Raw genomic sequence first — 144,179 nt, forward strand, 5'->3', positions numbered from 1 at the left:
TTCTTTCTTTCTCACAATATCTTGGAGGGGTATCCTTCTCTCTACCTCTCTCTCGTAGCCTCTCGGGGTATCCTTCTACTTTCTTGTGCCTCCCCATGCCTCATATTTATAGTGAATCAGAGAAGAGGGCTTATGGCTGAGAAGTGGAGCTCTTTGTGGAGGGGGATCTTGGAAAGATAAGTGATCTGATGCTCAGATCATAAATGTGATGGTTTCATTGGCTTCAAAAGGGAGGTAAAACTCCAAGACACTTGCTTAGAAAGCTCTTAGTTCACTCCTTCTTCTTATCTTTGTTCGAAGTGTTGTCTACTACCTGTAGACTGCGATCGTGGCGTGCGTGATTTTGCCAGTCACTTTTCTTTATTTTTCTTTTTATAAAATCTCAAAAACTAACTAAAACATCACTTGTCTTTTCTTTTAAATGACATTCAATTCTAGAAATCTCCATATCTTTTTTTAAAATGATAATATTTAAAATATCTAAAATATATTATTTTAACCCAAAATATAATATTTTTGGACCATCCAAACTATACACATTAATACTAGTGATTAATATAGCTCATAAGCCTCGTTCACGTTGTAACTTACATGAAGGGTTGCTACGGTCCTATGGCTACGGTCCTGTGGCTACGGTCCTTGTCAATCCGAGAAAAATATCAGATTTATGACTCTTGATTTTTCTAAATAAAATATTTTAATTAAATAAAAATTATTAGCTATTAATTCTAGTTAGTTCTTAGCTTAGTTAGTCTTTAGTTAGTAATCTTACTAACTTATTATTTGACTAACTAACTTTCGAACTAACCAACTAACTTTTATTGCGTGGAAATATTACAACCATGGTGTTATTGCTTATGAAAGCAAGAAGTTGAATGATAAAGAAAGAGAACTCCATGTCTATGAGAGCAGAAAATGTTAGCTATTCTTTATGCAATCAAGAAGTGGCACCACTACATCTATGGTAGCCGTTTTAAGGTGAAGAGTGAACATCGTGTGTGCTGAAGTATTTCCTCACTCAGCCAAATCTCTCTCCCAAAAAAAGACAATGGTTAGCTACACTTCAGGGATATGATTTTGAGATTTCTTATATGGCATGCAAGGATAATGTAGTGATAGATGCCTTATCCAGGATGTGGGCATATTCTGTTTCTACCATCTCTACCATACATAAGGATTGGATCCGGGACATTCAAGAAGAATATCTTTTAGACGAGCACACTTCCAATATTATGAAGAAATTATAGCGAGATGACGTATCTGAATTTTCCAATTTCAAATGGAAAAATTGACTTCTTTGGTTTAAAGGGAGAGTATGCTTGACCCCTCAGTCATCATTGTCTCGAATTCTACAGGAGATGCATTCTTCTCCTTTGGCAGGACATATTGGATTGTTTAAAACCTTTGACAAGATCCATAAATATTTCTATTGGTAGGGACTTTGGAAAGATATCAAGGAGTATGTGATGCAGTGCTTACTATGCCAGTAGAATAAAGATTCAAATTTATTGTCTAGTGGTCTATTTCAGCCTTTGCCTATCCCACATGGTAAATGGAATGATATCAGCAAGGATTTTATTACAGGACTTCCTACCACTAAGCAAGGCTAGAATAGCATTTTTGTTGTGGTTGATTGTCTTACAAAATCAGCCCACCTCTTACCTACCAAAGTCCAATATTCAGCCAGACAGGCGGCATATCAGTTCATGGAAGAAATTTTTAGATTTCATGGATTACCTATGAAGATTGTTTCTGACAGGGATTCCAAGTTCATGGGGAATTTTTGGAAAATCCTTTTTACTTCCATGGGTACCAAACTAACTCCAAGTACTGCCTACCATCCAAAAACAGATGGCCAAACTGAAATGGCCAATAAATGGTTAGAAATCTACCTCAAACACTTTTGCCATGATACACAGAATGGATGGGATCATTGGATTCATCTTGCGGAGTTTTGTTACAATAATACTCATCACATGAGTATTGGTATGTCACCATTTGAGGCATTGTATGGATATAAAGTCCAAGTACCTTCAGCATTGTTTCATAACGAACTGAATCCTCTTGCTCGAGAAGAGTTGGAAAAGATGGAAGCCTTAATGAAGCAGTGCAAAGAAAACATTAGGAAGGCACAAGAGACAATGAAATTATATGCGAATGATAAAAGAAGGCATGTGGATTTTGAAGAAGGAGAATGGGTATTTTTGAAAGTACCTAAGTCTTGTTATGCTTCTCTCAAGTGTGGACATAATAAGCTTGCTCATCACTATTATGGTCCATATCAAATCGAAAGGAAAGTTGGAGATCTTGCTTACCAACTTGATTTGCCTTCAACCACACACATTCACAATGTTTTCATGTGTCTCAACTCAAGAAATACATTGGCCCTGACATACAAGTTCTTGAAGAACTATCTCCTCTTGATGAAGATGGCTTAATCATCTATGGACTCCAAAGGATTATTGGCAAGAGAGAGAAGGTTCTAAGGAACTGTATTGTTATGTAATATCTTGTCAAGTGGAAGGGATTGCCTATGGAAGAATCATCTTGGCAACATGCTTCATATTTAGATCAGTTTCCATGGTTTCTTCAAGAAGATAATTAGTTCATTGCACAATGGACAACTTGTTGTTATAATTTTTTGTCATGAAAATAATTAACCTATTGACATCAAAATTGGATTTTCATGATATGGATGGATACCTTATGAAGTATACTCCATTTCTATATCTCATATGAGTCATTCTGACATTTCTATCCAAAGTTATGGGTCATTTACTATCACTACCCTGTTCAGGACAACATTCTAGATTTCCACTGTTTTGAGCTTATTTTGGAGATTCTTTTCAATGGAAGATTATATTCTTCAATGTACAACTTCAACAAGGATATTCGGCATTGGTCTCTCATTTCTTCACATTTACCATCCACTTGTCCTTTTAGTCTTCAAAGTTTTGAGGACAAAACTTTTGGGCAGGGATGGATTGTAATAAAGCAAATTTTCATGCTACCTTAGTTAGGTAATTAGCCTATTTTAAATTGGAGTATAAAAGGCAAGAGGGTGCCAATGTAAATCATCTTTTATTAATCATTTTCACATCTCCACTTCTTGGAGCTTGAAGGTAATTCCTTCCCCACCATTGTAAGGGGTGAGTTATTTGCAACAGCTGTCATCAATTGATTCTCAAGCTTCCATGGCTTCAACATCTCTTGTAATTCTTGGTTGTAAGACATCTTGAATAAAGAAGTGGCAAGCTATGGTTCTCAACATTTCTTGTTGTTTAGCATTTATTGTTAGTCTTTGTGTAATTTCCATTGATGAAGAGGCAACCTTCATTTCATATTTAAGGGCTGCCCCACACATAGAACTTATATGACTAAGGTACTAACCATATGAAGGAAAAAAATAATGTATGAAGTGTGAATCCATAGCTATCACTTGGCACAACTCGGTGGATGGTTGGCACAACTTGATGGATGGCTGGCACAGCCATGACTCGAACTCTTGTATAATCCATGGTGTCAAATGCCTTATCGAAAAGTGACATACCAAATAAGAAAAATTATGCCTTACTCATAGCCTTGCACCATGAAATAAGCCACAAAGAGAAAAAATAAGTAGAGCCTCTCTAGTAGGATACTTATAGCCCTCTACTGTAGTTGCATAATTCACTTAAGAGATAGTTAAGACAAAATAAAGGCATACATAGTAAGTATGCTGGAAAAAAGAAACAAAATTTGAGAGTGGAACAAAAGAGTGTCTCATGAGCTGTGAGGCTCATGAGCATCATGAGAGTCAGTGATAGACTGCTCATGTGCATGTTGCTCATGGGATACAAGAGGCATAACATTCATGTCTTGTCAACTGTAAACTTCCTGATCTTTACATGTTTACTGATATCATGCAATACATCATCGATATCAACCTTGACAACATGAACATCTAAAAACTGATTTTTAGCATGATCAGTCTGCTTAATACTTTGCAACCTAGAAATCATGCCTAAAAGTTTATCATACTCAACTTGCATTCCATCAAGCTTCTCCTTGAGCATATCTTGTTCATGAATCAATGCATCCACATTTTCAGAAATAAATGACTGCTGCAACACTGCATAATGCCAACAAATAATCAGAGACATCCTCCCAGCAATAGAAACCCATTGATCATACATAACCCTAACCAAAGTAGTCCTCATAATAGTCAAATCCTAATGGATAAACACAAAACCATCCAATCAACTTCCATGTCATTCAATAGCTACTTCTCAACCTTAAGCAAGGATTCCAACTGAGCATCTAGAAGAATCCTCTCAGCTTTGAGTTTGGCATTATCTTGAGCCACTAAATTGAGCTCACCTTGAAATTTTGCTTGCATAGTGGCTGTCCACTCCTTGAAAGCAGTAGAAGATATCTTATACTTGGACAACATTTCACCATAATCATCAAAATTTCTCCTCAAAGCATCCATTTTACTAGCATGCAACTCCATTTTATCCATCTCAATGAGCATAGTATCCCTTCGGACTTCATACATGACAATTGTTCCTGCAAAGATTGAACAACATCCAATTTGACTGCACCACATGCATTCATGTCAACTAGAAACCTATGCGATCCTCCAGACACAAATGAATTATGAGGAACATAATATCCTACTAATACTTTTCTATCACGAGACATAGGTTGCATACAATCGGATTGCTCGGATATAATCTCTATTTTCACCTTAGAAAAGCAAACTTTCTTTTGCGTACCTATTGTGACCACATCTTCATGAACCACATCATGCTTAACATCATCATTCAACCATTTAGAAAAATACAAAGGCATAGCAATGCCCACATGACCATTAGATACATCATGTAAAGAATAACCCATATTCACTGAAGCAATAGATTCTTTGCCTTGACTATTTTTAGCATATAATAAAGCATAAGAATGAGCCAAATCCTTGTCATAAAGATCCACAAGAATACCATCTACTATCTTTTTCTTTTTGAATGCATTAACATTATCCCCCTTTTTATGAGTCCCAAAGAGATGAATGAATAGTCGGACATACCACCTGTAAATGAACATATAAAACTGCCAACATTTATCCAATTCGACTCTTCTACTATTGCTTTCTAATAGTGGGTACATGTACTTCTTACACAAGCTTATCATGAAGAGTATCTGGCCAATTAGGGATAGCTACATTTTCCACATACCAAAGGATTCCAAATGTATATTTGGTGATTGTATCTGTCTTGATAAAGAGAAGCAACCTTTCCATAAACCATTTAATGAAGAACCTTCTCTTGGAATTGGCATGCCTTAAAAAATATTGATTCCTGGCACCTGTGGCACTCCCAAACTCCTATTATATAACTTCGTCTGTGCATCTCCAATGTTTAGGATGGTCATTAAGTTCAAGAGAAAAAACTTGAGACAAAGGAGAAGGGGTGATCTCCAACTTCCCCCAATTTTACCACTTTCCCTAAGGATAGCAAGTTGCTCCTTTGCATGCACATTATTATTCCATGATTCTCACGGTAACTCAACAAAAGATAATAAGCCAATTTGCATAAGCTAGCCAGCCTCTAGTGCTAGGCTCTGATGTATCCAAAAAAATATTACAATCTATCATAAGTATTGCCAACTCACCATCTTCATCAACACTGGACAAGGCGGATGATGCTTTCGTTGTGGTCTCCTTTGCCCTAGAAGGGAATTTCAAGAGGGTTGTCACTCTAGTCCTCTTCGTCATCATGAACTTGTCTTGGATACAGTCGCCCCCTCTTGACAGGTAGTTTTTGTGTCTTCTTTTGTTGATTCTTCACCATGTTCGCTCCAGGAATGACCTACTCACACATCAAGTTGAAAGAGAGATGGAGAATGAGAAGAAAGATGAAGACGTTGAATCAAGCTATGATGATGTTAATTGTGTGCCTCTCCAAATGCATATGCCAAGCATCGTGCCCTTTTTGTCATATTTTCTCCTTTTCCAACTTCACACTGAGTGAAAGTCCCAAAAAAGAGGAGGTGTGTTACATACTAGTTAGACAAAGTACTCTCAGTGACTTTGACATGTGTCTTTTGACTCCTCAGTTGGGCTTTATCTAACTGAAATTTGATGACTTTATATAGTTCCAGTTGTAATAACTTCAATTAAAATAAGTTTCTTCAATGTCCCATCATCCAAAAATTTGTGATTAGTGGTCAAGAGTCATTTCAAAGAATACTCCACCAATACTATGACCACATTCTCCCATGTCATGATAGATTGTTAAAAACCATTAAATATGTATCCACCATAAGTAAAGTTGCCATGACCAAGCCTTAGTTTTGGATAATACCACCACTTCATGAAGTTCCATAATGCTTGCAACAGGAATGTAGACAATTCCAAAATATCCTATACCTCATACAACCTTGAGAAAGTTACTTTATGTACATCCTCTACATCACGTGCATTCAAGGCCTATTTATAAATATATTTATTTGTGGAATTTTCCTGAATAAAACATAACCCTTTTCTATTCAATCTATAAATAACCCCTTTATATTATACCCTTGTGTATGTTAAAAATGTATAAAAATGGTATTTTAAAAATACCTTATTTTGAACCCATGTGATGCACACATATATTCATGAGCAACTTACCTAAGCATACAACAAAGTTAAGATTGGAGTAGCTTCCTCACTGAAAACCAAAAATAATCTGAAATATAATAACATTAGCCACTATTGCAAAGTAATAGAGTGGTAGTCCATGTAAAGAATCAGCCCATGCAAACCTACAAACAAACATAATAATAAAAAAATCATAGGCTACAGTATTAGCAAAAACCCATTGCCTATTGTATCAAGCAACATTACAAAAGACTGAACCAAATTAATTGCAACTGTCAACTTTATGTGAGCCTCTTGAGTTGCATCATCATAATCTGGTTGTACTAATCTCCTCAGTCTAAATTCATTTATTACTATTTTAATTATCTCACCCTACAATGTAGCCAAAACAAAAGCTCATTGGCCCACATCTTTGACAATGTCATACGAACTTGTATGCCACAACTTCAACTTTCTTGGGTGCTTGTTGAGCTTCAAATTATATATCATGACAAGATCTCATTCTTTAAATATCTTCTTCTTAATAGGTCGGTTGACCCATGCCCCCATCTTCTTGACTGCACCACCCTCGAAAGGTAATGAGCTATAATCCGATCCTCTTCAAGTTGCATCAACTATCGTAACCTATCATGCATTGAATCCTCATGATATAATCTATGAGTTACTGCCACTCTCAAGCTAGGGACTGAAAATTCCATTGGGACTACTACTTCGAATGGAGTCAAACCTGTTGACACCTTATACGCTGTGTGAAAAGACGATAATGTTGAATCTAACTTAGTATCCCAATCCTTATGATTATCATTGACTATCTTCTTAAGAATCCATAGCAAGATCTTATTGGAACTTTGAGCCTACCCATTTGCTTGAGGATAGTAAGGTGTGGATTTTTTAATGCGAAATCATATGTTTAAAAGTCAGCTCCTTAATCACTTCATTCAGAAAATGCTTACCATGGTCACTTGCAAACTCTATAGGGCAACTAAACCGAGTCATTATATTGGAATAAAGAAACAGTGCTACACTTGTTGCCTTATTACGCAAGGCTTTGGCTTCAACCCGCTTAGTGCAGTAGTCCTTACATACCAAAATATACTTATTTTTATTTTGACAGGCTCTTGGTTTAATAGGGCCCACAAAATCAATATCCCATTTTTGGAAAGGCTCTAAAGGGAAAATCAGATGATCCTATATCCTGTCTCTAGGCTAAGGTTGACCTTTCTACATACAGATAATGCACTCCTTCACATATTGATGAGCAACTTTAAGCACCATTGGCCACCATAAACGAGCTTGAAGAATCTTCTTGCCTGTGATCTCACCAAAGAGATGATTGCTTGTCAATCGTCCTGCATGTGACTCATGTAGTACAACACACTGTTCTTCAATAGTTACACATCTTCTCAACACATTGTCAATGCCCCTTCTATAAAGCACTCCCATGATAACCTAAAAGTGTCTACTCTGCAAAGCCAACCTTCTATAGTGATCTCTTGACAATTCTGCAGGCATCACTCCATTAAGCAAAAAATTCATAGAAAGAATTGAATTGATATTCCTGAACACCGAATAGCTCTCCAATAGGCAATTGATCATTTATCCCTTGTATAGGGTCTGATGATTCAATCCTGCTCAAGAAATCAACTACTATATGATATTTTCCCAATATAAACATTGTTTCATAGTCAAACTCTTGCAAAAGAAGCACTCACCTTGCCAATCTTCTGGTAAGCTCCGTGGTTTATTAATGAGGTACAATAAACCTTGATGATCCACATGAAAAATTACTTGATTCCTTAATAAACAATGTCTAAACTTCTATAATGTAAATATCATTGCAAGGGATTCTCTCTCAATCAATATGTAATTCTTTTCAACTATTGTAAGCCTTCTACTTGCATAATAGATTGGTTTAAACCATCCTACAACTCTTTCTGGCATGAGGTCAACACCCACCACAATGTTAGATGCATCAAAAAATATGTGAAATGGAATGTCCCACTATGGAGGTTGTAAAATCGATGCCACTATAAGCATCTTCCTTAATATGTCAAAAGCCCTGTCTTGATCATGCCTCCATATAAACTGAACTCCCTTGTTAGTGTGCAAAGTAAACCAAGCACATAAATGAGCTAAATACCGAAGATACCTACTATGCCATTCCACTTGCCCCATAAAATGCATTGCTTCTTGAGTTGTTGTAGGCACAATAACATTCTAAACTGGCTGAATTTTCCTTGGATCAATAGTCATACCTTCTAGAGAGATAATATGGCCTAAAAGACCCCCCTTTTAGCAACAAAAACTGATTTAAATGGATTAACAGACATCCCAAATTGACGGCATCGAGATGGCATCTTTCAAATCACAGCCTAAGATGTTGCAGGTGGTCTACTTTCTTACCAAGCACATAGAAATCATCTATGAAAACTCTCATAAAGGTAGTAAGATATGGATAAAATGTTTTGTGTATTGCACCCTAAAACTCTAGTAGTCCGTGTTGACATATCGAGCTCCACTCGTGATATGCCAGGGTGACCGTTGTGCATTTATGTCACCGACTTGTCAGTTGCAGATGCGGTTGGTACACCGCCCATGAATAATAGCTAGATGATAGCTATCCTTATCTACTCTAGTTTGTGGCTCAATTAGTATGCCACCTTAGTTAGTTGAGTTTGGTTTGAGACCCATATATAGGATTCTTCTATTTCTATGTACTAGAGTTTTTTTGGCTTCCACAACTAAGAAGAAGAAAATTGTTTTCAGCCTCCATCTTTGTGTGTATTCCCCCATTGTGCAAGCAAGAAAGCTACAAGTGAGACTCCTTCCTTCTCTCCCACAATCTTGACAGTCCGTTCTTTAACCCAAAATTCATAACAATACTTACAAATGCTCCCCATTCAGTTGTGAAAGTGGTTTTGTCCATGTCATTGAATGCATTTGAATCAGATTATATCCTGAGAAACCATATAGAAAATAGTAGATCTCATGACGTGCTATATCATATAATAAAGAATCTATAAACAGAAGAGGGAATGGATCAGTTATTGTTGCTGCATTCAATTTTCTATAATACCATTCTTTTTTAGCACCACTATAAAAGGTGACAGCCAAGTCATTTCATTCATGGGCTTAATAAAGACAACTCTAAGAAGTTTGTCAATCTCTTCTTTCACCTGTTTAGCATAGTTCAAATTCATGTGGTAACTTTTCTGCATGATAGGTTTAGCATCTACCTTCAAGTTGATTCTATGCTGACACACCCTTGGATCAAATCCCTTCATGTCAGTATACTCCCAAGTAAAAAGATCATGGAATTCTTTGCACAGATTAATCAACTACTACTTGAAGTTTTCCTCAACAAAAATACTCACCTTTATCGGTTTAAAACTCAATTCAACATCCAAATACACTTCCTGAGCATCATCTTCAGCACTCTAGCAGACTTACTCATGGTATGTTTATATTTTAGCTCAGCATCAATAATGGCTTGCTGACTTGCTCTATCAAGATCCTCCTCCATTTTTTATGACACTTTTTCCTACTTTTTGAGAGGCTCCATATCCGTTCCCTTACTCCCCTTAGGGTTATCACACTGGTTTATGCATGTGATTTAGTATCTTGCTATATCCGGTCACTAGTTTCTTGTATCAAGTCACTGTTTATGTGTAGCAGTAAACCTGTTGCCTAATGGTAGGCGTAGCTTGTAAAAAGAGTTCCTCTTTATCATCTTCAATCCAGGTGCAACATTTATTGTCTGAGCAATCAATGGATGGTCCTTTGGTTTCAATACCACTTGATTGACTATAGATAACTTAACCTCCTTACCCCCATGAGGAATAATTGCTATATCTGAATCCCAATCTTGCTTCAGCTTAGATAATCTAAACCAAGGTCTTTCCAACAACATGTTATATGATTCTCCAAGACCTTCCATGTGGAGAACAACAAAGCTTACCTTAAACTTCAGCCCTACAACTCGAATAAGTTGATTCTTGTAATCCACCACTTTCAACTATGTGGGAATAACAGCTTAGCATCCTGCAATCTGCCTATTATCAACAACATAATGCTTCCACACTTGAGTAGTTGGTACTTTGTAATCCACCACTTTCAACTATGTGGGAATAACAGCTTAGCATCCTGCAATCTGCCTACTATCAACTACTCAAGTATTCCACTTGAGTAGTTGGTACTTTGTAATCCACCACTTTCAACTATGTGGGAATAGCAGCTTGGCATCCTGCAATCTGCCTACTATCAACAACATAATGCTTCCACACTTTTCCTTGATTCAACATAATCTTTACTAGGAGCTTTTCCTTGAAACTTGGAATCAAATCAAGGATTTGCTCCAAAGTTAACTGTAATGAGGATTTAGCTAATGTAGTAAATAACTCATGAGAGGCTTGAGACTATTTATACAAGTCCAAAATCTGTTGCTGATCACTACACTCCATTCTTGTTAGTGGCATATCCTACTATATTTCTGCATACATCAGTTGATCCCCCTAGACCTCATACGACAAATCTGCAAAATTAAGTTGTTTTGAGTCCTTCTTTTGCAACTTCAAAATTTCTTTTGAAGCTAATTTCCTAGCTTTTTCTTGATCATCCTAGTTTATCTTTTGCTTGGCTTTAGTCTTAGTGATGGCTAAGGCTGCTATCTCTTTCGGACAATCTTCCACAATTATACAGTTTGAACAATCACAGTCTACTTGTGGCTCTTTGCATTTAAAACTTGGCACCCTTGCTGAAAAACTTCTCTGATTTTCTACTTCGGCTATTGGCCTACTGCCTAGCCCTCCATGACTTCTGTAGGTATCTCAACTAAGACCAATGTTGTAAGTGCTAGTGGTTGTTGTCAGTGGTGTAGTCCTGCCGATTGCATTTCTTGCTGCTCTTGGGTCTACATTCCCCTTTCAGCCCTATGGCTTACCCATAACTCATGATTAGGTCTTGGCATTATGTCCCTGCTTGCCACAATAGTAACAAGGTCCTCGTTGCCTCTACTAGGCATTATTCCACTGCCTTAGTTGGCCATTTCCCCATCGCTTAAGTGGCTGATACTTTTTGCCAAAACCTCTAATTCCTCGTTGTTGTGCCATCTCAGGTGCAACTTGGTTTATTGGTACCGCTAGTAGTGCTGTTTGATGTCTTGCATTCCACACCATTGTGTTGTACCAGCATTCTCTAGCCTCATGGCCCACCTTTTGATATATACTACATGACTTCACCTTTCTAGGAGTATTCATAACTCCCATGTCCAATAATTGTTTCTTTATTTTCTTCCCCAACCTCTCTTTAAGGCTGTCTTTTCCTCCTTTTTATGCCGCTTCTGCCTCCTTCTACTCCTTTCATCTTTCGAGTTGCTTGATTTGGCATCCGACTCAGAACCTAATGAAGTATCCTCTTCATCATTGCTATCCCCAGAATCAGAATCGTCAAAATCAGAGTCTGAGGAATCCTTATTATTCTTTGGCTTAGATTTGCTCTTGCCAAGTCTTTTTTCCACTCGTTGTGCTGCTTCAACCAACACATCTATGGTGTTATTATTTCCAACTTGTACATTAGCAATTGCTCCTGCACTAACTTTATCCAATCCCTTAACAAAGTATGAACATTGCAAATCCAAGGAAGGTCTATCTTCTTCATTCAACGTGTTCAATATGTTTTTAACTTTCTGTGCATAATCTTGCACTAGCATTGTCTTCTGTTTGATTTGCTTTAGCTTCTTTAACATATGTATATCTGTCTTATGTTTTCTAAATCTACTCAAAAAACCAGTTTTAAGATCGTCATATGTGGTAAAATGTCCAACATCATAAGTGCTATACCAATCCATGACCTTACCTTTGAAAGTTGTTGCAAAAAAATTGCTGCAATTTGACTTAATCCTCGAACATTTTGTTGAAACCACTAGCCACCTACCCAGTCTGAAATTGTGTGACATGACAACAGTCCGAGTCTTCTTTTTTCTTGCCAGAGAACTTAGATGCCCTAACCTTAGGATTGAGTGGTTGGCTATGATTCATGGCTCATGGCTTCTTCTTCTTTAATGGAGGCAAGGGATCAAAACTAAGAGACTTCATTACACTAACTACTTTACTCCTCAATAGCATTGAACTTCCTAGCATGAGATGTTGTAATCTTTCTGCTGCACAGTTTGGAGGAGTTGAAAAATCATCCAAAGTAGGCACTCCATTTTCTTCTTCAGAAGAATTTGGGAAAGATTGAGTAGATATAGAAGGGGAATGATACACAATAATTGTACCAGCAAAGGTGCTGCCATCCAGGAACTCCTCTCTAAATGGTGGAAACTCCCCTTCATCCAAGGTGCCAATTCCTTCTGCTTTACCACCATCATTGTGCAATAACCCCTATTGTTGTCCTACTAATAACTCTCTTAATTCTCTGGACTTGGTTTGGGTCAAGGTGACATTTGATGGATGCAGATAATTCTCTGACATATATGCAGAAATGCAAAATTAAACCTTTAGACTGCATCATCCTACTTTAGGCAGTTTGCCACTACTTTAGGTCTTGGCAAAAATTTCGAATTTCTGACATCAAAGAGAAGTACTTTGATTAGGCTTTAGATCCAGAAATAGAGAATCGCATAGAAAGAGTTGTATCATGTTGCTTTGAGAAATATATTACTACTTCATATATACCATTTTGCTTCATACATGAACTCTGCTTCATGCAAGAATTTTGCATCATACAAGAAATATGAATTTCTCACCTCAACCTTTGATTTTTACTGGTATTTTAACACATAGAAATAGGAAAGCAATGGCAGGATTGCCAAAATCTTGCTGCCCTAATCTATATAGAATGTATAATAGGACAAGCAATGCCTCATACGAAAAATACCTAATCCTATATCAAGCATCTCATAGGAAACTCAAATATAACCATATAGAAATATGAGAACACATAGTTCATCACTAATACTCAAAGAATCAGAAATAGAACATAAGGAACATGCTAGAAATAGAGCAGAAACATAAGGAATGATGGCACCACAACTATCAAATCTAATATATTATGATAAGAATCCACCATACATAGGCCATGAACATCAGAGATGATCCAAAAAATGAGAGTGACCCTAGTTGTCTCTTCAGGTCACATTTTACAACTGCCTATAAACTATACTTCATGAGGCATACAACTTCATGATGCATTTAAGGGTTGCCCCACCATAGAACTAATATGACTAAGGTACTAATCATACGAAGGACAAACATAATGTATGAAGTGGGAATCCATAGCTAGCACTTTATACACACTCTCTCCCTTTTTTTTTTCGTGAAGACCATTTTTTTCTTACTCTCTCTCTCTCTCTTATGCACACTCTCTCTCTCCCATTTTTTTAAACTCTCTCTCTCTCTGTCTCTCTCTCTCCATGCAATTTTTTAAATATTCGCTCCTCTTTTTTCTCTTAATCTATACTTCATGAGGCATACAACTTCATGATGCATTTAAGGGTTGCCCTACCATAGAACTAATATGACTAAGTTACTAATCATATGATGGACAAACATAATGTATGAAGTGGGAATCCATAGCTAACAATTTATACACTCTCTCCCTTTTTTTTTCGTGAAGACCATTTTTTCCTTATTCTCTCTCTCTCTCTCTCTCTCTCTCTCTCTCTCTCTCTCTCTCTCTCTCTCTCTCTCTCTCTCTCTCTCTCTCTCTCTCTCTCTCTCTCTCATGCATACTCTCGCCCATTTTTTAAATCTCTCTCTCTCTCTCTCTCTCTCTCTCTCTCTCTCTCTCTCTCTCTCTCTCTCTCTCTCTCTCTCTCTCTCTCTCTCTGCAAATTTTTAAATATTCGCTCCTCTTTTTTCTCTTAATCTATATATATGTGTGTATATAGAGATAGAAAAATGTTAACCTTATCATTTTACGTGCTTCAAATCTTATGCGAATTCAACCTCTACCGTTTTGCGCATGCAACTTAGTTCTTAGAATAAACAAAACCTTATGCACGACATTAATCCTTTCATCCCTTCCATGAGAAATAATTCCTAAATTAATTTTTAACGCTTAGAACCTGGGCTTGATTCGTGTGTGCTACGTTGGTCGTTCCGCTCGCCCCTCTAGCATTACCGGTGGCTTGGGCGCTTATGCTTCCCGCGACTTTCTTCTTGGGAGCCATTCACCTTGCGAGGTTGGGCAGTCCAGTCCTTGACGGGTTTTGGGTTGACATGCTCAGTTTGGAAAAACCACTGGATGGGGTTCGTTGCCGAGAGAGTGGTTTGGGTGACTTGTAGCGGTTACTCTCTTTCTCTCTCCTCTTCTTCTTTTCCTCCTCTCCTCCTTCTTTCTCTCTCTCTCTTTTCTTCTTCTTTGTTTTTCTTACTCTCCTACTCTCTCTCCCTCTCCTTCTCTTCTCCTACTTCTCTCTTATTCCTCTACTCTCTCCCTCTCTCCTTCTTCCTCTCTTCTTCTCCTTCTCCCACTTCTTCCTCCTTCTGCTCCTTCCTCTTTTCCTTCTTCTACTACTTCTCTCCTCTCTCCCTCTACCTCTTCTTCTTCTTCCTCTACCTCTCTCCTTTCCCTTTTTCTTTTCCTCTCCTCCTTCTCTCCCTCTTCTTCCTCTTCCTCTACCTCTCTTCTACTCCTCTTCTTCTACTACTCTCCCTCTACTTCCCTCTTCCTCTACCTCTCTCCTACTCCTTCTCTCCCTCTTCTTATTTTTTTTTCTCACTCATTCTTTTCCTCTCCTCACTCCTTCTTACCCTCTCCTTCTCCTTCTCTCTCCCTCCTCCTCCTCTTCTATCTCTCCCTCCTTCTTTCTCTTCCCTCCTTCTCCTTCTTCCCCTCTTCTTCCCTTCTCTTCCCTCCATCCTTCGAATCGAGCATCAAAGTAAGGGGTTTCCCTCGAACCGGTGCTTGAGGTAGATAGGTAGGAAGCTAGGGGATTGAAGAGGGTATTCGATCTCCTTGGCAAGTAGGTTTTTTGCTTTCTGAGATTTATGTTGTGGAATGGAGTAGTATAGGTATTTATTTTGTGATTTGGATGTATTTAGGGTAGGAAAAAACAAAGAAAAAGAAGAAAAAAACAAGCAAACAGTAGGATTTTCTGTTGCTGTATAACAGGCTAAAACAGGGAAACAGGTGACCAGATTCAAGTTCTGGGTGAGACAGGGACAGGGAACTAGCTGGGAGGTTTTGCAGTGCTGGGAAAGGACCTTAAAAGGCCTGGGAGGCCAGGACAGACCTCATTTCCTTGGTTTGCCTTGTGTGAGAGAGAGAGAGAGAACTTCTGGTTCACAGGGCGAGGAAGCGCTGCCCCGATTTCTAGGCGCCGGTGATTCGTGCTGCTCCAGGTGAGTCTGGTGTTTTCCAACAAGTGCCCTGATCGGATCTAGAAAATCTGTGGTGGTTGTGTGCACCAGACAGTGAGGAGGGGTCAAACGCGCGGGAATTGCGCCCGCCGCCGACGCACTCGGATCAACTCGCTGTGGTCCGATTCCCAGAATCGGACCACCCGAGTTCGGGAGTCAGACCGTCCGATTCCCAGAATCGGACCAGCCCGATCGGACGTGCCACGTGGCACTCGGACCAACCCGTCCGATTTTGAGAATCGGACGCTCGGACCAATCCGTCCGACTCGGACACTCAGACGAGTCCATAATCGGACCACTCACAATCGGACCAGGCCGTCCGAGTCCCAGACTCGGACCAGTCAGAATCGGACCAGCCAGAATCGGACCAGCCAAAATCGGACCACCCTGTCCGATCCGATTCCCAGAATCGAACCACTTGAAAATTGGACCACTTTTTGATCCGACTCCTAGAATCGGACGTGACCAAAATCGGACCACTGGGCCGATCGGACCAACCCAAAATTGGACGTCCGATTCTGATAATCGGACTCCTGAAAATCGGACATCTGAGAATCGAACAAAAAATTGTCAAAATCAGACAGGTATCTAGAACATAAATTTTGACACATCTAAACCCCGAGATTGACCCCAAAGGCTACGTAGAGCTAAAGGCACATCACAAATCCATCACCGGGCTAAAATTTTGAGCACGTAGTTCAAAATTTGACTATAAACGGTCCTCCAAATTACATATGGCATTTACCGTAACGGCCCTGCGGGCCGGGGGGACTGCCCCCCCGGACCCCTGCAGAGGGGGCTCTGCCCCCTCCGCACCTCCCTCGAGTAGGTTGGAGAGAAAACGCGCGCCGTTGACAGGTCTTCCAAATTGGACCCTAGTGAAGTAATGGCTCTATACAAGCATGGATTCTCACTTGCAAAAGAGCAACCAAAAGCCCATACCCAAATAGAGACAAACAGAGACCCTAGAACCTCAATGGGCCCATCTAGCCATCAAGGGCAAAAAGGCCACGCCATGAGAACACAAAGACATTGTGTTCATACCATGTCTAGTCAGAGCGAAGTGCAACATCAACAAGCTACAAATGCCAAGATGACTAGACATGACACTCTTGACGAGAGATGTACCTTGAATAGCACTGCACTGACGATCCAAGACAGCAGTGGAGAATCCACATCTGGTCGTGCAATCGAGAACTCAAGGGCATCTGTTAGAAGGCTTAAATTTACAAGCCAAGACCCGGAAGATGAAGACATAGTACCACCTGCTTATCTTAGGGTCAAACTCACCGCGAAAAGAGAGCATACTATTGATGCTCTAATTGATGAAGGAGCAGATTTTAATATCCTGACCTATGAATCATGGACCCAACTAGGCCAACCAGAGCTCACACCGACTAGTGCAACTCTTAGCCCTTATGGGGGACACCCACAAGCACTCATAGGGAAGTGCAAAATCCTTGCAACAATTGAAACGAAAAGCTTGCCCATCCTATTTCATGTTCCTCCAAAAAGTGCTAGCTGTAGGAAAGAAACCCTCCTAGGAAGACCCTTCAAAAGGGCGACCAAATGTGAGGCTGACTATATAGCACAGAGGATACACCTGACACTACCGGGTGTGAGGATAGTCACCACTTTTAGCAAGGGTGACCTCATCGAACCCCAAGGGAAAGGCAAGGAAGGTGATGACATAACAGTCATGCCTACAAATGAGGGCAAGGACTTATCGGAAGAGTTGATACAAGCACGTGTCGAACAACGAGAACCAGTGAGTGAGGCCATGCCGGAAACAAGAAGGTCAAGAGACAAGGCCAAGGACAGGGTTTGGACTCACAAATATCATAGAAGACCACGAAAGAAGCCCAAGCCTTATAGGCGAAGGCATCGATGGAGAGCTAGCACAACGCCGCGATGGGTATCCAAAGCGTTGCTTCGTGCTCAAGGGTATTATGCAGGCAACCAATGGATTTGGGTACCAAAACCCCCTGCTAAACCGCCTCTATCAGCTGAAGGCCAGAGTGCCTCAAAAGCATGGCATAGGAGGAAATCTAAGAGAAACTCTAGGTCTCAAGGCAAGAAACCAGACATGACTGTTCGAAGGAAAGAGCCCCAGCCTAGCATGCTAAATAGACAGATGTCATACGTAGCCATTGAGCAGGCACAAAAATCGTTAGCGCCCAACGAGCCTTTGATTCCCCAAGGGGAGAACAAGCATCATAGGCACAACATTGCTCAAGGCAAGGCTGATCACTCAACAAAGCAAATGGCACAATCGTCTAGTAACCTCGAGCAGGTCATTCAGGAGTGCCAAGTCCACCCAAGAGTCCTAGATCTCCTACGCCCTCTTCTCCCAAACAGACACAGGAAGCACCACAGCAGTTGTCAAGGGCGACTGCTCAATTCCAATCTCTATCTCCATCTAAGCTTCCAATCGTCAAAGAGGTGGGACATGATGCCATCTGTAGCTCTCGACCCAAGGATATGCCTGAGCCACCTAATGCGACTAGATCAGCTCATGTTCGATCTACACAAATGAGTGCTCAAAGGCCAACGAAAGACACAACCACTTTTGATCACCCTAGGGACTTGACACCACAATCCACCAAGGGTAGCCAGCCCACTGAACGAGTTGCTACTACTTCCAATCCGGGATCACAGCAGTCACAGCCCTTGGCCGTGACAATGCCCCTTGTGGAACGTGTCCTTAGTAGTTTACTTGTGGAGGAGGTGTCGCAACCAAATCCCTCAATAACTCCAGCACTTTCAAGGTGCCTAAAGCCTAGGACGGGGGAGTTAAACGCAGGGGAATTGGTTGAAAAACTAGACTCTCCGAAAAGGGCGGCAATTGTGCCCTCACAACCGAGCAAGGCTATTCAGCAAACCACGGCTATGTCCCATAAGGACACACTAGAGAAGGGAAATGCTGAGGCCCGACCAAGCACATCAACGGTCGATGTAGCCCAGGGTCCTGAGTCATTGAGAGAGGCACCTTCATTGACCAAGAAAAAGAGGAGGAAGCAGAGAAAACAGCATCAGTTGCAGGTGGTTGTGGACCCCAAGAACATTGAGACGAAGGGCATTGGGGAGCTGATGAATAAAGCATCGAGTCCATCCACTAATGAACCCATTGATGCCTCTCCTAATAGCGGTGAAACCTCAAACACATCCGTGTGTTCTGAAAAACCCAAGCAACAGTTGCCATCAACGGTTGCTTACAACACTCTATCCACTGACAATAGAACTCACATTGATCAATCAAGAGTGGATACAACGCTGTCACAACAGGGTGACAAATCTATACCAGCCACATCCGAGAAGAACCCTGACGAAATAACAGCAAAACCTCAGAAGAAACGTGAGAACCCCAAGAGCATAAGAAATCCTAGCGTTGACCAATCTTGCTCATCTAGGCCTGAGCCCCCAGCCATGCTAAAGCCTAAGGAAACTCTTAGAACTTTGCATGAGATAGCAACCGAGCAAGCCCTCGTTGAACATAGAAGTGTCGCAGAATGCTTAACTGAGTTGGAGGCTAAGCTCAAAGTGATCGCACGTGTCTACGTCCTTGCGGACATGGACACGATCCCCAAGGAGCAGCTTGGAGATTACTTGACCTCTCCTCTATCATGGGAAGAACAAGAATATCTTAACGGGCACTACGACAGGCTCCTACATGAACAGATGCGACTCATCCCTGACGAGGAGGCTGACAAACTATGCTTAACCGTCACGTTCAATGAAGTGCTCTGTCGATCGAATCTCGTAGACATAGAGCTACTAAAGCGACTGTCAGCAGGCCAGAGTCAATTTGAGCAGCGTTGGTGCGAAAGCCGCATTGTAATGGCCGAACTAGGGGCTCAGATCATGACGGTCTCAGAAGAGCGATTGGCCAAATGGCGGTCTCAAAGAGACCCAACCTACGTGGCACCAACTTCCCTTTGAGTGCTCACTGACATTCGGGGTAAGGACTTAGCTGGAACTAGGCTACAGGGCCCTTTGATTGATAAGGTTCTTACTGGGGAGGAGTTACATATTGCCAGTAGACTCGGTCAAGGTTCCATGCTACTCGACGTGGCAAAATATCTATCAGTATTAAGTCAGCTGCCACGAATACTAGATGCGTGTGCCATGCTCCGGTACAACCCCGAGTTCTACACTTGGTTCTTATCCTCGTGATGTGACATGGATTCATAGATATGTATATAAATAAACACTGATTTTTGTGTCACCTTGTATAAACAATATTAACACACACAAGTAATGATAGTCAAGCGCAGGGAGAAGAGTTGGTTCTAACAGGCTAACCTCCTCAAGTCCTCTTCTCATCACACATTTAAAAGCCGTGTGACCACTCCCACCTCCAACTGAAGGGCATGCAACCCACGTTATCGCCATAGGAAGCCTTGACCAACAACAATGATGGTGTAGATAGGGTGCAGCCCCTCTCTATACACCTTCTTCCCTTTTTGGTCTATCCTTCCGAGGATGTGCCCTATCCCACTCCATGACAACCAGTCCACACAACTTAGCATAAGCCAATATTGGCTAATGGCTGGAGGCAAAACGAACATCATCATGGGGGCCATCCCGTTACGACAAAACACTGCATGCCTCACCCCTCCCCTTCTTGTCACATGCGCTTGATAAACCACACTAAAATCCCTTCCATGCAAACAATTGTATCCTGTATCAAGGCCTAAACCCTTGGATTGCGTCCTGCATGTTTCCTTTTGCAGCGGACCGCATGGAGAATCATGGGGATCTAGCATGCAAAGACGCTCTTCGCAGAAGGCGGGAGCATGTGGCACGCGCCTCTCCACCAGAGCGCTATGTGCCCACCATCAAGAGGTATGCCAAAAAGCGGGGCCCTAAGCGACATTGCCCAAGGCGAAGGCCGAAGAACCCTCGAGTCAAGAAAGTCGAGACTCGAAACCCACAACAGGCCGCAGCACTAGTGGTACGCACTCCCAGCTCCCGCTCGGGCCCCAGACGCTCAAAGGCAGAAAGGGCAGCTCGGGAAAGAGAAGAATTTAATGAACTATTTAAAGATATTCTGGAGACGGTAGCGGGCCGGGATTACACCATTCATGTCCCGACCGACATGTTCCCTGCTCACCCCCACGGGAGCCCCACACCAGCAGAGCCCCAATCACCCGGCCATCCAGACTCGCCCCGCCTCGTACAAATCGAGTAGCCCATAAGGCATAAAGGGCTTATCAATGATAACTGGCCAGGACTTTTGGTTTTTAAATGGTTAAGTGTTCTCGACTTGTTAAGTGTTGACATGTTCCTCACTTGTATGAACTTATTATATCTGCGTTTAATATATGCTACGCCTTTAGCAAAAGAAAAAGCTAATCAAGCACAGGTGATAAATGTCTAGGCAACACCATAGAATTCAAATAAGTGATGTCTCCTTGCATTGCACTGGTTTATTATAGTGTGGCCTACACAATGCATATACTCTCATGAAGCGACAAGTGGATGCAGGATAATACAGGTCCTTGTGCGAAAATGTTCAATACCCAATCACCGCAACACCCACAACCCCACAAGGAGCCGCGGCAAAGCCACGCTGCTGAAAGCACCCTTGCCAACCGCCCACATTGCATGGCCCACAAAACATTCCTGGGCCATGCCCCCTTTCTGGGTCAAGCTCTATAGTTGGCTCACGGCAGTCGTTACCTCAATTGTACCCACATCGCATGTGCCGCAAGGAGGGTTGCAATATCTCAAGTATATCTCCCCCTTTCGCCAACTGCTTCTCTGACAACGAGGCTAGGGCACCATCATCATTGTACTATTCATTTTCTGAGCCTTCGAAGCTTGACATTTTCCAACCCATTGAAAGGCTGATAGCCTCAACAGATTGTGATAGTTGTACTCAGGCAAAAAAAAAAAAAAAAGAAATGAATGGAAAAATAAGAAGCACCCACGATCACAGCACAGCACCTAGGGGTCCTCAAATTAGGTACGTCTGGTGACCTTGGTCGCCCGGCTTCGTCCCTAGTCCCCTAGCCCCTTACACTCACCCACAATTGTTCAGGGCATATCAAGGGCAGGACATACATGGGGAGCTTGTCTCGCCTAGGGTTAGACCTGTCACCCTAACCCACTTGCACAATTTTCTTTTGCACTCTGCCTTCATACCATTGCAATCAGTGGTGATAAGCACCGCACGATTGGCCATGAAAAGTACACCGTACTCATCAAGCAAGTCCAATGGTTTCCAGCTGACAGTGCAGTGTCCTTCTATTCCATTATGCTACATCGTGCAGTCACAATGCAAAGGATGTCTCATATGCCTTCGCGCGTACTCCTTCTCCACATGGACAACTTTGCTTCATCCATGAATTGTTATGAGAAACTAGCCCACGGTATTCTAACTATGTAATATCTAAGTATGCACAAGCACTCACATAATATTTGCACCGAAGTATATCAACAGTTTGGGTCCTCAAGTGCAAGACAATACTCTAGGCTTGCTTAGCGTTCGACCTGTCTCCCAAACTAATCAAAATATGTCTTGTGCACAATGCGAAGCCTAGCACTACCCCTTAAGGAGAGATCACAGGTGAGGTTTTCCAATTGCAGGTATAAGGTGTTGTTTGCTCTTCATCAATACTCAACTTTGATACTTGTCCCCTACCATCCAACAAGCCTGCAAAGAATCGTCATGTGCAGAATCCCCAACAAACCAACACTTGTGCTGGCCATCAATGCAATCTCCAACACAGCATAGCCCTACCACCAACTCCAACAACGTTCCACCAGCCACCTTGGCCACCAACAGGCCCCCGGGACCTTCTGCCACACCACCACCAACACTCCTCCACGGAAACCACATGCGTCCTTGTCACCCACGTCTTCGATGCATGCTATAGCCTGCTACCTACGACGGTGAGTGCCATAGCACTGGCACTCGTCTAGGAGGGGGATAATGTTAACCCTCAACACGAAGAAAGCAAAAGGAAATAAAAAAGACGCATGGCAAAGGCAGAAAAAAGGTAGCTCGACTGAAGAAAGAAGAGGAGGAAAGGCCAAAGGCGCAAGGGCAACCTTAAAAGTCCAAGGCAAATGCAAAAGGGGAAAGGCGCATTTTAAAATAAAAAGGCGCACCCTGAAATTTTGTAAAAGAGCGCCGGGCTCTCATCCGTGCAATTTGTAAATGTAGATGGGCAGTGGAAAGGAAGCTAGGAAGATAGAAGGACAATGGGAAAAAGGGCCTAGGCTATGGCCGGCTATGTAAAAAGGGGAAAAAGGGGATGACCACCCAAAAGGGATTTAGGGTTTTGTATATAAAGTTGAAAAGTGAATGAGAAGCTCATTCTTGTGTGTGGCCAAAAGTGGCTCTCCTCTTCTTCTTCTTCTCCTTCTTCTTGCTTGCTTGAGCTTGTGCTTGAGAGAGGGAGTGTGAGAGTGTGAGGGAGTGAGTGTGTGAGGGTGAGGGACCGAGGAGGAGAAACTCTCCATCTTCTCCTCTCTTATTCTCTTCTCTTCTCTTCTCTTGTCTTGCTCGCGACAATGGAGCTTGGAGCGTGGAGCTTGAGGATGGAGCTTGCTTGAAGCTTGTACTAGGATCGTGGAGCTACCAGAGTGTGCGGGAGAGGAGGTAACTCGAACGGCATGGAGGTAAGCTCACTACACCCGTAGATATGGATGGCGCGTCGGTTATGTGAGAGGTAGCCATTAGTGCTCGGCTTGGAACACTTGAAACAATAAGCGGTCCGTGGGTCTTGGCGGTTGAGTGAAAGCTCCCACACAAAGCCTTTCAGGGTTTTCATGAAGCGCTCCAGGAAGAACATCCATCGCGTATGGACAGGTCCAGCAATCTCCACTTCGTCCACAAGATGCACAAGAAGGTGGACTTGTATCGTGAGCATGCTAGTGGGCAGGTATTTCTCAAAGAGACAAACCGTCTCCACTGCTCCCCGCCTCGCGGATTCAATAGAGGACGTCTTAATCTCTTTCTGTGAGATCCATTGCACCAAAGTCGACAACTTGTAAATGGCCCCGCGAATTTCCGGAGTAAGGCATCCTGCGATCGCGATCGGTAGGACAAACTGCCACAAATGAGAAAGCATTATGAATAATGGCCACTTTTCAAATTGCAAAATGCCCACGCTAATTACAATCCATTCGTAGCACAAACCTGACATATCTTATGCCAATCATGGGATTTTAGCCCCGACAATTAGTCATCCTTAGAAAATGCGGACCTAAGAGAACTCATCATACCCGTCGGAGTGCGGATAGACTTGATTACTTGCTTCACAATGCGCTCTTCTTTAGTGGACAAAACCCAAGGAGCGCAAGGAAGCTGCACGTGACCATCTGCACTCGACTGCGGCCAAAGTGCCTCCATCTTACCTACCTCCTTCAAATCCATTCGTGCCCCTATAGTGTCTCTCTTTCCTGTGATGTGGTCCCATAGCAAGCTCCCCACATTCTTGAAAATATGCATGGGATCCAAGAAGTGGTTGACTTGTAAGTGGGTCCAATATGGCAACTCGTAGAAAACTGAGAACCATCGCATTCCATTTGGATGTGATTCCGAGTTTACCATTTTCAGCTCGTACTAACTTGCGGCGTTCATACGTGTTGGAGGTCGTCCAAGGAAACCTTCCCTGAGTTCATGATCCTCCTGCAAGAAAGCGGCGTGTCCTTGATATACCATCTTCTTCATGGTTCGTGACCTTCGGGAGTCTAACTATGGCCCACACAATGGACATGCATGATAACCTGAGGTAACCAGACCTGTAAGGCGAGCCACGACCTAGTGAATACTTAATTGAATGAGATAAAATATAGATATTACCAGCAAGAACGGAGGTCTGCTCACCTGAGCACTCTCCCAATCCCGGAAAGTCATGCATCGTCCACATGAAAATGGCTTGAATGTTGGCTGACCGCCGACCATCCCGCCTGCTCATATCTTGCACAGTGACCCCCTCCTCCCACAAAATCTTAAGCTCATCGACTAATGGACGAAGATACACGTCCATATTTTTTACTTTGTAGCGGCCTGGGACGAGCAAGCTAAGGATGAGATGTCCTTTCTTCGTAGAAAGCCATGGAGGGATGTTGTAGTTGACAAGCACTATAGGCCACACACTGTAAGAAGTTGAGCGTAGATCGAATGAGTTCACACCATCCATTGCGAGACTGAGCCGAAGATTCCTTGGCTTTCACGCAAAGCCTGGGAAGGTAGAGTCAATGTGGCTCCATGCGCGCAAATCCGCTGATATTCGTTGAACTCCATCTGTGGAACTATTCTGCATATGCCACGTTGTCAAGCTTGCCATGCCGGACGTACGAAACATGTGGTTTATGCAGGGGATGAGCGGAAAGTGTCTGAGAACTTTTTGAGGGATGGTTTGCCCTTGCAAGTCCTGTCGATACATATGAGCACCACACTTTGGATATGTCTCCATAGTCTCGTATTCATCTCGAAACAGTATGCAATCGTTGATACATGCATGGATGTTATTGTAGTCCATGCCAAGCTTCCGTAAAACATGTCGTGCATCATCGCGAGACTCAGGCATGGTATTTGCATGTGGTAATATATGATATTTTAATAACCTGAAAAAAAATCATAAAACACCTTGAAAAAACACAAATGTTTGTAATAATAGTGTCAAAAAAAAAATCAATGAAGCATATGTGCAAGGTACCTGAATAACTCAGTCACACTCGTATCGCTCCACCCGTATTTTGCTTGCACACTTAAGAGTGCAAGTAATGTCTTCAACCGAGATACTCAGCACCCATCATATAATGGTATAGATGCTTCCTCTCTAAGCGGATCAGATGTCTCGACATCCATGGGAATCAATGCATCGATCATTGCCTCCATCTCAGGCTCCAAGATTGTAGGTAGGTCTGGAAGGTTGTCTGTCTCCTCTGGCATTGACGGTATAGATTGGCCTTGTGAGTGGTGGATTGGCTCCTGCAATCCATCCATCGCACATCCACGAACTCTTCTAATTGGCCGCAAAGGGTGCACTCCCCCTTTACCATTACCATAATCATGGATATGCTATCGTTCCAATATATGTTATCTTTCTCTATCTCTCCCTCTCCCTCTCTTTCTCTCTCATTTCCTCTCCCTCTCACAATATATCTTAACACTCTCCAAAAGCAAAAGGGAGAGGGAGAGAGAGAATGCACTCTCCCTCCCTCTCCCTCTCCCTCTCTTTCTCTTTCTCTCCCTCTCTCTCCCTCTCCCTCTCCCTCTCCCTCTCTTTCTCTTTCTCTCTCATTTCCTCTCCTAAACAAGCAAAAAAGAAAGTGATTTAAACATTAAACAAGCAAAAGGGAGAGGGAGAGAGAGAATGCACTCTCCCTCCCTCTCCCTCTCTTTCTCTTTCTCTCCCCCTCCCCCTCCCTCTCCCTCTCCCTCTCTTTCTCTTTATCTCCCTCTCCCTCTCTTTCTCTCTCATTTCCTCTTCTAAACAAGTAAAAAAGAAAGTGATTTAAACCTTAAACAAGCAAAAGGGAGAGGTTCCTCCTCCTCCTCCTCCTCCTCCTCCTCCTCCTCCTCCTCCTCCTCCTCCTCCTCCTCCTCCTCCTCCCCGCCCGCCCGTCCTCCTCCCCGCCGCCGCCGCCGCCCGCCCGCCCGTCCTCCTCCTCCCTCTCTCTCTCCTAAACAAGCAAAAGAGAAAGTGATTTAAACCTTAAACCAGCAAGAGAAAGAGAGAGGGAGACTCACCGATGAGATATGGCGAGTGTGGGGCGGTTCCTCTTTGCGATGAAGGCTCCTCCTCTCCTTCGCGAACAACGGCGGCGGCGGCAAGTCTTCTTCCTCTCCTGCTCTCACGACGGTCGCTCTCTCCCTCGCTCTCGCTCTCAAAACACAAAACGTGCAAACGCGAAATAAAGCCGCCCTCGATTTCGGCCCGCTTTTTTCCCTGTGGAGCGTCGCTATTTGCATCGCTGACACAAATAGCGACGCCGCTACCCGCCGTCGCTAATCGCCGTCGCTACTAGCTCAAATCCTTGTAGTGAAGGTCAAATTTATGTATCCATGGCACATATATATATATATATATATATATATATATAGAGAGAGAGAGAGAGAGAGAGAACTAGACTACCACAAAGGAGGGAAAAACATGAGAGGGATAAAAGAAATGAGAGAAAAAAATGAGTGCCAAGATTTTTACTAATTTGAATTTAGATTAAATCTATCATTATCATTAGTATAGACATATCATTAAATAAAAATGGCCGAGACTATATATCACTAATGTAAAGAATGTCATAATCACGAATATAAGAGGCTAAAAATAGATATTGATAATACAAATTCATAATATTATTATATATGTATATCTTTTTGTAAAATGATTTTTTTTCTTTTTTAAAATAGAAGTTTCGTTATAGAGGCTTGCTCCTATTGGTCTAGAGCACACACTCTCTATCTTCTAAAAGGTATTTTTGAGACCTCAAAACTCTCCTAATGTCTGTCTCTCTTGCTCTCTTGCTCCATCTGCCATAGCTCACACCTCCATTGCTTTCGCTTACTCATACTCTCACTTGGGCTTCTCCCTTCAACTAGTAGAGAACCCTTGACGAAGAAGATTCATTAGCTTTGAATTTGAAAAGCTTCAGCACTTCACTCATGGAAGCCATGGCTTCAGCTTAAAGAGGTAAATATTGATGCTTTGCTTCTTCCTAGCTCCTCAAGGCTTGTCCCAAGGCTGCTTTGAAGTGCATTGAGCTTTGTCTTCACCACCATTATATCCAACACAACTAGCAGGTCACCCACAATAGTTGCCTATGTTGTTTGTGCTTGTTTCATAAGTTATATGGGTAGTGCTTCAAGCACTTGTGACAACTCCTTTGCCTACTCTAGTTACTCCAGCACTCATTGAGCATTGTTGGCCCCTCTCAGCATTGATAATCAACCTGGAGTATTGGTTTGGAGCTCATATGGTTCAGCCATTCACTCTATAAATAGGGCAGTATGCTGCCATAAAACAAGGACAACCATTGAATCACTTCTAGAGCTTTCTCTGTGCTCCTTTGATCATGATATGATGCTAGAATCATTGTTGAATGTTTGACCAATGTCTTGAGATGCTTGTGACTTGATCTTATGCTCCATTTGGATTTTATAAGATCAGTCATTATCTGACTATTTATGATAGGTTTATTGTATGCACTATAAGGCAGCATGTATTCATTTCTATAATACATATATGATACTTATGTGATGGTATTTTGGTATCCGAATGCAAAAAAAAAGTCATGGGTCACTATTAAATTGATTTGAGCTTGCATTGGCTCAGTTTTAGCAGAAATTTTAATGTTGTAATACAATGGGGAGTAAGCATTTACATGGGAAAAGTCTATGTCTCTCTTGCAATTTGATGCTATTTAGATACTTCAATGGATGCATTGATGACCTATCCAAATATACTATTGAAAGCTTTTGAATTTTGACTTTGAGCTTGGTTACATGTATTGGAGCATTGCCATTATACTTTGGGTGCTTCAGTGATTCTAGTTATGGTCTTGAGGATTGGCTATATGTATTACTCCCGGATATATGGTCTTGATGCATCTTAGCTTTCAGGTACTTATGTACTTCATATATTGAGCTTGATTGCTCATCTATCATTTGGTTTTTTGTTTTAGTGTGGGAGCTACTTGATACTTGGATCTTCACATTGAGCTTTGGACTTCTGCAGTTGAGCTTACTTCATTGAGATAGTGGGACTTTCATTTGATATATATGCTCTCTATATTCTACACGGATCCAGTTACTTACCTCGTGGATAGATTTGATTCTTGCTTTGGACCTAACATCTATCTTTGTCAGTGTGCTATTAGTGATGTATTCACCTTGCTAGGCTATGTATTGAGTTTCATAACCCTTGCTCAATTGGTTGTGCATTTGGCATTTCTCTTCAATTATTCTTGAGACCACATGCATGATGTTTATGCCCATTAGATGTATCTAGATCTCTTTGAAACATTTGACAGTGCTCGGTACTGGTTACATGCTCAATCTCAATGTTAGTTGCTTGTCCATATTCCATTTGTTGTAGGATATACCTAGAAATTGGAGCTTCGATTTTATGGATCGCTTGCCACACTTGGTTCTAAATTTACTAATGTATTTATTTCATCATGTTATAATTCTAGTTTTCAATATTATTTATGAGAGCAAACACTTTGTCTTAATAGTTCATTGGTTACAATTAGTAGAAAGCTCATTGTTTTGGTAGTTTCTCTTGCTTTGCCCTTGCGTTACTTGTAATTTTGGAGTTGATTTGTAGTAATTTACAGCCATTCATCTTATTGTATTGTACTTTCATTTGTTGGCATGATGGATGGTGGATCAAATTATAGTGATATCTTTAATATTGATAAATTAAATGGCACTAATTACAACTAGTGAAAGATACAAATATGGCAAGTTTTGGTGCAAAAATTACATATTAAGCTATTGAGGCATGAGGATGTAAATCCAAATGCTTTGATGTAGAGGATTGGGCTGAATTGGATGAGTTATGTAAATCTACAATCATTTTGTCACTCTCTAAGTAGGTTTTTTATAATGTTTTATTTGAAGGGAAGACCACCTCATACTTATGGGAGAAGATTTGTGATATCTATGATAAGCAAAGTCTTGCCTGTTAGATGTATTGACTAAAAAAACTCATGGATTTTCGTGTGAAGGAGGAAACTTTCATGTCCACCCACTTAAATGAGTTTCAATCTATTTTCAGCCACTTATCTTCGTAGGGGATTGACTGTATGGACAATCTTCCACCATTTTTCTTGTTCGTTATATTGTTTGAATCATAGGATATATTCCGTACTGCTATGTGTGCAAATATACCTACTGCTGGGTTGAAATTGTAGGATGTAGAGGGTATATTATAGAATGAAGAAGTTAACAGAATTAATGCTGATGCTTCTTGTAGTTCTCATGCTTTGATAGTTAGAGGAGGCAGCATTGGTAAGAGTAGTAATGAATACTGGCTTGTCATTATTACGAGAAGCAGGGTCATATTCTATCATAGTGCCATAAAATGCATGATGACAAGCACAATGAAAAGGGAAAGGGCAAAGTGCAAGAAAAGAATAATGATTGTAGCCCCTAGCAAGTCGAGTATCAAGATTGAAGAGATTAATGTTATGTAAACTCATTCTAATGATGATTACATACTTATAGCTTCTTCTCTTAAAGTTTTGTAGTTGATTGATGCCTCTTTCACCTATGCTTAGTGTTGGCTAATTGAGTCAGGGGCTTCATTTTATGTTACTGCTCATTGATAGTGGTTCCACTCCTTTGTTAGATTGGGTAATGTCTTGGTATTAGATATTGTTGATATTGGAGATGTCTAATTACAATTTGCTTGAGGGAGTATCTTCACTTTACATGATATACACCATGTTCTAGCTTTGATCGAAACCCTACTCCCTACTGGACACTTGAATGATGTAGGATACTTTGTATCTTTTAATAATTTCTCATGAGAGCTTACATGTAGGAATTTTTTCTTGGCATGAGGTGCCAAGTCTGGCACTCTTTATGCCTTGTATCTAGGTCTATCGACCATGTTTTAGGAGTGGCTATAGCACCACATGTATTGTTATGGCATCGTCACCTTGAGCATATACCATTAAAGGATATGAAAATGCTTACCCGTTTGTAGTATCTTTCGCCCCTTGATTATAAATGTTTTGATTCTTGTGATCATTGTCTTTATGGTAGGCAAATGCATAGTTCACATAAGAAGTCAGGTATTATGTGCATGGGTGGGCCTCTAGCTCTCATTCATTCTGATGTTCGTGTTCCTATGCCCCACAAGTCATTAGGTGGTGTGAAGTATTTCATTACTTTCATTGATGATTACTCACATAAGGTCTGAGCATACTCTATAAAGTAGAAATCAGAAGAATTTCGGCTAGGTTTTAGAGTTGGCTTGCATTTGTTGAGATCCAATTTACTTGTAGGTTAAAGTGCCTTTGATTCAACAATGGGGGTGAGTATGTATCGAAAGCTTTTGAGTTGTTTGGTGATGAGAGGGGCATTTAGCGTCAGTTGACCACCCTATACACACATACCCCAGAATAATATAGCTAAGCACATGAACAAGATGATTTAAGAAATAGTCCATAACACTTTTGGGATGAGGCAGTTACTATTGTCATATATTTGATTAATTGATCCCCATATACTACTCTTGACTATCAAGTTGCAAATGAGGTATGGTCTGGAAAACCTCCATCATATGCTTATTTGCATATCTTTGGTTGTGAGGCTTTCTGCCATGTTTCCAAGGATAAGCGCAATAAGCTAGATCCTAAGTCAATGAAATGCATCTTTCTTGGTTATGGGGATACATGTGAGATGGGGTATCGCCTATAGGATCCGAAGACTTGAAAGGTCATTTGTAGCCATGATGTTGTTTTCCATGAAGAGAAAATGCCATTGCAGCCTGAGTAGGTAGTTGAGGTATGTAGGGTGATATTCCAAGGATGAGCCTCTGATTACTCTACAACCAACTAGAATAGCCTATACTAATTGATACTCTAGTGGCCCATGACCATACTGTTAGATAGGATGTACATGCATCACATCCTATTTTGAGGTGGTCTACTAGAGATAGACGTCAGCCTGATCAGTTTGCACCCTCCATGGATTATACATTATGGTGACATATAATAGTGAGTCTCTTACCTCTGATGAGGCCATGTGCAAAGGTAACAGTCACTCTTGGAGAGGGCCATATAGTCCAAGTATGACTCACTGCAAACAAATCATATGTGATATTTGATTCATTTAGCTAGTGGAAAGCATACTTTGCCATGTAAGTGGCTGTGGAGCTAAAGAGTATTCCTCAACACCCCATGCCAACATATAAGACCAAACTGGTTGCTAAGGGTTTACGTAGGAGCATGGTGTTGACTTCGATGAAGTCTTCTCTCTTATAGTCAAGATGACTACCCTACACTTGGTATTAGCTTTGGTTACATAGGTAGATCTAGATCTCTATCAGATGGATGCTAAAATGGCTTTCTAACATGGAGACTTACATGATGAGCTTTATATGCAGTAGCTCTTGCTTTGAGGAAAAGACAGGGGAACACCTAGTGTGCAAGTCGAGAAAGAGCTTTTATGGGCTTACCTAGGGAATGGTACCACAAGTTCAATGCTTTCATGCATTCACAAGGATATATCCATAGTGATATAGATCCTTGTTTATATACGAAAAAGGTCTATGATAGTAGCCTTATAATTTTGGTACTCTATGTGGATGATATGCTGATCAATGGGAGTGCTCATGATGAGTTGAATGCTTTGAAAAGTCAATTCAAGAAGAGCTTTGAGATTAAAGATATAGGACATGTATCACACATTCTTGGGATGTGCATCAGACACGATCGCTCTAAGGGGCTCCTTTACTTGCCCCCACAGAAGGAACATCCAGAAGGTCCTTGAGTGATTTCATATGCAAGATGTTAAGCTTATTGGCTATTCTTTTCCTTCTAATGTGAAGGTTAATCATGCCAATTATTCGTAGCCTGCATAGCCTGATGAGTAGAAGGCTAAGATGGCCAAGATCCCTTATGCATCCATAATGGGCAATTTGATGTATGCCATGATAGCCACTTGTCTTGATATAGCGTTTGCAATGGATCATCCTGACATAGCGTTTGCAATGGAAGTTGTGGCATACTATATGGCTGCACCTTGCAAGTAGTATTGGGATGCCATGAAGGGTATCATGAGGTATATTAAGGACATTAGAGACATGTGCATGTATTATGGTGGCCAAGATAGAGGATTCATGGGGTACATTGACTCTAATTATGCAGGACATATAGACAATAGGAAGTTCACCTTTGGCTATGTCTTCGCCTTTGTTAGAGGTGCTATTTATTGGATGTCCACGGTGTAGAAACACAAGGTCCTATCTACTATAGAGGCAAAGTATGTTGCAGCCATTGAGGCTTGTAAGGAATCTCTTTGGTTAGGCCCTCTGGTAGCAAACCTTAGTATTAGTGATGTGATCTCTACACTGCATTCAGATTCTATGAGTGCTATTCAGTAGCCAAGAATTCGGTCTTCCATGTGAAGATAAAGCATATTGAGGTTCCTTACCACTTTGTTAGGGAGGTCCTTGAGGACAAGTCTCTCGAGCTTGTCAAGATCTCAATTGATCGAAATCCTGGAGATTTGCTTACTAAAAGTCTCTTAGTGGAGCATTTTATCTTTCTTAGGAAGATGATGGGCATTGGATGAGATGACGTCTTTCCTCATCTTGTTGTACTTTATGCACATTTGTACCAAGGTAAGAAATAGGGGCGAATTTTAGCCCAAAGGCTATCTTTGGGAGGTTTTCTTGGTCACTCGGGCTAATTTTTAGGCTTGAAAACTCAAAAAATTTATTAAAAAGTACATATTTTGGCTTAAAATTTCGTCCGCTTATCTATAAATTGAAAATTATGGGGGTCTCTTAATTTTTACCCTAATTTGTACTTTGTCACTATTTTCTTGTGCTCTCCTCATTATTTGCCTTTAAGTGCATTCATTCATTATTCTTGTAGTGACTAATAGAATAAGGGAGGCCAGTCACATTTTGTGACTATTGGAGTATCTACATCTTGAGTCTCTCTCTCTTGCTCTCTTGCTCCATCTACCATAGCTCACATCTCCATTGCTTTCACTTGCTTCACTCGAGCTTCTCCCTTCATGATATCTGGATATGGAACTCACATGACTATCAAACCTTTGAAATATTATTGGAAGTCAATGGTTAGTGCATGGACAGATCAAGGCATCACCCACTACATAGTATGCTATCTTCATAATGCTTTATAAAATATAATTGCTTAATTGAGATTGTACCACTAATCAGGCATCCTTTTTTATTCTTTGATAGTATATTATATATAATCACATCCCCTAGTTTGCTAAGGAATATACTAATCTATCAGTGTGGTCAACTCAAGGCATGGAGAAAATCCATTATCAAGCTTGTACTGGCTATTTTAACCATACAACACATGGTGGAGGAGTGGAGAAAGACAACAATTTGAAAGAATTATACCAATGGATCTATAAAAAGCTTATCTATTAAGTGAATAGAAAAGAAGCATTGAGAACATCTGAAATCAACAAAGCAATGCAACATTTGGAGAGACAAAGAAGAAAGAAATTGTGGGAGAAATCTAATGCATCAATGAAACATACTATGTATGGTGAAAAACTAGACAAAGACAAGGAAATGTATAGATACCCATAAACAACAGTTCCTGATAAGCCCATACACAATTGAATAAATACTTGAGGTATTATGGAGAAATATTACCACAAAGGAACACTTATTTTTTCCTCCAGTGCTTGTGATGGCCCAACTTCATCATGTAATTATTGCTCCAGTTCTTTTAAAGCTTGCTCATCAATTTTTGGAACTTATCTAGGTCTAAGTAGGCACATTTTTCCATATTCTACAAGCATATTTGGATCATTAATACCATTTGCTTGGCCAAATGTTACATATGCTAAGTTGTATTTGCTACGTCATACGTGGCAACTAGGGCCTTTGCCAAAAATTCGTCAAGCTTTGTGTTTCTTCAAACACATTATCTTCTTTGCATTTCACCTAATAGATACCCTCCAACATATCTTGAGAGGATCTTCAATGTAAGAAGAGGGAATTCTGCATTGTCCCTTTAAGAGTTATGACAAAAACAAATGAACTTTCGAATGGTGAGGTCTTTAATGTAGTGGCCCAAGGTAGAGTCCTCACATATAAAGAGTTAAAAAATAGCAAACACACCTAGTGCATTATAGTGAAATTCGTATGGAAATCAATATGGTATCCAAATGAATATAGCTTGTGAAACAAACATTTTGATTTTTATCTCTGCATTGTCCCTTTAAGACTTATGACAAAAACAAATGAACTTTCGAATGGTGAGGTCTTTAATGTAGTGGCCCAAGGTAGAGTCCTCACATATAAAGAGTTAAAAAATAGCAAACACACCTAGTGCATTATAGTGAAATTCGTATGGAAATCAATATGGTATCCAAATGAATATAGCTTGTGAAACAAACATTTTGATTTTTATCTGAAACTAACAACTCGTCACTCCATATTCGGATGCTTGATTAGCCAATCTTCAAGGACTTGGAAGCCAAGTTCTTGTTTTGATTTGCCCAGGTGAAATACATTTAATTTTTCTTGTGTGCTTCGAACTTTTCCTCTGAAGGAAGGGTTGAATTGTATTGGAGTTCATCCTTGTAGATCATGGTCAAAGTCTTCGTTGTGAAGTAGTATTCTGTATCCTTGACATTTGAATCCACAAGCAAATGCTCATTCAGTCTGGAACAATAAAGTTTGAATTTGTAAAGGCTTTTTCGTACAAATGGACTCGCCAAATTTTAATCTTTTTCATCACATCCGTCTAGGATATAAGGGCAACACCTAGGGGTGAGGGTTAGACATAAGCTCTTGCTCTAATATTGAGATGAATCCAAAGACTTTCTCAATGGTTGTGATATCACCACCGAAGCCAAATAGTAAGCTGAGCTCATAGGAGGAGTATTTACATCAACGAGTTTGAAAGGCTCACTTAACAAAATGCTTATGCACTTGGCAAAACTAGAAGAAAAGTTCACAATAGAAGTGGCTACAACCAATAAAAAGATTGGAGATGAAGTCAAGGAAATAATAGCCACTATACGATAAGAAGTACAAAAGAAAAGTGAAATAAAAAGGGAGGAAGATCAACAAGTGTAGAAGAAAATCAAAACAAGGAAGGAATTAGATCAATAAGGTATGACAAATACCATCTTTTTAGTAGGTTAATGAAGATTTATTATGAAAGAAAATCACATTCCATGCATGTTTAGTTAGCCTCCTTGAGGGAAGGCATGAAGAAACAAAAGAGGAACTAGCTAATGAAGAGCGACAAGAATGCTTATAATCATGTAGGCTAGAGACCAAACTAAGGATAATATTGGAAGAAAAAGGTTCCAGTGGATGGTACCATGGCAAGTCACTAGGGAAGGAAATAACCAAGCAACTTTGGCATCTGGAAACATGGAAGATCAAGTTGAAGTATGAAAACAGTCAAAATGTTTCAAGGAGTCAAAACTATGACCATGCAAAAGCATCACCAACACAACTTAAAGCATGACCACACCAAATTGCCAAGATGAAGTTAGGTAGGAAGGAGGGAAAATGGACAGCTTATTGAGATAGCGAAGCCACCAAAGATGAGTTTCAAAAGCCTAAGAACCATGTTTTGTTTGGAGAAAATGGGCAATGTATCAAGGTAGCAAAGTCATTATAGAAGCATTGAGTTACTTTTGGGTCATGAAGTATTAACTTTGATAGCTTTAGTAGTTGATTTTCTTTTGGTATTAATAATGACTACATTGGGTTTCTTTTTGTGCTGATGGCTCTCTGAAATGGATTGTAGCTGAAAAACTTTGATTTATTTCTTTGTCCTATATGCCTTTAAGGTATCTTAAAATATATTAATGCAATTTTCTTTATTCTTTCTTTCATTTCACATTCTTTTCCCTTTATTTCTTACAGTTAATAGGTTAATCCTTAATTACTTATATATTTTTGAATGATCAAACAAAAGGCGATACTTCATGCAAAGATTGTGTACAATTCAATACCAAATTAAATCCACATATTGGACACATTCTACCAATCAAACTAGACATCTTGGTCTTAGGCTAACCATTAAACATTTTTCAACTTTGCTTTTATCTTTGAACTTTGGGAAACAAAGCCCATATCTATTAATTTCTTGTGTAACTATCAATTTCAAAGCATCATATAGTATTGTTCATATATTCTATTATGCTCTAAACGCAAACATGTAAGATGATTTTAAGGCCTCTGTACACCAAATTCTTCTATAAGGTTTTTTGTAAATTTTAAGAATGATCATGAGAATAATGTACCAATAGAGTTCTTGGGATCTCTTAAATAATTGAAGATTTGGCCATTGTTGAGATTTAAAATGGAGTATATTGTGGACAAAAGAACCACACATTCTCATTGTTAACTGCAAGAAGAAGCCAAGGAAAAGAAGCCCACACAAAAACCCTAACCCCGATTTTTATGTATTTTAAGGATGAGAAAAAATAGAACATTGTAACTATGTGTATGTAAATTTTGTGTATTTGCCTTCTTACTTTTCATTTGAGAGAGAGAGAGAGAGAGAGAGAGAGAGAGAGAGAGAGAGAGAGAGAGAGAGAGAGAGAGAGAGAGAGAGAGAGAGAGAGAGAGAGAGAGAGAGAGAGAGAGAGAGAGAGAGAGAGAGATTGTGTGTATGTGTGACAGACCACGTTGGTGAAGCTTCCTTCTTCCTCTCGTACACTCTCATGCCCATGCTCTTGCTCTTTCCTTATATGCTAAGGCCGTAGATGGTTGAGAACAAAAGGAAAGCATTCATGGATTATGGCAATTTGTAAGAGCATCCTTCTTACTTGAAGCAAGGCCATGCAAGCTCACTACGAGCGGATCTTCATATTCGTGACACTTGCGAGCGGCTAGGTGAGAGATAGCCATCGCGCTTTATGGTTGAGTCTCTTGAACAAATATAAGGGTGTCCAAAGTTGTGTTATTGATCTCAGGTAGTGTAACATTTTGATTCCATTCTTGGGACCTAAATACTTTAGCCATGAAGTAGCTTGCATGCTTCACTTTGTGGATTAGAAGGGGTATGCATGTGCCACTTTGAAATGCACATGAATAGATGGTTTTTGTCTCGTTCATTATTGACATAACAAATGCTTGGATTTTAGTTTTGTTATTGAAGTATGATATTTGTGTGATTGGTTGTGTACTTGATATGTGGTAAGCATATAATATTCAATTTTTTTTTGAAATGTAGAAACACGAAGGAAATGATTGGACGCTTGCAGCATGTAAGATTGGAACATGAAATAAGATTTCATTAGAGTAAATTCAATAATGAAAAGGAGTCACACACATCTTGAAGTGAGTATGCTCGATCTTATGGGAAGGACAGAGGAATAAGTTGGAGAGATCAAAGGAGAAGGGAAGAGGAGACATGGGAATGAGGGCCTTGCTTTGCTTTGCTTTATTAATGTGAATTTTACGGGGGAGAAAGATAAGGAAAAGCAGAAGACGACACCCAACCTTGGGGTATGGCATCCCTTTGAGGGAACCCGCCAGGATCGGCAGTTTTAGCCGGTGAGAGTCTAGCACTACCTGGACCCCTCACCGGGGTGCTAAGTGCCTATCCACACTCCACTCATTGAGAGGAGTCTTCCAAGAACTTTGGTTCTGAAAGAAGTAGCGAAATCATAAGCTAGTGGCACAGGGTTCCGCCTTTGAGTCTGCTTAGGCACCCGGCTCAAAAAACAAAAACAAAAGGAGGGAAAAAAAGGCCGTAGCTCACGTGCTAATGCTATTGCCATCTTTGGCTCTCTTTGGCTCATCTTCCCCCCGCCTTCTCATCATGACCTAACCTCATCCTCTGACCTCCCCTACCGCTACTGCACAATCGTGCCCTGCTGTATCTGTGTATTAGCAACAGTACCGTCGCCATCACGACCAGTACGTGATGCAGCAATAGTTTGCATCACGACTAGCATCCCTACGATCATCAACAGCAAAACGAGGTCTTTGGCATCATCAATAGCATCGACTGCTGTAGCAGTAATAGCATCGATGGTTGCATAATCGACGTCACGAGCATCAACAAAAGCTTCAGCCGGCTGCAACAACATAATCGGCGGCATCTCCAACAGAAACGACGTCTTGACCATCAGCAAAACAACACAGGCGACATTCTCAATAGCATAGGCGGCATCATACGTAGCATCATTGGCATTTGGAGCATCATCTTGGGTATATTGACCGGTATGGGAGTCATCAGGACAGGCAGCACGCCTTGTAGCAATTATTGTTGCTAGTCGTCGTGAACAGCATCTTCATCTTAATCTCCATCAACAACTGCAAGGGGAACAAATCTCACCAAATAGGCCACATTTCCTGTTGCTATCCATAAGTTGCTTCGGGCATCAACAATAGATTAGCAAACAGGCCACATTTCCTGTTGCTATCCATAAGTTGCTTCGGGCATCAACAATAGGTTCCACGTTTCCTTTCTGTTGTCCAAAATTGTCTGTGCGCTGTCATCTGCCTCGATTCCGATATCAACATCCTTTCTGTACTCGTCTCGGTCATAACAACAAGGTCAGCAACAGCATCATCTTCTTTTGCACACTGGTGTCCCTATTATACCTATCCTTCTCTCTCATCCCCTCTTGTTCTATCCACCACAACAAGAAAGCCACTGCAAGGGAAGGGCTGCCATACCTGCAACGCTCCTGGGAGAGAGGAGGAGCAGCTGAGAAGAAAGAGGAGCCGCCGAGCAAGTGGAAGGAATCGCTACATGAGAGGAAGACATGCTAGGAGTAGAGCCAACTAGAGCCTGATCCAGCACTTGTAGAGGTAAGGCACTCACTCAAGGTTTATTCAAGGGATTCATGCATCTGTTTGTTTGAGGTAGTTGAGGATATTCAAAGAAGTGTAAACTCACTCGAGGTTTATACAAGGGATTCATGCATTTGTTTGTATGAGGTAGTTGAGGATATTTAAAGAAGTTACACTGGGTAGGAATAGGGTCATGTGATAAGCTATGGATGAGCCGCACTGCATGTGTTGCATTGATTAAAGTCAACCGGTGATTATTTTCTAGCCTTTAAGTCTTTGTTGAGTTTGAAATTTCTTCTTTTTACCTCTGTGAGCATTCCTCTATATACAACCTCACACTAGGGACATTTAAAAGAGAGATAGTAGGAAGGAAAACTCTTTTTGGCCCACTTAAACCAAATTGCAAGGTCTACATATTATGGAATAGGAAGAAAGAGGTGTTAGAATATCTGGAGGTTGTAGGTCATGGAGGCTTTGAGATTGTTCTACAGTGTGCTGGCTCCTTCCCGGATTCTTGCTATGATCGGAGCAAGGAGAACAATTTACAAAAGATTGTTCCAAGAAAGGAGAGGATTCCATGGATGAAACCAAAGCGGGGGAAAAAGAGTCCCTAAAGAAAAAACAAGTTAAGAAAGGACAAAAAATAATATGGAAACATAGGAAAATGTCAAGTCAAAGAGAATTGAGGTGACAAAAGGTCCTCGCAAACCTAAAGGCAAGCCCCCTCAAAAGGAAGCAACTAGCTCTAAGACAAAGGTGAAAGACAAATAGAACATTAACCCTAGGGCAACTAGACAAAAGAATAAATGGCACTAGTGGACAAGATTCTCTATGCGGTAGTTACAAGTAGGGAGGAGATTTTTGAAGGCATGGCATATTAGAATGAATAGAGTCTTAAGTAAGATCAAGTTTGCCTCCTAGAATGTCTGGGGAATTTGTTCCCAAAAGAGGAAGTGGGTTATGCATGCATTAATTAGAAAGAGGAAACTCAATGCAATAGCACTCTAATTGATTAAGCTAGGAGATGATGAAGATAGGCAAGTTGCTACGCATGGTTATAACTCAATAGCTCAAGGTTGTATGAGGGAAAAAGGAGGGTCCATGCTCATTGCTCGAGGTGAGTTGAGTACTAAATTATCGAGTTTGGGGAGATTCTTAAGGTATGATTTTGATTGTTTAGATTATGATTGTGGAAAAATAAATGATACTAATATCAATATATGTAGCAAACGTCTCAACACAAAGAGCTAATCAATGGAAGTGCCTAGGGTAGAAGTTCAATGGAAAACCTACTTTACTTGCCAATGATAAGAACATGATAGTAAGTGAAGCTCATAAATCGTATGGTCGTAAGGGAATAACTAAGTTAGAGAGAGACTAGTGGATCAACTATGCATGGCACATGATCTGGAAGATGTGGTAAATGTAGTCTCCAATAAGAGAGCCAAATGCTAGTAATTTTTTTGTATTAGATGACATGGTTGGATTTGACTAGTTACCTATCCAATTAATGTTTCGAATGCTTGAAGCCAAGAGTGTACAAGAGGGCTCCCCTCTTTTTAAGCTCAATGTGACCTTTCAATGGACATCTATGCCTAATGAAGTATAAGAACGTGGTCTAATCGTAAAAAGTGGAGGGGGATGATGTAACTACAATATGGATCTACTACAACAAGGCTATAATTGAAGAAGCCAAAAGACATGGAAGAGCTCTTACATTCAAGAGGAGATGAGCTATGGATAATGTTGCAAGAATTAGGAGTCATTTATTACTCGCTCTTGTTACCTCTCTTGATAATCCTCATCTTTTTGTATTCCTATAGGAGTGTGGAACTTATCTTAAGAAAAATGAGATTTCTAGAGTTTAAGCTACTAAGCTGCAAACTGAAGGCAATATTTGCTAAGTGCTTGTGGAAAGCTCTAAGGATATTCTTGGTGGTCGCATGCTTGGCTTCCTCATCATCTTCTATGCAGCCTATCGGCTCTCATTTGTCCTTATTATCTAGTTCCTTGAAGAAAAAGCCTGATGACAGATTCCTTTTCACTTTCCATCCTGCCTTCAGTTGCAGTTTAGTAGCTTAAACTCTAGAAATCTCATTCTTCTTAAGATAAGTTCCACACTCCTATAGAAATACAAAAAGATGAGGATCGTTAAGAGAGGTAACAAGAGCGAGTAATAAATTACTCCTAATTTTGGCAACATTATCCATAGCTCTTCTCCTCTTGAATGTAAGAGCTCTTCCATGTCTTTTGGCTTCTTCAATTATAGCCTTGTTGTAGTAGATCCATGTTGTAGTTGGATTATCCCTCTTCACTTTTGACGATTGAAACTGATTCTTATACTTCATTAGGCATTGACGGTCCATTGGAAAGGTCACATTGAGCTTAAAAAGAGGGGAGCCCTCTTGTACTCTCTTGGCTTCAAGCATTCGAAACGTTAATTGGATAGGTAACTAGTCAAATCCAATCATGTCATCTACTACAAAAAAATTGCTAGCATTTGGCTCTCTTATTGGAGACTACATTTACCACATCTTCCAGATCATGTGCCATGTATAGTTGATCCGCTAGTCCCTCTCTAACTTAGTCATTCCCCTACGACCATGCGATCTATAAGTTTCACTTACTATGATGTTCTTATCACTGGCAAGTAGCATAGGTTTTCCATTGAACTTCTGCCCTAGGCACTTCCATTGATTAGCTCTTTGTGTTGAGACGTTTCCCTCTCTAACTTAGTCATTCCCCTACGACCATGTGATCTGTAAGTTTCACTTACTATCATGTTCTTATCACTGGCAAGTAATGTAGGTTTTCCATTAAACTTCTGCCCTAGCATTTCCATTGATTAGCTCTTTGTATTGAGATGTTTGCTACATTTATTGATATTAGTATCATTTATTTTTCCACAATCATAATCTAGACAACCAAAATCGTACTTTGAGAATCTCCCCAAACTCGATAATTTAGTACTCAACTCACCTCGAGCAATGAGCATGGACCCTCCTTTTTCCCTCATACAACCTTGAGCTATTGAGTTATAACCATGCGTAGTAACTTGCCTATCTTCATCATCTCCTAGCTTAATCAATTAGAGTGCTATTGCATTGAGTTTCCTCTTTCTAATTAATGCATGCATAACCCACTTCCTCTTTTGGGAACAAATCCCCCTGACATTTTAGGAGGCAAACTTGATCTTACTTGAGACACTATTCATTCTAATATGCCACGCCTTCAAAAAGCTCCTTCCTACTTGTAACTACCACATAGTGGTTCTTGTCCACTAGTGCCATTTATCCTTTTGTCTAGTTGCCCTAGGGTTGATGTTCTATTTGTCTTTCACCTTTGTCTTAGAGCTAGTTTTTTCCTTTTGAGGGGGCTTGCCTTGAGGTTTGCGAGGACCTTTTGCCGCCTCAATTCTCTTTGACTTGACCTTTTTCTCTGTTTTCATATTATTTTTTGTCATTTCTCAACTTTCTTTTTCTTTAGTGACTGTTTCTCCCCTGCTTTGGTTTCATCTATGGAATCCTCTCCTTTCTTGGAACAATCTTTTGTAAATTGTTCTCTTTGCTCCAATCATAGCAAGAATCTGGGAAGGAGCCAAGCACATTGTAGAACAATCTCAAAGCCTCCATGACCTACAACCTCCAGATATTCTAACACCTCCTTTCTCCTATCCCATAATATGTAAACCTTGCGATTTGGTTTAAGTGGGCCAAAAGGAGTAGTAACAACTAAGATATAAAGCACCCGACCAAATGAAAGAGAAAGCTTAGCGACCTCGTCATCCAACCAAATAGGAAGATTGGGAAAAGTTCCAAACAACACATTGCCTAAGACAACCTCTAGGGAGAGCAAAGGACTTTAGTGCATGGCCAAGATAAGGCTTTCCTTGTGTGGCCAACCAATCCCTTCCAATTTGGAGAGATAAGAAGAACCAAGATCATAATGCAATGCTTGCATATTGGAGAAAAACAATTGAACCTCAGTTCCCATGCAACATTGAGTGACGCCTTATGGCTGATCAAAACGCTGATACAATTCTAGGACAGAACCGTGGTGGACCCGAACTTTGAAAATTTGGAAATTCTTCCACCAGTAAAATCGAGAGAGAGAGAGGCAGAGAGCCAGCAAGCGTGCGCCAGGGATGTTGCCTATTTGCACCATTGTTGCTCCTGGAAGCTCGCTAGCCATCGAGAAGGACCAGGTATCTGTTTCCTGATTCTTCTCCCTCCCTCTCTTTCTCTCTCTCTCTCTCTCACGCACACATGGACATTAGATGCGTTTTGCCATGAAACGGACAAATTACATTCTGCTTTAAAATGGAGATGCTCCTGTATTCCATGCTTATCTTCCATAGATTTTGGCTTCTACACATGTGGAAACATATTGCTAAAGCCTGGTGCTGTCCGACAGTGTAGCACTGAGAGTTGAAAAGTAGAGATTCAGTGGCTCTCATTTCCTTGCTTGATAGAAGTAGGTTGAGTTCTCTCGCTGTTTTTCTCAAAAAACAGGATTGTTTGAGCTGAATTCTATGTATTACTTGCTCTCTTATGGCCTTGATCATTTCATGCTTAATGAAGTGAGGCTTAGTTGCTCTCTTTTCATTGACCAATCAAATATTGTCAATATCAGTTTCTCTCTTACAAGGCAACTGACTGATAAAAGGATCACATAATGCTTAAGCTATGGTAAAAAAAAGTGCCTCATTCAAGATGAAAAGGTGAAAGGATGCAAATATCTGGTGAAGCAAATGTGAAGTTTTCCAATGTGACAAGTCAAAGCATACAGAACAGTGAGAATAGTTTCATTCTTAGAGACGAACCCTGATGCTTATGCTGCTGTGCAGATGTGGCTGCAGGTCATATGTGGTCTTTCCATTTGCTGACATTTTGTTTTGTAAAGGGTTGTTGTTTACATATGCTGTGGCATATGGAATGGCTGCAATCCCTCACCTATCCTTTGTGTCTTGATGTGTGGATTGCTGCAGTTGCTTACATGGTTAGCACCTCCCTCATCTCACAGCAGCAGCTACTAACACAACAACAGTGGCTGCATTCTCAATTTGTATTTGTGTAAGGCATTGGTGAAACCCTGTCCACCTATCACAATGCTTGCTAGGTTGACGGAGTGCATGTATTGTCTAGAACAGATGAATGAAGAGTAAATGAGAGTAGTGTTGAGACTGTTAGAACTAAAATGGTTAAGTGTATCCTCTGCTTTTGTTGTCAATATTGTTATTCAATGGTTTTCTTTGTTGGCATATCTTCTTTGCTGTGAGTCATAACATGAGAGGGAAGCAATGGTGAGATACGAGGTAGAAGCTATGGACTGCAAGAGGAGAGAGAGAGAGAGAGAGAGAGAGAGAGAGAGAGAGAGGGGTTCCGTCTCTGTGATCGCGTGCGGAGAATTGGTTGCCTGCATCCAATCAACCATTGCCATGTTCAGACCCAGCCGTCTGCCTGCCGGACATTGACCTTCTTGTGCCTCGTCACATCCCTAAGGTCATGCAGACCCGGGGGGCTGCACCTTGCGTCTCTGACTTGCAGCGCCCTACCCTGTTCTTGCTGACTTGGGGCAGATCGCCTGACCTGCAAATTGCCTTGTCTTCAGTCTGACGACCTGCAGAACCACAAAACCTGAAGACAGGCGACCTACCACAAAATTGGCAGACACTGACGACATGCGTGTAGACACTGATGACTTGCTTCTAGACCCTGATGACTTGCCACGAACAAGCAAACATTGACGCCCTGCCTATTGTGCCACGAATTGACAACAAACCCACACATCATCTGCCCCTACACGTTGCCACACAGTGAGAGAGAGAGCGTGAGCGAGCAAGGTCCAGTGCAGGGTCCGTTCTGCCCGAGAGAGAGAGAGAAAGGCCTGCGCCGTTTTTGCCTCTCGTGATCTCCTGGCTCGGCTTCTGACCGGCACAAGTAGTGATCCAACATGGCTGGTCTGGATATGGCTTTTATAGACCAAACAATGGCAGCTCTTGGTTCGGATTCTGATACAGAGGAACCAGAGGATATGGTTCCTTGCACAGAGGAGATGCCCCCTGGTCCTGACTTCTAGCCTGCGGGCAAACGCACCAAGCATACTTCGGAAGAGAGAATGGATCATCAGGAACGTTCTTATGCTCAAGTTGCCTCTGATTCTGTGGATGCTCAGGATGTTGATTGGGAGCATTTGCTGGAGTTTGCCAACACTCTGCTTGGCGATTATGTTCAACATAATCATGAAGCGTTTTCTGACTCTGGAACTAAAGATGTTTTGGAAGCCACTGTGGATCCGAAAAATATATTGCACTCATTTTCAGTGTTTTATGAACGTGCTGTTATACTCTTCTTCACTGGTAGGATCCCAGTGCTTTCCCGTATTCGCCAGTGGCTGCACAGTCTGCTACAAGGGGAGTGCGTTGAAGAGATTTTTGTTGGGCCTCGAGGCTTTTATGAGGTGCTGTTGAAATCTGAGAAGCATCGTGCTGATCTCTTGTTTAAACTGCCATTGTTCTTTAATCGCCGTTTGGTCCATGTTGTGCCATGGCGCCCAATGGCAGATTTTCAGCGCCTACTTTAGCATGAATGCCTGGTGTGGGCTGAAGTGGAAAATTGTCCGGCTATCTATTGGCCACTGTTAAAGGATGCCATGGCCGTGGTGGGCACTATTTTTGTCCCCTCGAGTCTCAGGGCCATGAATCGTAACCGTTTGTGTAGGTTATGGGACATTGCTAGGACAAGGCCTACTTGGTTACGTCTTAATTGCTCTGGCATGCATCCTTTGCACTTTCGTGTGAAATGGGGTAACTTTGCAGGGCATTGCTTTTCGTGTGGAAAATTGGGGCATTTTATGGCCGAATACCCAGAGAAGCAACCGACTTCAGATGATGAGCATGTTGTGTTGCCCATGGAAGATATGGTGCTTGATGCTCCGTCGCAGGATGCTGTTAGCAGTCATGTTTGTCATGCCTTGTCATCTCCTGCCTGTGAGCCTCAGTCTGAGTCAGACGAGGACATTAGGAGCTCTGACTTGTCTATCACTTGTTTTGACGGAGGAGGTAGCTCATTCTAGAGCACTCAGATGTGCATTTCCTAGGGCAGTTTCTGCATTCATCAGCCTGCCTCACTTGCCGGACATTGTCCACCCTTTCCGGGATTTTTCTGAGCATTCCTGGCATTTTTACCAGCATTAAATGCTGGTCAGATCAGCATTAAATGCTGGTCGGACATATTTATGGCCTCAAATTTCAGGTCGGCCATTTTGTGGGTTTTTTGGCTATTTATAGCCATTTCCCACTTGCCAGTCAGTTGTATTATCATCTTCCCTCCTTCCTTGGCAGGTGCACACTCCGACTCCGTCATCTTCCTCCGTCTTTGGTGCTGCCGTCATCATCAGCCTTATCTGGTGCCCTCACTGACGCTTCGGGCTGCGTGCAGGGGCTGATCAGTCCACAGTTTTGTATTCAGCATTCATTACAGTCAGTGCAGATTTTCTTCCTTCATTTTCTGCTGTCTCTCTCTCCTCCTCTGTGTTCGTGTTCTTCCGTTGCGCACTCTCACATGGTATCATCGCCAAACTGAGAGCACGGAGGTCTTCATCGACTGGAGAGAGACCACACCTATCATCTGTTGCTGCCCCCCTTCTCTCCAACAGCCAGGCGGCCCCTCCAGGTGGTCTGAATATTTGCGTTTGCTGCATAGATGGTCTGAATATTTGCGTTTGCTGCATCAGCCCCTTCCAGAGGCTGCCACGTCATCAACCAGCCCTGTCTCCTTGCGTTTTCAGCTGGGCGGCCTTCTCTTCAGCTGGGCGACTCCACTACAGGCTGCGTTTTGCATCCAAGGTGGTCGTATTCCCTCCTGGCGGCTCATCTCCAGCTGGCGCTTCTTTTCTGGGCTGCGTTTTGGTGCCTGGCAACTTTCCCTCCGGATTTTGTGCCCTACACAGCTGCGTTTTCACCTTCTGGTGCTAGGCGACCTGATTTCCTGGAGTTTGGTGGTTGGTGTTTGCAGATTGGAAGATGTCTTCTCATCAGTCTACAGGTTTTGATGGCTCAGATGATGAGCTTTTGTCTCGACATTCATCTGAACGGAGGCGTGATTTCTATCGCGAGGATCGTCATACGGGGTCTATTCCTCTTTCCCGTCCCCCTTCTATTCATGTATCTCGGCGATCCCCTTCCAGTGGGCCGAAGATGCAGCCTTTGGTACCCCCTGTACAGGTACCCGTACTTCCTCAGCTACCCAAAGAGGACCGGTTGGATGGCTCCAACTTTTCTCTATGGTCCTGCAAGGTGGCGTGTATCTTGGACTCCTTCGATCTTTGGGAGCTTGTTTCTGTTCCTATTCCCCGGCCTCAGGTGGATCCCACAGATGGGACATCTATGGATCGTGCAGCCTTATGGGATCGGCTTAATTCTAGAGCCAAATCTTTCCTCTTTCTGAGTTTGCAGGATTCTGTCCTTGTTCATGTTCACAGGTTGAAGACTGCAGCGGACGTGTGGAGAAAGCTCGCGTCTCTCTATCAACAGAAGACGTTTGCCCACCGGATATCTCTTGAAAAGAAGTTGCGGATGCTCGCTATTGATGATAGTCCTTCCATGAAGGACCACATCAACAGATTACAGGATATGAGGGATGAGCTTGCATCCCTCGGTCGGACGATATCTTCTGAAGACATGGCTATGATTCTTTTGACTCAGCTGCCATCGCCTCGGTTTGATGTCTTCTACACCAGCCTTCTTACATCGAGGACCCGTGAGAAGCTTCTATGGGAGGAGCTATCCCCGCTTGTCTTGGAGCATGACGAGCGACTCAGAGAGGTCAGTGCTAGTGGATCCGACTCCACTAGAGCCTTTGTTGCAGGTTCGGGAGGACAGAAGAAGAAGAAGACGAAGTCAAAGGCTAAGCAGAAGGACAGTTCTTCAGGCTCTGACTCAGATTCAGAGAGACCGAAGTGCCCACATTGTGGGAAAGGGACACATCCAGAGGAGAAATGTTGGAAGAAGTACCCTCACCTTCGTCCGGGAGCGAAGGGTGGATCTACATCGGAGTCTTCTTCTACCTCTACACCAGCTGTTACCCATGAGTCAGTGTTCCTTCATATCCATGCTTTGGAGGAGGATCCTTCTTCCGTGGCTGCAGTGTCTTCTGCGCAGCCTTGGTTAGTGGACAGTGGTGCTTCGAGTCATATGACTCCCCGAGGTGATTTGTTACAGGATCTCCGTCCATCAGAGGGTTCAGTCACTGTTGGTGACATTTTATTGGTGCCTATTAGTGGTGTTGGCACATTGCCTTTGTTTACCGACCGACCTTCGAGCTCCTTTTCACAGGCCCTACATGTTCCGAATTTGGGCCTTCCCCTCCTCTCAGTTTATGGCCTTACGAGGCTTGGCACACGAGTGATCTTCACCGAGCATGTCGTTGTTATTGAGGATTCTTTTACAGGAGTTGTCTTATCTACAGGTTGGCAGGAGAGCGGGCTTTACAGGCTCCATTCCCCTTCTTTGATGCAGGGTCCTCCGAGGCAGTCTTTTGCTACACCCGTTCCCGCTTGTGCACCTTCTATTCCACAGGTTCCTTCCCATCCCCCACCTTCTCCTCCGGTGGTTCCCTCGTACCCCCCATCCCTTTCAGAGGGGGACGATCTCGGTGATGCGGCTGTGGATTCCCTCGCCCCTAGTGTTTTAGAGGGGGATTCCCAGGATCGTGAGGAGCTCCTTCAGCAATAATCTACATCGACGGACTTCATCGACATTGGCATTCCTCTTGCCATCCTCGGATCCATTTCTTCTTCGGCCTTCAGCCACATCCAGGATCTGAGAGGGGGTGTTAGCAGTCATGTTTGTCATGCCTTGTCATCTCCTGCCTGTGAGCCTCAGTCTGAGTCAGACGAGGACATTAGGAGCTCTGACTTGTCTATCACTTGTTTTGACGGAGGAGGTAGCTCATTCTAGAGCACTCAGATGTGCATTTCCTGGGGCAGTTTCTGCATTCATCAGCCTGTCTCACTTGCCGGACGTTGTCCACCCTTTCCGGGATTTTTCTGAGCATTCCTGGCATTTTTACCAGCATTAAATGCTGGTTAGATCAGCATTAAATGCTGGTCGGACATATTTATGGCCTCAAATTTCAGGTCGGCCATTTTGTGGGTTTTTTGGCTATTTATAGCCATTTCCCACTTGCCAGTCAGTTGTATTATCATCTTCCCTCCTTCCTTGGCAGGTGCACACTCCGACTCCGTCATCTTCCTCCGTCTTCGGTGCTGCCATCATCATCAGCCTTATCTGGTGCCCTCACTGACGCTTCGGGCTGCGTGCAGGGGCTGATCAGTCCACAGTTTTGTATTCAGCATTCATTACAGTCAGTGCAGATTTTCTTCCTTCATTTTCTGCTGTCTCTCTCTCCTCCTCTGTGTTCGTGTTCTTCCGTTGCGCACTCTCACAGATGCAACCCAGCCACCTAAAGTTTTGGATAAAGGTAAACAATATGTTTCGGGTTTGGATTCCCGTGGCAATGACTGGGTAGATGTATGTGCAAAAAAAGGTAAAAGGTTTGATGCTGGCATGGCGGATACTGTGCCTACTACTTCACAAGATTCCATGCGCACTTATATGCGCAGGAAAGAAATGTTGTCTTCAGAGCATACTGCTCATGCTATGGTTTCTTCTGCTTCCCATAATCACCCTACTAGGAAAGTATATATGGACGGTCCAAAGGGTCCACCTGCTAAGTTGGCTTTTGATACTAGAGGTAATGTGATTACCCCATGGGATCGTCGTTGTCTCCGTTCCATCCCCAAGCCAGTGGATATACTGTCTACCTCCAAATCTGGCCGTCAGAACTCTTTTGCCGTGTTAGCTGATTTTTTGGATGAGAGAGTTCTTGACATTCTAGCTGAAAAGGTTAAATTGAGGCAAGTTGTGTCTTGTACCTGATTTTCTTTTTTGAATACACATGAAGATAGCCACGTGGAATGTGCGAGACATTTGTTCTCGCCATAAGCAACATGCCATGTGGACTGTATTGCATGAGAATCAATGGGATGTCTTGTGTGCTGTTGAGCACAAGAGTCATGGTGAAGTAGGAAAAGTTGTGGATTGCCATGGGTTTCGCTTGTTTTATGCAAGGACACATGCCATGCATTATTCTGGTGTGCTTATGATTGTACATGAGAAATATCAACCTGTTCTTATTAAAAATGATGTACATGGCCGTTTTGTGGTGATTGAAGTTTTATTTGAAGGAGAGATCTTATGGTTACTTGGCCTCTATGCTCCGAATGATCCTTTATCCCGCTGGGATCTTTGGAATACTTTGCAGACCTCCTTGTCACTTGGCAAACGGGGTTTTTTGATGGGAGATTTTAATGTGTGTTGATTCTTCACAGTCCACATCAGAGCATTCGGTGATGGACGCTCTGGAAAGTCGTGTGTGGAATGCGTTTGCTCTTGCCGTACTTAAGCAAGATCTCTGGTCTTGGCTACACCCTTCTTCTACAGGGTTTACTTTCCATTCTGCGCAGTATGCAACTACATGGTCGCGGTTGGACCGCATGTACATCATGCAGAATGATGATTTTCTTCCTGAGATGCTCAAAATGAAAGTGTTGCAGCAATATGCCTTGTCGGACCATTTCCCTCTATAGCTTGAGATGCTTGCACAACCCATTACACCTTTTAAGCAATTTCTGGATAGACTCCCTTTGCGTTTCAACTCGTCTTATTTGAAGCATTCAATCTTTCAGGGCTATATGCAGCAATTGATTGATAGATTCTTATTGGACTTCTCCTCTGAGGGCAATGCTTCGTTTGAACGATTACTCTCTAATGTGCAGCGGGTTGTTCGGTAGTATGGAATCCATCATGCCTCTCTTTGTCGGCGGCGTTGACAAGCAGCGGAGGACTTACTGGCTTTGGTTCGTTCTCTGCTGGTGGACACTCCAGATGATGTATTTCTGCTGCCACTGGCGATGCGTTTGGCTGATCTTATTAAAGAGTTTCAATTGAAATCTTATCAGTAGGCCAAATTGCAAAATTTGACTGAGAATTTGCAAGATAGTGCTTGTCAGACTCATAAGTTCTTTCGAGCTCTACATGCATCTCCTGCTCGAGAAAATATGACTAGACTCCAGGATCCAGAAGGTCAAATGGTCATTGATCCTCAGACTATTGTGAATATGTGCAGGAATTATTTTCTAGACCTTCTTGGTTCTTCTCCTTCACCTTCTAACCAAGTTACTCATGCACGTTCAATTTTCTATGATTTGGTTCGCAATCAGGTTCCACATGACATGCAAACTACTTTGGAGACAGATATTTGTGAGGCGGAGGTTATGGATGCTTTGTTACACCTGCCCAAGGATAAAAGTCCCGGTTGGGATGGTCTCACCAATGAATTCTTTGAGGTTTTTGCTACTCAACTGGTGAAACCATTGACGACTATGTTCTAGTAAGTTTGGGAAACGGGATTCATGCCGTCCTCATGGAAAGAAGGTCTTATCAAACTGCTTTCAAAAGTTCCTTTGCCGTCAATGTTGAAACATTGGAGACCAATTTCTTTGATGGGTTCGATGTATAAAATCTTTTCCAAAGTGATGGCGGATCGGCTCCACAAGCATCTTTTGGCCATTGTGCATCCTCTTCAATATGGTTTCATTAAGGGCCGAAACATTTTGCATAATATCTTAAATGTGCAAATGGCTATTGACTATGCAAGGCACTCTAATCAGGAAGTGGTATTGATTCAATTGGACCTGGAAAAGGCTTTTGATTATTTAGACTGGTCTTTCATTGCAAAACTTATGTCTACTATGGGCTTTGATACTCGGATGTCCCGCTTGATCTACACCATTAGTGTTGCGGCTTCTTCGCGAGTTATGCTAAATGGCGGTGTTACCGAGCCATTTGTCCTTGCACGCTCTGTGAGACAGGGTTGCCCTTTGAGTCCCCTCTTCTTTGCCCTTGCGACTCATTCGGTTCTTTCGATGTTATCTTCTATGGCAGCTTCGACTCAGTTGGTTGGATTGTCGCTTCCTTTTGGACAGCACTTCATTAGTCAATCTTTGGTTGATGACAGCTTTATGATTTTGCGTGCGGACAAGGATAATCTTCGCAAAGCTTTAGATGTTTGGACGCTTTTTGGTCAGGCGTTTGGTCTTCATATCAATGCTTTCAAATTAGCCATTCTTAGTTGCACGGAGTCAGATTTACAGTCATTGGGCTGGCAGGGATTGGTTGTTCCCCGTGGTTCCATTGTCAGGCATCTTGGGTACCCTTTGGGTGTTGATGTTCAACCAAAGCAACTACTAGAGTGGATTTCACAGAAACTGGCAGCCAAGTTTCTGTATTGGAAGTCGCAGGCTTGGCCCTTCCATGTTCGCCTCAAAGTGGCTCACACAATTATGTTGCCAATGCTCACATATTTCTTGCCATTGTTGCCTTGGACTACTACTACTTTGAATGCTCTTACTCAATACATTCGTTTCATGTTATGGAAGGACTCCTTGCATGCAGGCATTTCATGGATTTCTTGGTCGCATGCATGTACCCCCAAACGCATGGGTGGTGGGGCTATTTTGGATGCCGAAACTCATATGCTGGCTCTTCGTTGGTCTCTTTTTCGTGCTATGTGCTTAGATCATCACCTGTGGGTCGTTATAGCCCGTTATTTTCTTGAGGATCACGTGCTTGTGCATAGTAATACCCAAATTCGGAGCTCCTGGTGGCATGTTCTTAATGCAGACTCTCGGTTTTCTAGTCCTTCCTCATTCCTGCTTGCTCATTTGGTATGCTCTTGGAAATTGGTCCTCTAGAAGGCTCGGTGGCATCCGGTGGAGGACCGCTTACATAGTAACTCTTTTCAACTGGAATTGTTGGCAGCCTTACGATTACTTTCTTGGGATGGCAAACATGAGCTCAGACCAAAATTTAACCGCATGGCACGTTTGGGTTTGACTTCAGCAGATGCCACCCTTGCCAGTCGCAATGTGTTGATATCGTTTCGTACAGCCAGGAGGCTTTTCAGAATCCCTCGTGGATATTGTGATTTATGGGAACAACTTTTGCTAGTGCTCCAGAGCAGACAACCGTTTCTTGCCCTTGCTTTGGATCGTCCTTGGCAGGACTGGGACCTTGCAGGTCGGTTGAATTTGGAAAAGGCCTTAGCTAACCAGGTGTATCATCTTTTGATTAAAGACCATCAATGGCTGGTTACTAAAGCTAATACTGTATGGGGATTGCGTAAATCTCAGTCCTGGTGGAAGGCAACTGTGATGGAGGGCTGGTTGAACAAGACACCTTTCAAATGCAAGGTCTTTCTTTGGAGGGTGATGATTGGTGGTCTTCCTCTTGCTTCCCCCTTTTCCAAGCATCGAATCTCTAACGGCAATTGTTTCTTTTGCACACCAGTGTGGAATTGGCCCGTCATCGATTTATTTCTTGCCCTCTCGCTAAGAATATCTGGTCACTCTTGTTAGCGGTTTGGCGAGCAGTGGTTGGTTTCTCGCTAAGCTCTTTTGATTGGGTTTTTGTGCGGCCCAAATACCCCACATCGGCATAGTCGCATATGAAGATCTTGTTTCACTTTCTTAGATACTAGGGCTGTTGGCACAATTGGACCACTCGGAATGCCTTTCTTTTTGATTCGGCCTCTAATGTTCCAGGACATATTGCGAGGCTTAGAGGTCTTCTGCATTGGTAGTTAGATCTCATTCGGTACTCTGACTTACTCCCTTGGGAGGACTTACTTCCTTGGCATATGGCAATTTTCTCTGCGTCTTTGCCATGACTTTTGTAACTCGATGGCTTAGAGCCATCGTGTATCTTGTAATCATGTAAACTTGTACCTTTTTTTCGTAATTAATACAATTACCTTTTACGAAAAAGAGAGAGAGAGGAATACGAGAGTTTTGTGGGTATAAAATGAACAATACTCTTATTCTTTGCTATCTTCACTTATATATGACTATTGAGTGTGTACTTATAGAAGGGGTGTCCCCTTGGCTATTGGCTATTGACCTTTATCCCAACAACCTCCCACTTAAAAGCTGATGTGTCTTTATGGGAGTATAAAAAGAAAAGTGAAGATAGTATTCAATGCTCATCAACACTGTTCAGTGTGTAGAGCACTCAGAAGGTAAACTCTTTGTGAGAAGATGTGCAAGGTTATCATCCATATGGATTTTAACAAGCTCAATGTGCTTGTCGTTAAGCCTCCCTTATGAAGTTATATTTGGCCTCAATGTGCTCTACCTTTGCATGAAAGACAGGGTTTTGTGCCAATTGAATGGTACTTTGACTATCACAGTGCAATGTAGGCACCTCTCTTGTGAAATGCCTAAGTCTTTCACTAGATGAGTAACCCATAAAGCTTCCTTGCAGGCCTCAATGGTTACAACATACTCCGTCTAAGTGGTAGATAAAGTCGTACATGATTGCAATCGAGAGACTCAAGAGACTACACCACTTGTGCAAGAAAAGACAAAACTTATAGTAGATTTCCTAGATTTTACACTCCTTCCATAATCAATGTCTACATATCCGAGAATAGATGCATCTATATATGTAAGAATAGATGCATCCTTTTTTTTGAAGTATATGTACATAGATCTAGTGCTATTTAAATATCTTATGATCCTCTTTATTGTCTCCCAATGCTTCTCGCCAAGGTTTTCCATGTACCTGTTAACTACTCCTATTGTATAGCGATGCCTGGATGTATAGCGACCATGGTATACATCAAGCTGCCAAATATGAATACATCAGGAACCTTGTCCATTTTAGCCTTCTGCTCATCTGAGTTGGGACTGCCCTCTTGGTTAAGTTTCAAATATGGAGGTAATAGAATGTTGATCATCTTCCCTCTCTCCATATTGAAATGCTCCAATACTTTCCTCCCTAATTTCTTAATGTTAAAGGTCTCATGTAATCTTTTCTTAAAGCATCCACATTCATGACCGACTTTCTAGCAACTAGCATGCCATCCATATAAGGAATCAAGATCATAAGGCTACCATCTCGAGCCTTCCTAGTGTATAAGTAGAAATCGGTCTCACTTTTAAACTTAAGTACATCCTTGAGATCACACAGAGGTATTGAACTTATGATACCATTCATGGGAGCTTGTTTCAAACTATATAAGCTCTTATGTAGTTGACACATCAATTGCTACTTGCCTTTCATAACAAATCCCTTATGTTATCACATGTAAATATCCTAATGTAAGTCCCTATGTAAAAAAGTGGTCTTTATATCTATCTGAATCAACTTCATATACTTTATAGCAACCAAAGAAAGAATTGTACAAAGGGTGATTATCTTGATTATTGGTGAGAAGATCTAATCAAAGTCAATTCCCTTCTCATGCTTAAATTCTTTGGCCACAATCTTGCCACTCGTAGACTCACTTACACGGCAGTGTATGTTTGCCCTTAGACAAAGAGACTAACTTCCATGTAGCATGTTTTTCAAAGAATCCATCTCCAACTGCATAGCCCTCTATCACTTATGATTGCCATCTCTAGTCATAGCATCCATATAATAAGAAGGCTCACCACAATTTGTGACCATGATATAGTCTAGATATGGAATGTATCTATATAGTGGTCTAGAAACCCTTGTAGGCTTGTGTAAAACCAACTCAATAGGAGCCCTTGGTTGTCCCATCTATCTATTCTGTAAGATATGAGGTTGTCTACCATCTCGTGGCACTTCTACCTTAGTATTAGCAGACTTTCCAAGCCCTGCATCATGTGAAATGCATCATGTGAAATAGGTAGTGGAGTCTTCATGTGTTGGTTGCCCATCCTCTTAAAACACCACTCTGCGGATCTCAATTGTTTTGATAGGTTGCTTATGTATCTTATTCTCATTAAATATGACATCATGGTTGTGTGCTACACTTTTAGATTCAGGATTCCGCAAGTGATGGTCTATTTCACTGGACTCTCTATAGCCAAAGAAGATGCATTTCTTGGACTTATGATCAAGCTTAATCCGCCTGTCCCTAGGTATACGCATAAATGCCTCGTAGCTAAAAACATGCAAGCAATCACAACTAGGTCTCTTGCGAGACCATAACTGCTTTGGTATCTTGCCATCCAATGGCTTGCCAAGAGATTTGTTGATAAAATACATTGCTATTTTTATAGCTTCAGCCCAAAATCCATTAGTAAGACTAGCATTAGAGAGCATACTACGAACCCCCCTTGAATGGTTGTGTTTATCTTCTTAGCCACACAATTTTGAGTACGATTCTCAGGAGTTCTCAACTCTCTCTTGATATCACGGCTTGCACAAAAGTTCATAAAGATATGCAAAGACATGTGAGATATACTCTCCACCATTATTATGTGAGAGTGCGCTGCGGAAGAGGGAATACGAACGCAGAAAATAAGGAAGAGAAATCTGCACTGACTGAAATGAATGCTGAATACACTGAAATGAACTGATCAGTCCTTGCACGCAGCCCACAGCGTCAGTGAGGGCACCAGATCAGGCTGATGATGATGGCAGCACCACCACGGGGGAGAAGGAGTGTTGGAATCTGAAAGAAGACAAGTGATCAAGTGGGGAGGGGGGCTGCCTATAAATAGGCAAAGGACAAACCCTAACCCTAACCCTAAAATGGGCGCAAACCCTAAAAATGCCCTAAAATGGGGGTAATTCCTCCTCCTTCGGCTTCCCTTTCCCCTTTGGTGGATGTGCCTCCGTCTTCTACGAGCTCTTCCACCTCCACTTCGGGATCTTCTCGGGATACACAGCCTTATTCTGATGCGGAGGATCTACCTTCATTCGGTGAGGGGGAGTCCCTCTCCGATTTGGGTGCTTTGCAGGTTCCAGAGACCCCCCGGTCTCCCTCGCAGCAGCAGGAGTCTCTCAGGATTCCTTTATGGTATCGCTGGCTCATGCAGGATTCAGGTGTTACTCACTTTCCTGCTTCTTCTACAGGTCCACGACGATCAGCCCGTCTATAGGCCCAGTGGGATAGTTCACTATGTGTGAACTATGCTCTTATGTTACAGATTCTTCAGGATTCCGAGCCTTCCACTGTGGAGGAGGCTCTTGCACAGGATATTTGGAGACAGGCTATGCAGGCCGAGCTCGATTCCATCGAGTGAAACCATACTTGGGAGCTTGTTCCGCTTCCCGAGAAACGGAAGGTGATAGGTGTGAAATGGGTCTTTAAGACCAAGTATCTTGCAAATGGCTCCTTGGACAAGCATAAGGCTAGGCTTGTTGCCAAGGGTTTTGCACAGCGCGCAGGCTTGGACTACTTCGAGACTTTTGCTCCTACAGCTAGGATGTCCACCATTCGAGTTCTTTTGGCTCTTTCTGCTCACCACCGTTGGCCTGTTTATCAGATGGACGTCAAGTTTGCTTTTCTGAATGGCGTTCTTGAGGAGGAGATTTATGTTTCACAGCCTCCTGGTTTTCTTGTGCAGGGGAAGGAGGATCATGTCTACAGGCTGCGGAAGGCTCTTTATGGCCTGAAGCAGGCTCCTCGTGCTTGGTACCAGAGGATTGACAGCTTCTTTCTACAGAGTGGCTTTGCGCGCTCCGCTCATGATCCCAATCTCTACTTACGGGCTGTGGATTCCCTTTCTGTGTTCCTTATCTTGTATGTGGATGATCTTATCATTATAGGGAGCGACACTCAGCAGGTGGAGCATACTCGGTCCATTCTTCAACAGGAGTTTGACATGACGGATCTAGGGATCCTTCACTTCTTTCTAGGCCTGGAGATCTATCAGTTGACACAGGGCATTTTTATCTCGCAGCACAGGTACATCTCCGAGCTTCTTTCGGAGTTTGATATGGCTGCGTGTCGGCCTATCTCATGCCCCATGGACCCAGAGTCCAAGCTTTTGACAGATGGAGTCCCCCTTACAGATGCCACTCGTTACAGGTGCCTTGTCGGCTGTCTCATCTGGCTGCTTCACACTAGGCCGGATATCTCTTTTGTGGTGGTTTTATTGTCTTCTTTTATGAAGACTCCAACACAGGATCACTGGCAGGCAGCCTTGCGGGTTCTTCGCTATTTACAGGGGACTCGATCCTTCGGGATCATGTATGGAGATGGGATTACCCTTTCTGGATGGAGTGATTCTGATTGGGCAGGTGATGTGGATTCGAGACGATCCACTACAGGTTATGCTTTCACCCTTGGATCCGGTGCTGTCTCTTGGAGCAGCAAGAAGCAGCCTACTGTGGCACTTTCTTCTACAGAGGCTGAGTATCGGGCCCTATGTTCGACCGCTATGGAGGCAGTTTGGCTCCGTCACTTACTAGCGGAGATTGGCTTTTCCCAGACCGGACAAACCCTAACCCTAACCCTAAAATGGGCGCAAACCCTAAAAATGCCCTAAAATGGGTGCCCCACAACAGTGACCAAAAAGTGGCCGGGCAGCCAGTGGCTGCCCACTAAAAGAGGCCAAAAAGAAATACACAACCTAAGATAGCCAGTCGAGAGTGACTAGCCTCTCCCATCATAACACATGACAAACATGTCAGAGCTCCTAATGTCCTCGTCTGACTCAGACTGAGGCTCACAGGCAAGAGATGACAAGGCATGACAAACATGACTGCTAATACCCCCTCTCAGATCCTGGATGTGGCTGAAGGCCGAAGAGGAAATAGATCCTGGGGTGGCAAGAGGAATGCCAATGTCGATGAAGTCCGTCGATGTAGACTGCCGCTGAAGGAGCTCCTCACGATCCTGGGAATCCCCCTCTAAAACACTAGGGGCCAGGGAATCCACAGCCGCATCACCGAGATCGTCCCCCTCTGAAAGGGATGGGGGGTACGAGGGAACCATCGGAGGAGAGGGTGGGGGATGGGAAGGAACCTGTGGAAGAGAAGGTGCACAAGCAGGAACGGGTGTAGCAATAGACTGCCTCGGAGGACCCTGCATCAAAGAAGGGGAATGGAGCCTGTAAAGCCCGCTCTCCTGCCAACCTGTAGATAAGACAGCTCCTGTAAGAGAATCCTCAATAACAACGGCATGCTCGGTGAAGATCACTCGTGTGCCAAGCCTCGTAAGGCCATAAACTGAGAGGAGGGGAAGGCCCAAATCCGGAACATGTAGGGCCTGTGAAAAGGAGCTCGAAGGTCGGTCGGTAAACAAAGGCAATGTGCCAACACCACTAATAGGCACCGATAAAATGTCACCAACAGTGACTGAACCCTTTGATGGACGGAGATCCTGTAACAAATCACCTCGGGGAGTCGTATGACTTGAAGCACCACTGTCCACTAACCAAGGCCGCGCAGAAGACACTGCAGCCACGGAAGAAGAATCCTCCTCCAAAGCATGGATATGAAGGAACACTGACTCATGGGTAACAGCTGGTGTAGAGGTAGAAGGCTCCGATGGAGATCCATCCTTCGCTTTCGGACGAAGGTGAGGGTACTTCTTCCAGCATTTCTCCTCGGAATGTGTCCCTTTCCCACAGTGTGGGCACTTCGGTCTCTCTGAATCTGAGTCAGAGCCTGAAGAACTGTCCTTCTTCGTAGCCTTTGACTTCTTCTTCTTCTTCTGTCCTCCCGAACCTGCAACAAAGGCTCTAGTGGAGTCGGATCCACTAGCACTGACCTCTCTGAGTCGCTCGTCATGCTCCAAGACAAGCGGGGATAGCTCCTCCCATAGAAGCTTTGTTGGGTATTTTACTCACGCCTTACTTACGCCTACGCTCATATGGGAGTGTCGGTGATCAGTAGGACACTGGGGCACTTTTTACTCTCGGTAGGAGAGGTTCTTTCCCCCAGACTTATGGTCTTATTATCGTATTACTTATGTGCTTATGTTACACACATTTAGGCACTTAGTGTGTGTCGGGTGTGAACACCCCCCTACAACCCTAAGGTTTAAGGGTTGTACTTTGTACTTTCAGATTACACTCATTCAATCTATTCTCTTGGGTGTCGTGCTTCAACTCTGTCTCTCTCACTCTCACACTGTCTACTGAATCTGGCTGTACCTCGATCCTCTGCTCTCACATTTGGTATTAGAGCTCAGTTCTAAGCTTAGCTTCTGCCTGCAACGTGCAGTCCTGACCGCACCCGAGCCACCTCTGTTCTGCGTTTGCTCCAAGTCGTCAGTCATCAGCACGCCAGTGCTGTTCGTCAACAGACGCCTGCTCGTCGTCAGCCTCCAGCGCCAGTTCAGCGCAGCTCCACCAGTACCCTGCTCGTCAGCAACGTCAGCGTCAGCGTCGTCAGCAACGTCTGCAGCCCGTCGCCTATCATCCTGTCCGTCAGACGCCAGGGCTCCACGTCATCCGCCAGGGCCCCGTTTCCTGCAGGCGGAGTCAACGCCTGCTCGCGACAGTCCTGCCCGCCGTTATGCAGCCATGGCTGGTCGTACTAGAAGGCAAACTCGTTTGCATGATTCAGCACATACCATGGAGTTTATTATGGCAGCAAGTACTTTTGATAATGAAGAGCCTGAATGTTATGAGGATGCACAACACAGTGTGCATTGGATGGCAGCCATGCAAGGTGAATTAGATTCTATTACTAAGAATCACACTTGGGATTTGGTGTCCTTGCCATTTGGGAAGAAAGCCATTGGAACAAAATGGGTCTACAAATTGAAAAGAAAAGCAGATGGATCCATTGATAAATACAAGGCACGGTTGGTAGCTAAAGGCTACGCACAGAAAAAGGGCATTGATTATGAGGAGACATTTGCTCCTACTTCCCGTATGACGACCATCAGGTCTATGATTGCTTTGGCTGCACATTATGGTTGGACAGTCCATCAGCTAGATATCAAGACTGCATTTTTACATGGGGAACTTCAGGAGGAAGTTTATGTACAGCAGCCCATTGGTTTTGCAGGTGAAGGCTCAGAAAATTTGGTATGCAAGCTCAAAAAGGCACTATATGGTTTAAAACAAGCTCCTAGAGCTTGGTATGAAAAGATAGATGCTTTCTTGCTTGGTCAGGGGTTTCTAAACAGTTCGTCTGAGTCTACCCTTTACGTATGTAAAGAAGGGGGATCTATGCTGATTTTATGTCTTTATGTTGATGACCTTTTGCTCACTGGAACACATGCTGATCAGATTTCAGCATTCAAACAAAATTTGCAGCAAACTTTTGACATGTCTGACTTGGGAGTTTTGCATTACTACTTGGGCATCCAGTTCATACATAATGCTCGAGGTATTGGGTTATCACAGTCACGGTATATTGGGCAGCTTCTTGAGAAATTTGGCTTACAGGATTGCAAGCCAGTTACTACTCCCATGGAACCTGGACTGAAATTGTCATTACATGATGACAGTGATTTGTTTGATATACATACATATGCTCCTGCAGTTGGATGTCTTATCTATCTATGCAATACTAGGCCGGACATACAGTTTGCAGTTTCAGCCTTGAGCAGGTATATGCATCAGCCACGTATGTCACATTGGCAAGCTGTCAAGCGTGTTTTCCGCTACTTGCAGGGTACTCGTTCTCTTGGGTTGCTTTATGCCAAGGGGGGGGACCACTGCATTTACATGCTTACAGTGATTCTGATTGGGCTGGTGATTATGATACACATCACTCTACTAGTGGCAATTGTTTCTTTCTTGGCACTTCTTGCATTTCTTGGCTTAGCAAGAAACAATCCACTGTTGCCACATCGTCATGTGAAGCTGAATACAAGGCAGCTTTCACCACCATAGTTGAATGCGTATGGCTTAGACGCTTGCTAGCTGATTTGGATGTATCTGTTACTGAGCCTACTCCTTTGTTCACTGACAGTCAGAGTGCCATTGCAGTGGCACGGAACCCATTGTTTCATGCTCGCACGAAACACATTGAGATTCACTATCACTTTGTCAGAGAGAGGCTACATGCAGGTGATATCAGCCTTGTCTATTGTCCTACCATCAGTAATGTGGCAGACATCTTCACCAAAGCTCTTCCTCGTGACAAATTTGAAGCATTTCGCGATGCTTTAAATTTGATATCCTTTGGTGGCGGATGATCCTTGTACTCTTGATCACTCTTCACTCTAGGGGGGTTTGTTGGGTATTTTACTCACGCCTTACTTACGCCTACGCTCATATGGGAGTGTCGGTGATCAGTAGGACACTGGGGCACTTTTTACTCTCGGTAGGAGAGGTTTTTTCCCCCAGACTTATGGTCTTATTATCGTATGTACTTATATGCTTATGTTACACACATTTAGGCACTTAGTGTGTGTCGGGTGTGAACACCCCCCTACAACCCTAAGGTTTAAGGGTTGTACTTTGTACTTTCAGATTACACTCATTCAGTTTTTTCTCTTGGGTGTCGTGCTTTAACTCTGTCTCTCTCACTCTCACACTGTCTACTGAATCTGGCTGTACCTCGATCCTCTGCTCTCACAAGCTTCTCACGGGTCCTCGATGTAAGAAGGCTGGTGTAGAAGACATCAAACCGAGGCGATGGCAGCTGAGTCAAAAGAATCATAGCCATGTCTTCAGAAGATATCGTCCGACCGAGGGATGCAAGCTCATCCCTCATATCCTGTAATCTGTTGATGTGGTCCTTCATGGAAGGACTATCATCAATAGCGAGCATCCGCAACTTCTTTTCGGGAGATATCCGGTGGGCAAACGTCTTCTGTTGATAGAGAGACGCGAGCTTTCTCCACACATCTGCTGCAGTTTTCAACCTGTGAACATGAACAAGGACAGAATCCTGCAAACTCAGAAAGAGGAAAGATCTGGCTCTAGAATTAAGCCGATCCCATAAGGCTGCACGATCCATAGATGTCCCATCTGCGGGATCCACCTTAGGCCGGGGAATAGGAACAGAAACAAGCTCCCAAAGATCGAAGGAGTCCAAGATACACTCCACCTTGCAGGACCATAGAGAAAAGTTGGAGCCATCCAACTGGTCCTCTTTGGGCAGCTGAGGAAGTACGGGTACCTGTACAGGGGGTACCAAAGGCTGCATCTTCGGCCCACTGGAAGGGGCTTGCCGAGATACATGAATAGAAGGGGGACGGGAAAGAGGAATAGACTCCGGACGATGGTCCTCGTGATAGAAATCACGCCTCCGTTCAGATGAGTGTCGAGACAAAAGCTCGTCATCTGAGTCATCAAAGCCCGTAAACTGATGAGAAGACATCTTCGATATCTGCAAACACCAAAACACAACAAGGGAAGGTTGCCGGTGCCGAAACACAAACACCAGAAGCTCCTGAGCTGGCCTCCTTGCACAGAACGCAAGGATGATGTCAAACACAAATGCTAACGATGCAATCACCACAGAAAAACAGCCTCCTGCCTCAAAACGCCAGTAAGGAAGATGTCGCCCAGCTGTTGAGAAGGCCGCCTGGCTGAAAACGCAAGCAGGAAGAGGTTGTTGATGACATGGCAGCCACTGGAGAAGGCGCCAGCAGCAAATGCAAATATTTGGGACCTCTTGGAAGGGCCGCCTTGGCTGTTGGGGATGACGCCAGCAGCAAACGCAAAGATGTGACACCAAAACAGGCCGCCTTGATCAAGAAGATGGTGCAGAAGGTGACGTCTCAGCTGTTGGAGATGTCTTGACCAGCAAACGCAAAGTTGTGGGTGTTCTCCCGCGTAAATCTCAGCTCCGTGTACTCTCCTTCGGCTCTGATACCATGTGAGAGTGCGCTGCGGAAGAGGGAATACGAATACGGAGGGAGAGAGAGAGAGAAAGCAGAAAATAAGGAAGAGAAACAGCAACTTAATACTGATTCTTACCAAAATTTACTGAATTTTCCCAAAATTATATGCCCAATCTGATTGTAACAGCAATTAAATGCTGTTTGCTGCTTGTTGCTTGCCTTGGACTGCGTGCCAAGCAAAAGCCCCAAATTTCTTTCCAAAATTTCTACAGCTAGAATTTTTGCAGAAATGTCACATCGGAATGCGTGTCAGCAGTGAAGAGCAGCTGAAATATGCCTCTGATGCGTGCCGGATCCAAAAAACTGAAAAGCCCCAAATTTTCTTGAGCCAATGTGGAAGAAATTGCAGAGTTTGGTAACAATTTGCGCAAAGGGCCTCCAGTCGGACAAAAGCCCTAAATTTTTGGTGGGAATGTCCAAGAAATTGAGAAATTTCTTCGAATTGGTTGTCACTTCGAACTCCAGGAGCAAAAATTAGCAAAAGCCCTGTGCCAGATCCAAAAAACTAAAAAGCCCCAAATTTTCTTGAGCCAATGTGGAAGAAATTGCGCAATGTCTATGAGTTTGGTAACAATTTGCTCAAAGGGCCTCCAATCGGGCAAAAGCCCTAAATTTTTGGTGGGAATGTCCAAGAAATTGAGAAATATCTTCGAATTGGTTGTTAATTCGAACTCCGGGAGCAAAAATTAGCAAAAGCCCCAAATTTTTGGGCAGCACGAGCTGAGATTCGCGAAGAGATGGCTGAAATAGATTGGAAATTCCAAAAATTTCGAGAAAACCCCAAATTTGAAAATTAGGATTTTTGCACTTTTTAGGGTTTGCAGAAATTGGCGGGCAGGACTGAGAAAATGGCAGGCAGAGCTAAGAAAATGGTGGGCAGAGCTGAAAACAGCAGCAGCTCTTCCAAAACAGCAACTCCTCGGGTTGTGTGCAGGGCTGCGTGTTGGACTGTGTGCAGGGCTGCGCGCAAGCTGAAAACAGTAGATCTGGAGCATATGACTGAGCTGGACAGATCTGGAGGAGACAACCAAAGGCAAAGAAAAGGCCAATGTGGCCTCTAGTGTGGTCATAGAGGAGCTTTCAGATACAGAGGCTGATGTAATATGTGCAGTTGATTATGATGCCCTAGTGACATATATATGCAGCAGCTTGAAGGGTTTGTGGCAAAAGGGAAAGAGAAGATGGTATATAAACTCAAAAGGAGTTTGTATGGGCTGAAATAAACACCAAGAGAATGGTATCATAAGTTTGATATATTTATGCAGTCTCAAGGTTTCATAGAAGTCAAGTGGATCACTGCTTGTACACCAAGAAGGCAGCAGATGGCAGCCTGATTATCTTGGTTCTGTATGTTGATGACATGCTGATTGCTGGCAGGGATACTCATGCCTTGGACTCACTGAAGCGAAGTCTTCATGTGGCAGCTTTGACATGAAGGAACTTGGTGATGCAAATCACATTCTTGGTGTGCGAATACTAAGAGATAGGTCAAAAGGATTACTCTATCTATCTCAGCAGAAGTATATCTACAAGGTTTTGCAGCGTTCCAATATGGAGCGGGAAAAACAATTGGGGTTCCACTGCCTCTATATGTGAAACTCAGTGCAGAGGACAGCCCTACATTTGATGATGAGAAGGCTGAAATAGCCAAGATACCATATGCTTCAGTTGTTGGCAGTTTGATGTATGCTATGGTTGCTACATGTCCTGACATTGCCTTTGCAGTGGGAGTGATTAGCAAATACATGGCAAACCCTGGTAAAAGGCATTGGGAAGCAATGAAAAGTATTATCGGATACCTCAAAGGCACAAAGGATTTGTGCAAGTCCACTTTTGGGTATGTGTTTACCTTCACAGGAGGAGCAGTCTCTTGGATCTCCAGGCTACAAAATTGTGTTGCATTGTCTACTACAGAGGCAGAGTATGTGGCTGCAATTGAGGCATGCAAGGAGGCTTTATGGCTTTCACGTCTAGTGGGAGAGCTTGACATTACAGAGTTACGTGTTCTCCATTGTGATAGTGAGAGTGCTATCATGCTAGCACGGAATCCCGTCTTTCATGCAAAGACGAAGCACATACAGGTGAAGTATTACTTTATTAGAGATGTACTTGACAGCAAGAGCATTGAGCTTGTCAAAGTGCATACAAATGATAATCTTGTAGATCTTCTCACGAAGGGTCTTGCAGCAGAGCGGTTTGCTCATTGCCGACAGATGATGGGAGTTGGATAGGTATATGTATTTCAGCTTTGTACATACCTAGACTTAGCTGATTCTTTTCTCCTCTTAAGGCACATTGCCTTTAGGTGGGAGGTTGTTGGGAATAAAGGGCCATCGTGTCTTTTATATGTGCACGGTGTGAACACACCCTTAGTACATTTGCACTTTTATATATATCTATCCGAAAACCTAAAGAGGTACACTCGTCATTGTGCCCTAGAACGTTGTGCTCACTCTCCTCTCTACTCTACACTCTCTCTTTGTTTCTCTGCTGTGTGAAAGCATTGCGTGTCTCGATCCTCGCGCTCTTTGTCTTAACAACAATCACTATCTCTCGGTGGAATGAATTGTAGAACCATGGGCCGAGAAAGCCATTGGACTCGAAAATGGGTGGTGCAAACCTCTGTAGTGCATTGCAACGGTCTCCAGGAGATCTTATTGCCTAATGGGGCCTTAGAGCCTTCTTTTGCTAACAAGGGCTTAGTGCACATCATGTGCATCTTATTGCCTTGAGCATATAAATGTGATAGCCGATGTAGAATGAACTTTGTAGCCTAGAAGAGTGAGGTGGAACAAGGATCACCAAGGGGAAGACACATATAGTCTAGTAGGGTAGGGAACAAAGGTCGATGACAACAATCTTCATTAATATGACCGTCCTTGCCGCAAGAGATGCACCTAGTTGGCTGTCCTATCTGTGTAGAGGCCATAGGACTGGTGTGGCAAACGTGTAAGGGAGGGTGGGAGGATAAGGAGATAAGGGTATCTCCCAATGATGTAACGCACTACAATGTCATGACTGATCAAGTGGTAGTACGTGTAGGAATCTGCACAGTGAAGGGAGTGAAATGCAATCCTCTGGGCAATACGATATGGAAGGTATAGATACGCTACTCCTTGGTGGGGAGATCGGTGGGGTGTGTTTACCCAATTAGGTGAGCACTCGTCCGCACTTGAGGAATGTGGTCCCGAGGCATCGCCTTGTGGCAGCATTCATCGGCGAGGCGATGCCGAGGTACTTGGGAGCATTATATGCGTGATCCCTGCCCTTCGCGGGTAGGGAGATGATGATATCCTCCCTTTGCAATCTTGTGTGCAAGCTCATACTCGTACCAATGATGGCACTGCCTCGCTCAAGCAAGTGAATGCTATCGGGAGGCAGTGTTTGCTTGAGTGCAACGAGACACCACCTTTGAGCCGACGCCCGACCTTGGGGTATGGCATCCCTTTGAGGGAACCCGTCGGGATCAACGGTTTTAGCTGATGAGAGTCCAACACTACATGGATTGCTGAACCGGGGTGCTAGGTGCCTACCCACGCTCTGTCCATTGGGAGGAGTCTTCCAAGGACCTTGGTCCTGAAGGAAGTAGCGAAATCATAAGCTAGTGGCATAGCGTTCCGCCTTTGGGTCCGATTAGGCACCCGTCTCAAAAAACAAAAACAAAAAATATGGAAGGTATATGTTGAATGCTGAAGGATAGCTATAGAGGGAGTGGAATGCAGTCCTTGGATGCCATTGGAGAGAAGAAGAAGATGATCAGCAACCACCAAGCTCCAGATCAATAGGTCGGCTTTCTTCAGGGTAAAACAGAGCAATGGAGGGCCTCCCAATTGCAAAACGCAACAAGGAGGAACAACAGACTGCTTGTCGGAGCTGAATCAGATTTTGAAACTGAGCTGTGCAGCAAAACACAAATCCTAGATGATGAAAATGATATCTCCCGTAGCAATTGTGTTGATGCCTATCAGCTAGACAATATAGACCAGTTGGGTGGCAACATCTGACCTATAAATGCAACATGTTGGGTGTGGAAAACAGGGCGCTAGGCAGTAAACGGTTGCATGGAATTGTCCACGAACTGAGATGTCCTCCTGGTAGGGGTGTAGATAGCAGTGGAGAGGTTTAGGAACAGAGTGAAGATTGATGGGTGCCAACATCTGACCTATAAATACAACATGCTGGGTGTGGAAAACAGGGCGAGGCAGTAAACGGTTGCATGGAATTGTCCATGAACTGAGATGTCCTCTTGGTAGGGGTGTAGATAGCAGTGGAGAGGTTGAGGAACAGAGTGAAGATTGATAGAATAAAGAGTGAAGACAAATAAAATAGAGTGATTTGATAGAAAGAGTGAATGGATGAATGAATGGCAGTGTGTAGAATGAGGGGAGTGAGTGCCCTGTTCATAGGTATAGATAGTCTCAAGTGGCACTCCAGAATGTGGGCGCCTAGCTCTTTTTGGGATAGTAAAAGTGAATCTTGAATGAAGAAATGAAAAAAAATGTAGTTAATGAATGGATTTCTCAACACATGACCTAGTCATTAGAGGACTTGGGAGCCCCCGTGATAGAGAACTTAGCAAGGATTCGCTGATACTCAGCCAACTTGACCTTAAGGTAATCTCGTTTAGTGATTTTGAAATTTTGAAGTTCATGGTCAAGTGGATACGACGGGTCCTATCCCAAGCTGCATATAGTCAGTCAAGTGTGTGCATCGCTTGGATGCTAGGTCAAAATGTTGTAACTGGAGTGAAACTCAAGGAGAAAACCTTGCATCAACTTGACTATAGCGGAGGCATTCCTAGCCTTCCATGAGCGGACAACCTTGTATGGAACAAGTGCAGAATTAGGTTGGGATTCCAACCCCTAAACAAGGTCGCATAAGTTTTGAGAGTCAAGAACATGAGTCATCAAATTTAACCAAGTAGTATAATTTGACCTGTTGCAAGGAGTCTTATTAGAAAAAGCATGCTTGGCCAATGAGGAAGATGAACCATGAGATGTTGGATAAGATGGGTAAGAAGGATAAGGTGGGCAGGAGGGAGGGGGATAAGACGGAATAGGAGGTGGGTAGGCGGAAATAGGCTGTGAGTTTCCATATGGTGCCAAGAGTAGAAGCACTAGAGCATGAATATTGGAATTGGACAAGGGCACTGAGGACGTGGAATAGCTCCACAAACAATGTATCATAACCGCTTTTGCATGAACCATGCTTTCATAACAACACTCTAAGTTGAATAGTTAGGGCCATGTAACTTATAATCAATAGAAGTGCATGGAGGAGCCACCTAGCGAGGACATGAAGAGAAGATAAGAGGATAAAAAGTGGACAGAGAGAGAAGACAGCCAAACGAATAGCAAAGATTGCACAACATGAGAGTTCACATGTAGTGGAAATGAAAAACTGATCAAAAGATGAGTGTGACTACAGCAAGGACTTAAAAATACAGCCAAAAAATGTCAAAAAAGCAAAAACGACTTGTACACACAGTTGCCCAGCCAGTAATCAAGGTTAGAAAACCAAAATGCAGGCTGAATTAAGCAATAAATGCATCATGAAAACAGGCAGGATGCTGACGTAGGCTGAAAATGCAGATTCCTGTGCAAAAAACACAAGCTCTAGTAGACGAGAGGCAGGTTGGATAGCAAGTAGCAGTAGATCGCTTGATCAGAAAAGGTTATACGGACATGTAATCAGCAGAAAAACATTAGTAGGAACATAGATCCTGCGGTTTGATACCATGTCATAAGTGTATGCAGCAATGGAAGCATATACCTATACTGAAATAGACTGCTGAACACAAGATAGAGAGAAAAGAGGAACACAGCAAGAGAAGAGAACTCAGAATAATGCTTGGGAAATGGAATCCATATACCAAGACATGAGATAGTACAGAACCAATGTGATTCATTGTGTATGAAGGCATTGGCGCTGGCTCCTCTCTCCAGCAAGGAACTATGAATGACAAATGTTTGATAATGTTTGTGGAGGAGTGCGTGAAATTGGGCAAGATAAATGCCAATAATATGACAGGTCGGCCAGCATTAACTAGCCGATAAATGCCAAAAACCACATCATAATGGCCAAATAAAAATGCCTAAATACACGGAATACTATCTTGTGCCCTAGTCCACAAAGTCACATGCATAAACTGAGCTAAAACACACTTTACAGCTGATTAGAATCTTGAAACAACCCGGAAACACACTTAATTAGGAAAACCACAAAATTGGTCCCCCAAAACCCTAAATTTTGAGGCACCCTTTGACATCTATAAATAGATAGGTTGCCCACCATTCAGTCTCATCCTTTTGTGTAGGTTCCTCATTCTATTGTGTAAAATTCAGCCATTAGCCACCTACCATTTGTTGTTGTCCAGCCATCATTGATTGCAGCCCATCACTATCCAGCCCTAGGTGGCTTGTTTTCAGCCATAGCCTTGCTGTTTGGAGGTCTCCGTCTGCTTCATCATAGTAGTACCTAATCAGCTTGCATTTTCAGCATCTAATGCTAGGTGATAGGCTGCTGCCATCTCTCTATGAGAGTGCACAAGGGAAGAAGGAACCTCGAACACAGAGGAAGAGAGAGAGAGAGACAATCTACAAGAGAAGAAGAAAAGAAACCTGCATTGAACAAGGAACAAATGTTGAATATAGAAGGAGGATTGATGAGTCCCTACACGCAGCCCACAGTGTTAGTGAGGGCACTGGATAGGCTGATGATAACAGCAACGTTGGAGACGGAGGAAGATGACGGAGTCGGAATGTACACCTGCTAGAAGAAAGGAAGACGACTTGATAATAATGAAGTGTGGAGAGGGGCAGGGTATAAATAGCCAATAATTCCCAAATCTGGCCGACTTGCCCTAGAAAGATGCCAAAAAGCTTGCTGACCAGCATTTAATGTTGGTCGAGTTGGTAAAAATGCTAGAAAAATATAGGTGGCACAGAAAAAATCCCGGAGGGCATGGACAATGTGTGACAGGCAAGGACAGCCCGGGAAATGTAGAAACTGCATAAGAAAAGCACAATGGAACCCGACAATTGGAGAAAATGCATAGAAATGCACATAGATAGCCACTCTAGAATAAGTAGCCTCCCCCATCAAAACACATGATAGACTTGTCAGAGCTCCAAAAGTCCTCGTTTGACTCAGATTGAAGCTCATAGGTAGGAGATGACAAGGCATGACAAACATGTTTGCTAACACCCCCTCTCAGATCCTGGATGTGGCGGAAGGCCAAGGAAAAAATGGATCTTGGGATGGCAAGAGGAATGCCAATGTTGATGAAGTCTATTGATGTAGATTGCCAATGAAGAATCTGCCAAGGCTTTTTCAGCTTATAGAATATTCCAAAAATAGTCAAATGCATTGATGAAATTTTCTGTGATTTTTCTGAATTTAATTCCGATTTTTATCGATTTTTAGAGAATTTTAGGTAATTTTCAATGAATTTTGAAGGATTTTAAGGATTGTTAATTTTCTGCAATTAATTCTCGGCATTGTAACCAGCAAAATAAACCAAAAAATTTTCCAATTTGGTAAGGAAGTTTTCAGCTATTTTCCTATTTTTTAATTGAATTTGTATGATTTTTTTAATGAATTTTTAAGGTTTGAGGTAGGGAATCCATAGCCACATCACAGAGATCGTCTCCATCTAAAAGGGATGGGGGCTATGAGGGAACCACCAGAGGAGAGGGTGGGGGATGGAAAAGAACCTATGGAAGAGATGGTGCACAAGCGGGAGTAAGTATAGCAATAGACAACAGCCTTGGAGGACCCTGTTTAAGAGAAGGGGAATGGAGCCTGTAAAACCCGCTCTTCTGCCAACCGATCGTGATAACAGCCCATGTAGAAGAATCCTCAGTACAAACGGCTTGCTCAGTGAAGACAACTCGGGTACCAAGCCTAGTAAGTACATAAATTGAGAGGAGTGGAAAGCCCAAGTCCGGAATATAAAGGGCTTGTAAAAGGGAGCTCGATGTGTGGTCAGGAAACAAAGGCAAAGTGCCGACACCACAAATAAGCATCGATACAATGTCACCAACAGTGATGACTGAACCCTCAAAAGGGCATAGATCCTGCAACAAATTACCTTGTGGAGTCATATGACTAGAAGCTCCACTATCAACCAACCAAGGCCTCTCAGAAGACGAGGGAACCATTGAAGAAGGCTCCTCCAAGTCAACAATATGAAGGAACACTGACTCATGGGTAACCGTTGGAGTAGAGGTAGAAGGCCCGGACGTTTTAGCTTCATCCTTTGTTCTCAAACGAAGGTGAGGGTAGTTGTTCCAACATTTCTCCTTTGGATGTGTCCCCTTCCCACAGTATGAGCATTTAGGCTTCTTCAAGTCGGAGTTGGAGCTCGAAGAACTCTCTTGTCTTTTAGCCTTTGGCTTTTCTTTCTTCTTCTTTTCCCCTTCCAAACTTGCAACAAAAGCTTTGGTGGAGGTGGATCCATTGGCCACCTCTTTGGCGTGCTTGTCATGCTCCAAAACAAGCGGGGCAAGCTCCTCCCATAGAAGCTTCTCAAGGGTCCTCGATGTAAGAAGGCTAGTGTAGAAGACATCAAACCGGGGAGATGGTAGCCGAGTCAAAAGAATCATAGCCATATCCTTCGAAGAGATCATCCTTCCAAGGGATGCAGGCTCATCACTCATGTCCTCTAATCTGTTCATATGATCCTTCATGGAAGGGGAATCATCAACAACGAGTATCTGTAATTTCTTTTTGAGAGTTGTCTGGTGGGCAAATGTCTTCTGATAGTACAAAGAATCAAGCTTTATCCATACTTTGCTGCTTTTCGCAACCTCTGTACATGCACTAGGACAGAATTCTATAAGCTCATAAAGAGGAAAGATCAGGCTCTAGAATTGAGCCGATCCCATAAGGCCACACGATCCATTGATGATCCAATGGTGGGATCCTCCACGGGACAAGGAATAAGGTGGGTAACAAACTCCCAAAGATCGAAGATATCAAGGATACACTCCACGTTACATGACCAAAGCGAGTAGTTTGAACCATCAAGCCGGTCCTCTTTGGGTAAAGAAGGGAGTACGAGCGCCTCTATAGAGAGTGCCATGGAAGGCATATAAAGGTTAGCAAAATGGGCCTTTTGTGAAACATGGAGAGAATGAGGAGGAGAGGGTTCCCGAACAAATGGGCTAAGAGATCCCTGTTAGTTGCGTGAACTAGCATGAAAATCTCTTCGTCTCTTAGTAGAAGGGATGGAGACCTCATCCTTTGAGTAGCAAAGAATTGGTGATAAGACATCTTCGATATCTTGCAATAGAAACACTCATAGAAACTGTGTTTGGATGAGACATGCCCTCGAATAGTGGAAAGCAACTACAAGATCTCGAAAAATTCGAGAAACAACCCTAGTAAAATATCTCAACATATCAGCTATTAGTACACTGGTGGCCAACTCTAACATCTTTGTATATAAGTGAAAAAACTTGAAAATATTTCTATTGTCAAACATCTTCATCTCTGCAACCACTTCTTGCAAAGACCTGGTAACAACCTCTTCATGTTTGATCAATTCATAAGATCTCATGAAATCTATTATCCGAACAACAACTTCATCTTTAGCTGGCTGTCCCATCTTGTAGGGATCAAAGAAAAGAGAAGACACATGGTCCGCCTGGAGGAAAATGACTGTCAGTCCAACTCCCACCATTGGACATGCAAGTATTGCGGGAAGCGCTATACAAGTGGTGCAACTTGGCTTCTCCAACATCTTTCCAAGACGGGGGGGGGGGGGAGGGGAAGTTTCTCCATGCAAGGAGATCCCTCAAAACATTGCGGAGGAGATTTTCACCAAGATGAGAGGGATCCACAAGAGGAGGAGGAAGTGGCTTATTGGCACCAACTCCTATGCCTACTAACGAAGAAGTATCCAATGTGGGCGTATCTTCAACTGATGCATGAAAGGCCTCCACCATTGGCGGTGGGGGACTCCACATCGGCATCCGGCTTCGGTAAAAGACAAAGAGTGGAGGCTCATGCGGTGCCGGAGAGAGAATCGTCTCTCCCTCAAGCTCCCGGTCATGTGCGTAGATCAGTTGCCTTTCTTAGAGAAAGGCAACGACTTGCGGACATTGAAATTGCACGCACGGTGATTGAGTGCAATCTTGCATTCAATGTCCTAAAGCAAGAGTAATGGAAGAAGATGGTAAAAGCCATTGCCAATGTGGATCCATGTGAAGGATGGACCGGTGTCACATACAACGACATGAGAACGAGAAAGATTGATGAAGAGGAGAGGATTGATAGAGCCCTTGATCCTATTCGGGCCGCATGGATAAAATATGGTTGCTTCATTCTCACCGACGGATGGAGTGATCGTAAGAAACGGGGCATCATCAACATACTCGTCTCATGTCCACTCGGCACTTACTTTTTGCGGGCCGTAGATACCAGCAACAAGAGAGGAAGAAAAACGACGGGCGCATTCATTTACCGCCACATTTGACAAGCTATCATTGAGGTATACATTGTAATTTGCATTTTAAATTTGTTTTACTTTCTTTCATTATGATAATATCATGATTCATAATTGATTGATTTATACATAACTTGTAATTTGTAAATTGTGGTTGTAGGTGGGCCGCTCAAATGTGGTGCAAGTTGTTATCGACAATGCATTGAATTGTCGGCGCATGGGCCGTTTGCTTGAGGCTGAGTTCCCTATGATTGTGTGGACTCCATGTGCAAGTCATTGTTTGGACTTGCTCATGGAGGACATTGGGAAGCTCAAGTGGGTGAAGAGGGTGGTCCGCAAAGCTACATCAATTGTCACATTCTTCACGGTAAAGGTAAAGGTGCTTGCAATGTATCGTCAGCATAGCACATTGGAGTTGAAGAAGTCTTCTTCAACTTGCTTTGCTTACATGTGGTTATTATTGGAGCGTCTTTATGAGGTGCGGTTTGACAGTGGTGTCGACTCTATGGAATGAGTGGGATGAGCATGAGACAGAGGAGGCCAAAGCCATGCAGCGCTTGTACCTTAATGAGCAGTTTTGGCAAAAAGTCCGTGCCGTTGTCATTGTCGTGACTCCCTTTTATAGGGTGTTATGTATGAGTGATTGCGAGGGGTCCACCATGGGCCTTCTCGTTCACTTCTTTAGAGCGGCATTGGCAGAGGCACGTGCTTGTACAGTGATCACAGAGACACAGCGTGCACATGTTTTAGAGATTCATCTTATTCTGTAATGAAATGGCTATTTCCACTTTAAACATGTATTCTATGATCTATCATTTAATGATTTATGGTTTTTGTTATTAAAAAAATCATCTTAATATCATTACATGCACGCCTTGCTATTCAAAAGGCATTGGATTGGCACTTCCAAGTTGGCCTTCCGTATGCATCAATTGCTCCACTAGCATCATTTACTTATGCTTACTGCTTACCTTTAGAACATCATGCTGTTGTATTGGCTCTTCCTTCGGTGCATCTTGCTATTCCAAATCTCTTGAAGACGATTTTCTCTTCTTGCCTTTGCTGGCCTCCTTTAAGGGTTCAAAAACCCGTGAACATCATTTGCCAATTGCATTAACATTTCAGTTGCTGTCCTCAATTGATCTTTATAATGGTCATCAAATTCCTCTTCCTCTTACTCGTCATCAGCTTCAAGAGACCTAGAAGGACCCACATTTTGGTCTCAGCCAACATTATCAACTTGCAATCTAAGATTAGGCATTGCATTTTCCCCAACACTTTGTGAATTTTCTGATAGAGAGGCATCATCCTTGCTTGGTCCCATCTCACTATCTGAAGACATTATTGTTGTAATGCTTAGCTGAATACATTTTCAGCACTAGGGCAAAGCTTCTGACCTTCAGTTAGGTGTCTTGGACCCACGAAGTCAAGGGAATTGATGGTATCCCGACAATGGAACCATGATACCTTCCTTCTTAGAAAGGGCGGTAATTTTTTGATTGAGCACTTAACTATAGCAATCAACAAATGAATATAACTTGAAATGCACAAATTACCTTTATAATCTCGGACATTGGACACCCTATTGGCCCCAAAACTGACACCCCTTGCGGTGTTTTTTAAACTTGATTGCTAATGGAATGAGTACAAGTTAAGATTCACAATCTCCTTTGGTTTTTCAAAAAGCCTCTTTGCTGTAGCAACAATTAGCAATTAATTCGGGCCAAATGGAACCACCAATTGGCCAAATGCTACCCCAAATTACAATGAATGGGTTGGCATTTGAATTCCTGACCATTACAAAAATTTCAGGTGCTGAATTCAGTGTACAATGCCTTTACCAATTGGCATGGGTCCCAAGGTGGTTGTCAAATCCTAATGTCTACAGAAATTTAGGGCTTACAGTAGAGATCTCTCTGCTTTCCACCACATTTGGTTGAGATTTGCTCAAAATGGTTGAGATCTCTTGAGAATGGGTTGGAGAAGGTGAGAGAGAAATCTGATTTTCTTTGCGAGAAAACCCTAAATTCTGCTTGTTACCTGCTCCACCTTGCATTTTATGCTGTCACCTACTGCCATGCATCTCCAAAATGGTGTCACCTAATCAGCAATGCTGTTGCCAGCCCTTGGAAGGTGACTCCCTGTTGTCCCTTGCTTGTTGAGGCCCCCAGATGGTTGTCTTCTACAAATTTTTGTTCCTTGATCAGAAAATGGACGAGTAGCTCTCTCTCTCCCCCTCTCCCAAGCTATAAATTGATTGAATGACTGAGACCCAAATCCCAAAGACGTTTTCTCAGTTTACATGGGCATTTTTGCCAAGTGGCAGCTTTCTAAACCCATTTTTCAGCATTATCCAGCCATTTAATTAATTTTTAGGACTAAATAATTTTGAAAATTAAATTCAGACCTTCTGACCTTGCCCAAAATTGAATGTGTCCATCCATAATTTAAGTTGACTAGGCCATTTGTAACTTGAAGTGGTTCTCAATCTCTGTTGACCTTTAGATTGGCATTAAAAAATTAATTAATGCTAGTCCCTAGTGTCACCACCAACACTTTTTGGCCAAATCACTATCCCAGGGTCACATTTGATATGAACTGATCACCAAAACCCAATCAACATAACTTAGTATAACGTTTGCCTTTGACACCCTTGCATCCTCGAGGTCCTTGATTTGTTACCATGAAATAACTGCCATGTGCATCACGTGCTAAACAACCTTGTATATTTGAATAATAACTTAATCAAATGTTATAAGCAAGATTAAAGCATCTCAAAATTTCATGTCCACATGATAGGTTGAGAGTTGGAGGATGAGAGGGTGAAGAGAATGGAGCTTAAGTGTAAGAGGATAGAGAGCTTGAGGATATAGAGGGTAGAGAGCTTGAGGGAATTGGGCGTAGAGAACTTGAGAAGAGAGAGTTTGAGAGTAGAGGGCTTGAAATTTGAAATTGAAATGAGAGGGAGAGAATGAATGAACGCGTGTGTGTGTATAGAGAGAGAGAGAGAGAGAGAGAGAGAGAGAGAGAGAGAGAGAGAGAGAGAGAGAGTTGTGGCATGGGTATAACTAAAGGGAGAATAAACAATATATAGCTGATGAATATAAAAGGAGAGTCTCTCGGCATGGGTATAACCAAAGGAAGAATAAACAATACATAGTTGATGAACACAGAGAAAGAGAGAGAGAGAGAGAGAGAGAGAGAGAGAGAGAGAGAGAGAGAGAGAGAGAGAGATCTACATAATGCCAATGTGGCCTATGAGACAAAATCCAAAGTACATCCATGTCTAATGTCATCTCCTCAGTAAGGTGAGGATAACATTAAAATAAGTAAGTGGCCTACGAAACAATGCTAAGAAATAACTTTACGATGGGCTATGCTAGAGTAAAACCATGTTTGGTATTGTTCCATGGGTAGAAAGAAAAAGAAACCCAAATCTGACAGAACTATATAAAAAAAAAAGTGGTCGCGACTTAGGCTGTAGTTGATCTCAACATCTACACATGATCTCCGCTATGATGCGATCCCTAACTGCTCCACTGATATGCATGGTAGTGAGTCTTTGGTGTGTCATAATAATGGCTCTGATCCGATTGTGGTGCAGCCTCCTCGGATGCAGTCCTAGTAAATGGGGTGGTTGTGCTCGATGAAGTGAAATGGGTCTATCCAATGTGACTCCACAACGTAGAATGGGAGGTGTCTGGTGGGGTGGCTCTGTCTTTGCAAGGCTTGTAGTGTTAGTAGGGTCAGATTTGTGCAAAAAATATCATTGCTCTCTGTGTGGATCCCTTTTTGATCTCCTACGTAGTAGTAGTGCTGTGCGGTGCCTTTGGAGCTCCAAGAGGAAAAGACCTAGGCAGAAGAGGCAGTGATATTGTCCTCGTATGTCATAGTATACTGTACATTTGTTGCTTGCGTATGTAATATTCCTTTGTCTCAGGCTCTCGACTGTAGTGCTGGCAAGTCCTATCCTCTGGTGAGTATTTGTCCATCTACTTGTCTCCATCTGTAGCCTAGGCAGAAGAGGCAGTGATATTGTCCTCGTATGTCATAGTATACTGTACATTTGCTGCTTGCGTATGTAATGTTCCTTTGTCTCAAGCTCTCGACTGTAGTGCTGGCAAGTCCTATCCTCTGGTGAGTATTTGTCCATCTACTTGTCTCCATCTGTAGCCTATGAGAGGAGGTATGAGTGAGCCTGATAGCAGTCCGTATATTGTGGGAGAGACGGTGTCCATGTATGCTGGCCGAATAGTGAATCCATCATCAGAGAGACATAGGAAGTGACTCTGGTAGGACTCCATCCTCAATCCTAGAGAGAGTGGTGTGTGGAATATCATAGAGTTTAGATTCTTTTCCCTAGAGGAGAGGGGGGAGGGAGTTTTTCATCAAAATTTTTATTGGCAATATTTATGGTACACATCTTAGAACTACATTGTCTTTAATATGCTATATGCTCTATTTTGCAAGATCAACACACTGATGAATGTCAAGGCCCCCTAGATATTATTTGGGAAGTTGCTTTCCAACTCAATACCCCTATTGAAGCTATTGTACATTTTCAATGGCTTAGTCATAGCATGACTAAATTACGTTTGATTCCTTGTTGGACACGATATTGGGAATTAATTGCAAGGACTAGTTGGAATGACTCACTTTTTGGTCTTTAAAACAAAACTATTTTAATAGGTAAGCATTTGGTATCTCTGCACTAATAGTTGTGTGGGCTGTGATAGAGTTGTATGTAGATTAACATAGCAAAGCATAGGGCACTCATACTTTATTGACTTGTAAAACCTAGGTTTAATCTTAGTCTTCCATAAGGAAAGGAAAGATTTTGAGAAGTATCTAGTGAAGTCTAGATTTTATTTGGACATTGATGCAAAATGGTGGATGAAGATTTTCTAAAGGATTATCTTGATGTTCTCCAAGCTTTTGTTGAGGAGAATACCAATTTAAGAGGGGGATATGCCACAACTTTCAGTTCACCTCGAAAGTACTGGCAAATCAATGTAAAAAGAGTTTTGTACATAGTCACATAGGATGGGGACAGAGAGTGGCATGGGCAAAAGCGGGGGACAAGGATGGAGGGATGGGATAACAAACATAAATGTCATTTTTTATTTGTGAAATATTTGTCATGTAGTGGGTGGATGGGTGTGTATGGATGTTTTTGTGGAAACTATGTGTGTGCACAGGCGAGCATGCATGGGTGCATGTATCATTTATAACGTTTAATGTTAAACATAACAGTTTTCTTTTATGTGTATATATCTACCATTAATTGTTACACTATGGTCTATCATAGACAAAAAGTGTGTTTATATGCATGTTTTCACATAAAAAAGAGTAGGTGTTTGTAAAGAGAGATGTTGGCTTAGGCTGATTTTGTATGTGTGATATGAGCGTAAGATATGGGCTGATTTTGAATGGATGTGATGTGATACTTACTATGTGTGTACGTTTCTACGAAAGATAAGGGAAAGGAAAATTGAAACTTATGATAAAAAAGGTCCCCTATTAGGCATCCCTAATGTCATCTCTAATATGTTATATGCTCTATTTCGCAGGATCAACATACCTCACGAATGTCAAGGGCCCTTAGTCAATATCGTTTGGGGAGCTGCATTCCAACTCAATACCCCTTTCGAAGCTATTGTATGTTTTCAACGCCTTAGTCATACCATGATGAAATTACATTTAGAAGCAGAAACTAATTTCTTGTTGGATACTACATTGAGAGCTGAGTGCAAGGACTCTTTTTTGGGAATGGTATCACTCTTTGGTCTTTAAAACAAAACTTTTAATGGGTGTAAAAGCACTCTGTATCTCAGCATTAATAGCTGTGTGGGGTCTATGATAAAGTTGTATGTGGAACAACATAGCAAAGCGTAGCACAGTTAAACTATATTGACATGTAAAGCCTAGGTTTGTTCATAGTCTTCCACAAGGGAAGATAACTTGCCAAAGGAAAGATTTTGAGAAGTATTTAGTGAAATCTAGATTTTATTTGGACATCAATGAAAAATGGTGGGTAAAGATCAGCCAAAGGATTATTTGGAAGTTTTCCAACTCCACTTAAACCTTATCATTGAGGACAATACTATTTTAAGGGGGTGGATAATGCCACAGCTTGTAGTTCACAACCCTCCAAAATATTAGGACATCAAGGTAAAAGGAGTCTTGTACATAGTTACAAAGGATGGGGATTAGGAACGGGGACGGGGATAGAGATTACGGGGATGGAGATGTGGGGATGGGATGACACACATAAATGACATATTATGTTCCGGACGTCTTCCTTTTTTCGTCAAAATTTTTGTGAAATTCGTGAAATTTTTCCTCCCCCCCCCCCCCCCCCCCGCCCCCTGTTAGAGAGATCACAGCCAGGCAGGTTTCAGCCTGGTGCAGTCCAGTCGGACTGCATGCAGTCGGACTGCACAGTCGGACTGCCACGTGGCAGTCCGACCTGCAGCAGGCAGTCGGCTGCATTTACTGGGCATTTCTGGCGCCCTATTTTCTGGCAGATCTCGGCTATTTATACCCGACACTTTCAGCAGTCTGGTACACACTTCTCTGACGCAGATTACAGACCGGTGACGCGCAGATTCTGTCTCTGTTCACAGATTTCAGATAGCAGACAGTGCAGACTGCAGCGGACTTCGAGGTGGACAGCAGGTTGCATCGTCGAGGTGGAGACACGCAGTCCAGCGCACTGCGCCCATGTATATATCTGCATATCTTTGTATTCAGCATTCTATATACAGCAGATCTTCATCGTCCACTGTCTCTTTCTCTCCCTTCTCTCTCTGCGTTTTCTCTCTCTCAGTCCTATGCTTCCGCACCGCTGCACTCTGACATGGTATCAGAGCAGTGTTTGAGGGCTGACTGAGCGCAGAATCAACCTGAAGAGGAGTTTCCATCGCGACACAAATTTGCGTTTTTTGCGTTTAAGGGCAGACAGGAGGGCTGCGCCTTGGAACAAGGCTGAAACGAGTGTGGGCGCACAGGAAAGGAGTACAGGTGGTGGATTTGCTGCTGTTTACTGCTGTTTGACGCGGAGGAAGTTTGAGTTTTCAGCCTACAAGTGCAGGTTTTGCCTTTTCATCGCCTCCGGCGGGTGAAGAAGGATCAGGACGCGGAAGAGCCTTAGCAGGCTGAGTTTTCCCAGTCAGAGGGGGCTGCTTTTGCGTTTGTGAAGGCATTGCAGGTGAAGATGTCTACAGAGATGGACTTGGAGTTCCAGGCGATTATGGACCGGAAGGTGCCTGTCTTACCGGCTCTTCCTATAGATCAGAAGCTCGATGGCGACAACTACCGCATTTGGCGCGTCATGATGTTGGCCATTCTTGAGTCCTATGATTTGGCGGAGTTGGTACAGGAGGAGATTGACCGGCCCTCGGTAAGAGATGAGTCTAAACTCTCTTCCGATGCTCGTGCGGAGTTGGCCAAGGCCCAGTCTTATTGGGACAAACTGAATGCGAGGATTCGATCCTTTCTCTTTCTATCATGCACTACAGCCGTGATCGCTCACATCGAGCACTTGACGGTGGCTCGGGAGATATGGCTGGAGCTTGATCAGATGTACAATCGGATGACCCTAATGAAGAGGGTTTCTTTGGAGGTACAGATGCGGACTTTGTCCGTAAATAAGTCTTCTTCGCTACAGGAGCACATTAACAAGCTAAGGCAGCTACAGATGCAAGTTCAGAATGCGGGGAAGCCGATTTCCTCCGAAGACATGGCGATCACACTACTGTCCCAGTTGCCGCCACGATTCGGTACATTTTACTCTGCCCTCATTGCTTCTGGGCGAGAGTCTACTCTTCGGTGGGAAGAGTTGGTTCCTATGGTCTTGGACCAAGAGGAACAATTAAAGGGACAGAATGCTTCCAAGACGGAGGCGCTGACAGGTCAAGTCTCTCAGAAGAAGGGGAAGGACCAAAAGAAGAAGAAGGGGGATAACAAGTCCAAGAAGGACAAGGAGAAGGACAAGGACAAAGACTCCACATGCCATATTTGTGGAAAGACTGGCCATTGGAAGAAGGATTGCCCTGACAAAGACACGAAGGACACCAAGAAGAAGGACACCAAGGATTCTGGAGTGGTGGCTGCACCCTCATCAGCTGCATTTCTTCATCTAGCTGTCATTGAGGACGCTTCACCGAATGCTTCTGATGCTGCGATGACGGCTCCCTAGGCTCGAGAGTGGATTGTTGATAGTAGTGCCTCACGGCACATGACTCCTTCATCAGATAGTGTTGCCCAGTTGCGACCCTCGCGTGGGCAGATTCTCATTGGAGACAGCTCTTCAGTTTCTGTTGCAGGTCGGGGTAAGATGCAGCTTATTCCAGATGGACGAGGTGGTACCCATACCTCAGAGGTTTTGCATGTACAAGGATTAGGGTACCATCTCCTTTCAGTTCATAAGATTTGCTCTCTTGGTCTTCTGGTGGAGTTTGACAGTACTACGGTGCGAGTCCTTGATCGTGGATCGAGGAAGGTTCTCTCATCCGGATATGAGGAGAACGGCATTTACAAATTGAAGTCTTCCACCGCCCTCTCTACTCGTCTTCTTACCTCACAGTCACAGTCAGAATTATGGCATGCTCGGTTTGGTCACCTGAATTATGACTATCTTCGGAGGGCGTCACGTGGACAGCTTGTTCGAGGGTTGCCGGATATAGTGGTGAGCCAGCAGCCATGTGTCTCCTGCATACGGGGGAAGCAGCATAGGGATGCCATTCCCCACACAGCTTCGCGGCGGTCTACTTCACCGATGGAGCTAGTATCTACGGATCTATGTGGCTCTATGAGGAATGAGTCCTTGCGTGGGAGCTCGTACTTCATGCTGATCGTGGATGACTATAGCAGGATGACATGGGCCTACTTTTTGGCATTAAAGTCAGAAGCTTTCTTGCACTTCAAGGATTGGCTTCTCTTTGAGGAGAACCGATCAGGCCGGAAGTTGAAGACCTTGCGATCCGACAAGGGAGGTGAATTTGTGTCTAATGAGTTTGCTCGGTTTTGTGCAGATAGAGGAATTCACCAGGAGTTTGCCAATACCAATACTCCTCAAGAAAATGGTATTCTTGAACGGAAGAACCGCAGTGTGATCGAGATGGCGCGCACCATGATGGAGCACCGACAGACCCCTCAGGTTCTGTGGGCCGAGGCTGTGGCTACTGCAGTCCACATCCTTAATCGATCCCCTACTTCGGCCGTGGAAGGGATGACCCCATTTGAGGCTTATTGTGGGACGAAGCCAGATGCTTCTTACTTTCGGGTCTTTGGGTGTGATGCCTATGTTCACATTCCCAAGGCTCACCGTGATAAATTTGAAGCGGCTTCTCGAAAACAGGTATTTGTTGGCTACAGCTCCCAGTCCCAAGGCTACCGACTGTATGATCCCGTCAAGCGGGATGTGTACACTAGCCGTGATGTGCGGTTTGTGGAGGTTCCGGCTACTTCAGCGGGTGAGGAGCATCCCGTTCTTGGAGATCCAGGGGAGAGTTGGGCTCCTTCTACAGTTCCAGTGGAGCCCGTGCCTTTTGATTATGATTCTGTTTCTGACACAGAGTCTACTGTTCCACCGGACACCTTTGAGGAGTTACCGCCAGTGGATATTCCGGAGTCTTTTGCTGATGGAGAAAGACGGGGGGAGGTTCGGCCTCCTCCTCGTTGGGCCCGTGACACACTCCGTGATTCAGGGATCGAGGGGGTTCCTGAGGAGTGGAACCGCAGGATGGTCCGCGGCGGTCACGGAGGCACCAGGCACATTCTACGGAGCTTGTTTGCTCCAACTATTGTTTGATGACCCGTGTTATGCAGGATCGAGAGCCCACCTCCGTGAAGGAGGCTTTACAGTCCGCACCATGGAAGAAAGCTATGGAAGCTGAGTTGGAGGCTATTGAGAGGAATGACACTTGGTCACTCGTGCCACGCCCCCCGAAGAAGAAGGTGATTGGAGTCAAGTGGGTCTTCAAGACCAAATACCTCAGTGATGGTACTTTGGATAAGCACAAGGCTCGCCTTGTTGCTAAAGGTTTTGCACAGCGCCCAGGGATTGACTGTCATGCCACTTTTGCCCCCACAGCTCGTATGGCGACCATTAGAGCTGTTCTTGCTTTGGCTGGCCATAGGAGATGGCCTGTTTATCAGTTGGATGTGAAGTTGGCCTTCCTGAATGGTGATTTTAAGGAGGAGATCTATGTTGAGCAGCCTCCTGGCTTTGGTTCTTCAGATGGGAAAGTCTACAGGTTGAAGAAGGCCTTGTATGGCCTCAAGCAGGCTCCACGTGCATGGAACGAGAAGATTGATTCGTTCCTCCAGTCTCAGTTGGGATATCGGCGGTCCAAGGCCGATCCGCAGCTGTATGTCCACACTTCCGAGGATGGTTGTGTGCTGTTTGTATTATATGTTGATGATTTGATTGTCACAGGTGATGCTGCACAGCAGGTCCAAGAGACGAAGTCAGCTTTACATCGGACGTTCGAGATGACGGATTTGGGTCTACTCCATTTCTTTTTGGGCCATGAGATTTATCAGTCTCAGAGGGGGATCTTTATCTCTCAATAGAGATATGTACAGGAGCTCTTGGTGTCTTTTGAGATGGAGGATTGTCGGGCCCTCTCTACTCCTATGGATCCGAACTGGAAGGCCACTTCTCATTCAGCTTCTCCTTTGGCGGATGCGTCCCGCTATCGACAGTTGATTGGTTCCTTGATTTGGCTTCTCAACACCAGGGTTGATCTATGTTTTGCTGTTGGGCTCTTGGCAGGGTTCGTGAGTGAACCTAAGACGGTGCATTGGCAGGCTGCTCAGAGAATACTTCGGTATCTGAGGGGGACGTCTGATTTAGGGATTCATTACCCCGCAGGGACAGATGGGTCAGATCTTGTACTTGCAGGTTGGAGCGACTCGGATTGGGCCGGTGACGTGGACCACAGGCGGTCTACTACAGGTTACTGTTTTACTTTGGGTGCAGGTGTTATTTCATGGAGTAGCAAGAAGCAGCCCACGGTAGCCCTTTCGTCTACTGAGGCGGAGTATCGGGCCGCGTCTTCCACCACATGCGAGGTTGTGTGGCTTCGGAGATTATTGGAGGAGCTTGGGTGCCCCCAGACTCGTCCTACATTGCTGCGATGTGACAATGAGAGTTGCATTGCCTTGGCAAGGAACCCTGTTTTTCATGCCCGGACGAAGCACATTGAGATCCAGTACCATTTCATCCGAGAAAAGCTTCTGGATGAGACTATCACTGTGGAGTACTGCAAGACGGAGGACAATCTTGGGGATTTGTTTACGAAGGCGCTTCCTCAGGCTCTGCTTCGGAGACATTCCAGATCCCTCAGGCTTCTGCCCTGCCCAGGCTCTGAGAGGGGGTGTTAGAGAGATCACAGCCAGGCAGGTTTCAGCCTGGTGCAGTCCAGTCGGACTGCATGCAGTCGGACTGCAGAGTCGGACTGCCACGTGGCAGTCCGACCTGCAGCAGGCAGTCGGCTGCATAATGCAGCCGACTGGGCATTTCTGGCGCCCTATTTTCTGGCAGATCTCGGCTATTTATACCCGACACTTTCAGCAGTCTGGTACACACTTCTCTGATGCAGATTACAGACCGGTGACGCGCAGATTCTGTCTCTGTTCACAGATTTCAGACAGCAGACAGTGCAGACTGCAGCGGACTTCGAGGTGGACAGCAGGTTGCATCGTCGAGGTGGAGACACGCAGTCCAGCGCACTGCGCCCGTGTATATATCTGCATATCTTTGTATTCAGCATTCTATATACAGCAGATCTTCATCGTCCACTATCTCTTTCTCTCCCTTCTCTCTCTGCGTTCTCTCTCTCTCAGTCCTACGCTTCCGCACCGTTGCACTCTGACACCCCCCCCCCCCCCCCCCCTGTTGGGCGTTCATATGCACAAGCACAATGTGCAATTTTTGATCCAAAAATCTGGGGCTTTTCCCAGAATTGGAATTGTGATGTAGAAGTGGACAACCCGACTCAAAAATTGTGATATCAGTGCACAATTGCCCGTGAAAATTTTGGGGCTTTTCATATTTCAGTGAAATTTCTTCAATTTCAGTGAAATTTGTGCACACTAGACCCGAAAAATTTGGGGCTTTTGCAGAATTTCATCAATTTGTGCAAGAATTGCTTGGTATATGCACTTGGGCACTTGAATTGATGCAATTTTGAACAGATTATCCTAAAAAATTTGGGGCTTTTGACCCAAATTGTCAAATTTGTGCTCGGGAATGCCTTTGGAGCAGAAATTGTAGTGAAATTTTGGGAATTTCACGTGTAACTGTTGGCTTGGTCTCTAATTGTGTCAGAAATTGCTTGAGGAGTGCAGCAACCGACATTTTCAAATTCTGAAAATTCATTTGCAGATCTGAAAATTTCTGCAATCTTGGGATTTTCATTGCTGATTGGTACTCTTGTGCACTATGGTCACTTGTGTCATATTTGGGCCTGCCTTTGATGATTGGTTAGTCAATTTGGGACTGCAAATTATCGTTGGAAACAGTGACATCAATAATCTTTTGCACATTAAGAAGCTTGAGGGTGCCCATAATTTTGCAATCTCGCAAAAACAATGCTATAATGTCTTGGTGCAAAAGAAACATGTAAAGCCCATCAAAACAAAGGGAATCAAACTAGTAGACATGGAACAAGACGAGTGGGATAACTTGGACGAGCTTGCTTGCTCTACCATTGAGCTCTTAGTGTCAGACAACTTGATCTTCAACATTGAGAAGCTGAATCCAGCATATGCAATGTGGCAAAGGCTTGAAGAATTGTACGCTTAGAAAAGTGCAGCCAACAAGGTTTATAAGCTGAAAAAATTGATGGACTTTTGCATGAAAGAGGGTACAATCATGTCTGTACATTTGAATGAGTTTAACTCAATTTTTAGTTAGCTAATTGCTTTGGATTTTCATATTGATAAAGAGTTCAAAGCTACCTTCTTGCTGTGCACTCTACTTGAAAGTTGGGATACTTTCAGGACATCTTTGAGTAATTCGAATGCTCAGCTGTTATACTATGATGTGGAGAGCTCTTTGCTGATGGAAGAACTCAACAGGCAGAATAACCCAGCAAACAAGTCTTCAAATGCATTATACACTGGAGGTAGATTTCAGCATAAGAGCAGTTCTGAAAGTAGAGCACGCAACAAATCTCGTGGAAAGAATGTGGAGTACCATCATTGTGGCAAAAAGGGGCACTACAAAAGGGATTGTTTTCAGTTGAAGAAAGAGAAGGGCAAAAACAAAAACAATGAAGCCAACAAGGCTGAAAACAAGGACAGCCAACATTGCAAAAAGAGCAATGTGAAAATAGAAGAGGTTAATGTAGTCATTCATGATAATGACAGTGACGGTGATGTACTTCTAGCTTTTTCTTTGGATGCACATGCATTGATTGCAGACTCTGAGGATGATATTCACACTTGGATACTTGATTCAGGTGCGCCTTTTCATGTCACACCACATCATGAGTGGTTCTCTGACTACAATGGTGCAGTACATGGTATTGTTCACTTGGAGGTAACTACGCATGTAAAATTGCAGGCGTTGGCAATGTGAAACTGGAATTTCAACATGGCTCCGTGTTTGTCTTGCATAATGTGAGACATGTATCTCAGCTCAAGAAGAGCTTGATAAGCACAGGGCAACTAGATGATGAAGGCTATCACACCACCTTTGGGGATAGCAAATGGAAAATATGTAAGGGCTCTCGCATTGTTGCTAAGGGGTCCAAAAGTGATACTCTGTATCCTCTACATGTATCTAGTGTGCGTGACCATGTTGTCGCCATAACTGAGCAGCCAAGCGTTTCTTTGTGGCATAGCTGGTTGGGACACATGAGTCAATTTGGAATAAAAGTGCTCTCTCGTTTGGGTTATTTACCATCTTTGAGGTATGCTGATTTTGAATAGTGTGATCATTGTATTTATGGAAAACATGCTCAAACGTCACACAAAAAATCTATTTCTTTAAAGTCTTCACCCTTAGAGTTAATACATTCAGATGTATGTCAAATACCATGATTATCTCTAGGGGGAAGAAGTATTTTTTTACCTTTGTTGATGATGCCACACGCAAAGTTTGGGTTTATCAAATCCATCGCAAAGACGAGCCCTTGGATAAATTTAAAAAATTCCTGGCTCTTGCTGAAATCAGACCAGCAAGACGTTAAAATGCCTTCGCTCTGACAATGGTGGGGATTATGTGTCCAAAGCCTTTCAAGACTTTTTGTGACAGCAAAGGGATTAAGAGGGAGCTTACTGCTCCTCATAATCCGTCCCAAAATGGTGTTGCAGAGCGTATGAATCGGACCATTTAAGACAAGGTCCATACAATGCTGTTACATGCTACTTTACCCCATGGTTTTTGGACAGAGGCTGTTATGACAGCCGTACACTTGATTAATCGGTTACCAAACAGGTCTTTGGGAGGGGGAGTTTCCCAATAAGTGTGGTCGGGCAAGCCACCTTCGTATGCACACTTGAAAGTGTTTGGCTGCGAGGCATTTGTGCACATATGCAAGGAAGAATGGAACAAACTTGAGTCAAAGTCCTGTAAATGTATTTTCCTAGGATATGGTGAGGAAGGTGAAATGGGGTATAGATTATGGATCCCAAGAAAAGAAAAGTAGTATGCAGCAATGATGTCATCTTCCGGGAAGATCGCATGGACAAACAGCTCCAAAGAACAGAGGAGGTCCGAAGGATTGTATTCCGGGAGGATGTACCAATAGGACAGCAAAGAAGGCCCGTTAGATAGCAGCAAATACTTGCTGAAAATGTCCCTAAAAATGCAAGGAATGATGCTGTAAATGATCAGTAAGATCTTGCCCATGATGTCCCACAATTTTAACAAGAACATGTGCATGTGGAACAACCTGAACCAGTTATACAACAAGTTGTATACTTGTAGAACAACAAGCTGTTAATGCAGATTTATAGGCTGAACAGCCAACAAATATTGAACATTGGGTCCGTAGGTCGACCAGAGTGCAAAAACAGGCAAATAGATTTGTTTCTGGAGTAAATTATGTGGCTGATTATGTCATGTTAACAGATTGTGGTGAACCTCATGCTTCCAGGAAGCTTTGGACAGATAAGATAGTAAGAAATGCAAAAAGCAATGCTATCAAAGATGGAATCTCTCATGAAGAATGGAACTTGGGATTTTGTACTTTAGCCAAAAGGACAAAAAGTGCTACCTTGCAAATGGGTTTACAAAATGAAAGTCACTTTTGGTTCTTTGCCCAAGTACAAGGCACGCTTGGTTGCTAAAGGGTACAAGCAAGAACATGGAATTGATTTTAATGAAATCTTTTCTCCTATAGTCAAAATGACTTTTTTGCGAACCATCTTGGGCTTGGTTGTATCTGAGGACATGGAACTCATACAGATGGATGTAAAAACCGCCTTCTTATATGGTGATCTACATGAGGAAATCTATATGCAGCAACCTGATGGTTTTGTTGCAAAAGGAAAAGAGCACATGGTATGTAATTTCAACAAAAGTCTGTATGGGCTAAAGCAAGCACCCCGCGAATGGTATCACAAATTTGATACATTCATTCAATCTCGGGGATTTCATCATTCTCAAGTTGATCACTGATTATATACCAAGAAGGCAGGAGATGGCGGCCTTATTCTCCTCGTTTTATATGTGGATGATATGCTAATTGTAGGCAAGGATGTTAATGCCTTGGACTCCTTAAAACAAAGCCTACACAATAGCTTTGATATGAAAGATCTTAGTGAAGCAAATCACATTCTTGGCATTTGTATACTCAGAGATAGATCAAAAAGTCATCTTTTTCTGTCATAGCAAGAGTATATTACGAAAGTTCTGCAATGTTTCAATATGGAGGGGGGGAACTTTATTAGTATACCATTGCCTCCGTATGTGAAACTTAGTGCAGAGGACATCACTATATCAGATGATGGTAAGGCTGAAATGGCCAAGATACCTTATGCTTCAGCTGTTGGTAGCTCGATGTATGCTATGGTTGCTACACGTCTTGACATTGCATTTGCGGTGGGAGTAGTTACCAGATACATGGCATATCTTGGAAAAAAGCATTGGGAAGTAGTGAAGGGTATCATGAGATACCTTAAGGGCACAAATGATTTGTATATCTGCTTTGGTAAACAGAAGTCATCTGTTGTTGGTTTCACGAATGCAGACTATGTTGGCCATTCTGACTGCAGGAAGTCTACTTTAGGATATGTGTTTATGTTCACAGGAGGGGCAATCTCTTGGATATCTAGGCTGCAAAAGTGTGTTGCACTGTCTACTATAGAGGTCAGAATATGTGGCTGCCACCATAGAGGCATGCAAAGAGGCTTTATGGCTTTCACGTTTGGTGAGAGGGGTTGGGATTATAGAGGTTCCTATCCTCCACTGTGATAGTTAGAGTGCTATCATGCTAGCACGGAACCCTGTCTTTCATGCAAAGACAAAGCACATACAAGTGAAGTATCATTTCATTAGGGATATACTTGACAGCAAAGGCATTGAGCTTGTCAAGGTACATACAGATGATAATTCTACAGACCTTCTCACGAAATATCTCCCAGCCGAGCGGTTTGCTCATTGCCGCCAGATGATGGGGGTTGGATAGTATATGTCTTTCAGCTTTGTACATATATACACTTAGCTGATTCTTTCCTCTACCTTCAAGCACGTTGCCTTTAGGTGGGAGGTTGTTGGGAATAAAGGCTCACCGTGCCTTTTACCGTGTTTGGGTGTGAACGCACCCTTACACTTTGTACTTTATCTATATTCAAAACCTAAAATGTGGTACATTCATCATTGTACCGAATACCCATTGTGTCATGCTCACCCACTTACTCTACTGCTCTCAACTCTTCGCACCTTCACTCTCAGCTTAGCTCATGCACAGACTCTTCGACTACATCTAGAGGGGGCACTGTCACCATTGGTGATAACTCTATGGTTCCATTTAATGGAGTGGGGACTATTCCTCTCTTGCCAAATAGGCAGTCTTCTTTTGTCAAAGTTCTTAATGTACCAGATTTGGGTTCTAACCTATTGTTTGTTCATGGTCTTACACAACTAGGTATCTAAATTGTTTTCACTAGAGATGCAGTGATTGTGAAGAATGAGTCAATTGGAGCGGCTCTTTGGATGGGTACATAAGAGGATGAGCTTTATACGCTCACAACCTTAGCCGTGAGGTCTTTCCACGAGCTTGGGATGCTTTGGCATACTCGTTATGGTCATCTAAATATGATGTGATTTGATGGGCTTCTAGGAGGAAGATGGTGGAGGGACTTCTTGATTTTCCTCCTATTCACACTCTTAGCCCTAGCTGCTTGAGGGGTAAGCAACATTAGCAACCCCATCCATAGGTTGCCACTAGGAGGGCTACCACACTACTGGAGTTGGTGCAAGCAAAATTTGCATCCCTAGTTGCTTGAGGGGCTAGCTGCTTCGGCAACCCCATCCACAGGTTGCTACTAGGAGGGCTACTATACCGTTGGAGTTGGTGCACATCGACCTATGTGGGCCTATGGGCGCAGCCTCCCTTCGAAAGGCCAAGTATTTGATGTAGATTCTAGACGACTTCAATCGTTATGTGTGGCTTACTTTATGGAGTACAAGAGTAAGGCGTACTCCCACTTCTGTGATGAGTGGAAGGTGTTTGCTAAGAAGCAAATGACCTTCAAAGTTCGTGGTGTTCGAGTTGATCATGGTCGGGAGTTTACCTCTCACCTCTTTTCTCAGTTTTGCAGGTATTTGATATTGATTGTAGACGACTTTAATCGTTATGTGTGGCTTACTTTTTGCAGTACAAGAGCACCATTAGAGAATGTTGTGGTGGAGCATGCAAATCGGACTATGTTAAAGATGGCTCGATTGATGTTGGAGCATAGGGGTTTACCTCATTTGCTTTGGGGTGAGGCAGTGGCGAGCTAGAGTTGACATCCACAATTGTTCCCTTACTTTTGCCTTACAGGACATGATTCCATACGAGCATTTCTTTGTTAAGAAGCCTTTCGTATCTCACTTTGCATCTTTGTGTGCGATGCATTTGTCCATGTGGACAAGAAGAGGAGGAAGGCCAAGCTCAACTCCAAGTCGAGGAAGCTTATCTTCGTGGGTTACAACATGACCATGAAGGTATATCAGCTCTATGATCCAACGACTCGAAAGATTAAGGTGAGCAGGGATGTGATCTTCGATGAGGTTGTGGCCTTTGAGGATTCGATTATTGGTTCTCTTGCAAGTGATTCTTCGTCAACGATTGACCCTCCCCCACCTTCTGTACCTCTCCTTCCTTCCAAGTTACCTATTAGCACCTCTTCTTTGTCTTTGGCTCCTTCCTCTCCTGCACCTCCTCCTCCTTCTCCATCTTCTACCCTAGCTTCCCTTCCACCCTTGATGGCTTCTTCTACTCCTTCAACGAGTACTTCTATCCCTTTTGCATCCCGTTAGGTGTCTTTTGGGGATGTTTGGCCATTTGTAGTGGAGCTTTCTTCGGATGAGGAGAATGTCTCTCCCAACACCTACCCTGTTTAAAAAAAAAAAAGTAAAATGTGGCTGATTATATTACTAAAAAAATTTGGTTACAATGGAGTATTCATGCTCTACAGACAGGCTGGAGTTGATAAGGTCATAGATATATCATGTATACTAGCCTCTCAAGGTGGTCTGGGGGGGATGGGGGCAAGAAGCCATGGAGGGGGGGTGTATCGCCATCTGGGGTTGCCTGCTTGCATCATGTAAAATAGGTCCTGGCCACCCCAAGTGTACAAGAAATGACATTGGAGCTCCTGACGAGCCCTGGACTCGCCTGCACCTGATCCCATCGGCCACGGAGGGAGTGGATGATGGAGGTTCAGAGCTCTGCTAAGGTCGCTTGTATTGAGAGTCTCTCTTCGTCGAAGGCCTCTTGACACCGCGCCTTTCAGATATGCTAACCAGTAAGACTCCCTATGATTTCCCAAACCTCAGAGTGATCTGCTGTGGGCTCTAGTACCTGGTGGATGGGTAAAGCCTCCAAACCGACCACTGCACACGACCCTGCCTCGATCATGAATATCGTGTCTTGCATCCCAGCCTCATATAGAAGGTGACGGCCCTGGCTGACCGCTTGCCAACAGAAAGCTCCCCATGAGATACATCCAAGGCTGGGTGCTATACGGCGAAGGATGCGGCATGCTCCTCTTCACACGAGCTGCGCCGCCTCATACGACCAAAGGCAGTGCTTTGGGGTTTCCAGAGGCTGCTGTGTGCAGCGCATACAACCTCCCTCTTTCTGCATCTGGGCAAGCCAGCTTTCCATTGCCAGGCCTCCATGTGCCTCCAGCCATAAAAAGTACGATACCCTCATCGGCCCGCATCTCTCAGGTAGGACCATGGGCCACTGCGGAAGAACTCTCGTGGCAACAGCTGTGTCTGTCTCGGGAAGGTGTGACGGGCGGTAGGGGCGGATGAGCTGGTGGTTGTATGGGAGGGGGAGGACTGCTGGTGCGAGGAGGAAGTAGGTGTGTGTGGCTCATCACCTCCTGTGGGAGGATGGGGTGTGGGACTGGGGGGGGACCGCCTGAACCGGGTGTGGATCAGGGGGGGTACTTGGTAGGGAAGGTGGTGGGGGGGAGGAGGATCGAGGGATGGTGGGATGGACGGAGATGCATGGCGGGTGTACGGAGGGATTGGTGGCCCTGGAAAGGGGGGCCTGTGGGCCAGGATCTGTGGGGGGGGGGACATGGGATGTAGAGGGGGGTGGGTGTGGGGGTTGTGGGAACTCAGGTGAGGCAGTCTGTGGCGCGGGTGGTGGATGTGGGGGACCTACAGTCTTGCCGGGTGGGATGGATAGGGGGGGCTGTGGAGTGCTCTGTCGAGGGAGTGTTGCTCACTCACCTGCTCCTTGCGTCGCTTCCCCCTGTCGTCTCCCTCTTTGTCATCTCTGTACTCGTGTGAAACCGTCCGCATCCACCTGTGAGCGTGTCCGCGGAGCCACCCTAGCACCGAAACGCGTACAGTCTGCAGCCTGGTGCCCAAAGTCATGGCAGCGTAGGCACTGCCCTGGCTGCCCAGTCACAATGACCTGTTGCCTAAAGGAGTGTCCGCCTGCCTCAATCTCTAGGAACTGTGGGATATTCTTAACCTCTTTTACTGCCACCCGTACCTTGGGGACTCCTGCGGCAGCCACTACGTCCACGAAGGACTCGGAAAGGACTGTGCCGAAGAGTCATCCAAAGTCTTCCACAAACTGACGATACTCATTCGCCAGGCCGGGAAAGAGAAGGGTGTCCGGGTGTTGATGAAACCTATCGTGGAGTGCAAATGCCTCCACAGTGAAGCCACTGTACCAAGGCACCATGTGGATGACCCCCTTCGTGGACGCATAGGGTGAGCTGGCAAGTAACTCCCGAGCTGCCTAGCTAAGCCGAACCATGAAGATTGCTTGGCCCATTAGAACCGCCTCCACGATCTGCGCTATGCCGATGCGCAACGTGGAGTGAAGCCAATCTCAGAGTTGGGCCCTGGCTGGGGAATGTCCTATTATCTGACCATAAATCGCTGTTTCCTTTAGCTCCAGTTCTTTAGCTCGGACGGCTAGAAGCTGCTTCTCAGAGAGGACGACGCGCAAGGTGTTTGATTGGGGGGCACTTGCTATGTGCGCCGGCGTCTGACTAGAGGTTTTCATTGTGCGTCCCTTTTGAAAAGCTACCAGTCACATCGCGGTGTTGCTTGAGGGGGAAAGTTGTTGCGAATGGAAGGAGCAACTAGGGGGGTGGGGGGAAGGGGAGTTGCAGTTTTGGCGGTGGGGGAGGTATTGGACGCTGCGGATATCGGGTTACTCTGGTAGCGGATGGGGGAGGTGTGTTCTAGGACGACGGGCGGGGCAGAGGGACACGCTGGCAGCGGCCAGACGGGGCGGGCACGAGCTGTCAGGGCGGGGGCGAGCAGTTGGGGGTGGCGCGTCAGATGGAGCAAACCGGGGGGGGGGGGTACAAGGCTAGATGGTGAACGAGCAGGCGGCCACAGGGCGGGAGGGAGGGTTGGCAAGAGGGAAGGGGAGGACTAGCAAAGGGGAGGTGGAAGAATGGGAGGGAGAGGAATTGTCAAACGGGGGGAGGGGGGGAGGGTTGTTGAATGGGAGGGAGGATGACTGGCGTAGGGTGGGCGGGGACTTGCTCAGGCGGGGGGGGAGAGAAGGGCTAGCGCAGAGGCAGTTCGAGCGGGGATGGAGGGCACAACGATGTGAGGGGAGGACTGACGAACGGGAGGGAGGAGGACTGGCGAAACGGGGGGGAGGTTTGTTGAATGGGAGGGAGGAGGACTGTCGAAACGGGGGGGGGGGGGGGGGGGGAAGGGTTTGTCGAACGAGAGGGAGGAGGATTGGCGCAGGACTGGGGGGGGGGGGGGGGCCTGGCGCAGGCGGGGGAAGGGGAGGACTGGCGCGGCGGCAGTTCAGTTGGAGACGGGGGGCAGTAACGCGGCACGATGGTGGGAGTCGGACCACAAGCTCCTAAGGCTTGGTACTAGAGGATTGATTAATTCTTTCTACATAGTGGCTTCCATCGATTGGCTCATGATCCTAACCTTTAGTACAAGGTTGAGGGTGATATGTGTGTTATGATTATTTTGTATGTAAATGATCTTATCATCACAGGGAGTGATTCACAAGAGGTTGATTGGTCTTAGGAGATTTTGAGGTAGGAGTTCGAGATGACGGATCTTGGGATCCTATACTTCTTCCTTGGTTTGGAGATCTATCAGATGGCACATGGCATTTTCATTTCCCAACATAGGTACATCTCTAAGTTACTGGTGGAGTTTGGTATGATGGAGTGTCAGCCTATTTCTTGCCCCAAGGACTTCGAGTCCAAGCTTGTGGTAGTAGACGATCCCCTTTCAAATGCTCCTTATTATAGGTGTCTTATTGGCTCATTGATTTGGCTCTTTCACACTGGGCCTGATATTTCTTTTGTGGTGGCTTTGTTGTCTTCTTTTATGAAGACTCCTACATAGGATCACTGGAGGGTTGCTTTGCACGTTTTTCATTATTTATAGGGGACTTGATCCTATGGAATCATGTATGGGGAGGGGGTTACTCTTTTTGGATGGAGTGACTCTAATTGGGTAGGTGATGTGGATTCGAGATGGTCCACTACAAGTTATGCCTTCGTCCTTGGATTAGGAGTTATCTCTTGGAGCAGTAAGAAGCAGCCTACTATGGCCCTTTCTTCTATGGAGGCTGAGTATTGTGCCCTTTATTCTATAGCTATGGAGGCTTTTTTTAGCTCCATCGTATGTTGGCAGAAATTGGATTTCCACATACAGGACCTACGGAGTTGCATGTGGGCAACCAAAGTGCTCTAGCTTTGGTGAAGAACCCAGTGTTTCATGCTTGCATGAAGCACATTGAGGTTCAATATCATTATGTTCGAGAGCGGCTTGTGGATTTTTAGTTGGTGGTGGCCTGTTGTCCCGCAGAGGACAGCAGAGGACAATGCAGTGGATCTCTTTATGAAGCCTTTGCCTAAGGCTTCTATGCTTCATCACATGAGGTTGTTGGGTCTATAGACCCTCCCAGATCTGAGAGGGGGTGTTAGTCTGTGTTGAGAAATCAAATGAATGTATGCCCATAGAGGCTGGAGAGAGACTTGCCCATAAGTGGCTTTGTATGAGAGAGAGAGACAATGATGTATACTCTAGGAAGAGATGTCCTAAATCCCATAAGCACAGTGAGGAAGAGTGGAACCATCCAAAAGCTATATAAGCATGTGCTTGACTCTATTTTCAAGGTAAGGTACCATCATTTTGAGACACTCAAGATTGTGTTTATGAGTCCAAGTTAATCTATCTTGGAACCTAATTCACTTGAGTTACAATTCTTTATCTCAGTCATGTTTTATGTGTATAATCTCCATCCGCTATAGCTAGCATAGCTCTAGATCTGTGTTTTCAACATGGTATCAGAGCCATGGTGAGCTATGTCTAGCCACACTCATTCTCTCTTCTACTTCTACTGCCTCGTTTTTTGGTCCTCACAGTAATGATGGTGGTTTAGCTTAGAAGGAGTAGAATCAGCTTGGTGGTGTAGGAGGGAGAGAGAGAGGCTAGAGCTCTGTTGCTAGGGTTTTGCAGCTTGTTGCTCTTAGGAAGAGGCAAGGGGAGAAGGAATTGGGAATTTTCTCTCCTCCTCCTCCTCCTCCTCCTCATCATCATCATCATCTTCGTCTTCACAGCGGCATATACAAGATTGTGTCTACCATAGCTCGGGAAGTTCTCATTCTGGGGGGGAGTAGTTTCAACACTGCAGATTATTATGCCCCCGCTCTGTGAAGTGAGTTCTGCAGCGACTCATGGACCTCCATACTTTTTCTGCCGGTGAATGCTCGAGAGTCATTCAGGGAGCAGGTATGAGGGCGGTGCGTCCTCTTCTCCCGGCCTGCATAGACACATCTCCTCCTCTGCATACAGAATGCTTAGCCTTCCGTCTCAGCAGAGCACCTTTGATGAATGGATGCCTCTGCCCTATTGCGAGAAAGAGTCGACCGCCTGTCTATTTATTGGACTCCCGCAACAGCATGTGGCTTAATGACTTCTCGCGAAATAGGCATGCGCCGAATGCTCGTGATATGCTAAATGAGGCCGATTTGGTTCTTAATGGTGTCCTCTACTCAATGCTTAGATGGTTTAATAAACCGACAACAATTTCACATATATTGAGAATAGCCAGTAAACAAATAATTTGAGTTAGCTGCTCTCAAGGCTTTGGCAATGGACAAGAGGAGCCTCTTTCCTCACAAGAAGGCTCCAAGCTGCACAATAGAGATAGTGGAGCTAATTGCGGGGACGATACAGCCTATGAGGTGAGAACGTCTCAGGCTGCCATTGCTGGCCTCACAGCACAGGTTGCAGCCACCCAGGGCGATCTTGTTCCTAAGAAGAGATTTTCTTTCAGAGGCAAAGCAGGTAAAGGGACAGCATCGACAGAGCTGTTAGTGCCTGGTGTGTTGCAGGGCACGAAACGTGAAGGACAAGGCTATGATGGCCCTGCAGAATTGGAGAGAAAGGACGATGTGAGCAGTGCCACTCAAGCTTTATTGTTAACACATGGCATTGCAGATGCAAACCAATGCGAGGGGGCAGCAAAAATCGGTCAAGGATTGCCCACTTGTAGCATTCAGCATCGCAAGGACTCCATCATTGTAAGAGATCTGCAGGACCAGAATGATGGAAAGGAAGCTGCTAAAGAGGCCGGCGCAGAAGCAAACGCCACACACACTCTCTCTCTCCCTCGATACTCACCTTTAGGGTGATACTAAGGTTAAAGCCCTAGCCGTAAAGTCCATTCACACCTTCTCTTTCATTACACTTGAAGCCGTAAATCTCGTTTACATCACAATGTTTGTATTTCATTCTTGACATCCAAGTGATTAACCATTTTGCCATCAAGTGTCTTTAGACACTAGCATTGTGTGCCTTTCTCAATATCTGTCAAAGCACTTGTAAAAAGGGATTATACACTGCCCGAGTATACTCGCGGTAAGACCTTTCCGCATTCAAAATGAGTTCTTTGCACCATGCTCAAATAATCAATACGAATGTAATGATGAGCCATGACCCCAAGCCAAATAAATCCAACAAATCATGTATCCCAAAATCTATGACATGTATGTCAAAAGAGAGCTTGTCAAGCAAAGCAACCATAGAAGCATGAAGCAAAACGATAGTGTCAAGAAGACTAAAAGGAAAGTACCATGCATCAATAAAAGGGACGAGGGCATGAAAACCGAGAGGTTGCCAAAGAAGCAAGAAGAAGATAAAGAAATTTCTGCTGCTAACAAACAAAGATTTTTCCATAATGGATCTCCCTTAGTGGATCTTGTTTCCCGAAGTGGATTTTGTAGAAACCCTACTAAGATGTAAAGTTTCAAGCCTTAACTTGACTAGGCTGCCAAAGAGCTAGTCTCCTGGGCCATGTTTACATGTAGGGGGGGCAAAATCCAGCAAGGGTAGAGACTCATCATTTGAGGGGGGGTGTTGAGAAATCGAATGAATGTATACCCATAGAGGCTGGAGAGAGACTTGCCCATAAGTGGCTTTGTATGAGAGATAGACAATGATGTATGCTCTAGGAAGAGATGTCTTAAATCCCATAAGTACAGTGAGGAAGAGTGGAACCATCCAAAAGCTATATAAGCATGTATTTGACTCTATTTTCAATGTAAGGTACCATCATTTTGTGACACTCAAGATTGTGTTTATGAATCCAAGTTAATCTATCTTGGAACCTAATTCACTTGAGGTACAATTCTTTATCTCAATCATGTTTTATGTGTATAACATCTGTCCACCATAGTTAGCATTGCTTTAGATCCGTGTTTTTCTTTTCGTACCAATATCGTACCGTACCTTATAAAATCATTAGGTACCATTTAGTACCGTATTTTATCGTTCCGTACCGTATCGCACCTTTCGTACATGACAACTATGATTTTGTCACAAGCCTTCTTCTTGAAGTTGAGAAGTAACTCAATGAGATCCTATAACTAGAGTGATGAGAAACCAGTTCTTCAGTTCACATACTTCATTTAGGGTTTCGCATTGACAGCCCCAAAAAGGGCCGATGTCCACATTTTGGCCACTTTTTCAGTGGACGCCTACACAATGGTGCGCCATCCTAGATAGATTATGCTTATAAATTGACAATCACTTCATTCATTTTTCACCACTCTCTTCAGCCATTCTTTACCACCTTCCTTCTTTCACCACCCCTCAGAAGGACATTGTGTTTCATGGCTCGTGGTTGCCTTCACCCTTTCTCTTTTGCTTCAGATGCCCTATTCCAGCATGAGGCCTTGCGTTTGGAGCATCTTCCACTTGGCGTCACCATCATCTGCTTAGCGTCAGCACCCTTCTCCATCAGGCTCCACCTTCACCTGCGTTTTTCAAGTTGGAGACCTCCTTGCCTGGCGTCATCATCTCCAGCGTGGCGTCTACATCATAGCCTTTGGCGATAGTCTACATCACCGAGCGTCAGTGATTTCATCATTCCTCTATTACAAGGGCTGTTGGGACCTGCGTTTTTGCAGCATGGCTTATCCTCCGTTATTTGACATCATCATTATCCACCTCACGTCAACATTTGGGCTGCTCTCCCTGCGTTTGACAGCTCCCATACTCTGGGATTTGCATTTTGCTGCCCACGTTGCTCCCTGGCATCAACGGATTGGGTTCGCTCTCTCGACAATTGATGATTATCTTCCACATCTTCGACGGTATCAAAGGACTGCGGTTTACTCCCTTGACATTCGTCTTTGACCTTATAGCGATTATTTTGGTAGCCCATTGCCCGGAGGACAACGTTTCGCTCCCTTCACTGTGCAGATTCCCATAGGTGCTGCCGCCTGATTTAGACAGGAGAGTGCAATTATCTTTTGAGCTTTGGCTCCGTTGTACTATCTTTTCTTCTCATAGCATGATTCAATGCATCATCACCATGTTCTTGTATTTCTGAGTTTCTGTTCTCTCTTAGTGTTTGCCGTACACACTTTGTGTTACTCCTCGCAAACCCTACTGTCTCCCTGCACTGTCGCTTATTTTGACATGTTAGCAGAGCATGCGTGTTATTTTGACATGGTACCGAAGCATACATGTTATTTTTGACGTGGAGCATACAAGGACTGTGGATTTCGAAAAGGAAGATGTTGTTCAATATACTATGCTCCTAAACAAAATAGTTTGGGTCGGATGGATGATATCTATCATGAGAAGAGCGACTTTGAGATTGATGGATTTTGCAAGGATCTCATACAGAATTCCTTGCAAAGTGATTGGTCTCCAATGAGTGATCTTCACTTTTCTCCATTGCTGTCGGGATTGAAGTGAATTAATCCCCATAGTTTGATAAGAAGGCTCTATGTAGTACATCATGGGGAGTTGTTTGAGGGCAAGGTAGCTAGAGCTTTTACAAGCTTCTTGTTTGAGAAAGGGGCCATCAAGCATATGTCTATATTCTTAATGGTCATCCTCCTTATGCTTTGCCAAATGGTCTCTTTATCTCTCTCATGTCCTAGGGATCCAATCCCCAGTGCGTCATCTTTAATATGTCTCCATTGCCTTTGGTAAAGGGGTGAATCAATACCAATAGCTCAGCAAAAAGGCCATGTTTGATCCATTGTTGGCAGTTGCATGGGCACTTGCTTGAGAGCAAGGTAGCTAGAGCTTCTATAGGTTCCTTCTTTGAGAAAGAGGCTAGCAAGTATATGCTCATGCTTTTAGTAATCGCCCTCTCAATGCTTTGCCAAATGGTCTCCTTTTTGTCTTTAGAGGGTTGATTGTGAAGTCTAATAGGGTAAAATAATGTATGGCCTCTTGTGAAACCTCCAAAGGGCCTTGGACAAATGATTCATCTACTCTTCTATGTCTCTAACCTCCTTTCTTGATTGTCTAAGCACCATAGTATGGACGAAATCTCTATACACTCTGTTATTTTATACATGAGTTGAGAAGAAAGCTCGCACATGATAGTTATGCATTAATTTGGCTTTCTTTCCCAGGAATGATGCCAACTAGGCACCCAATGTTATAAGCCCAATAATCTACATAATATATGTTACTTTTGGAGAATATCCCAACCCAAGCTGTCTTGTTTCTTCTAGAGAATTGAAGAGAGCTTGCAAATCTATTAAACTATGTTGTGGACCAAGGCCATCTCGCCTCCTCTTTGCAATCTTTATAGCTGTGGAGAGTCAGAAAATCCTTAAAGGGAATCATATAAAGTCATATCCTTTTGGCTTCTCCTCTCTTTTGCAGAAGGGGAGTATCCTTATGCTTTGTTAGGTGGTTGGAATACAAACTCTATAACCACATGCTCCAATTGTTGATCTCTCTCAAGGGGGGAGTTCCCTCTGTGGAGTGCTAAGAACTCGTCAAGTTAACTTGTGGGGTTGGCCGTTGGTAGTTGGGGGAGGATAGAGATACATATGCATTTATCTTTGTAGTAGCTGGCTCTCAATTGTGTGGGCACTTGCGGCTTATTTTTTGGGGGGAAGAGGGCGGGGGGGGGATCGATGGTGAAGGTGCAACTATCTTTGTCATCGATGGAATGTGGTAGGCTTGATGTCTCAGTTGTCTCTTTGATTGCCTCTAATTTAGCCGGCGCTCTTATTCCTATTGATCATCAAGTGAATCTCCCTATCTCTGTTGCTATCTTCTCTTGTGCCTAGTAGTACATTTCCTCTGCGGCTCTCTCTCACTCTTCTTTGTGGGCTAGGGGGTTTCCTTCTCCCTAATCTTGAAACGAGATCTCTTGGGCTACTTGTCATTGTTGACATGTTAGGTGATCTATTAAGGCGGCCTAGTGGAACATTCCCTAAGATCCAACTTGTACACGAGACACGATGCAAGTTGTACCAATGAGTACGAATGTAAAAGAAATGGAGATTAGACTCACCTCCTAGCCATAGAGCCAAACAAGCTTACTCGTAAGCCTGGGAGCTAGTGCCATAGTGGGTCATGACCACATCCCAAGAGTTGGCATCCCATACCACCAGGGCACATCATCCTTGTCAATGGACGTGTTGGCTTAGGAGCCAAGAGTCCAAGAGTGGCAATCACATCATGGTGTGCATAATAGGGCCTTAGTATGTAGATTGCAGCAACTACAGTAGCATAAAGTGCATGTGGTTAGGCTAAGGGGAGTCTACAACTAATTAGGAGATTACTATTTTGGTATTCAAGGTGGGATGACCTTGCTTTCAAGCGATGAAATGTGTGTCGATTAGGTGGGTTTTAAAGGATGTGATCCCTAGGCCTTGCACGTCAAGATGGTTTCTTTTTGATTGTTTACTTTATTCTCTCTCTCAAGAGAAAAACCCTTTGATGGTGGCCAAGTGAGCTTGCCTACATTTTTTGGCCACTTATTGGCCGATTGCTTGTTAGCTCTTGATTACTGCTCTACTATACAACCACTTAGTATATATTATGGAATAATTAGATTTGTCCCAATGTAATCAAACTTTTATATATAAATTGCTATCAAGACATATTGGCTTGATGATACAAATTAATTTGATGCTCATGTACTTTGAAAGGTGATTTCTATTATGTGAGTGTTTGTGAGGTGCCCGCCCATCGGCGTTCCAGGCACTCTTTTAGCGGTCTATCGAGAAACAAATCTAAGCGTCGCTGCCCGGCACTCCCAAGGAATGTTCCGAGTTTTGTCGCCTAGGGTTTCCCGAATCCGCCTCACAACGGAACGTTTACGACCGAACCCACTAGGATCGACCTGAAATTCGGGTTTCTAGTTGTCAAGGTCTCCTATTAGCATTCTAGCATCGGGTTTTGGACATCCTACTTTACGCAGAGATACCCAACCCGAAGCAGATCTATGCCGCACTTGGTTCAAAGAGAATGGGAAACGAGAGGGATGCGTTGCTCAACCTCTCTGCCCATAGGGCATAGTCCCATTCCGGTCCCCTAAAACGGCATGAATCGGGTTCTAACCTATCGCTACCTAAAGGTCGAATGACGATAAAAACTTGTGAGAAGCCTCCCAGTTTTCTGGGACCACCCTGCCATAGGACGGACCCGTCGGGGGTTCCGTCCACCCGCTTCCCTTAATAGCTTTAGTTTTCTAATTAGGTCCTACCACATTTATGTGTGACACTTAAAATCAGCTTCATTAATTAAGCCTTTTAGGGAACAAGGTTCGTTCGCGTAAATTATAGCACAGACACGAAAACAGAGCAAAGCAATCTATTGACAAATAAGATCAAACAAGTTCCTTAACTTATCTTCAAGTTAATCTTTGTCTCCCGCCCATACAGGAGAAATTATGTTTCGCTTCTGTCCAACAGAAGTATCCCTTCTGCCCTGCAGAAGTAACTGGTCCAATTCACATGGCACCAAAACTCAATCCTTTATCTAGAATAGGATCTCCCAACATGCCCAGATGTTGGGGGCCACGGAGGTCTTCAACTCCATTCTTGACCTAGCAAGGGGTGTCCAGAGCTCCAACTGACCCACAAGCTGTCTAGGAGCGAAACATCATACCCGTGGTTGGCCTTTTCACCACTCGACCTTCGGCCCATGAATCGAGCAGTGCCCTCTCGGGTTACTACGCGGTGCGACCATGGAGGTGATCCACCCGTACAATATATCCTTCCTTAATTAAATCCTTTAAGAATCAAGCACAAACAAGGCATTCAACCTAATATCATTTTCCAAGAAAACATTCCTTTATTCCCATGGCGACTTGTCATCACAGACCCTTGCCATGCATTTACCATAAATCACAAGCACTTGGAATAATCATCCAAACAACAACTAATAACCAGTTGAATATAAAAACATTTAGGATGTTGTTCGATCAATCAACAAAACCAATTGCATTCTTTCCAAACAATGCAAGAATAGACGATATAACATTTCCATCGTATATTTGCTCTCTCCCTTGGGATCTAAGAGCAATACCATGCAAACATGTTCTTAACACTTCCTTCCTTCGGCTAGGGCATATGTTAAGGGTTCAAACACTATTCATGATGTAAGTTCTATAGGTCACTTACCTTGATTGATAACCCAACCCTGAATTTGGATTGGCAAAAGTCATCCTTATCCAACGGATATCAAGACATCCTAGTTTTAACCCTTATGATCAATTTCTTGTACTAGCTCTTAGTCAAGTCATGAGGCAAATAGAAATTTATCCTCATATATCAAATATGTTATAGGCATAACATATAAATACTTGATAAGATAAGTGTGAGATGATCTCAAGTAATTAGACTCCTAGGCTCTTAGGCTAAGTACTTTTGAAGTATCTAAACTTTAAACTAGTACTTCTCTATTCATGATTCTTAACGTCATATTCTTTTAGCAATTATGCTATCTATAACCCTTGACTATACCTTAATCTAGCACTTATATGCCCAATCTTTTAATGTCATTCTTTTGACGACTATGCCATTCATAACGCTTGACTGATTCTTCCTTGTAATTGCTCTACTAGCAAATATGTCATATGTAACTGGATGCAATTATCTACCCTTGATATATGTACTTCGCAAACTCCATCTTCCGAATAGGTGAGATGAAAATTATCCTTTCCCATTACCTATACTCGTGCAATAGTATGGAGCCTAACGAATCTCATATGAGAATCAAAGCAAGCATCTATCAAATTGAAAATACATTACTTACGACCGGAACCGCAGTTGGATTGACGATGATGCCCTTGCTCGAAGCCTTATTGTTGGTTGCGGGATTGTCATCCGCACGCGACATTCTTTGCTTGGAGGCCATCGTCCGCAAATAGACTCAAGAGATTAAGAAGGTAAAATAGATTCAAGATGGAAGATCGTAAGAGAAGATGGTTAAGTCGAGGACCGAGATAGAGGGAATTGAGCTAATTCTCTTCCTTGCAGCCTCTCGGGGTGACTCTTCTCTCTCTCTCTCTCTCAAGCTCTCTTTCAAGCTCTTCCTCACAAACTCTTGGAGGACTATCCTCCTCTCTACCTCTCTCTCGCAGCCTCTCGGGGTCTCCTTATACTTCCATATGCCTCTCCCATGCCTCGTATTTATAGTGAATTAGAGAAGAGGGCTTGTGGTTAAGGAGTGGAGCTCTTTGTGGAGGGGGATCTTGGAAAGATCAGTGATCTGATGCTCAGATCATAAATCTGATGGTTCCATTGGCTCCGAAAGGGGGGTAAAACTCCAAGACGCTTGGTTAGAAAGCTCTCAGTTCACTCCTTCTTCTTTTCTCTGTTCGAAGTGCTGTCTACTGCCTGTAAACTGCGATCGCGGCGCGCGCGATTTCGCCAGTCACTTTTCTTTATTTTTCTTTTTATAAAATATTCAAACTAATTAAAATATCACTTGTCTTTTCTTTTAAATGACATCCAGTTCTAAAAATCTCCATATCTTTTTTTAAAGAATAATATCTAAAATATCTAAAATATACTAGCTTTGCCCAAAGTCTAATATTTTTGGACCTTCCAAACTATACACATGAACTTAGTGATTAATATGACTCATAAGTCTCGTTCACGTTGTAATTTACGTGAAGGGTAGCTACAGTCTTTGCCAATCGAATTTACGACTCTTGATTTTTCTAAATAAAATATTTTAAATTAAATAAAAATTATCAATAATTAATGTTAGTTAGTTTTTACCTTAGTTAGTCTTTAGTTAGTAATCTTACTAACTTATTAATTTGACTAACTAACTTACGAACCAACCAACTAACTTTTATTGTGCGGAGATATTACAGTGTTTCAAAATATGATTAAATGTTTATTTTTCTATTTAAGGGTGGTCAGTGGTGAGAATGCCTATAATCATACTTGGGTCGTCATTGATGAGATTCCCAAGAGAAATTAAAAGTTTAGTCGGGCAATCAGATTGACCAGAAAGCTCAGAATGACTAAGACTTTTACACTCAAATAGTCAAATTGACTAGAAACACACATATAATGAGTGGTTTTAGAAAGTCAAAGCAGATGCTCATGATCAAAGAAACAAACCATGAATTAATAAACCTATATAATGAAGCTCTTCAGAATCTAAATTTGACGACTCCTAAAATTTGAAAGTTGCTCAAATGGAAATTTTGTTTACGTCAAAGGCTTTGGGATTTCAAAGGAATAAATTTCTCTTCAGTAGCTATCTCAAATTCTGAGCCATTTGAGAAATTTTTAGAGTAGAAGATTAAGAAGCTTCTTTCTCTAGAAAAGTGACATGTAGCATCTAGAATAGGACATTGTCATTTTGAAAAGCCAAGTATCACTACATTTGTCATTTTCAGCAAATACCTATCATTTGTAACCTCTACTGTTCACTTTTGAGCATCCAAGCCCCACATCTATATATTGGAGATCTCTCTCTTTATTTGGAATGAGCCCTCGTGTCGAAATTTCAGCCATATGCTTTGTACTCTTCTATCTATCTCTGATCCTAGAAGTACTTTTTACTTAGCTTGATCTAATCCAAGCAATAAAAAAGAAAATCAGCTTGCTGCCCAGAGTTTGCAGAAATTAGGGTTTCAAAAACCCTAATTTTCAGAATTGCAGCAAATCAGACCTTTTATATATGGTTCAGGCACTCAGTGCTCGTGGTTTATTTCAATAAATTCCTATAAAGGAGGGGCTCTTCCCCTCTCAATGTAGTGTCGAAAATTGATCGAGTTGGTTAGTCCAAAAAATTGTCATTCTCACGTTTTTTCCCTCATTTATATCGGTATTAGAGCAAGGATTTCTTCTTTGCAAGAACTTTTCTGAGGTGACAAGATCGTCGGGCCTAACTTTCTCACCATGTTAAGAGGCAAAGAGAAGAATTTTGGTGAGCAATTGGAAGGCTTTCGACACTCTATACTTGTATGCTTCTTTGATTATGAGAAGATACAACGATACAAGGAGATGGAAGTCGATTTAGAAATTCAAGCTTTGATGGAGAGAAGAGCTAGAGCACGGGTTGAAGCAAAGGTCTTTGAAGATTTTTAATTTTCTTATCGAGAAGGCTCTTGAGACAGATGGTATTACGGCTATGGAGGCCTATCTCAGCATGAAAGGTATCAATGTTATTGATGCAACTAACTATGAAAGATAACACATCACCTATCATTCAAGGATCCACCCCAACGGTGATGTCAAAGTCTCATCATACACAAGTTGCTTTGTATTGTCCCAAGAATCCCTCCATGGAGAAGAGCAAGGAGAAAGTCAAAGAACTGGTCATTTCCATGGTAGTTGAATTTCCAAAGATGCTTTTAGCAAAGGAAAACAATGCTAATAGAGACTTCAAGCCGGGAGAGAAGAGCAGCAAGTTTGATGTTTTCTATAGTAAGAGATATTCTTAGAAAGTTGTGACTTTTACTAGATAATTTGATGTGGCTTTTGGTAGTGAAGATGATATAAAAAATCAAAGATTAGGATGGTTAAAATGTATCTAAAGGATGCTGCTTTGAATTGGTAGCTTAAAGTTGTTCAAGAGGGAAAGGAATCCAAGTCTTAGAAAGAGTTTAAGGAGATGTTCAACAAGAAGTTTTTGCCTTCATTCTTTGAAGCGGATATGCAACAAGAATGGGATGAGCTGAAGCAAAGCCGTGGAAACAATGTTAAAACATATATCAACAGTATGATGAGCTATCAAGATGACAAAGCTTGATACTTTGAAAATAGATCAAGATGTAGCCCTAGAAGTTGAAGGGCTGCATATGCCATGGACACTTAGTAAAGTCTCAAAAGAAGAACCACAAAGAAAGAAGACTAAGATGTTTGAAGAAGTTAGATAAAGAAGAACCAAAGCATAAGAATGGAGGTACACTACCTTTGCTATCCCAAAAAAAAGCTAAGGCAAAGAAGGAAAACCGGTCCCAAAAGATACCTCAAGCGAATGCTGTACCTAAGGAATCCTTGCAACAGGATAAAACTCTATCAGAGAAAATGAAGCTTGTAATGGCTTGGGATAACATCGCTAATCAACCTGTTTTCGTTTATTTTGATACTGGGGCTACATATCATTATATCAATTCTCGGATTTTTGTAGCTCTACATCTATCAAAGGAGAGACTTCGAACACCAAAAATGTCAGATGTTGCTTTTCAAGGAATGGAGTCTAAAGTTACTCCCATTTTTGGGAAACTATGAATTGAGATAGGAGATTATGTAGATCATGAGAGTTTTGTCACGGGAGATCTTAGTCATTCTGATGTTGTATTAAGAATACATTGGCATAGAAAAATAGATCTAGTCATTGATTGGAATCAAAATAAGTTAAGATTCTCTTTCAAGGATAAAAATATATCTTTTGATGTGGGAGTGAAAGGAAACTTTATTCCCATCTTATCCCATATACAAATTTGTAAAGCAATGAAAAAGTCTATTTCCTCGTACTTGATTTTTATTAAAGATTCTAACAAAGAGTTTAGAATTGAAGAGTCCATATCAGATATGAATGAGGAGCGAATGAGATTCTTAAAGGAGTATGAAGATTGTTTTGCAGATACTTTACTTAACGAGTTACCACCAAAGAGGCTAGAAGATTATCACATTGATCTCATTCTTGGGAGCTCACCTCCAAATAGGCCACCCTATCGTGTGAGTCCAATATAACAAGAGGAGATTATGGAGTAAGTGAATGAGCTTTTGGAGAAGTCCTCTTAGTGCAGAAAAAAGATGGATCTTGGTGCATATGTGTGGACTACACAGTCCTCAACAAAATTACAATTCAGAATAGATTTTCCATTCCAAGAATTGATGATATCTTGGATAGATTGGATGGATCCAAAGTATTCAACTGGATTGACTTGAAGAGTGGTTACTATTAAATAAGAATTGCTCCTCAAGATATTTATAAAACAACATTTATGACAACTTTTGGTTTGTATGAGTTTTTTGTGCTAGCATTTAGTCTCACTAATGCTCCTGGAACCTTTAATAGAATGACAGAAAGAATCTTTAGAGCATATCGGAAGTTTATAGATATTTTCTTTGATGATATTTTGGTTCATTCAAAAGATGAAAAGAGTATAAGCAACACTTGAAAATAGTGTTTTGAGAACTCTGCAAACACAAACTTTATATGAATGGCAAAAAATGTGAATTTTTTTGAAAAGAGATTCACTACTTGGACCATATTGAATCCAAAGATGGGATTCAGATGGATTGAGAAAAAGTCACGGCTATTGTAGGATGGCTAGAATTGACTAATGTTCATGAAGTTCGAAGTTTCTTGGGATTATGCTCTTATTACAGGAGATTTATTGAATGGTTTGTAGTGGTTGCTAGACCATTGCATGATTTAACTAAAAAAGCAGTGGCATTGCGGCGGATTAAACTAGAAAAGGAAGCTTTTGAGACTCTAAAGTTTTATATCAGCAAATGATTTCTTTTGGTTATACCTAATTTGTCAAAACCATTCTTTGCGAAATATGATGCTTTAGGAGACTAAATTGGTGCAGTAATACACCAGGAAGGACATGCGGTTGCTTATGCAAGTAGAAGGTTGCAAAATGCAAAAAAGAAAGCTACTACTTGTGTAAAGGAGTTAATGGCCATCATTCAAGTTTTAAAAGATTGGAGACACTATCTTTTAGGTGGAGAATTTCTCATCAAGATGGACCATGACAGTGTAAGACACTTTCTCAATCAACCAAAGATTTCTGAGAAGCATATTTGATGGGCCAATTATTTAGCTCAATTTAACTTTCAAATATTACATATTCTTGGAAAGCAAAACAAGGTAGCTGATGATCTGTCAAGAAGACCTTAGATTCATGCAATGTCTATATTTATCATACAGATTTTACTAGTATGAGAGACATGTATATTTCTGATGAAGATTTTAAAATCATTTGGGAGAGTTTACAACTTTGTAAAAGGGTAAACTCTTATGTTATCAAAGAAAGATTTCTTTTGATGGAGAATAAGTTATGTGTTACTAAAGTAATGGAAGAATGTTATGCGGCTCCTTACATGACTCATTGTGGTATTTTTTCCACAATCAAGATACTTGAAATGTATTTTTTTTGGCCAAGTCTTTGATGAGACATTAAACAATTTATCAAAGAATTTTTTGTATGCCAAAAGATTAAGTTTGATTGTCGAAAGCTTGTAGGGCTTTTGGAACCATTACTAATTCTGAGTTAACCTTAGGAAAGTATTGCTATGGATTTTATTTTTGGCTTGCCAAAATTAGCAAATGGCAATGATGACGTATGGACTATTATTGACAGCTCTCGTCAAGAAGACTGTTAAGTCTCAATATATAGCTAGAATATGTATTCAATAAATCTTAAAGTATCATGGGTTACCACGATTCATTGTGGGTGATAGAGATCCACGAACCACTAGTCTCTTTTGACGAGCTCTTTTTGAAAATTTGAGTACAAAGATTACTTCTTCTTTTTATCATTCTTAAATAGATGGTCAAAGTGAGATAGTCAATCTCACAATATTGGATATGTTGAAGTGCTATTGCCATGAAGCCAACAAAAAATGAGAAAAGTAATTACCTTTGGTAGAACATGCCAATAACAACACAATTTATATTTCTAGTTATAACTTCCAGAGCGTCAGAGAATTTACAATGCTTTTCATATCCATCTTTTGAAGCCTTATGAAGGGCCTTCACCATTGGAACTTGCAATAGAGTATCCACGTGAAGTAGATGAACAAGAGGAGATACTTCAACCTGTGTAAATAGTCTTTTATATAATTAGGAAACGAGGAAGAAACACTTTTAGAAAATTCCTTTTGAATTTTAAAAATCACTTTCATTTAGATCTAAATGGATACTAGAAGAGTATTTTAAAGACTATCCGGAAATACTTGTTGCTTATGAAGAAATTGTAGGATCAGAAATACTTTAAGCAATGTCTTGAGGACAAGAAGTATTTCAAGAGAGAGAGATATAACCAACTTTTTGTATATAAATTGCTATTAAGACATATTGGCTCAATGATTCAAATAAATTTGATGCTCATGTACTTTGAAAGGTGATTTCTATTATGTGAGTGTTTGAAAATATAATTAAATGTTTATTTTTCTATTTAAGGTTGGTCAGTGGCGAGAACGCTCTATAATTATACTTGGGTCATCATTGACGAGATGTCCAAGGGAAATTAAAAAGTTTAGTCGGGCGGTCAGATTGACCTAAAAGCTCAGAATGACTTAAGACTTTTATACTTAGATAGTAGAATTTGGTGACTCCTAAAATTTAGGAGGCTACTATTTTTGGAAGTTGTTCAAATGGGAATTTTGTTGATGTCAAAGGTTTTGGGATTTCACAAGGAACAATTTTATCTTCAGTAGCTATCTCAAATTCTTAGCCATTTGAGAGATTTTTAGAGTAGAATGTTTAGAAGCTTCTTTCTCTAGAAAAGTGAGGTGTCATTTTGAAAAGACAAGTGTCCCTACACTTGTCATTGTTAGCAAGCACCTGTCATTTGTAACCTTTACTTTCCACTTTTAAGCATTCAAGCTCCACATCTATATATTGGAGGTCTCTCTTTTCATTTGGAATAAGCTCCATGTTGAAATTTTAGCCATTGTTTGTACTCTCCTATCTATCTCAGATCCTAGCAGCACTTTCTACTTAGCTTGATCTAATCCAAGCACTAAAGAAGAAAATTAGCTTGTTGCCCAGAGTGTGCAGAAATCAGGGTTTCAAAAACCCTAATTTTCAGAATTGCAGCAAATCAGCCCTTTTGTATATGGTTCAGGCACTCAGTGCCCGTGGTTTGTTTCAATAAATTCCTGTAAAGGGGGAGAGGCCGGTTCCCCTCTCAATGTGGTGTTGACTCTCTCTCTCTCTCTCTCTCTCTTTCTCTTTTTCGTAAAAGTTTCTCTCTCTCTCTCTCTCTCTCCTAATTTTCATGGTGAAAATTGATCAAGTTGGTTAGCTCAAACAATCATCATTCTCTCGTTCTTTCCTGCGTTTACAACCAAGGCACAGAGAAAGATGTACATGGTGGCAAAGTTAGAGGTGTGTTGGGAGATCGATCATGTACAGGATGTCGGAAGCGAGTGCAAGGATGAAAGCCTAGAAGACTGACGTAATAGGCTGCACAACATGAGAATAGAAAAGAGAAAACATAAGAACATTGCAGAGGGAGAACTCAAAGAGATATGCTTGAAAAATGGAATCCATATACTATACATGAGACAATTACGTACATCAATGAGTCACTGGTTGTGTGGGCACTAGCATTGGCTCCCTCTCTCCAATAGAATGTACTTTGGAAGTTTGCACAAGTGAATGAATGAATGAAGAGGGAGTCGAGCTATAAATAGGCCTAAATCTAGGAAAAGTCAGCTAGTTGAATAGAATAATAATAAAATATTTTGGTTGCAGGATCAGTAGATAACCAATAAAAACACTCAATCGACCAAAAATAGGCCCCAATAAATCAGGTGGCAAAGCATTGGCTACTCCAGCAAACTCTGGAGGGAGCTCACAGAGCACAATGCCATGCCCACAAGATGAGTCTCTAGAAGCGCAGACTGCATGTGTTAAAGTCAATCCTGTACTTGTGTAAGACAAAGCAAGAAAGATTGAACAATATCTTTAGGCTCAAACTGCAACTGCTAGAGCTGTCCATAGAGGGTCATTGTATGCATAGTCAATGGAGCCATGTACAACATCTAAAGCTTCTCCCATAACACCATAGTTGTTTTGCAGTAAGAAAGATTGAACAATATCTTTAGGCCCAAACTTCATTTGCTAGAGCTATCCATAGAGAGTCATTGTATGCATAGTTGATGGAGCCGTGTACAATATCTAAAGCTTCTGTGTACAACATCTAAAGCTTCTCCCATACCACTAAAGTTGTTTTGTAGTAAGAAGGATTGAACAGTATCTTTAGGCTCAAACTTCATCAGCTAGAGCTGTCCATAGAGGGTCATTGTGCATAGTTGATGGAGCCGTGTACAACATCTAAAGCTTCTCCCATACCACCAAAGTTGTTTTGTAGGTGTCCGCCAGTAGAACCTCTTTAGAAATGCATTGGCAAAGAGCGGAAGATACACGAGCATCATTGGAATCCCATGTAAGCATCGCTTCCTCATGGTTGTCAGGGTCCGAATTAGCTGGAAGAGGAGTGGAAGGTCGGGGCCGCTCGATAGCTCCTAAAACAACATGGAGGTGCCATTTGGAGGGATAGGAGGAGAAGATAAAGAAAAGAGAGGATAGGAGAAGAAAGAGAAAAGAAGAGAAGCAGAGAGAGAGTACAGCCAGAATACAGCTAGAATACAGCATAGTCTGCAGTTGGCACAAGTTCACACGCAGTTGATAGACAGCTGATCACAAAAAACGGCTGCTGAGAGGAGATAAAATCAGAATAAACCAGGTGAAATCAGTTGAGATCAATCAAGACAAAACCAAAAGCAGCAAAATCTGCCTGAAAATACTGTCGCCCAGCCACCAGGTGATGCAAGACCTGAAAAAGGAGATGTTGGGAATCAAAAGCCAGGTAGCAGCAGCATAAAATGCAGTCAACACAGCCTGGAATGTGGCTGCAGCAGCCAAATGCAGGTATAGCTGATTAAAAAGCAAGTGTCTAGGGCAGTCGATAGGCCAAACAGCAGCAGATAGGGGTTGCCTAGGCTGGAACAGTTCACAGCAGTCAGGGAAGATCAGCAGCAGCAGTGGAAGAAGTTGGCAAACCGGCAACAGCAGAGAACAGCACCATAAGACCTAACACGGAGATCTGATACCATGTCAGAAGTGAGTGCAGTGATGGAAGTGTAGAAAACTGCTGTAATAGACTGCACAACATGAGAAAGGAGAAAAGAGAACAAAAGTACACTGCAAAGGGAGAACTCAAAGATATGCTCAGGAAATGGAATCCACACACCAAAGATGAGACAGTTGCATACAACAATGAATCACTGGCTGTGTGGGCACTATAACTAGATCATGATCCCTCTATCCAATAGAAACTGCTCTGGAAGTCTACAAGTGAATAGATGGAGGAGGAGGAGGAAGCTTGGCTATAAATAACCCTAAATATGGGGAAAGTTAGCCAGCCGAATAAAATGATAATAAAACATGCTGGTCGGTCAGATCAGCAAATAATCAATAAAAACACTCAATTGGCCAAAAACAGCCCCCCAATAAATCAGTGCCTATAGACTATGTGCCCAGCCCACACACTCATACATAAGCTGGCTAATATAGTGCATTGGAACTGTAAGTGAACCTTGGTCCCTTGGCTTCACGTAAGAGCCATTGTGCCAGATAGGGGTATTGGAAATCCTTGATAGATACCCATCAGATTTCGGGTTTTTTAGTTGGTTAGCCAACATTTTCTTTTGGTCCAACAGGACTTTGGTGGTGCTAAGCATGCCAAGAGTTAGCTCTTAGTCTTTTGGTGTGCCTTTGTATATGGAAGTAGATATTAATGGGTGGAGTTTCACTGCACCTACAATGAAACTAGTGGCAAAGAGTTTGGCCTTGTGAAGCTAATTCAATTAGGCTTTACTGGTCTAATTGTGGAGCAAAACAGAAATTTTAAGGTGAACACATATAAAGGACAAGAAGAACCTCTAGAGCAATGTGATGTAGAGGGATCTTGAGACGGCACACATGTAGGCCAAACATCCAACACTTCGCAAGGCAAAGAATTGACAAACTTGGAAGCTATGTGCAAAGTGTTGTGGATGGTGTATGAATTTGTTGTCAAACCCATGGAGCTTAACATTTATTTGAAGAGTTTGGATTTGGGTTTTGCTCATGCTGAACATTTGAGGTTGATATCAAGAAGAGACCTATGTGTACGTGCCTAGACTTTTAAGAAAGGTGGACAAGAAGTCATATTTGGCTTGCAAGTATACAGGAACACGAGTTGTATCTTGCATTGAGTGGGAGATCATTTATCCTTAGGGCACATGTACCTTTGTAAAGGTTTTTAAACATTTGCTGGACTTGATGGACACTGCCCCATTTTGTTTGTTTCTTATTTATAATGTGCTCGAAGAACATCTCCCTTATGGAATCAATATGGTTGGAATGGGAAAATTATGGTGATCATACACAAGGCGTATTTAGTGTAAATTTAAGTGTGAGATTTGCATATTGAGTCTTGAAACTTGCCTTGTGTAGAAATAAATTCGGAAAAGCTTGCCGAAAAAGTTTTCCCAATATATACTGAATGGTTGTGGGCTGTCATTTAGAGATCAATAGATTGATTTAGAGCAGTAATGTCTAAGCATAACATGCTATTTCTTTCTCTCATAAATGAATCGTTTGGATTGTTTTCAGGCAGTTCCGGTGATTCCAAAGGCAAGAGTGGAGGATTGCCCATTGCTAGTACAAGCCTTGATGCAGCGACAGAAGAAATTAACCATGAAACCTTTCTCATCTTGTCTAACTGCAAGTTAGGCAAAGTAGAAGAAGCTTTTATAATTTTTAAAGAGATGAAGATCAGAGAGAAGCTTGTTTCTGTGGATGCACATTATGAACTTGTCCGAGGACTGGCTAGACTAGGACAGTTGGAAGATGCATTCAAGGTTTTTGTAGAGATGCAAGGGATGGGTGGGATTTATAAGAAGTCTATGTATAATGTATTAGTGACAAATCTTAGTAAGGCAGGACATATAGGTCTGGCAGCCAAGTTCCTTGAGGAGGCAAGTAAAAATGGTCTTTACACTGCCATGTCTGTCTTTAAAGAATTGATAGAAGGCTTTGTCAAAGCAGGGCATGCAAAGGATGCCTATGAACTTTATAGTGAACTCAAACGGAAGGGTCGAGTTCCAGATGCAAATATATTGGAAAAGTTGATTTTTGCTTGGTCTCATAATGGCGAAGTTGATGTAGCTTGTGCACTGTTACAGGAGCTTATATCAAAGTCGGGGGCATTAAGAGCTAGTCTCTTCAATTCTGTGATAAAAGGTTTTGCTCTGGAAGGTCGATTAGTGGAAGCACAGAAGCTCTTTACAGAAATGCAGATCAGAGGTGTACTACCAGATGCCATAACTTACAATACTCTTATTGATGCTTTAGGCAAAAGTGGTGATCTAATGGAGGCTCTAAGGATTTACGATGAAATGAAGGACAGGAGGATTGATGCAACTGTTGTAACTTACAGTACACTTATCAATGTTCTGGGACAGGCAAATCTGGTGAATGAAGCATATGAATTGTGGAAGGACATGCGAGCTGCAGGTTTAAGGCCCAATTTGATTACGTATAACACACTCTTCATGGCACTTGGACGATCTGGCCACATTGAAGCAGCAAGTTATATTGTAGAACATATGGCAGAAGAAGGCATTTCTCCTGATTCATTTACTTTCTCAATTCTTATACGCAGTTTGGGAAAGGCTAATAAACTGGGTGCAGCCAGGGCATTATTTGAAAAGGTGAAAGAAAAGCCAGGTATGGCAGATGTTATTACCTATACATCTCTCATTACTGGGCTTTGCAGAGCTGGAGCTGTTGACGATGCACTCCTTTATTTCGAGGAAATGAAGAAGGCTGGCCATTCCCCAAACATTGTTTCCTACAGCTCGCTTATTGATGGTTTTACCAGGACTGGGAGGCTAGAGGAGGGATACTTGTTGTTTAAGGAGATGGAGAGAGCTGGATGCTATCCAAACACAATCATATTCAATATTCTGCTTCATTCATTTGCTAAAGCTGGCATGATAGAACATGTGGACTCACTTCTTAAGGATATGGAGTCCAGAGGTTGTTTGCCAGATACATACACATTCAGTGGTTTAATTCATGGATATGGCAAGTCAGGACATGTGGAAAAAGCTTGGGAGACATTCAAGGCTTTGAAGAAATGCAAATCTTATTTGAATGTGGTGGTTTGTAATGCCATGCTTGCAGTACTAATTAGAGCAGACAGGTTTGATGATGCTTTAAACTGCTTTAATGACATGCCTGAACTTGGTTGTACTCCTAATGACTGGACATACCGAACAATTTGCCATGGCTTACGAAATGCAGGGCACATTGAAGCTTCTAAAAAAATTGAAGAATTGCAGCATGTGGCTTTGAATTTTCAAGTATAAATGCACAGAATCTTTGTAGGTCATCAGCACATCTTCAAATTATATTGGATGCCCATATGATGGATGCATGAGTGAGCACTGACCAAGGATGTAGAGCTGCTGCATTCTTGGCACCTTGACCTATTGAAGTCTTATCGATGCAAGGGATGCATTCGACAAGACGGGGCTCATGTGGCTTCTTGTAATTTTCTCTGCTCTTCGAATGGCATAGCTGATGGGTAACTGAAAAATATGTTGGTCAAGAGAATGCAATGCATACGTGTCACATTGTGGTAGTATCGGAGGAAGACAATTGCTTGCAGTGGCTTCTAAGCATACTTCTTTCACAATTTTACACTTAGCTCTATAAAATGGGAAAGGCCAACCAAATTTATATCACCAGCAACCATGCCACTGCCTCAGTTTACTTTGAGCATGTGCATGTTCCACCTGTGCAAAGTATTAAAACAAGCAAGAGAGGATTCAATGGCTCCTTTTTGTTTACTGGGACATCATTCTGAGGATGAGTGACTGGCTCAGTCTTTGGGAATTGCTTAAGCGCGTGGCACTAATTTGTTGGGCGATTGGTTCCTATCAAGTTCATCTCATCTCATGTTGTCAGTTATATGACTGCCTCCAGTTGTGTGGTACTTTTTACCTAGGGCCAATAGCATCACATTGGACCATTGCAAACTGGCCCAATAACTTGAATCACAGAACAATGTACACAGAAATGAGATGCTGTAAGGGCATCTTCTTGGTGTTTCAACATCATCTCATTGCATTGTCTTGTGTATCAATCACTGCTGCATGGGGCCAGATTCATGAATCTCCTAAACATCTTTGGCTGAGGAGGTGCCTTAATCTGGTATGGGGGATTGGATCTCTCCCCCTATATGAAATCTCTCTTGCTCCCCTAAGCCTTTGAGAGTATCTCCTATCTCAACTTGGGCTTGGGATGAGGCATCCCATGAATCAAGTAGTCTTTAGCACATTGCATACCTTGTGCACATCCATATATACGATGATGAAGCCACAGAAAGCTGGAGAAAATGATCCTTGTAGAAGGTGATCTTCACAATCCCAGCTTATGGTTGAGCTGCAATGTAGGTGTTTGGTTTGTACTATGTCATTTCTTGGTGGAGACTGGAGAGATTATTCTTGAAGCTCTTGGTTTTGCTTCTCCATTGCCCTTTCCAACCACATTCCCTTAAATTGACAATGCTCCAAACCTCCAACCCTTCCTAGACTGGTTTTACTTAATGTCCTATGAACAGCCCTTTCACCTTCCACTGGGAACTAGTGCTGCAAGGCATGCAACTTTTTGCAACCAAGCATAAAGTAAAATACCAATCATAAGAGACAAATTGCTTGATATGAAGTACGACTTTGTATATCTAAATGAATGAAGGTGCATTCTAATTTAGTTTTAGTCTTCCACAAAACTGATTTAGCCTCCTCTTGGGGCTATCATTAATAACATGTATATCTCCACATAGTAATTTATCCAAAGAAATTTGCTTTCATCCCCAGTACATTTCTACAATCCACAACTGGACACATTATAATTGCACAAATGTGGTCAAAAGTGATACTAGTTACTAATAGTACTTAATGACAAGCTCATACATAGAATATGCAATATTTATATGTTTCTTTGCATATGCTAATATACGCATCTTATTCGATTTAGACCCCACCCATTCCTTTTCTATGGATGGCCTTATGAAAAGCAAGTGTGATCTATGGTTAAGTGAAGCTAATGAGTGCATAGCCATGGTTCTCTTGAAAGCTACATAACTAAACTAAAGTACATGACAATTATACGCAACATAAACAAGACAACTATGTGTTGCATCTTGTATGCATTTACCACTAAAAATGGCGTTATGGCTCACATTAGTATGAATCTAAAGATACCATAATGAATGAAGACAAGTTGGAAAGTTAATTCCTACTAGAGTAAGTTCTAGCAATGCATATGTTTTAGCTTGCAAGTAAACATACTGTAGAGGTTAATGATGTCCGAGTGTCGTACTCATGATGCATTCTATAGTTCAACAATAGTATACCAAGGATGATGATGTGGACAATAGAGCAAAACATAGTCCTCCAAGGTGAGCTTGATTGTAGAGATGTAGATCAACAAAATGTAGATCTTAGATTGAAAAGCACAAGTCTTCCCATGAAAAAAATGATAGCCAATGATGGTGACAATAGGTTGAGTTGATGACATTATTTGAGTGGCTAGTGTCTAGTCCCAAATGCAACAAGGACAATGCAAAACACTTTTGGAACATGGCTTGAGCAGTAACATGTAGATGACAATGAATGGATGTGGATGATAGGATGTGGTAGCATTAAAGGTCCTAATTGGTAGCAATATCCTTTGGTAGGCAAGATAAGTAGATGATGGTGGCTAAGATAGAGTGGGGAATTATCAGTTCTAAATGTGGTATGGACAGTAGTGGCGAGGAGAGGTGGTTTTGGGGTGAAGGTAATAGTGAATGATCAAGTCAAGATGAAGAGATGCCCACTACTAACACTATTTATAGAGGATTTTGGATTATTTGTTTTGGTATTAAAAATAAAGCCATGTATTTGTGCTAATAATCATTTATTGATGTTTAAGGCTATTGTTAGGAAAACATCATAGTAATGAATATAGTGTGATTTGATTTTAGCGCAAACCATTATTTTAGTGGCTCAACCCCAACCCCCCCCCCCCCCCCCCCAAAAAAAAAAAGTCTAGCCTTTTTTATACTTGATAGGTGCCATCTCAATGAAACCAAGCATCCGGACCAAGGGTGCCTTCATATGCTTCCCAAAGTGTCATGCTAAAAAGAATAAAATGCAGAGCAGTGGTGCCACTTGAGCAATGGCCTTAAAACAAACATCGTAGACTTGTCCAAGTACCCTTTTTACAAGAATGATCATCAAGTTGCCAACAGATAATGATGCAAATGCACGAGTGTCTCAATATTGTGACAAAAATCTTAAAGGCACCAAGAGAAGTAAGAACTATATTTGACCATAGCACTTTGATGTTGAAGGGGAGAGAAGAATCATCCACTGGAAAGAGTGAAGCACATGTCCAACTGGAAACATGTGAAATGAAAAACCTCCATGCTAGTCCCAAGGAAGGTTGTAACTTAGCTTTGAGAGAAAAAGACTCCATGCTAGTGCAAGAAGTTGGGTCAACCACAGGGGAAACTAATATGAAAGTGCCAAAATATCTAAGTCTCTACTTGGATCAAAACTAGTAAGTCCCTATTGTTGTTAGTGCCTAATTGAAAGCATCAGTACCACATCAGACCTAGTAGGCTTAAGATGTAAGATAGCTGGAGTGAGAACGTGCATTAGAAAAGACTATACAAGATTAAGCAAGCCCTACTAGAACTCAAATGATACACATGTAGGAGGGGTAATCCTAGAATATACACAAGTTGGAAGAGGAGTAACATCTCCATCAATGTCATAGAAATTTGAATTCAGGGAGGTGGTATGCTTCATGATATGCTCAAACAGTTAGAAAGTGGCTCGGCCACTTTTAGTTTTACACTTCTGGAAGATGGCAATCCATGAGTAGAGGTCAAGGACACATTACACCAATCGTCAAGGGAGATAAAGAGTGACTTAGGACTAAAGCCCCTAGGTGAGGCAACAAACCATTTAAACAAACCTTGGGTCATTGCAATGGGACTTGGCTAATGGGGTGGACCAGTGGCCATATGACCAATGGGTCTCCGTTGATTAGTGTGAGCACCTTATAATTATGGGGGATAAGCAACCCAACTGTGGGAGTGTGATCCCCTCTTTTTCGTGAAAGAGGGATAGTATTGCCCTTTCTTGTTGTGCTTGAGGTCCTAAGTGGAGTAGAGTCTAAGGATTAGGGTGGGCTACTTGTGACCTCTAAATAACTTTTGACATCAAAATGATTGGCCTTTAATTAATATTGGAAGTACCTATTTGCCTTGGTGATAGTTGCCAACCTAACTTTAATCCTTTTTTTTGGGGGGGGGGGGGGGGGGGGTGTACTTTTCTCCTCACTAGTTGATTGGTTATTGTTGTTGTCCTTCTTGCCCCTTGCATTCTATTTTGAGGGGTGGAAACAAGGGATCCCTTTGGGGGGGGGGGAAACAAGGGCTCCTCACTAGTTGATTGGTTATTGTTGTTGTCCTTCTTGCCCCATTGCATTCTATTTTGAGGGGTGGAAACAAGGGCTCCCTTTGGAGGTGGCAAAATGGATTTCTTGAACCTAATCGAAAAACCTTGCATACCACAATAGTTGACATACAAATTCATAGGTGGATAGTTGTGGTTATGAGACAATCTACGCAGCTTATGTCTTGACAAAGTAGCTTGATTGCCATCTAAATTTGGTGGACCAAAGGTCACAAATTGGGTGAGGGAATATTGATACTTAGCCAACTTCTTTGTGAAGTTGGCCCTCTCATTGATCTTGAACTCTTGGATCTCATGGTCAAGCTTGATATGTCAAGATGAACTTGACTTGCATAGTTGTCGACGAAATGTGCCCAACAACTTAGTTGCAAGGTCGAAATGTTGAAAATTGTGATTGAATATCATGTATGAGAACCTATATGAGCTAGGCATAGTTGTGGCATTTCTGCTCTTCCAAGAGTGGACTACCTCATATGAGGACCAATTGGAGTGAGGTTGGGTTGCAACCCCTAAATAAGATCCCACTTGTAGCCAAAACATGCTACATTCAATTAGATCAAGTTGTGAAGAATGAGTGAGGTGGCAAATAGTTGGGTGACATTTAATAGGCTTAAGGTTGACTACTAGGGCATGTAGCATTGCATTGCGTGTGACATGGTGAATCTGTGTGTGTTTACCCCAAAGAAGATGTTTGGATAGTTTGAGGTACATGTGGCAAAAGTGTGTAGCATCGATGGCCCAATAAGTATTGACATGTTAGCAAGTATGTGGCCACCCAACTAATTGGAGGCTTGATATGCATGGGTCGGATACCCTTACATGTGGCATCTCCAATTTGAATCATACATATCTTGTACTAGATTTGAGAAAAATGACGACATTGGATAGCTTATCCTTTTGAAGTTGGTGCATCTTCTTCTAGTTGGGGGTTGTAATCATGCACTAGCATAATATCTAATGATGTGCATCTCCTTTTGGATTGTAGACTTGGGCACTAGGATCATATGTGGAAGGTGATGGAGGAGAATTGTGAGGTGGATCATGATTGCAAGGACTTAACCCTTTTCTAAGTATCTTAGATATTTGCATTATGGATGCTATGTATTCATCTTTGGTGAGAAAATACATTTTACTTGGTAAGAGACCTCCCATCGGAGGGAAACTACCTCTTTTGTCTTGGGAGGAGACTAAGTGTACTAGTCTCTTAGAGCCGATGGGTTAGGCTCTAAGGGGAGTTTCTTGAGTGAAGATGTATGAGACATATCATAGGGTTTGCTCGCGTGTTTTGGGATGCCAAGATTTTAGGGAGAAGAGGGGCGGTGGGGCGGATGAAGGGATGCCCACAATTGATTCTATATATAGAGGATCTTGGAGCATTTGTCCTATTGTGTAAAAATAAAGCCATTCAATTTTATAATTAGCAGTAATTACTCTTTGGGTTTGTTTTAAGAAGAATAGTATAGGCATTAATGAACTACAATTTGAGATTAGTGTGGTAACCCTTATTTTAGAGGCTTAGCAATCACTAAATGCATCACAGCTTGATTATTTTCCTAAGTAACAATGTAGATAGAACTATAAGTTGTGTCACTTACACAATGTCACATATGCAATAGTGCATGTTGCATTAGTGATAGAATTTTACATGTTGCTAACCCCCCCTCCCTTATAGAGGAAATGAGTAGTTTTATTAGAAAAGTAGCCTTCAAGACGACAAAGGTATTATTGTGATTTGAACCTTTGTCCAATAGAATTTTAAAGTCAACTTCAAGTTGTGAATTGGTTCGCTTTGAAAACACTTTTAACAAATTGGTTCATTTTAATCTAGTAAATATGGTTTATCTTTTCCGTCTCTATTGTAATGAGAGAAAAATTTCGTTGTGGAGGTATTTGTAGCCAAAGGCACTATGTTTCTCACCTTTATACAACATGGCAACCTTCATGTCTCATAACCTTGCGATTGATTTTTGGTTTGTTGAATGTGTGTGTGCGTGTGATGCACATGCACACTCTCGAATGTGGGTGCATGTTATGCTTAATAGAGAATAAGAGTGACAAAAGACTCTGCAAAGTTTTAAAAATATGTGAAGCATATGACACGTGGATATGAAAAGATATTTTCAGTATTAGGCAAAATCATGTGCAGCTTTAAGCTGCAATCTACTTTCTATTGCCTCCAACGTTATTGTCTTACCAAATTCCTAGCTATCGAAATGGGGAATAGGATGGAAAATTTCACAATATTATTCAAAGTTCAGAACATATGATCAATTTCTCAAAGAAGTCTAACCTACAACAATTGTAAAGAAAAAGGCCAAGTATGTTGATGCATAACTATCATAACTTGGAACAACAGTAAAGAAAAAGGCCAAGTATCACTGTCACATAGCAGTAAGATATAGTGATATGCTATTGTAAGGCCCAAAGTTGGCCTAGATGATTTCCTTGCATCAACTTCCATACCTCATGAATTGAATAAGCTCTACCAACTTGTCCAACTATGTCATTTCCCAAGAGTGTTAGTGATGCCTAAAAGGTTTAGCTTGTTGTGATTGCTACCATGTGTTGTTTTCCTTGTTGGAATTGGTACATTTAATGTAGGGCCTAGCATATTTCTTTCTAAGAAAACTAGAAATGAAATATGGATAACTAAAATCCCTTGGAAGATTACGCAAGTTATTATAGCTTGTTATTCTTTTGCTCACCAACCTCTTTTAGTTTTGACCAATATTGTTGGTCTCACATAGCATGCAGGATTTGCATCCTTGCAAGACCTGACATGTTGGTTAATGGCATAAACGATCGGTGCACTTACATAATCATAGCTTACTTGAAGTGAGATTAGTGAGATGGGATGTTTTTAATAATCGGTGTGGTTCTTCCCACATCAATGCATGAATTATATCTATCGAGCTATATATTTTTTACCATTTAAGGATTGATGAACAAAGTACAAATAATGTGCATATAAGTTGATTGCCAAGTGAGGAGAAAAGTCAATTATGCAAGGGTCCCTTAGAAGCATGATTCAACTCAACTTGATTACATTATAGAGCTGAAAAAACAACATGCTTGCTTCATAATAAAAGATAGCTGAAATACCAATTTGTGTGCTTCCTAACTAATAGATGGATAACGTGGCATTTGCTTTTGCACCTACAAAAGTTCATCAAGGAGGATTTGGTCATGACAAAGAAGCCAACTATCTCAATTATGCCTTATGTGACATCAATAGACTTGAAACTTCATAATACAACTTGCACTAGAGGATTTAATGAACTAATCATTGTCAAATACATCACCTATCCCCTTGCTTACTAGGATTAGAACAATGACATTGGTGGAACTACATTTGAGCTATGGTTATTCTAGTCTCATGCAATCTCAACAACAAATGATGGATGACTACTCTTCAAGGTTGTCTAATAGTAGTAGTTGATGGTCAAACATATATAGCTTTCAACATTCAATGGAACTATAAATCAAACATTTGAAAGGGTTTTAGAGACTTAAACTTACAAACATAATTAACTTACGAGCTAAAAACTAGCAAACAAATTATTTGCAATAGTGGAGCTAGAATGATTCCATGACTTACACAATGAGTCATAGTGGCCTCATACTCTAACATGCCTCTTACTATTTATTTAATTCACCAAATACCTCCCCATTAAGGGTACAAAAGTTCAATGCTCAATGCACATACTACTGCTTATCTATTAATAATTACAAAGGCAAAATTCCATTTGAAACCCTACAACTATTGACTATTCATAGGAATGATACTGAGTGTTGATTAATCCGGTTTTGTCTATCATTAGGATAATCTCTTTATGATTTTTTTGATCATGAGTAAATTTGGAGAAAATTAAGGAGGACAATGTAGCTAAGAAGGATTTTCATGTGAGATGTGGATGATATATACTCATCATGAGAGTATGCAAGTTTTGTGAGAGGGTGATGGAATAATATTTACCAAATAGATACAATAATTGATCCTGTTCCAAATTACTCTCGATTTGTTTTGACCTTGAAGGGATAGATGTCTTGTTTGAAGATGGATGCAAGGATTGCTATGTCTTTGATCCATCTAGAGCTAGGGAGATGAATTATTGGATGGATGTTCAAGGTACTAGCATGCCCTTTGATATAGAAGATTAAAAGTTTTGAGAATATCATCAATGCATGTAGATGTATAGTGCTAGGATGCCTTTTTTCTTATTTGATCTAGGAGAATACATGAATTTCAAGTCCTTCTTTTTTATCTAATGCATAGGAATGCTCTATTGGACATGAAAAGTAGCTAATTATGTGGAGTGTCTTTGGAAAACTAAAATTGAGCTAAGGAAATGGTGATGATTAAGATTTATTCACAAAATGCTTAGAACTGTATAGATTTTTGTTGGTAGAGTTAGTCTAACCATGTAAGTTTCCGTTATATGAACACTTTGCATTGTGTTTATTTTGGATTCGACTAGATCATTTTGTAACATCACAAACTCAGATTCTATAGTAAGAAGATTTGAAGATTTTTCAATGAAGTTTTATGGCTTCCCAAATTTCCTAGCATATACTTCACATTGATACTTGACTAGAGAGAGAGGACCTCATGGTGGACTTTATGAGCTTTTTAGTGGGTAGGCCAGTTTGTTGTATTGGTAGCATTCATTTGGGATGCCTTCCATTATTCCTAGTTGGTAGTTGAAATATTTGTATGAGCATTTGGGAGGTCCATAACTACCCATCTATTTATCTTCAATGCTTTTACTTTTTTATTTTATTTTTGTGAGTGCGTGAGTGAATATTATTAAGATGGCAAGCTCAATACGTGCAGACATTGATGATGGACTACCTGGCTAGATGGATTCGCACGTCTACACTTAGCATGTTGGTGGTCCTTATGATCCTCACATGGCCATTGACTTATCACTTATTATAATTAGTTTGTTGCACTTACCCACAACTGGCATAGTTATAACACCAGTCGATTAGTATAGTCAATTATACATTGTTTGACTTAGTAGGCCACTTTCCTTTATATTTTATCTTATCTATACTTTGTGTACATTGTATTGTGTGTGGAAGAAGAAGAAGAAACCAATAAGAAAACGTTTTGGCCTTCATCTCTCTTCTTGTGTTCTTGAGTGAGCTTCCTTTTGTATGTATGGTGTGTGTTTGGTGCAGCAGCTTAAGCAAGTCCCCCCGCCACACGATTCTTGACATGATATTAGAGCGGCACCATTAAGAGAGGCTGGTTTTGAAGGTTGAAGTGAAGGAAAAGAAGCAAGGATTCAAGCAAGCAAGCAACGGGTAAGAAGCTCTCCCATTCTTCTACTCTTTCTCTTGGATAGTGCTTGTGGAGGCACCGGAAGCAAGGCGTGTGAAAATCTCAGATCGCTATGAGATTTGTTGTATGAGAAGAGCACTGTATATTCTACTGCTAAGTCCTTATGAACTTAGTTACTACTCTTTTGGGCATTTGAAGCTGTTTTGGGCCCCATTTTAGAGCCACAAGGTTGTGGACGGTATATTGCAATTTCGATCGTGTCGACCAAAAGTATATGTACATGTTGCAGATTTAAAATTTGTAACTTTTGAGGTATTTGTCAGGAAGAAAATATAAGTTTTATCTGCAAACAAATTACAGAGTACATGTACTGTTGAGTAGTCAGCGTGAAAAAGGCTGCTTGGTGTATTATTGTGCACTTGTTGTGAAAGGTTACAAAAAACTTGCTTGCTGTTTTGTATCATTTTTATGATAATGGTAGAGAACAATGGAAATCCCATCGTTAAGAAGTTGGACAAGAATAACTATCCATCATGGAAGTTCTGTATGACGAACTTCTTTATTAGAAAGGGCATTTATGAGTTTGTTTCAAGTGAAGAAAAGATGCCAGAGTTGGGTAACCTTGCGACTGCAGATGGATTAGCATGGAAAGAATGGAATGCAAAGGACAAAATGGTGATGTATTTGCTATTTGCAGTCATTGATAATACTATGCTGGGACATATCAGGAATTTAAAAACTTCACATATAGCTTGGACAATTTTTGAAAACATATTTTTAGCAAATACAAAGGTACGGAAGATTCAACTCAAGCAAGAGTTGTATACCTTAAATAAAGGAAAAATGTCTATTAATGATTATGTTTTGAAGGTGAGGAGCATTGTAGATGCTTTAGTAGCGATTGATACAATGCTTGATGATGATAATTTGGTTTCATCTGCTTTGGGTGGCCTAAATAATGAGAAGGCTTGAAAATCATTTATAACTTCTATATATAAACGGAAGCCATTTTTAGATTTTGATAAGTTGGTCTCTTTCATGATTACTGAAGAGATCAATATGCAGGGTGACTCATTTAAAAGAAATGATGAATAGGTCCAAGCATTTTACTCAAGTTCAAGAAGAGAACGTGGTAGATCCTCTTTGAGACCAACAAAATATGTTAAATCATCAATTTAGTGAAATGCAAGTTTTAGGAGGCCTGGAAACTTTAGAGGTAGGGGGAGCTTTAGAGGAAGATGTGGATGACAGAACAATAGAGGTTCTAGAAATTATGCTATTGTTTGTCATTATCGTGGCAAAATAGACTATATTGTAGCCCATTGTTATGCTAAGAAGGATGATATCCGCAGCATTATGGTAAATAACAATAAGAAAACTATGCATCGTTTTCATGATAGAATGAAGATAAAAATAAGCATTTATTTATTATATAGTAGCACATAATAAATGCTGCTATAGGAAAGGGGACACATGATGATGTATGATATGTTGATTCAGGTGCATCTAATCATATGACCAGTCATGCTAAATGGTTTTGAGAGATGCAAGACTTACAAAATCTAGGTTATATGTAGACGGGTGATGATTCATGCCACCCAGTTTCTGTTGAAGGAAAAGGAGTGGTTGCAAACATTGAAATATGGCATAAACGTATTGGACATAAAAATGTGCAAAGGCTGAAATTAATGCATTTCAAAGGATTGGTTACATGGTTGCTTACTTTTAGAGTTGCAAAATTTCATCAAGTGTGTGAAGCATGTTAGTTTGGTAAGCAAGCAAGAAAACCTTTTCACATGACAGAGATGTGAGTAAAAACATACTTGATGTTCTACATACAGATGTTTGGGGACCTACACAGAATATATCTCTTGGTGGCAGCAAATATTTTGTTATGTTAATTGATAATTGTTCAAGGAAGATGTGGGCATATTTCATAAAGAAAAAGAGTGACGTATTTGAGCACTTCAAAAGTTTCAAGGCTACGGTTGAAACAAAAACATGCTTGAAAGTTAAGTGCTTGAGATGAGATGGTGGGAGTGAGTACCTCTCTAATGATTTTAGTGCCTTTTTGAGGTCTCATGGGATAAAAAGATAGTTTACTTGTAGGTATATCCTAGAGTAAAATGGGGTTGTATAAAGAAAAAATAGGCATATTGCAAAAGTTGCATATGCATTGATGGCTAAAAATAATATGCCAAAATATTTTTGGTTTGAAGCTATTCATACTGTTATCTATATTATGAATAGAACTCCCATAGAGCTGTAGTTTCATGGGATGACCTCTGAAGAATGCTTTATAGATAAGAAGTTTGATGTATCACACTTGAAAGTGTTTGGTTGTATTGTATATGTTTATGTACCAGATGAGCTACGAAAGAAGCTTGATCCAAAGGATGAAAAATGTATTTTTATTGGATACTCTTTAGAGTAGAAACAATATCATTGTTATAACCCTATCACAAGTGAGTTCAGAGTGAGCAGGGATATTATTTTTAATGAGATGAGCAGTTGGTATACATCTAGTGGTGATGCATTAGATGATGATGATGATGATTATGATAGTTATGTGCAGAAAGAAAAACAAGAATTACGGAGCCTTAGTGAACCATAAATATCATTTAATACTACATCTACAGTTAGCCCTAGGTGTGGGAGACTAAGGAGTAGCTCCACATCTTTAGGTGGATCTATAAGTGTTGTAGATAAATACAAAGAAAAGAAGAAAGTATTGGATGGTAATGCTACATCTACTAGTCATTTGGAATTTGATGGATATTCTAGTAGTTCAGAGAGTTTTGATGATGAGCTTGGTATTTCTTCAGTCAAGACACCAAGCGTACAGAGAGCACACGGTAATGTAAAGGCTCTATTTATTGATCCAGTGGTACGTAGAGTCAGATACCCATTTAAAAGATTTGGTTTTAAAGGTTATACAACTCAACATTATGCATATATGGTAAATATAGTTAAGGATGTTGAGCTCATTTGTTTTGAATGGATGAAAAGATGGCTGCATTAAAAGCCAATAAGACTTGGGATTTAGTACCCTTGCCTAAAGGAAAGAAAGATATTGGTTGTAAGTGGGTTTATAAAATCAAGCATAATGTAGATGGTTTGGTTAGCAGGTATAAGGCTAGGCTAGTTGCAAAAGACTTTGCTCAACATATGGCATAGATTTTGAAGAGACATTCAACCAGTTGCTAGGATGACAATTGTTAGATGTGTGATTGCTTTGGCAGCAACCAAAGGTTGGAATTTGCAGCAAATGGATGCCAATAATACCTTCTTACATGGTGAATTGCAAGAAGAGGTGTATATAGAGCAACCATCAGGTTATGAGAATTTAGAGCATCCCACATATGTGTGCAGGTTAAAGAAAGCGTTCTATGGGCTAAAGCAAGCACCTAGAGTATAGTTTGACAAGATCAGAGAGTGTCTTAACAACATTGGCTTTTACGTTTTTGTGCTGACCACTCACTTTATGTGAGAAAGGGAGATGCAAGCTTGGTTATTATAGTTATCTACGTGAATGACTTGATTATTACAAGTGATAATGACAGTGGGATTATTGAAGTTAAGGATTTTTTGAAGAAGAAGTTTGAGATGAAGGATTTGGATAAGCTGAGGTACTTTCTTGGTATTGAGGTGATCGGATGTGATGATAGTAAATAGCTATCCCAAAGGCAGTATGGCTTGGATATGTTATCCGAATATGGTATGACAACATATAAGCCTCTTTTAGTACCATTGGAGCAAAATGTGAAGTTGAGTGCTGATGTTGGGGATGAGATAGAAGACCCTATTATGTTTAGGAGGATAGTAGGGAGTCTAATTTACATGACTATCACAAGGCCAGACTTGAGCTATGTTGTTGGCCTTTTCAGTTAGTTTATGCAGATGCCTAGAAAGCCTCATTTGGATGCAATTAGATGCATATTGAAATATGTGAAGTTCACTTTACATTGTGGACTTTTTTATGAGGCAAGTTGTAATGATGTACATGTGTTTGGATACGCAAATGCAGATTGGGCTGGTAGCATATCAGACAGAAGATTTACCAGCGGATTCATGTTTTCCCTTGGTAGTGCAGTAGTTACATAGAGCATCAAAAAGCAATCTATAGTTGCTTTATTGAGTACAAAGATTGAGTATAGAGATGTTACTATGGTAGCATGTGAGGTGGTATGGATGCAAAAGTTGTTGGGTGATTTAGATGTGAAGGGAGATTATCCAATTGTCATTCATTGTGACAATATGAGCAGTATAGAACTAGTTAGGAACCCAATGTTCCATGTTAGGACAAAACACATTGAAGTGCACTACCACTTTGTGAGAGAGAAGGTACTTGCAGGAGAGATTGACTTGGTATATGTTAGCACACATGATCAGATAGCTAACATTTTCACAAAGGCATTGGGTGCAATGCAAGAGTGGATGAGCTATTGTACTCAACCATTTTATTCATTCAAAACAGCATTGTGGTAGTGTACAAAGATTTCTCTTCATGCTTTTCATACTAATGCATTTGCTTCGTTGCATAAGGGAACAACATTGAGTATACTCGTGCTACTGAACTCTTTAACTTTCAAAACAAATGTGTCTTATATGTAAAAAGTGCATCATAAATATCAAAATTTAGCCTATATTTAGCACTCATAAATCCCCCTCTCCCTATTATTTAATGTTATGCTTGCAATGGTAGGTGTAGAGAATGTTCTCACATCATTTTCTTGTTCAAAAAGCAGTAAATCATGCACTATAGCATGAAAATGGGGCTAAGATGAGGTTAAACCTCATGCCTTAGGCCCATTATATATCCACAAATACATTTATAATTTTTTGTAATTTTTTGGCACATAAAAATATTTTTCCTAAATTTTTTCATTTTTATTGATTTATTCATTAATAAATTATTATTTTTTATTTTTTGATTCAACCTGATTAGGTTATTGAGAATCATCATTATCTTTCATTTCATTCCATAAGAACATGATTTTTTCACCTAAAACAGAAAAAACTCTTATTTTTTCACTTAAATACCACATTTTGAGCTTTAAATTATTAATAACGATCACATTTAACTACAGGTTTTGCATATTATCACTCGGAGCCCTCAAAGACATGTCAAACAAGGTTCATACAAATTTTCATTCCATTATGCACTTCATTTGGATCATAAACTGTAAAAAAACAAGCACATTTTCTTCATAAAATAAACATACCACTAAATTGCGTGTTTCAAGTCATGAAAATTGAATGTGTGGATAGCCATCGGACCCATTATCGATCTTTACACATCATGGAATATCAATTCTCAACATCTTGCACTAATTCATTGCATGCTAGACAAGCATTCTTCATCCCGTTCTTCTCTTTCTATTTCTCGCTTGAATGGTCTCTTGGAGATGGGGAGAGAGAGAGAGAGAGAGAGAGAGGAGAAAGAAAGACTAAATTCTAATTTTCACAACCGGATAGCCATTATTCGAGCAGAGATCGGCGATAGGGAGTGAAAAATTGAAGAAATTTGCTAGTGTGATTAGAGCAATGGCTTGTTCTTTGCCTCCAATCCCTCCTTATTCCAAATCCTCATGGTGTGGGGGAGGGGGCAGCTATTTTTTGACGCCGTTTAAAAAAAAAAGCCCCCTCCCCCCTCCCCCCTCCCCTTTCACATGAAATTTTGGGCCCATTAGGCCCGCAAAGGCCCATACCTTTTCATATCTTGGTCAAATTTGACCCTTCAAATGTCCCGACCTCCCACTTCTCCCACGTCCGGCACCGATTTTGCATTTGGAAAGTTTTGTGCGTTTGTCTTGAAGTCCTGAACAGTGGAAAATTCTGTGCGTTTGTCTTGAAGTCGTGAACAATTGGGAACTTATCCTGCTTCAGTTCGATACGTGGAAAAATTATGAAAAATTTGCAGCAACTACGAAGGTTGGTCTTTTGAAGTAATCTTAATTCCCATCTTCCATGGCCACTTAAAATTGTTAGATCTGTGTTTGCCGCTTCCGCGGGTCTTTAAATTCTGCTTTAAATTTGCATCAATCATTGGCACTTATTTGACATTTCCTAGGTGTTTAAATCTCGCTCTCAACACTTAGCACGTCGGTGGTCATTAGGATCCTCACATGGCCACTGACTTATCACTTATTATATTTAGGTTATTTCACCTATCCACAGTTGGCATAGTTATAGTGCCAATCGATTAATGTAGTCACTTATACACTATTTGACTTAGTAGGTCACTTTCCTTTATGTTGTATCTTATCTATACTTTGTGTATATTGTATTGTGTGTGGAAGAAGAAGAAGAAACCAACAAAACAATGTTTAAGCCTCCTTCTCTCTTTGTGTGTGCTTGAGTGAGCTTTCTCTTGTGTGTATGGTTTGTGTTTTACGCAGCAGCTCCTCAAGCAAGTCCTCCCACCACACAATTCTTGACAACTATATACGTATCTATGTGTATGTGTGTCATTTCTATGAAATACAAGAGTAGCCTCATCATTTGTATATGTGACTCTCATTTTCCACTCTATATCTCATTGCACTTTTCTCTACATGGTATTGTAGGAGACCACACTTATGGTGATAAGTAACTTCCATAATTCACAACCTTAGACTGAATTTGAGGTTACTAACTTCTTACACTCATCTTAGAATCCATTCTCTCTCTCTCTTAGCTTATTATATTACTAATCAACAATCTTTTCATAGGTTATTATTGAGATCTTTTGATTATCATCCACAATTTCTTCCAATTCGATATCTTATCTTGGAACTACATAATTATCCATAATATATTTATTTTCTTGTCCACTTATATGTGTTATGGAAATTGCTATGAAGATAAGATGATTTTATATCTATTTATTTGTGTATTCTTGTTGCCTATTCGTCATATAATTGTAACTTGTTATAATAAGTATTACATGTAGTATTTATCGCACTGTGCTTGGTAGATAGATGGTAGGGAAGTAATGTATTTTGTATTGCGATGAGCATATTGTTAGGTAAAATTAGATAAATTAATATTCTTAAATAATTATCATATATTTATGATCTTTAAAGTGAACCTATATAGTAAGCATAATGTATAATAATATATATTTATATAGTATATATAATTATTATCTTATTTTTAAATTTTTATTTTTAGTTATAATTTTAAAAAATACATTAATATTTAAATTTATCAATTTATTTGATTTAATATAAATAATAATATAGTATTAAATTTAAAATATACTTTTATAAAAAACATGCTTTCTCTTTACCATTTTTAAATATGGTCAATTTTTAGAAAAATTTTCTAGCTTTCTTTGTGAAAGCAATGAGAGGGTTAAAAAAAGTGATACTGAAGAGGAGGAAAGTGACTACAGTTTAGAATCAGAGGATGATTTTAGTGACTTAGATGATGTACAAGAAGAATAAAAATAAATCACTTTCAGCCAAGACCAAAAGTAAGAAGGCAAAAGATAAAACTAGAAAAAGACTGTGGAAAGTTAACTGGATAAGAAGATTAAGCAAATGTTGAAAGTTTTAGGTTTTTCTAACACTACAAAGAAAGAAAAATATTGTGAAATTTGCCAAAGGTATGACCATGAGACTGAAACTATTGGTACAATCCTAATGTTAGGATGATACAACATATGCCAATGATATAGCTTAGGCCTAGACCTATGCAGCCAGTTGTAGTTAATTAGATTATGTTTGACATAGTACCTTAGAGGCCCGAGGAGTCCACCTTATAGAACATGTAGGATACCATGTGAGTTCAAAAGAAAGGGTACTATATTTAGTAAAATTTACATGATTATATTTACAAAAGGGATTTCTAATTATAATTTGAAAAAAATATGTATGTTTAGTAAAGTAAAAGGGATCATTTTAAGACCTTCTAGTATGTAAAGAAAGGGTATTTCTTAATATCCTTTGAATGCACGTTATATAGATGATTTCTTATAGGTAGTCTCCTTGGGTTTAGGGGACTGAGGAGAATACATGAAAGATAGCATTGGGAAAATTTTTAGACACATCAACAAAGTACTCAAATGGGAGCATGCCATTGTCGTGGAGGTCAAGGGCATTTTGTTGGACCAAATTGTGAGCTTTGGGCAAGGCATATGACTGAGAGAGGAATGCCAATAGCAAGGTCTTGCAATGATGGAAGAGCTGCAGGAGCATCTCATCCACAACATCCACATGCCCCTGTTGCAGTGGTCCTCATAGAGCTTCCTGACCAAAATGAGCAAAGGTACTAGTCTTCGGAAGGTTCGGATATTGTTGGTTGTGGGAAAACATATCCCAAAATAGCTCCCAAAGGGGCAGAGGATGTGTCAAGAAAATTAAGTGCGGTAAGTTTGCATGTTGAATGTGATTTTTCTAATTGTATTAAGGTTGAGGACTGTCCTATGAAACTTTGGTATTAGTTGTTACTCAGAGTCAAGTAGGTCCAAAGCTTGATTGGTAGGAACATGAGAGGATAAGAAAAAAGGCCAAAAGGAAAGTAAAGAAGTTGCAAAAACTTGCTGAAAAACAAGAATTTGAGCAATTTGATGATAAAGGATACTCAAGAATTCAAACTCCTGAACAACAAGAGCATTTTCCTGAATAGTAGGAGTATTATCCTGAAAGTAGGATCAGTTTCTTGATCAGTTGGAACAGTTTTTTGAAAGTACAGTTTTTGGAAAGTTACCGCAAGGAGGTTCGGAAGAGCTATTTCAAGCTCTAGCAAAGTGTTATTTGGACTTAACTTTAGAACAAATTTTGGATTTAAAGAAAAGCTGTTCTTGAAGATCGGGCAAAAATAATAGGAAGTGTTTAATAATAAAGCAATTTAGGATTAGGTAGTCCCTAATTGTCAGTCAATTATCCCAACTTGGCAAGAGGTGTGGATTATCAAGTCCCTACAATTCAAATGGAATATGCTACAAGGAATCATGATGATGTATTATTGGATAGTGGGTCTGGGGTTAACATACTGCCTAAGCATACATATTTGGCAACAAAACAAGAGGAATTGTTACCGGCCCCATTTCAGGTTAGGATGGCAAATCAGAGAAGATTACAACCTTTGGGTATTCTACGGAACCAATTGATTAAAGTGGCAGGTTTGAAGTTCAGGGTAAGTTTTGTGGTTTTAAGGATGTTAGAAATTGGAGATTTTTAGAAGATGCTTTTCGGAAAACCTTGGTTCAATTTGGCCAAGTTGAAACATGGCTGGGGAAATGATTATGCATGTATTCCTTGGGGGCTTAAGGAGATTCGATTATACTCAATCAATAAAGTCATGCTGAAAAGTTCTGCTAGACGTGTAGTGGCTCAGACTATTAATCTGGTTGATGAGGTGGAAGATGATAGGTGATAGATGATAAAGAGAAATTATTTTTGCAAGAAAATCTCTCTATAGTTCCTATCTTTGAGATTGATGTTGATGGCATCATTCAAGAATATCGAGTCTCCTATAATTGGGGGAAATGCAGTTCTGGACCAACAAATTGGTCAATCTGCAGTCTAAAATCTGTCTGGATAACATTCATTCAGTTTTCTGAAGCTCAAAAGCAACCTAAATTTAAGGAGAGGTTAGGGAATAAGGAGAATAAATTAATTCAGGACTTAGGAATTGGTCTTCCTAAAAATAAATCAGGAAAAGAACATGAAAATCAACAATCTAAAGATGTTAAGGAGAAGGATGACCTTGATATCCAGGAAGAGAAAGGACAGAAGGCTATTCTTGAAGCTGAGCAAAGGTATAAGCATACTATGAGAAGATCTACAAGAGTAGTTGAAGATGAGGTTTAGGAGGTTAACCTGAATGAGCAGGGGGAAGGAAAACCCATCAAAATAAGTATTTATGTAGAGGAATCATTCAAACAAGACCTTATCAAATTATATCATGAGTTTCAGGATGATTTTGCTTACGACTATAAAGACATGATCTAGCAGTGTGTTAACATAGGGGATAAAATTGAAAAAGGATGCTGAGCCTATTGTTGAAAAGAGGTTTAGAATGAACCCCAATTATGCTAAGTAGATTAAGGAGGAAATTGACAAGTTGTTGAGGGTTGGATTCATTAAGCCAGCCAATGAGGTGACTTGGTTGTCTCCCATTTTTGTAGTGCCTAAGAAGAATGGGAAGATCAAAGTTTGTGTGGGTTGCAGAAAGTTGAATGCATCTACAATTATTGACCCTTTTCCAATTCCTTTTACTAATTCCTTGATTGATGATGTAGTAGGATATGAAATTTATAGTTTTTTGGATGGGTTTTCAAGTTATAATCAGATTAAGATGCATCTAGATGATACGGATAAAACTTCTTTTATTACAAAATGGGGAGCTTATGTTGGCACAGTGGTCTTTATCGATGATTTTTATGTATTTGGAATGAAAAGGGATCATTTAAAGCATCTTAGATTATGTTTTGAAAGGTGCAAAAAATTTGGCATGTCTTTGAATCCTTTCAAATCCGTTTTTGCTGCAAAGTGGGGTGTACTTTTGGGACATATTCTTTCTAACGAAGGAATGGCTATAGACCCAAGGAAAATAGCTATGATTTGGAAGGCAAAAGCTCCAACCAATGTGTAGGAGGTCATGAGATTTGTGGGTCAAGTGAAATGCCATAGTAGGTATTTGAGATATTTGTCCCATATTTGTTTCCCTCTTACTACATTGACTAAGAAAGGTATGCAATTTGTGTGGAGGGTAGAGCAAGACAAGGCTTTCAATGTTCTTAAGGAGATGCTTGTGATGGCTCCGATGTTGCAACCTCCTGTATGGGATTTACATTTTCATGTATTTTTTGATGCTTTTGATCTTGCAGTGGGAGCAATGCTTATGCAGGATAAGTTACCTGGATGGTTTAGACCAATTTATTATGCTAGCAAGAGATTGAGTGCTACTGAAAGGAATTATTCAATTATAGAAAGAGAATACCCAGAACAGGGGTATGCCTAGACCTTATATGAGTAATTATCAATGAAAGTAATGAAATACTTCATACCATCTAGCGAGGACTAACAAGGCATAGGTTCACAAACACCAAAATGAACAAGAGCTAGAGGCTCATCTATATGCGCAATGCCAGACTTCTTATGTGAATTTTGTGTCTGCTTGCCATAAGGACAATTATCACAAGAATCAAAACATTTATAGTCAAGGGACAAAAGATACTATAGATGGGTAAGCATTTTCATTTCCTTTAATAACATGTTCCCAAGGCGATGATGCCATAATGACACATATGATACTTCAGTCACACTGCCAAAAGATGGTTGATACGCCCAAATGCAAATAAGGCATAAAGAGTGCCAGACTTGGCACCTCATACAAGGACAAGATTCCCACAAGTAATCTTCCATGAGGAATCACCAAAAGATACAAAGAATCCTACATCATCCAATTGCAAAGAGTAGGCTTTTAGTAAAAGCCAAAACATGGCATACATCATGCAAAGTAAAGATGTTACCTCCTGAAGTGCACATATCTAATACCAACAATATCCAATGCCAAGTCATTATCCAATTTGACAGATCTTGTCATGCTGCGACTTTCTATCATGCCTTTTTCAATTAGAAGCCATCCATTGCCTATTTTCACATCTTCGGATGTGATATCTATATCCATGTCAATAAGAAAGATAGGGTCAAAATTGATGCAAGAAGATTCTCCTCAAAGTCAATCCCTTGTATGAAGTCAAATGGCTAAAAATAGAATAAAACTCATTTAAGTAGGTGGACATGGAAGTCCCCTAGGCTTCATAAGAAGGTCCATGGGTTCCTTCAACCAATACATCTAAGAGATAGGGCTATGCTTATCATAGATACCATGCATCTTCTCCCATAATTGCCATGTAGTGTTCCCTTTAGAGACAACATTATAGAATACCTACTTAAAGAGTGACAAAATGATTGTGGATTTACATAGCTTATCCAATTCAACCCAATCCTTGGCCTCAAAATGTTTGGGCTTAACATCCTCATGTCTCAATGGCTTAGTTTGCAATTTTTGCACCAAAATTTTGCATATTTGTGCCTTCTAGTAGCTATTATTAGTGGCATCCAATTTGTCAATGTTAAAGATAGCATTGTCATTTGATCCACCAGCCATCAAGACAAAAAATGAAAGTATAGTACAAGAAGATAGGCTAATTAGCCCCAAATCACAACAAAGTCAAAGTCTAAACAGAAGAAAACACCAAGGTGTAGGGCCGTCTACTAATTGCTAGTAAAATGAACTATCAAATCAAAGCATCTACTCTCATAGATAATGCATAAACTTACACCTACAACATGGTTGTAATAAATGTAATAATATAGGAATTCAACTGTGGGCAAAGCAAACAAAATGCCAAGCTCCCATTACTAGGAATATCTAGGGGAAACAACTAGGACATGTAGAAGCAACTAGTAGAGTGAAGACACATACAACTAGTATCAAGATATATCATAACCTTAATGTGTTAGTAAATGATACATCCAGTAGGCATAGATATCATGCATGTAGGAGGTCTTGGAAAGAATAAAAGAGAACTATTGAATTCATGACCCACTGAGCAAGGGTAGCAAAGCTCAATACATAGCCAAGTAGTGTGTATACATAATTGATATCACACTAATAGAGATAGGTGCTAGATCCAAAGCATAAATCAAATTAGCTCACTCAAGAGTAATTGCATCCAATAAGCATCACTGTCTCAATGAAAGAAGCTCAATTGCATAAAGCCCAAAGCTCTACTCGAATGCAAAATATCCAATCATATCAATGTAACTTCCATCGGAACAAAATTGAATGCCAATTGAGCAATACAAGCTCAATATATCATGTACATGATATCTGATACATCCAGTAGGCATAGACATCATGCATGTAGGAGGTCTTGGAAAGAATAAAAGATAACTATTGAATTCATGACCCACTGAGCAAGGGCAGCAAAGCTCAATACATAGCCAAGTAGTGTGTATACATCATTGATATCACACTAATAGAGATAGGTGCTAGATCCAAAGCATAAATCAAATTAGCTCACTCAAGAGTAATTGCATCCAATAAGCATCACTGTCTCAATGAAAGAAGCTCAATTGCATAAAGCCCAAAGCTCTACTCGGATGCAAAATATCCAATCATATCAATGTAACTTCCATCAGAACAAAATTGAATGCCAATTGAGCAATACAAGCTCAATATATCATGTACATGATATCCGAGCATCCAAGATACAAGTACATAGACGAGAGCATAAAACCCAATAAAATCTTCAAGATCATAAGTGAATGATCACTCAAGCAATTGAAAAAAGCTCCAAGACATGTAATTGAGCTCAAGTTTGACTATTCTATGAGTGAGGTGTTTCAAGCGAACACAAAAATTCAAGCAAGATAGTGATCTCTCAAAGCAAGAGAGGGAGGAAGAGGCTTGATTCTCTTGGCATCGATATGTTTCTGGACATTGATCATAACCTCTCTCATTAACTTGGTGGTGAGTTGCTTAAACATCCTTCCTTTCCTATATTTGACATCATGCCATAGCTAAGTATTGTTGTTGTTTGCAGGTATTATCTGAATAGATGAGAGGCCAAGAGTTCCGAATGGATATAACATGGTCAATTCGCAAGTGGATGAGACTAGAGGCCATAATAATACATCTAGCAATATGCATCGCTCTGGGATGCATTGTTGTGATGGACCTAGGATTGAATCCCTACCTAGTTTAGGTAGTAACAATGATGCATTCAAAAATGCAAACAGGGAAGGGTCAAATGAGCCGAAATCCACGGATCTCTCTATAGGAGAGGCATTTGGGAAGCCGAAAAAACCAGTCTATTTGGATGATAAGACACTCGAGTCCAAGGAGGTTATTCGTTTAGCTAATAGCACAAAAAAAGGAATAGCCCATATATACATTATATTAGTGGGAAGGCTTGGACTTGTGGGTATACAAACAGTCCAAGATTAAAACTCAATGACGGAATCATAGTGAGTTGGCATGCATATGTGGTATGAGGCTAACCCCCCTCACACCTTATGTCACTTTGGTTTAGCTTGGTTAATATGATAAGATGCAATTTGCATGCCAAGTAGATCATATTTGGCTAGAGCGCAATGATTTATGACATTTCTTCTGTTGCGATATCATTTATCTCATTAGGCAAAGAGGGCCATGTGTCTGTTTGGTGTAGGTACATTTAATGGTTTTCTGTCTTAGTGATTGCATCACACAAGTTGGATGAAATGCCTGGAGGGGGCCTTTGCTGCAGAGGAGCTTCTTGTGGCCATTCCAGGTGGTATCGTTGCCTTTTCAAGTTTTTCTCTTAAGCTAATAGTGTTATATGTGTATACCGGGGTTATTTTCTTTTCGTTTGTGGGGACCGACAATCAAGGCATGAAGTCCTAGGGTTTGGTTAGATATATATGGGGGAGATTTGAGTAGTCATCTATCTCATGTTAGGACATTGTTAGGCACTAAAGATCTGTGATAGAGGGTAGTCCTTGTGACCGTGTCCTTCCTGCTTGCTAGGCAGCTATCCTAGGAGTCCCTGCTAAAGTGAGGCAGTTATAAAAGCCTGCTAAAATAGCAAAGAAGAGCAAGTTCTGAATATATCTAAAGATAAAAATTACAGAGGTGTATAAAAAGGGGTTCTAATCCCTCAATTAGGAAAGAAAAAGGAAGAAAATTCCTACAAGCAGTTGATTATTCCCTTGCAGAGGTCTGGTAGGTTCCTAGCGAGGACGAGTCAGGACCCGGGGCCCTTGACCCAGGGCCAATGCCTTGTCTCCCTAGGGGTAGCAGCTAACCGTTAAAAAAAAAGGAAAGGTTGGAGCGAAAACAAAAGTAAGTGAAAGAAAAGGATTAAGTAACACCTCGCGACAGCTTGGTAGGCTCTTGGGTGCTAAGTCAGGACCTGAGGCCAATGCCCTGTTTTCCTTGGGTCACTCTATGCTCAGCTCCCTCCTTTTTACATGCCCGAGTATGGAAACCTTGGGAGGCAAATGTGTTGCAAGAAAACTATGATGACCGGGTTATGGGAGTCCTCGCCTAGTAGGAGGTCCTAGTCCAGTTGTCCTAAGTCAGGTAAGTAGTTCAGATCACCACTAGGATGACCTCTTTGATAGTTTTTTTAGCTAGTACGTATTAGAGCAGTTGGTTTACTGACGCTCTAGATTTTTGTCAAATTATGCTGGGCCTATCCCTTGTGGATTCTCATGCCTTGATTCTTTCACAGGGGGTAGAGTGAGAGCTGCTCTTGTGCTTTGTTGAGTATATTTTTTGTGGCAGCTTGATGCTTTCTTTGGTTGTTGTTTGTGCAGATCATTTCGTGGGATTCTACGGGCTAAGTCACCTTATCCTGTGGTCGCCAATGAGAGCACCATTTAAGCACCCATAAAGTGCCAAAAAGGAGCAGACTAATGCAAACTTTATGCGGGAATTTAAAGCCGATGGAAGATGAACATGAAGATTCGACAATTTTAAGAGACCGAGAAAGACGAAAATGCAAACTTCGACCACTGCAATGGTTGGGGATTTTTCATAATTTTTTCGACGGTTGGATTGAAGAAAGATAGCTTATTGACCATTCGGGATGTCAAGCCGGAGATGCAAGATTTTTTAGATCCAAAATCGGTTACCAGACAGAAGGAATGTGAGAAGCCGAACATTGCCAAGGCCAAAATTGACCAAAAGGGGAAAAATTTTGGGCATGGCCTTTAGGGGGACCCAAGAGGCCCCTAAAATTTTTGTGTGTGTGGGGGGTGGGGCATTTCAAAAAACGGCGATTACCAAACACCGCCCCCCATCATGACGTTTTGGGAGAAGGAGGGGTGGGGGGCTGTGAGCAACCCACCCAACTAATCAAACCTAGCAATCTCCTGATGTTTTATGATAGATATTTGATGGAATTGTTTGGAAATGGTTTCTTTTGATTGATAATGCTGAAATTTATAAAAAATATTGAAGAAAACCAAAAAATTAAATCATTTAATAATTTATACCAAAACACGCAAAACCCTTAATTATGCGATTTTCATAAAAATGATAAATTTTGGGGGTTTTGTTGTGATTTTGGGATTCATATTGATTAGAAATGAATTTAAAGTCAATTCTCAATGATTATGATCACTCCCAACTCATAAATCAGAAATATCAAAAGTTTTATCTAAATAAATGAAGAAAAATAGTGGAAAAATGGAAAAAATTAGGTTTTTGCATTAAAAAATTAAGGAAAAATATGCTTTATGTTTATGGTGTGAGAAAACATGGATCTTGAGCATGGCTATAGCTATGGAGGTTTGAATATATTGACTAGAACCATGACAATGTAGGTAACTGATACTAACTGTTATTCGGTTGAATTAGGTTCCAAGATAGAGTACTTGGACTCATAAACACAATCTTGAGTAGGACATGACAGAGACTCACATTGAAGTACAAAGTACAAAATAGCATTCATGAAAAGTGAACCAAGTACATGTCTTTATAACTTTTCAGCTTCTCCACTCTCTTCACTATGCATATGGGATTCAGGACAGCTCTTCTTGGAGCATACATCATTTGCCTATTTCTCAACACATGGATGTATCACATGGATGGAACATGAGGGATAAGCCTTAGTTCAGCCTTGTCTTTGTGTTAAAGTATAGTTTTTATCGCTTTTACAAGAAAAACACATGAAAAAATGT

General features: G+C 41.8%; 1 protein-coding gene across 8 annotated transcripts; it reads left to right on the plus strand.

Annotated features, from left to right (window-relative positions):
• The first annotated feature begins 38,420 nt into the window (after positions 1 to 38,420).
• On the plus strand, positions 38,421 to 119,573 carry LOC148018814 (uncharacterized). Of its 8 annotated transcripts, none has more exons than XM_087701167.1 (4): positions 38,876 to 39,200; positions 39,298 to 39,458; positions 80,096 to 80,183; positions 116,299 to 119,562. In XM_087701167.1, exons 3-4 carry the CDS (start codon positions 80,114 to 80,116, stop codon positions 118,056 to 118,058), a joined length of 1,830 nt encoding a protein of 609 aa, XP_087557293.1. In that variant the 5' UTR covers positions 38,876 to 39,200; positions 39,298 to 39,458; positions 80,096 to 80,113; the 3' UTR covers positions 118,059 to 119,562. The 8 variants fall into 8 exon arrangements, with proteins under 8 accessions (XP_087557297.1, XP_087557293.1, XP_087557292.1 ...); XM_087701165.1 differs by lacking the exons at positions 38,876 to 39,200; positions 39,298 to 39,458 and adding exons at positions 73,923 to 74,570; positions 74,686 to 74,892 and having other exon boundaries at positions 116,299 to 119,573; XM_087701164.1 differs by lacking the exons at positions 38,876 to 39,200; positions 39,298 to 39,458 and adding exons at positions 73,923 to 74,570; positions 74,686 to 74,898 and having other exon boundaries at positions 116,299 to 119,572.
• Positions 119,574 to 144,179: the final 24,606 nt, after the last annotated feature.

Source organism: Lygodium microphyllum, chromosome 20 (assembly GCF_053477565.2).
Source record: "Lygodium microphyllum isolate KBCC chromosome 20, Lygodium_microphyllum_v1.1.10, whole genome shotgun sequence".
Taxonomy (NCBI): Eukaryota; Viridiplantae; Streptophyta; class Polypodiopsida; order Schizaeales; family Lygodiaceae; genus Lygodium; species Lygodium microphyllum.

Coding starts and splice junctions, on each gene's coding strand:
- LOC148018814 (XM_087701164.1), top strand. CDS start 74,743: ATGGGCCGTTTGCTTGAGGCTGAGTTCCCTATGATTGTGTGGACTCCA. Junction 74,899..80,095: donor TCACATTCTTCACGGTAAAG/GTAAAGGTGCTT, acceptor TCTATTTCGCAG/GATCAACATACCTCACGAAT. Junction 80,184..116,298: donor ATACCCCTTTCGAAGCTATT/GTATGTTTTCAA, acceptor GATTGTTTTCAG/GCAGTTCCGGTGATTCCAAA.